The sequence below is a fragment of the Rhinolophus ferrumequinum genome, chromosome 11 (genome assembly GCF_004115265.2).
Source record: "Rhinolophus ferrumequinum isolate MPI-CBG mRhiFer1 chromosome 11, mRhiFer1_v1.p, whole genome shotgun sequence".
Taxonomy (NCBI): Eukaryota; Metazoa; Chordata; class Mammalia; order Chiroptera; family Rhinolophidae; genus Rhinolophus; species Rhinolophus ferrumequinum.
The window spans coordinates 4,010,627-4,148,927 of record NC_046294.1 but is presented as its reverse complement, the minus strand read 5'-3'; the positions used below and the strand labels follow the sequence as shown (position 1 = coordinate 4,148,927).

At 51.0% G+C, this 138,301-nt stretch overlaps 3 protein-coding genes across 3 annotated transcripts; 1 reads left to right on the top strand and 2 right to left on the bottom strand.

The window, feature by feature from the left end:
* Window positions 1-28,244: 28,244 nt before the first annotated feature.
* GAL (galanin and GMAP prepropeptide) lies at window positions 28,245-33,566 on the top strand. Its single transcript, XM_033120897.1, has 6 exons — window positions 28,245-28,439; window positions 28,709-28,789; window positions 29,549-29,603; window positions 31,418-31,504; window positions 31,910-31,993; window positions 33,336-33,566. The coding sequence occupies exons 2-6, from the start codon at window positions 28,709-28,711 to the stop codon at window positions 33,398-33,400; spliced, it is 372 nt and encodes a 123-aa protein (XP_032976788.1). The 5' UTR covers window positions 28,245-28,439; the 3' UTR covers window positions 33,401-33,566.
* Window positions 33,567-38,498: 4,932 nt separating this feature from the next.
* Window positions 38,499-72,638, bottom strand: TESMIN (testis expressed metallothionein like protein). Its single transcript, XM_033121127.1, has 9 exons — window positions 72,109-72,638; window positions 70,004-70,159; window positions 67,331-67,451; window positions 65,432-65,508; window positions 61,033-61,124; window positions 44,670-44,772; window positions 42,287-42,424; window positions 40,357-40,532; window positions 38,499-38,688 (listed from the first exon to the last, which is right to left on the bottom strand). Exons 1-9 carry the CDS (start codon window positions 72,586-72,588, stop codon window positions 38,499-38,501), a joined length of 1,533 nt encoding a protein of 510 aa, XP_032977018.1. The 5' UTR covers window positions 72,589-72,638.
* Window positions 72,639-77,506: 4,868 nt separating this feature from the next.
* Window positions 77,507-132,922, bottom strand: CPT1A (carnitine palmitoyltransferase 1A). Its single transcript, XM_033119948.1, has 19 exons — window positions 132,772-132,922; window positions 110,287-110,439; window positions 107,781-107,920; window positions 105,357-105,528; window positions 103,424-103,525; window positions 102,334-102,471; window positions 101,404-101,481; window positions 99,915-100,022; window positions 98,459-98,546; window positions 96,543-96,738; window positions 94,480-94,668; window positions 93,267-93,372; window positions 89,165-89,281; window positions 87,174-87,338; window positions 81,600-81,734; window positions 79,880-80,032; window positions 79,106-79,219; window positions 78,812-78,904; window positions 77,507-77,757 (listed from the first exon to the last, which is right to left on the bottom strand). The coding sequence occupies exons 2-19, from the start codon at window positions 110,425-110,427 to the stop codon at window positions 77,671-77,673; spliced, it is 2,322 nt and encodes a 773-aa protein (XP_032975839.1). The 5' UTR covers window positions 110,428-110,439; window positions 132,772-132,922; the 3' UTR covers window positions 77,507-77,670.
* Window positions 132,923-138,301: the final 5,379 nt, after the last annotated feature.

The following is a 138,301-nucleotide window of genomic DNA, read 5'->3' as shown; positions in this document are numbered from 1 at the left end:
TGGACAAAAAGGGGATCCTTTTGAGAGAAACACACAGCCAAGTGTCCCAATCCTGAAAGCAGATGGAGAGTGAAAACAGATGCAACCCCCTCGCTGCAGAAAAGGACAGGCACCAGTGATGCTGTTAGCTGCCTATGACTAACCATGCTTAATGCTTGTTATTGTCAATTAGGCTTATTAGCACAAGCAGTGGGAGCACAGCATGACAGCACTTTAATTACCACAAGCAGCTGTTCATTTGTGGAGAGGGGTGCATTTCCAACAGGGTTACGCTTTCCGGAAATTAACCATAACCTCCTGCATTGTTGGAAAGTCAGGAAAGGGTGGGGGGGAGCCGTAAGCAAGCAGATTAAAAAAAAATAAAGGTGATGAAAGTCGCACAGTAATTTTTACTATTATTTTTCTACTATTTTATTTTCTCTGCTAAACTGGATGAGGGCTATTATACGCTTTTTTCCTGAAATCTGTGAGTGGGAGGCAAAATTACTCGCATTAGAGTTCAGACAGGACACGCAGCCCATTAGGGAGGCAAAAGAGCCTGCCAAGCTGGACTTGCTTCAGCTCTCCCCCAGGGCACAGGAGAGGGGCCAGCCCGCCACACCCCGGGGCTCAGAAGAGGGGCCAGCCCTCCATGCCCCCGGGCTCAGAAGAGGGGCCAGCCCGCCACACCCCCGGGCTCAGGAGAGGGGCCAGCCCGTGATACCGGGCTGATAAGCCTCCAGACCCAGCCCAGGGCCCACAGCCCGCTCTCCTGCAAGTCCCTGACCCTGGCTCTTCCCGGGGGTGCTATTCCCTGACCACAGGCTCCCACCCACCCATCCTGTTGACAGGGTCCCTGCTGGAGAGCTGGAGGGGAGCGGCAGGGGCTCACGCATGCTATAGCCCCCAACCCCACCTGGGAGGGGAGAGGAGAGAGAGCCAGGTCCCTCCCACCTCTCAGCTCTGGCCAGCGTGTGCCTGAGATGGGGTTGGTGGTGTGCCCGGTGCACACTACTGGACAGGACAGTGGCCGCGGACGCAGAGCAGGGAGCGGGCAGGGAAATGTCACCTCCACCACAGCTCCCCTGCCCCTCCTGTCTTAGCCTGGTGCTGGGCTGCTGCTGCTGCTACACATTTCATTCCAGGGGCCTTTAGGGCTCGCTGGAGCCTCCTTTCCAGTCTTCCATAAAGGCTCATTCTGCGCAGTTCCAGGGCCCTGGTCTGCAGCCCCTGCTCCTTTGCCTCAGGCCCCCACAGCAGGTCCTTCCACCCAAATTCTGCATTTTCTGCTGCACCTCTCCCCTGGGGCATGGCTCACCCGTAAGTGGGGGGCAGGCCCTCCTTTAACCTTACATCCTGTCGTGGTTTAGTTTGGCTCCTGCTGCACGCCAGGCCCTGGGGACACTGTGGCCCTTGCTCCATCACCTCCATGGAGCTGACACTACACTACAGGGGGCGATGGCCCTTGAACACACAAAAGTCAAATTAAACACAAGGCACACCTTCTCGTCAGCCCAGAACCCCGGACTTTGAGCTATTTGGGGCCTGATTTAGACACAGTGAGGCTGTTTTTCAGACGAACCCACTCAATGGAGCTATGCACACGTGCACACCCCAAAGCCACACCCAGAAGATCCTGCGTCCCCTTCCAGCCAACACTCCTCCTGGAGGTGATCCGACTGGGGACAGATGTGCCTTGGGCGGTCCGAGTTTCCTGGGAGAGCCCCCTCCCCCTTGCAGCCTGCGGTCTGCTTCCCGCTCACTTGTCCCTAAGTTTCACCCACGTGGTTGGCTGTGTGTGGCCCGAGTTCGCTGGTTTTCATTGCCCTTCTTTGCTCTGCAGTGTTTCTTCAACAAAACGACCAGTTTATTTTTCCATTCTGGTGCTGATGGGTATTTGTGTTGCAGAAACAAAAAATGACCTAATTCCTTCAGACTATGTATTTAGCTGGCTGCTGGGTGCTCAGGCCTGACGTGACATTCCCCCTAGGAGGCCCACCCTAACTTGGGAGTCCCAAGTCTCGGCCCTGGGCCCCCACCCACACCCCGGTTGGGCCGGTTTTCGCGCCTGCCCCCTCACCCAGTCCTGCTGCCCCTCTCTGGTCCTGTACCCCTAGGAGTGCTGCTCCGAGGTGCCCAGACTGCCCGGCAAGGGCAGACTGACTCCTCCTCTTTTGTGTTTATCCTGCAGTGTGACATTGTAAGGCCCAGACATGATTTTTATGGAGCAGGTGTCAACGAGCTAGACAGTTGTTTTATGTTCTGCTGCCACTGTTCCTGCCTGGCACCCTGAGTCCAGAACAACGGATGTGCTGGTTCTTTCTGCAGCCTGGCATCCTGGAACATTGGGGGTGTTGGCTCTGAAAACAGAGCTTGGTGCCGAGGGCAGGCTCCGCAGCCCAGGACGGGGAGGGGACCACAGACACCCTGCCCTCCCGACACCTTTCACTGTGGACAGCAGCAGGCAGAGGCAGGGGCCAAGGCAGGGGCACACTCGTAGGTCCCTGTCACAGTCTCTTAAAAGACACTCCTCACCCAGGCCCTGCACGTGGCAGTGTCTGTCGTGTGGGGGAGAGGCTGCCCCTGGCCCAGAGCGGGGAGAGGCCTAGGGGTGGCTAGCCCAGCTGTGCTGCTCCAGACAGCCCCCGGGTCGGTAATGCCAAGGCTGGGTGACCCCTGCTCGTCACATATATCCTGGGCCTAGAGACAGAGAGAAAGGAAGAGGGAAGGAGACCGCGATGCAGGAAAGGGCCAGCCCTGCCTGGTGGGCCTTCCCGCAAGGGGAGGGGGCCACTTGTCCACCAGGCCCACCATTGGGCACTGGAGCCCCACAGCAGCACTCCTGGGGGATGAAAGCCGTGGCTCTGGATAAGCCCAATGGGCAGAGAGGCCCTGGGTCAGGACAGGCTCCAGAGGGGTGGAGCCAAGTGGGGGCACAGGGCGAGGAAAGGCCTTTGAAGGGCCAAGGTCCTGGGGGTGGTGTGAGAGCCTCCCTGCTGGCAATGGGGAGGCAGCAAGACCCGGCTCCACCAGAGTGAGCCCAGCTCCCGGACTGGCCAGGGGAGGGGAGGAGGCAATGGTGGCCCGCCTTCCTGGAAGGCGGCCATGAACCAGCCTGGCTGGGAGTCGGAGGACAGGTCTCGTGGGTCCTCAGCCTGGGTGGGACCTGAGCTGCCACATTTGGGCGTAGGCCTGCTGGGTCCTAGGGGGCAGCTCACAATCCAGAGTAGGCACAGGACAATTCCCCAACCACTGTCACGTCCAAGGACAACGTCCCTGCAGAACCACCTCCCGGTGACCTGGCCGGGCTCCGCTTCCCTGCCAGGCTCCGTAGGCCTCCAGGCGGGGCTGGTTGCTTCCCCACCAACGTCTCCCAGCTCGTCCCTGGAGGGCAGCTGCCAGGCTGAGGGCACCTATTTATTGCTGTTGGGACCTCATATTCCACAGCTGACTCATCCATTCTACTATTTGGCATTGGGGCTGTTTCCAGGTTTGGCTGGTAAACACAGGTGCTGCTGTGGACATTCTGGAACGTATCCCCCGGGACCACCAGGCTAGATTCCTGCTTGGGATCCACAACAGTGGATCTGCAAGACGGGCACAGGGACACGTCCTGCTGACAAGAGGATCCGTTCCTGGGGACAGTTAGTCCAATCATTTCACATTCTACCCAACAGTGAATGAGGCCTCACTGACCTGTCCCCTGTCCTACTGAGGGGTCGTCACGTTTATGTTGTTTCGCAGATTGAATGCCTGTAAGACGGCGTCTGCTGTGGTCTTCACCGGCGGCCCATCGGCGGCTGGTGAGCATTTCTCCCGAGGGTCTTGCCATCTGTGCTTCCTGCTCTGGGACGTGTCTGCCCATGTCTTTTGTCCATTCCATGGGATTGACTTTTTCTCATCATGTGTAGGAAGTCTTTCTATATTCTCAGTGCTAATCCTTTGACGGTCGAATGTGTTGCAAACATCTCCCAACTACTAGTTTGCCTTCTTACTCTCTTTAAGGTGCCTTTTGATGAAGAAGAGTTCTTAGTTTCACAGTAAACAAATTTATCAATGTATGTGTGTCAGTGTGTGCTGTCTTATCCGTGGGGAAGTTCACGTTGCAGGCTCAGTCTGGACAGGCCTGGCTTCCCCACTCGGGTTTGCTCTCCCTCCAAACTTTGGAAGTTCTCTCCTTATTCTCAGTGTTCTGAAATTCCAGTCTGTGTCGGGTGTAGGTTTGTTAAGGTGGGTTCCCTCTGGCTCACGGCCTTTTTGATTCCAGAACCCATGTGTTGTGTTCTTCTGTTCTGTGGAATTCTACTGTTACGAAATAGTCCTGGGGAATGGAAAAGGGTGAGACCACTTTGGAAAACAGCCTGGCCGCTCCTCAAAAGGTTAACCATGGAGTTACCACGTGACCCAGTAATTCCACTCCTAGGTATAGACCCAAGAGGCATCAAAACCTAAGTCCTCACAAAAACTGTACAGGAACATTCGTAGGAGCATTACTCGCCATAGACAGAAAGTAGAAGCAACCCAAATGTCCAAATGAATGGATAAGCCAGTCGTGATCTGTTCATACAATGGAATATTAACGGACCACAAACAGGAATAAAGAAAACAACAACAAAAAAATCAAGCAACCTGATTTAAGAAATGAGCAGAGGACTTGAGTAGACGTTTCTCCAAAGAAGACATACAGATGACCAATAAACACACAAAAAGATGCTCAAAGTCACTAGTCATCAGGGCAATGAAACCCCAAACCACAGTAAGATACCATATCACACCCGTTAGGACGGCTACCATCAAAAAAAAAAAAAAAAGTGAGAAAGAACAGAAAAGAAAGTAACACATGGTGGTGAGTAGGTGGAGACGTGGAACCCTGTGCACTGCTGGTGGGGATGAAAAATGGGCAGCTGCTATGGGAAACAGTATGGCAGGTCCTCAAAAAATTAAACACAGAATCACCATATAGACCCAGCAATCCCACTTCCGGGTATAGACTCAAAAGACCTGAAAACAGGGTCTTGAGAGATCTTTGCACTCCCATGCTCATAGCAGCATTTTCACAATAACTAAAACGTGGAAATAAACCGAGTGTCTATTGATGGATGAACAGATGCATAAAATGTGGTCCATCCATACAATGGAATGTTATTCCTTAAAATGGAAGGAAATTCTGACACTTGCTACCACATGGATGGACCTCAAGGGCATTACGCTGAGTGAAATAAGCCAGACAGATACTGTGTGGCTCCACCCGTAAGGACCTGTAGGATCGTCAAGTTCAAAGACGATGGGTGCCAGGGGCTGGGGGAGGGGAGGTGGGGAGTTGTTGTTTAAGGGGGGCAGAGTTTTATTTAATTTATTTTTTTACGTCTATTCATATCCTTTGCCCTTTTTTCTGAAGTATAGTTGACATACGATATGATGTTAAGGAATGAGGACATAACTAAGGCAAGTTTCAATGTGCAAGGTAGGTGATTCGGTATTTTTACATAGTACGAGGTGATCACAACAAGTCTGTCACCATACCAAGTTATTAAAATGTGATTGACTATATTCTGTGACTTATTTATTTTATAACTGGATGTTTGTACCTCTTAATCCCCTGCACCTGTTTCACCCGTCCCCGCACCCCCTACCCTCTGGCAGCAATCATTCTGTACTCTGTATCCATGGGTGGAACCAAATGCTGCCCCCAGCCTGGACGAACTTGGTGGAATTGCCCCTTACAGCTGAGCGTGCATTTAGGTCCGGGTCTGCAAACTATGGCCCACGGGCCGAACCTGCCCATAGCCTGTTTCCATAAAGTTTTATTGGCACATAGCCACCCTCACTTACTCACGGGTGGTCTGTGGCTGCTCTCATGCTGCAGCGTATGGCCCACAACGCCGAAAATAGTCACCATCTGGCCCTTTACCGGAAACACATGCTGACTTTGATGTAGCCCAAAAGGTCACTGCTCCTAGGACGGCTCCCCCTTAGGCCTTATCAGGGAACGGAAGACATTGTCCGGAACTAGACCCAGGCGAGGCCTGGGGAGGGCGGCCACCCCAGTCTGCTGTGGGCTGGCCCCCAGGGGGCCGAAGCCTCTCAGTGCCCTGAGCCCCTCTGTGCGTAAAATCACATCGGAGGTTCAGAGATGAACTCTCTTGCCATTACCGTGGGCTGGCCCTCGCAGGGAAAGATCGATCCTCCGCAGTGTTCTCAGCTCAAGTTCTTAATTCTGGCAAATATTCTTGAAATGTGTTTTTAATAGCTTCAAATGAAACTCAAATCTTGTTAGGTGATGCCAGAGCAAATTCAAATATAAATCTCCATTTGCCGTGAACATTTTCAAATATTGGAGTTATCAACAGAGAGGCCAGTAAAGGGATAAAAATGCAAATGAAATGGGACAGACTGCCCACGGGCGGTGGCAGCAGGTCCCTTCTCAGCACGGGTCACGGTCACTGTCTGGCGCCCAGCTCCGCCTTGGGCCCGCAGGGCAGGCTGCTCTCCAGCACCAAGAGCTTCTGGATGGAAGCAGAAGCGTTCAGGGTCACAGCCACAGATGGAGCTCAGCTCTGGGCACATTGAAAAAAAAAACCCCACAAAACACCGAAATATAACTGCAGAAACAGCTACTCTGAAGAGTTCATCTTTCTCTTGTGTTCAGGAAGAGAGTCCTCGACCACGACATTCAATGGCCCAAATTACTGATAATTTCAGCATAAATTAGGCCATTCTGTGCTGCCACTGGGTTCTTTGCCTTGTTGATGAAAAGTGAGCACTGAGTCTTATTATCACCTCTAGCCGTGAGAGGCAGGGGGTGGTGTGTGGCATCTTTGGTGGGGAGGGGCTGCTACTCAGCACACCCTGTCCCCTCCCCCACCCCTCCAGTCAGGCCCCCAGGTGTCTCCAGGAGGGTTTCATGGGGACCGCAGTTCAGCGGGAGAAAGGCTCTGAGTCGACCCTGACAGATTTATAGAGCCCATATCATGGTGGGGTGGGGGTGACCAACGCACAGGTCAGGCATCCCCCAAAGCAGGAGGGGCTTCTGGAGACAGAAGCACAACGCGGGTGGGGGAACGGGAGCTGTGGCTGGTGCTACGGACAGAGTGAGTGTCCCCCAGTGCCTGTGGTAAAGCCCGTGTGACAGTATTTGGAGTTGGGGACTTTGAGAGGGGAGTAGGGCTAGATGAGGTCATGAGGGTGGGCCCCTGTCATGGGGTTGGTGCCCTTATACGAAGAGACACCAGGAGGCTGGCTCTTGCTCACTCCCTGTTGGCACAGACAGGTCACGGGAGCACACGGCCACCTCCCCGCTAAGAGCAGAGGCCTGGGAATGAAACTACCCTGTGGCACGTGGGACTTCCGGCCTCCAAGACGGAGGAAAATAAATGCCTGTTCTTGAAGCCCCTACCCGAAGACACTGGCGAAATGAAGGGCCTGAGCATCGGGCCAAATGCCAGCTGCCGGAAGGGCATCATGGCAGAGAAGGAACAGAATGAGCAGAGGCCCAGAAGGAAGGAGCCCTGCGTGGGGTTTCAGGAGACCTGAAGGCCAGGCCCGGGGCTCCGCTCTCCTTGTTTCTTCAGGCAGTGGGGAGTCCCGGGCAGCCGTTTTTTAGAGGAAAAATACAGAGATTGACTATGCTTTGAACAAGGATCCCAGCTCAGTATGGACTCGTCCTTGTCACCCGCCTTTTATGTCTTTCTTCACCTGCCACCCCAGGATCAGGGCACATCCTAGAACCCTGCGGGCTGTGGGGCAAGCTGCTCAGCTGACGTGGGGCACACTCTGCCTGGGGCCGTCCTGTGCACGGCAGGGCGTTTGCACCCCAGGCCTCCACCCATGAGATGCCAGCAGCACCGTTCCCCTCCCTCCCCCGTTGTGACAACCAAAAAAACGTCTCCAGATGTGGCCATGTGCCCCGGGAACAGAATCTCCCAACTGAGAAGAGGAGGGGCTGGGCCTGTGTATGTCCTTTGAAGCACAGGGTCCTAGGTACTGGGCGTGCAGCTTCGAGCCCCTGTGGCGGGTGCCTGGGAGCGATGCCATGTGGCCTGGCTGCCCTGCGATTCCTAATCTGTCTGTAACCACCCCCAGACAACTGGGGTTCAGGGTGAGCAGCTGGGTGGGAGCTGGGGTCTGGGTTGGTGATGGGAGGTTGCGTCAGCCTCTCCCCTCACTAGCGGGTGACCGTCCCCACCCAGCAGCCAAGCCCACCGCAGGGCCCGGGGGAAAGCCCCAGAGGAGTCCAGCTTTGAGTGGGAGGCAACGGGCCACTCCTGCCAAGAAACCCAGCGGTTCCTGGTGCCGTGCAGTGTGTCTGTAGCTAGACAGGTTCCTTCTTGCTCTAAATGACCCCTGGTGGCCTGCAAGGCTTTGAGATGTGGGGCGATTTTCTCTGCTGAGGGGGCTTAACCAGTGGGAGCAAAAGGCAGGCAGACGTCTCTCCACTCTCATGATGTTTTTAGGGGATTGGCTTTTTTAAAAAATAAAAGTTCATTTGCTGCATATTATTCAATTAGGAAACCTACCAGGCATGGTGATGCTTTTATAAAAGGGCAAAAATAACCTAATAAGTCAGATTTGATTTGGCAAACTGAGTCCATACGTTCTCCAGAGTGGTGTGGCTCAAACCAGGAGAGAAGGATGGAAAGGGAGTCGTGAGCGAGAGGGAGACAGGACTCGGCGGGGTGGGCGGGTGTCCCAGAGACGGGCCCACTCCGGGGGCAGGGCAGCCATGCAAGATGGCAGAGTGCCACCAACTGGGAAAAGGAAAAAAGCCGCTTGGACCCCAAGTCCCTGCACAGGTGAAGCAGGGGTACCCCGCCCTGGGCAGGACGCTGCCCAGGAGACCGAGCTCAGGGGACAGAAGCTGCAGGCCAGGAGACCGGTTCCTTAGCATGAGGCCTGGCAGGGCCTGAGGACACAAAGGGTCTGTCACACCCAGAAGCAGCAGAGGGAATTCCAGGCAGGATGAGGTGGCCATGCCCCAGGGTCAGGTCTCACCCAGAGACGCACATCCGGACACACACACACACACACACACACTGCTCTCGCACACATGCACCCTCACGCACACACACACACACCAGCATACTCTCAGAGACACAGCTGCACACACCCGACAACAGCACACCCACACACACGTGTGTGCTCACACCCCCACGCACAAGCATCCACACCCATTTATTCCAGGATGTGTATTTGTGCAGTCACACACTCACACGGGGGCCGAGGCCCACCGTGCACAGCCGGCTCCAAAAACGACCTGCGAGCTGATGACACGCCTCGGGCTGGCCTCTGTTGCAGTTGCATGGGGACACTTTTGTAGTTTCAAACACTACATGTCCTGGTGAGAAGGTGGGGGCAGGGATTGAGCCAATGTCCGGCCACCCCGTCCAGGGCTCTGTGGGAAGTCCATGTCCCAGGCCACCCGCTGTGCCCGGCCTTAGCTTCCCTGCCAGTGATGCAGTGTACAGCAGCCTCCCAGGGCCCCTTGAGTCTAGAACAGTCTAGAAGTTGGAGAGGATGTACCTCCCACACTGGGAGCTACAGTGCCGTGCCTGTGAAACGTCTGACGTCGGTTCTGGGAACATCTTGTTTGGATGAGTGCCGCTGTTCCCAGATGGAGCCTATGTCTCTGGAGACTCTCACTGGCCCAGCGGCACCTCGTCCGCCAGGCTGCCTGGGGTTAAAGCAATGACTCAGGGCAGGTGGGAGGAGGGCCTTGTCCTCCAGGCCAGAGAGGGAGGAGCTGGGGTCCTGTGGAAGATGGACCCCTGAGGGTGGGAGTGGGGAGGGGGACCGAGGGGCCAGCACTCCCCATGTTTAAGGGAGCCTCTCTGGACCCCGCTCACCTGGCTTTAAATCCTGGCTCTGCCCTTTCTGGCTGGGTGACCTCAAGCATGTTATTTAACTCCTCTGAGCCTCTGTTTCCTCATTATCGAAGGAGGGCAATGATTTTGCTCTGAGTTACTTAGGAGCCTCTGGCTATAACAGATGTCGACTTGAGATAACTTAAGCTAAAAAGGAGAAAATATTCAAGGTGTATTTCTGGGACCTCAAGGACAAGAGAGCAGTTGGGCGTCAGGTAGCCCCTGGAACCTATGGCAGAGGAGTCACCCGCACTTGCTCTGTCCCTTGTCTCTTACTTTCTGCTCTTTGGCTCCATTTCTCCTCTGTCCTCCCAGCATCCTGAAGGGACAGGAGGTGACATTACTAGCAGGCAGCTTTCATTCTTTGGACTTGGCCCCTCAAGAGAACTCCTTGTTAGTCTCTATCCCAAATTCTGAGGGACCCAATCTGAATCAAGTGACCAAGGTACCCAGACTGGTCCCATAATTTCTGATTGGGAGTAGGGGAACCTCATGGCACAAAAAGGCTGCCAAGCACTGGCGCACAGGAGATCCGGGTTCCATGCAATGGTGTCTGCTACACTCAGTCTGTTCCCAGATCTGGTGCTGCAGACCGTGGTTGATGGACCATTGCCCGATCAGAAAGGGGAGGAGAGGAGAGAAAGGATCATGTGCTCGGCCTGATTTGGGGAGCTCCCCCATGCTGATGTCTGCCTGCCCCCACTTCAACATGGTCCCTCAACCCCGAGGGAGAGTGATCCTGGGGCAATGACACCTCCCTTACCCTGTGACTAACCATCCCGAGAAAATAAAGACCCACACTCCCTGCTGTGGACTTGTCTGAGCAGGGACACTTCCGTATTCAGTTGGATTACCAGCGAGAAGCAAAGCCAGGAGCACCGGCTGGACTTTCAAATTCAAACCGCAATGTCCATTTGCGAACCCTTTCATCACAGTGCCCTAGAAATGAGACTCACACCAGTTGGGATAATGCCATCCAAAGGGTCAAGCCGCCTCAGGATTCTCTGACAGGCACGGATTTATATACTAATCAGAAAGCATTTGGGGCGTGAAGGGGCCCCCACTGCCCTGCAAAGGCTGCCGGTGACTATTGCATTATTCATCCAGCGTCACGCTCCACGGCCTGTTGCTTTTCACCCGCTTTACCGGGAACATAATAGAGTTTGAAAGCTAGGTTTTGAAATGTGTAAAAACATTCTTCCAAATTAGTTTTTTATTGGGGGGGTGGAATTTGTAAAGAATTACATTACTTTGAGCGTAATTATTCCCTCTGGCCTATTTGTCCACTTTTTAAAAATTGTGGTAAAACATACACATCATAAAACACCATTTTATACATCTTTCAGTGCACAGTGCAGGGGCACCAAGTACACACACAAGGTGGTGTGACTGTCGCCCCGTCCATCTCCAGAGCTTCTCCATCGTCCCAAACAGAAACTCTGTCCCCGTGAAACACGAATTCCCCATCCCTCTCCCGCAGCCCCTGGCCCCCTCTATTCTAGTCCCTGTCTCTGTGAATCTGACGACTCTAGGGACCTCATCTAAGTGGAGTCATACAGTATTTGTCCCTCTGTGTCTGACTTACTGAACTCAGCAAGATGTCCCGGTTCATCCATGTGGTGCCCGTATCAGCATTCCCTTCCTTTTTAAGGCTGAATGATACTCTGTTGTGTGGATGCACATTTTCTTTTCTTTTCTTTTCTTTTAAGGCAAACAGTTCATCCCTCTGATTTTTTGTTTTTTGTGTTTTTGTGGGTTTTTTTTACTGGGGAATATTGGGGAACAGTGTGTTTTTCCAGGGCCCGTCAGCTCTAAGTCATTGCCCTGCAAGCTAGTTGTGGAGGGTGCAGCTCAGTTCCAAGTCTAGTCCCCGGTTTCTTTGTTTTTCTTCCCCCCTTCTTCCGCCTCCCCCCACCCCTACTCTGGTACAAGCCATTGTTTCTCAGTCTAGTTGTGTAGGACGCAGCTCCCTGGCCCATGCTGGTGTTATGAGCCTTGCGCTCCCCCCCGGCTGAGGCCGTCGGTCGCCAGTCATCAGTCGGCCGCTCACAGCAGCTCATAGCAGCTCTCAGCTGCCGGCCACTCACGCTGGCCACTGCCCACTCCTGGCAGCACATGGTGGCCCACGGCAGCACTCAGCAGTCCACGGCAGCTCACGCCAACCTCTGGCTGCTCACGGCAGCCCAGCTCCAGGGAGAGCCGTAGTTCACAATCTTAGCTGTAGAGGGCGCAGCTCACTGGCCCATGTGGGAATTGAACCGGTGACCTCGGCGTTAGGAGCACAGCGCTCCAACCACCTGAGCCACCGGGCCGGCCCCAGTCGCCGTTTTCAATCTTAGTTGCAGGGGCCGTAGCCTACCATCCCATGGAGGGAATTGAACCGGCAAACTTATTGCTGAGAGCTCATGCTCTAACCAACTGAGCCATCCGGCCGCCCCTCCGGAAGCTCAGTAGCAGCTCCTTGTCTTCAATCTAGTTGTGGAAGATGTAGTTCACTGGTCCATGTGGGTATCGAACTGGCACACCTGCTGTTCAGAGCTCAAGCTCCAACCAACTGAGCCATCCAGCCGCCCTTACCACATTTTCTGTATCTATCCATTGTCCGTCCACAGACACTTGGGTTGTTGCCACCTCTGGGCTGCTGGGAACACAAGTGAGCAGGTCCAGTCACTTGGGCAATGAAAAGCTCTCAACTGACATCAGGCGGTCCCTGCCCCCTGCAAGGGCTGGCTCCCCAGGGCTGTGTCTCGGGGGAGGGGGTGCCCCAGGAAAAGGCAGGCTTCTTCAAGGAATTTTGCATCAGGAGGTAAAGAATGAAATGGATTTAGGAATTTAACTGCATATTTCAAAAGTCTTAAAAATATCCATACTATTCGATCAAGAATTCCTTTGTTAGGAATATATACAGATTGAATCAGGACACCCCCAGGGAGGTGGCTCAGGGTTTTATCACAAGCGGGGGTGAGGTATTAGGGACATTAGTTAATGGACGAAATTTTAAAAACATTTGCTCTGCACAACCAAGTTGGGATATGAGTTAAATTTGCTCCCCCGTTGTATCTGTAATTATACATGTTTACGATTTAGATCTTCTATCATTCACCTGTGTGAATGACTGAAAAGAAATGCATCAGCTGAAAAACGAGAAGCCTGAGAGAGAGGGGAGAGGACAATATCCATATAATCAGGGAAGAACGTCGCACAAACACAGAGAAGCGGGGAACTTCTGCCCTGCGGTTGTGTCCTTCCCTTTCCCCACTCTGGGGTCCCCCCCCCAGCGGCGACCACAGCTCAGCCATCTGCTCTGACCCTCCTACTTCAGCAGTCGTCAGGTGCGGCATCAGGTCAAGGCAGCGTCCTTAGGGGCACAGGTTCACGGAGCTCCCCTCCCTCCAGCACCCCTCTCTGCACCCGGAAGGCTGGGCCCACTGTGGTCCTGGACCCAGCTGCCCGCGCCCTGAAGGGCACCCACGACCCCGCTGGGGAAGGGCCCGCCCCCTCTCTCCCCATCTGGATGCACTTTGCCAGCTGAAAGAAAGATTTCTACAACAAACTACACATCGGCAACACGTGTTCGCTCGCAATGCGGTGAGACTTTTCCCATATTTGAAGGCCAGCACACTTCCTCGGGGACTAGCCACCCAGAGAAGCTCCCCCCACACAAGCCAGCCACCTCACCGAGCAGCTCCCCTCTTCTCCCATTCCCCTACACCTCCTGCCCCCGCCCCAGGGCTGCAGCGCCTGGCCCTTCCCCGCATCTGCCTTCCACCTGCCTCCTGGGGTGGGGGTGGGGGCTCCTGACTCAGCAGAGCCATGGGAGGGGGGGCCAGGGGGAACTCGGATTCAGAAAGGAGACCTCAGATGAAAGTCCCTGTGATAAACCCTCTCGTTCTCAAACGAGATCAAACCAAATGGAACCAAAGGAGCCAAATCACTGTAGTTCAGACACACAGCAAAGAAGGCAGCCGCTAATGGGCCTCTGGCACTGTGTGCCCGAACCGGAAACGTGGGCACCCTCCGACTTCTAAGAGGGGCATGGCTTTCATCTGCAGCAAGGCTCACTGACTGCCTTGGAAGTGAGCTGGGAAAGGAGGGGCTGGTCTCCTCAGGGCCCCCTCCTGCCCCACGTGCCCCCTCCTGCCCCCTCCTGCCTCCCTCCTGCCCCCTCCTGCCCCCTCCTGCCTCCCTCCTGCCCCCTCCTGCCCCTCCTGGCCCCTCCTGCCCCCTCCTGCCCCTCCTGCCCCCTCCTGCCCCCTCCTGCCTCCCTCCTGCCCCTCCTGGCCCCTCCTGCCCCCTCCTGGCCCCTCCTGCTCCTCCTGGCCCCTCCTGCCCCTCCTGGCCCCTCCTGCCCCTCCTGGCCCCTCCTGCCCCTCCTGGCCCCTCCTGGCCCCTCCTGCCCCTCCTGCCCCCTCCTGGCCCCTCCTGCCCCCTCCTGGCCCCTCCTGCCCCTCCTGCCCCCTCCTGCCCCTCCTGGCCCCTCCTGCCCCCTCCTGCCCCCTCCTGGCCCCTCCTGCCCCCTCCTGCCCCTCCTGGCCCCTCCTGCCCCCTCCTGCCCCTCCTGGCCCCTCCTGCCCCCTCCTGGCCCCTCCTGGCCCCTCCTGCCCCTCCTGGCCCCTCCTGCCCCTCCTGGCCCCTCCTGCCCCTCCTGGCCCCTCCTGCCCCCTCCTGCCCCTCCTGGCCCCTCCTGGCCCCTCCTGCCCCTCCTGGCCCCTCCTGCCCCCTCCTGCCCCTCCTGCCCCTCCTGCCCCTCCTGCCCCTCCTGCCCCCCTCCTGCCCCCTCCTGGCCCCTCCTGCCCCCTCCTGCCCCCTCCTGCCCTCCTGGCCCTCCTGGCCCCTCCTGCCCCTCCTGGCCCCTGCTGCCCCCTCCTGCCCTCCTGGCCCCTCCTGCCCCTCCTGCCCCTCCTGGCCCCTCCTGCCCCCTCCTGCCCCCTCCTGGCCCCTCCTCCCCCTCCTGCCCCCTCCTGGCCCCTCCTGCCCCCCTCCTGCCCCTCCTGCCCCCTCCTGCCCCTCCTGCCCCCTCCTGCCCCCTCCTGCCCCCTCCTGCCCCCTCCTGCCCCTCCTGCCCCCTCCTGCCCCTCCTGGCCCCTCCTGCCCCCTCCTGGCCCCTCCTGGCCCCTCCTGGCCCCTCCTGCCCCTCCTGCCCCCTCCTGCCCCCTCCTGCCCCTCCTGCCCCCTCCTGCCCCTCCTGGCCCCTCCTGCCCCCTCCTGCCCCTCCCTGGCCCCCTCCTGCCCCCTCCTGCCCCCTCCTGGCCCCTCCTGCCCCTCCTGCCCCCTCCTGCCCCCTCCTGCCCCCTCCTGCCCCTCCTGGCCCCTCCTGGCCCCTCCTGCCCCTCCTGGCCCCTCCTGCCCCCTCCTGCCCCTCCTGGCCCCTCCTGCCCCCTCCTGCCCCCTCCTGGCCCCTCCTGCCCCCTCCTGGCCCCTCCTGCCCCCTCCTGCCCCTCCTGGCCCCTCCTGCCCCCTCCTGCCCCTCCTGGCCCCTCCTGCCCCTCCTGCCCCTCCTGCCCCCTCCTGCCCCCTCCTGGCCCCTCCTGGCCCCTCCTGCCCCTCCTGCCCCCTCCTGCCCCCTCCTGGCCCCTCCTGCCCCCTCCTGCCCCCTCCTGCCCCTCCTGGCCCCTCCTGCCCCTCCTGCCCCCTCCTGCCCCCTCCTGGCCCCTCCTGCCCCCTCCTGCCCCCTCCTGGCCCCTCCTGCCTCCCTCCTGCCCCCTCCTGCCTCCCTCCTGCCCCCTCCTGCCCCCTCCTGCCCCCTCCTGCCCCTCCTGCCCCCTCCTGGCCCCTCCTGCCCCGCCCCCACCCCTTCTTGCAGGTAGTTTCACTGCCTGCTCATCATCATTCATTCTGCTTTTAAAGACTTTCCTTTCTCGATATTTTATCCTTGGTGAAAAGATGACTTTATTACTGTATACTGTTTCTTGGGAAAGGAGACATTTTAAAGATAATCTTGAAATATCTTCTTGGTTAACAGGCTATAATGCAAACAGCCATCTTCACAGCTAAACTATTTTCAAAATGAGAAAATAAATGCTCTTTTCTCCTTTGTCACAGTTATGAGACTTCAAGTATGACTTAAATTTTATCTGGAGGTTACTTCTGTGATTCTTTTAGCTATAAAAAACTAATCACCGTTTTAGATGATGTGTTTTCATTGATCAAAACTGGCCATAGCAGAATGAGCATAAATACCCCAAAGTACATAAATCTCGTCATGTTTGGACGCCAATGAGCCTGAAGACACAAAAGAGAGCCCTATTTCTGTGACCCTTTTGGGGGAACTCCAGAGCGAGCTTGGGGTGGTGAGCTTCCTGGGCCTGTGTGACAGGCCATCTCACAGAGATGCTTCTGGAGCAGAGCTGTGAAAACACCTTCCTGTGTGGTCTCTGTGGTTCCATGTGGGGGATTGCAGGCCCCACAGGTGTGAGAAAGGTGCTCCCATGGGGCCGGGGGAGGGCAGTGCGTGAAATGCCCTAGAAACACTGAGGATGCACTGCTCCCCAGAGCCCAAACACACGACTTGAGGTTGGCCCAGACCTGGATGCCCCCACCCTGACTCAGGCCCTCCCTCCCTCACCCCCTTCCCTTCGGAAAGCTCACTTCTGATTGAATGCTACCTTTCCTTCACCTCACCTTTGAGCTGCACTAACAGGCCCTGTGGGCTGGGGGTGGGAACAGGCTGGTGCCGGCCAGGTCAAGCGTGTGTGTCTGGATCCCCAGCCTTCTCTCTGCTCCAGACAGTAAGTCCCAGGGCTCTCCCTGCACTCAGGCTGCCCACAGGCCTCCGTCTCCCCCCACCCCCACCCCAGGCTCCTGGGCCCTGAGGAGGGAGAGCCTGTGCTCTGGAAAGGGGCTAAGAGACACCAGGTGAGTAAGAACGGGGGAGCCCAGGAGGGCCCAGGGCCCGGGGATGGCGTCTCCAGCACTATTCCCCAGCCCCTCCTCCCCCCAATGAAAGAAGAGGCTGCTGGCCTGAGACCTTTATTATCTGGGCCACACAACCGCTTCACAAGTCAGCCCAGAACATTACAGCCGCCCTTTTGAGCCCAGCCAGGGGTGCACAGACCTTAGCTTCCCTTTCATCTTCGTGGAAAGAGCGAATTAGGGGCTCGGAGCCCCACTCTGACTCACTTTGGCCGCTCCCTCCATGCAGGCCCTCTGGAAGGCCACCCTTGAGCTCGAGTTTAATGAGCCCGTCAGGGCTGCAGCTGCCGGGCTGTCACTCGGCCCTTCAGGCCGGAATCAAACCCCTCTCTGAGGCCCTAGGGGAGGCCCGGCCTCCAGAGACGCCTACAAGTCCCCGTCTGTGTGACTACAGTGTATTCTCCAGCCCACAAGCCACTGCCGCTCCTTTCCGGCCCAGGTGGAAAAGCAGGTGCCTCAGAGCCTGACTGAGGAGGAAGCTCTGTGGTTCTCCCAGCGTGCTCTCTACCCATCTCCACACCCCTTCACAGACGGCCTTCAGGCTGCACTGACCGCTTAGACACCCCTGAGTGGTTGTCTGATATTTTTGTCCTTCTAGAAACAATGTCTTCATGTGATTTGCTTGGAAATGACCCCATTCCTGCCTCCACCCACCCAGATCCAGGTATGGGCACCTGTCCTAGGTCTGGCCAATCAGCACCTTCCATCCCCTTGGGCACAGTGATTGGTTTAGAGGTGGGCATGTGACTGCCTCCACCCACCCAGATCCAGGTATGGGCACCTGTCCTAGGTCTGGCCAATCAGCACCTTCCATCCCCTTGGGCACAGTGATTGGTTTAGAGGTGGGCATGTGACTTAGTCCAATGATATCAGTTCTGAGACCAGCTCTGTGTTGGGTGAACTTGCTGAGCTTGGAGCTCAGGGCATCCCTCCTGCTTCCACATGAGGATGTGGAAGTCAAGTCCCCACAGAAGCAAGCAGAGTCGGGGCATGAGGGAGAGTGTCTGGGTCCTGATGTCATTGTTGGAGCCCCTGGATCCAGCCTGACCTGAACCCCTCCTACCTCAGGACTTTGGTTACCTGAGTGACTACATTCCCAGTGCTGCTCAGGCTGTTTTGAGTGTAGGTTTCTGTCACAGCTGGAAGATGCCTCATTCAACCCTTTCCCCAAACCTTGTCCTTGCTCAAGGCTGAGGTTCCATCCCTCCCCGGCCCCCCCAGCACATGTTGAGACTTCACTACTCTGACCCTTGTTGGGATGAACCTGATCGACTCACAGTCCATTCAAACCTCAAAAGTCTGTGCTCAACACCCTTTGACAAGGTGGTAACATTAAATACCTTGTCACATGACTTGGCGTCCCTTCCCAGCCGTACTGCCAGCACCCTGAGATGGGCCACACCTCACACATGCCGGCATTTCCCGCCATAGCCAATGTGAGTAAAAGAGCTGGGGCAGCTGGTGGGATGGAGAGATAAGTGAGGACCAGACAAGGGACAGCCTCCAATGCCACCATAAACTGGATTCCGCTGTGAACTGGATTCCGAGGTTTCCTGGCAGGAAAGAGTTAAGGTCGGATCTGTTCTGGAAAGCTGAGAAGGGCTGCCACAGAGTGGGGCCCAAGACTGGCTGTGGCTCATTGAAAATCGCCACAAGTATGTCCACTCTTGCCTCCCCTCCCCCCGAAGAGGCGGGGTCTACGTGCCCACCCTCTTGCATCTGGGCGGAGCCTGTGACTGCTCTGACCAATAGAACACAGCAGAGGTGTCCTGGCGCCAGGCCCAGGCCTTTCCTCCGAAGTCGGCAAGGTACTTAGAGGAGGCCCGAGGAGCCACCTGAAGGACCAGGAAGGGCCTGCTGCACGCCAAGCCGCCAGCCAGCACCCATTTCCCAGCGCCATGAGTCGGTGTTCTCGAAAGAGAGCCACCCAGGTGATGCTGCAGGCTCCAGAAATGAACTTTCCCTGCCAGATCCCACCCCCATGGCAAAACCATGAGCAAATAAATGTTGTTTTAAGCCACTAAGTTTGGGTGCAATTTATTACGTGGCAATAAACAGCCCAGAACACTGGACGTGGGAGGCTGAGACGAGAACTCAGGCTGGACTCCCAGGTGGGACCTGAGCTAGGGCCAACGCAGCGGCCAGGACAAGCCTGGGGCAGGTCCGACAGCTGGTCCATGTTTCTTGCTAACGTCACGGCACCACCTTCCCACCCCGATGTCCACAGTCTTCCTGGTGGTGCAGCTGGGTGGGGGCTGTCATGGGGCAGGGCTGCTGTCTGGGCAGCTTGCAGGACAGCTGTGCTCCCTAGAAAAGGATGGCCCTGGTGATGGTAATTGGCGTGTCCTTCCTTTGGGAAGTCATCCTGACTCTTCAAATATAATAACAGGGTTTGAGAATTTAATTTTTTCCCCAGGGTCACGATTTGTTCCGTTGTCAACGCATTTCAGGGGGAAGAAAGCTCTTACCGCAAAGGACCTGTCAACCTGATTTCCTCTTAATGTTCGTGTTCACTTTCCTACCAGATCTATGTCTTTTAAAAAACATGGAGTCCACACGGGCCCTTTCATTATTCCTCAGAGCAGAACTTGACCCCAAAATACTTTCCTGCAGAAAGGAGAGCTCATCTCCGTGACGAAGGCTCAGTTCTGGAGGACAGGGGTTCCCGCTCTCCCCACCTAACCCCATCCACCAGTTGCCCAATAACCCAGGATGCCCCGTTAAATCTGAATTTCAGGTAACAGCAAATAACGTTTCAGTGTAACACATCCCAAATATGGCATGGGACATAGAATTTAGTTGTGGTCCATCTGGAATTCTAATTTAACTGTGGGTCCTATATTTTTATTTCTAAATAGAACCTGAGTCAGCGAGGAGGCCATTTGGGGTGAAATGGAGCCAACAACAAAAGCAGGAGGGACCCACAGAAAGGTGGGTCGGTGTGGCAGGAAATGACCCAGGGGAAGGCCTGACGGAAGACGCAAGGAGGGTCCTACAGGGAGCATGAGTTTGGACAGATCCAGGCCTCCTGGAGCAGATTTTCAAAGAGGGAGAGGAAGGAGCCAGCAAGGACATGGTGGGAATCAGGTGACCAACTGTCCTGGTTTGCCTGGGACTTCCTGTAAAAATACTCAGTTTCAGGCAAACTGAGGTGGTCGGTCACCATAGGCAGAGGGACATTCTAGACCAAGGAAACAAGAGCAAATGCAAAATCGAGGAGGTGAGTTTGCCTCCCAGAAATGGCTTGACTCCATCCATCCTCCGCACTCCATTGGCCCCCACTCTCCAGGCCCAGGACCAGGGTAAGGCTTTGGTCTCAGGTGCAAAACGCACAGGGGAGCCCAAACCTCAGCCACCAAGATAAATATTTCAGTGCAATACTTAAAAATAAAAATAAATGTAAGACAGCCATGGTGAACCAAATATCAAACATTTAAATAAAGTTCCTCAAAAAGTTCAATACAGGGTTATCACATGACCCAGCAGCTGAACTCCTAGGTCTGTACCCAGAAGAACCGAAGACAGGTGTACACAACCGTTTGTGGCGGCATCATTCACAATCGGTGGGGACAACCCATGTCCATCACAAGATGAATGGATACACCAAATGTGGTCTGTCCATACAACGCAATGTTCTTTGCCATAAAGAGGCTCTGATACACGCTAGAGCAGGATGAACTTTGACCTCATTCGGCTACCGTGTTTCCCCGAAAATAAGACCTATCTGAACCGTCAGCTCTAATGCATCTTTTGGAGCAAAAGTTATTATAAGACCCGGTCTTATTTTAATAGGTCGTATCTAACATAATATAATACTAGGTCTTATACTAACTTTTGCTCCAAAAGACGCATTAGAGCTGATGGTTCAGCTAGGTCTTATTTTCAGGGAAACACGGTATGTGAAAAGAAGGCAGACACAGGCCACATGTTGCGTGGTTTCATTTCTATGAAATGTCCAGAATCAACAAATGGAACATATCCTCCCTCACAGCCCTCAGAAGCCTCCAGAACTGAGACAACAACCTTCTGTTGTTTAAGCTGCCTGGTTTGTGGTACTTTTTTTACAGTGGCCCCAGCCAACTAACACAGTCGCCCTTGTCAGTCTGGCAAATATCTTGGAGGCTTGCTAGCATCCAGCCAGGGTTTGGGGCAAAGGGCGCTTGGACTCTGTAAGGGGCCGTAAATGGGCACAGCCCTTCCAGAAGAAAACTAGGTGTCTGTATGGATAGTTGAAATGCACACACCCAGTGTCCCGTGTCCCCACGGCTAACACACCATCTCGCCTGATTCTGGAAGGTGTCTGCACGAGGCGGTTCGTTCCCTCCCAGGACGCTGAGACTGGGGCATGTCTCTGTCCTAGGGACGGTCAGCTGGGTTGTATGTGCCACGTAGTGGAGGGCACACCGCGGTCGGTCCTCGACTGGAAAGACATCTGAGATGCGCAAATGAAAGCGGCAAGTTGAAGAAAAATAAACACAGTAAGTCCGTGTTGCTTTTTATTTTTAATTGCACAGCTAACCACAGATAAGACATAGAAACACCTGGAAGCACACACGTGCCCATCTGCAGAGGTTTCTTCTAGAAGCATAGGTGGCAGAACTTGCATTTCTTATTTTAAAAACATTTTAAGAAGTGATATGATTGGGGCTGGCCCCGTGGCTCAGGCGGTTGGAGCTCCGTGCTCCTAACTCCGAAGGCTGCCGGTTCGATTCCCACATGGGCCAGTGGGCTCTCAACCACAAGGTTGCCAGTTCAACTCCTCGACTCCCACAAGGGATGGTGGGCTTTGTGCCCTGCAACTAAGATTGAACACGGCACCTTGAGCTGAGCTGCCGCTGAGCTGCTGCTGAGGTTCCGGATGGCTCAGTTTGTTGGAGCGTGTCCTCTCAACCACAAGGTTGCTGGTTTGACTCACACAAGGGATGGTGGGCTGTGCCCCCTACAACTAACAATAGCAACAGGACCTGGAACTGAGCTGCGCCCTCCACAACTAAGATTGAAAGGACAACTTGACTTGGAAAAAATCCTGTTCCCCACTGTTCCCCAATAGGTCCTATTCCCCTTCCCCAATAAAAAAGAAAAGAAAAAACATCTAAAAAAAAAAAGGGGATATGATTAAGGGTGATTTTTTTTCTCTGTTTTACACTTTTCTGTCTTTTGCAAATATTGTATCTTTGACAACAAGCATTTACAGTGAAGTAACTCAACACCGAGACTACAATGGTTGTCTTCACGAGAGAGGGGTCTAGCAAGGCACTGTCCTTCTAGCATCACTTGGGGAGCCTGGAATCCAGTTCATTCTAGCCAATCAGTCAGTACCATTCAGAGTCCTGTGCTGGCTGAACCACCCACCCCCTAATCTCTACAGGGTGAGGGAATGAAGGTCCAAGAAGGTTGGTGACAGATTAAAGGCCACATGGCTCATGAATGCTAAGGCAGGATTTGAACCGGCCGCCAGCCCCTTTCCGGGCCTCTGTGTGGGTTTCCTTGGTTCTCCCTGGAGTGGGGGCAGCTGATTTTCCCCAGCAGGGACTTCCCATCAAGGAGGCCTCATCACTGTCATCAGTACGAATAAGTGGATGAAGCTGGTGAGGGAGGGAGCGCTTCCTGACAGCCCGGTTCTCCCCCTGGTGGCATTGTGTTTCTGCCAACATTCAGCCAGCTCAACACTCACTGTGCACTTTTTGTATGTGGATTATTCTTTAACTAAAGGCTTTTTAAACGCTTATCGTCTAAAGTCCGTTGAAGTATTCTGGGACCCTGAGGAGCAGCTGGGTGCACCGAGAGCCTGCTTTTCCACACAGCTCAGGCCCCCAGATGGAAACATCCTTGCCTCTGACACTGCCCCCTCCCTTGTGGTTCCCCAGCCACCAGCCTTCTTCCTGGGCACCCACAACCCATTAGCCAGATGGGCTCCCACATGGCCCTGGGGGGCTGCTCGTGGGCCTGATTCGGGGCCAGGAAGCAAGTGCAGCTGCTCAGGGCCTGCAGCTGAGTCACCAGCTTCCAGCCCCCCAACCACAGGGAATCAGCTCTGCCCTCCTCCAGACTGAGCCACCCGGAAAAATCCCAACTCAGTGAGTCACCCCAGGGCACAGGTGGATTCCGGGACTCCCTGAGGGGAGATGAGCCTCTGACCAGCAGCGATGTCCCCAGGGAAGCTCAACTGGATGGACTGTCACGGGTAGTTGGCACTGAGTAGAGGTGGGAGGGGCCAAAGGTGGGTGGGGTCAGGGATGGGAGGAGCGAGGGGCTGGGAGAGGTCAGGGGGTGGGCCGGTCTGGGGAGACTTCCTGGCCCAGAGCCCAAGGCAGGGGGTGGGGAGCTGGGGCAAGAAGATACCGGTGGTGGCTTTAGGGAAGGTGGGTTTAGGGAAGAGGAAGGCTCCACACGGTGAGGCAAGGCTGGCTAAGCCAGAGCCCAGGCCGTGTAAAACGACCGAAGCAGGACCATCCAGAACAAGGCCCGCCCACTCCACTCAGCCCAGAGCATCATGGGAGACGAGTTTGCACGGGAGCTGCGTCTGGGGTGATGGAGTTCGGGATGCGGTTGGTGCGGGGCTGTGGGCTTAACGAGAGGCCCCACGGCACCCAGGACACTGGCGGGGGGGTCAGCTGATCAAAGCTGCCGTCTCTGCCTTCTCCCAGGGACCCCAGGCCTGGTTCAACCCCATCTCCCCAGGGAGATGGCGGCTTTCCGAGCTGAACCAGCAACTCCGTAGGGCACATTCAGTCACCCGTCTGATGGCAGGGGCGTGGGCAGTGTGGGTGGCTGATGTTCCTGGAAGCCATTCCCCCACGAGGAGGGCCGCAGCCCAATTGTACATGAACGTGAGATAAATCGACCCCACTGTAGACACCGCCACAACCCATCACACTAAATGCACCCTCGATCCAGTTCTCCCGGGCAAACCCAGAAATGCCAGCAGCCCCTCCGAACACCGCTTGTCGTGAGGGCAACCATGGCACGGCAGTGCTGTGGAAAGCCAGGTCTGGACTGATGTGCTTATGGCTTATTTCAAATTTTACAAAACTGTGCAGCCATGAAAACAACTGCTCTTGTCGTCTGCAAGAGGCTCTCCTAACGGGGAAGGCAGGAGAAGGCGGAAGGTGGCCAAGATGTCCGGGCTCTCAGAGGAAGGGTGAGTGTCCCGAGGCAGAACCTGCCAGTTGCAGACACCAGCATCCCATCTTCCTTCCGGTGGGCCCAGAACTCTGATTTTTAGTGGGACACCAGGCCCGTCCATAAAAAAGACCTGTTTGCAGCCTCCACTACAGCTGGACGTGACTCTGGCGAGCAAGATGTTCAAAGAAGTGGGAGGAGGGTTCTCCCCAAAGGCTGCCTAAAGGGGGGAGGGAATCCTGTCACCAAATGGCCCAAACCTCTAAATCCTGCTCCCTGCCTCCTGCCCCCTCTCCTCAGCCTGCACCCCTAGTAAAGGCACCCGATTATTTCCGGGCAACCAAGTCTTCACAGACCATGAATCCTTTAACAAGGTCATATTGAAGAACTGAATACATGTGCTCAAAAACCCACTCCAAGAATTACAGCAGCTTTCACTGTAGCCAGACCCTCACCAAGCTACTACCTTATCAAGCTATTTTTGAGGAGCAATTCAGGATATTTTGATGCCGACTGTGTTACTGGAGTGGGGTTTGGTAGGGGTGGGGTCAGCCCCTAGAAGCCATGGAAGGGGAGGTTCAGGGCACAAACATTGGCAGGGTCACAGAAAAGCCATTTCCCATTTCTTCAACAGTGATGAGATCACTGTGGAATCATCTTCTCTTCCAAGCCTCCTGTTTTTATGAGTCCATCTCGCCAATGTGGCCTCCTTACCAGCACTGGAGGTGGGGGTGCATCCCTTCATGCGTTTGTATTCATTAATTCATTTATCAAACATTTGTATTGATTGAGTCATTTACAAAACATTTATCGCCTGTTTTGTGTGAGACACAGTTTCCAATAGGAGTCATTCCAGCTGCATAGAATAGAAAATCTTCAAATAACATTGGCTTATTTAAGAGAGAAGGTCATTTCTCTCTGTTGCAAGACAAACCTGGAGGTGGGCAGCCCATGAACCCAGACTCCTTGCTGTCATCCAAAGCCATCACCCTGTGGTCCAAAATGGCTGCTCAGCTCCAGCCCTCACATCCACATTCCAGGCAGCAAAAGGAGTAAGGGAAAGGGACCTAAAAGGGGGCCTACCTATGTGACACCCCTCCACCTGGAATGTGCTGGGCCCCACCTGGCCAATCCTGCTCACATGTAAGGTCAGGCTCCCTGAATCCAATCCACAGACCTCCTTTTCATGATAATGAGGCGGTTATTTGTATATTTGTATAATTGTTTTTGTGGCTTTGGGTCTCCACTAGACTAATTTCCATGAGGGCAGGGTCACCTGCTGCCACTCTCCCAGCTGCAGCGCCCTTCCCCCCCCCCCCCCCCCCCCCCCCCCCCCCCCCCCCCCCCCCCCCCCCCCCCCCCCCGCAGTAGGGGAAACAGTGTCTCTCTGTCTCTCTCGGGCTCACAGCTGAGCTCTAGTGCGGATCGGCCTGGCCCAGGCTTATCTGCCTCCTTACTGATTTTGCTCACCAGACCCAGGTTTTGGTGGAAGCGAACAGGGCTTCTAAGGGAAGGTGGGCCGGCTCACGATGCAGGGGTGAAATTATGCTTTCTGCCTGATTTCCATTACTCTAATGGTGCCCCATTTTGTTTGCCACACACTGGGCCGTCTTCAGGATGACAAGTTGATGACTCCCATCGGGCTGAGCACACAGAGCCCATTAGAACGCGCGGCCGTGGGTTCCAGCACAGCTTGTGCCAGGAAGCAGGCGCCGTCCTCCCAGGTGTGCTGCCCTCCTTTGTCTGAACGCATCTGCCAAGCCTGGGGAATCACAGCACGCCTCTGCTCCTGCCTCGCTCGGCCTGTAGCCCTCCCTCTCGTGTCCTCCTGACTCTTCTGGCCAGGATCACCAGTCACAGCCCAGACGCAGGGAGAGGCAGGCACAGTGGGTGTCCCCCAGGGGGCCTCATAGTGAAAGACTGTATGAACTGGGAGAAAGTATTTTTGTTTTGAGCACAGGTATGTAATTATTCAGCGAAGGCTGCTCATGATTTTTCCATGAGACACGTGGGAAAAGTGGCCAGAGGGCAGGTTTTTTGTTTTTTGCATGTTGTTCTCTGTCAATCCTGGTGCCAACGCCCCCTCGGGTTGGTAGCACCGGTGGGCTCCCTGGCTGCACCCAGGCCCTGCAAGCAGGAGGGTTCTGCTTCCAGATGGTCTGGGACTATTCAGATAAAAATTTCACGGCCCCACCTATGTGCTTCACTTGACCAGGGTGGGACATGTGTCCTGCTTGTCTGTGGAGGCCACCTTGTCCCCACTGTGAGTCCTGAATGTTGGCTCTGTGGCCAGGGGGTTCTGGACCCAGGTTTTCAGTTCTGACTTCCTGCTCCTTCAGACTGAGAGGCTCCTTGACAAAGTTAAGAGCAGAAGGGTCCTGAAGCTCTCATTGATGGCAAGAAGCACCTAACCTGGGAGACAGGAGAAAGCTGAAATTAGCCCGCAGGTACCTTACACAGGATGCATTGGTTCTCAGAAGAAAAGCAAGTATTCCTGAGTAATAGCAAGACTTCCCTGTTAAACCAGCAGTTGTCAAAGGCAGTGGCTTTTCTTCGGTAGTGTGTGTGTTGCGGAGGTGGGCAACACCCGTGGCTGGCCCTGCCCACTCCCCAGTGCTGCCCTCTAAATACAAGGACTCAGGGCAGGAGAGGGCATCACCATCACTTCTCTGGTGAGTCGCAGAAAGCTCCCCTCTGCTCCCCCGATCTCAGCTGTCCCTCTGCCCACCACTGCCCTTGGCCACCGGGGAGGCAGCCCCCCAACGCCCCCTCCGCTCCCTGTCAGGAATGTGCCCCTGCGTTTACCGTGGGCTTCGGAAACCAGTGTGTGAGTCCTGGCCAGCTCCCCTGCCCCTTACTCTCCTCGGAGCCCAGGCTGCCACAAACACGAGTGACTGGAAGTCAGACGACTGTGCTCTTGAGAACACTACCCTCCCCCGTCTGCCCCTGAGACCTCTCGCCAAGCCAGGTCTCGCCGCCAGCACCCCTCTAGCACCCCAACCCTCCTAACCAGCCAGCTGACCATCACCCCAGTGTCCTCATCCCTGCAGAGAATGGCTCCCCCGCGGGGCCTGGAGCTGTCTGCACAAAAGGTTCCTAAGACTAAAATGCAGGATAGACATAGGGTAGCGTGACCATTATTAGTGTCCTTTGTCCTGTATCCTGTGCACTGCGGGTGCCTGATGACGTCAGCCAACCTAATACTCAGCTTGGCTGGTGGGGAGAGGGCTGCAGCCCGGGGCTGGCTGGCACCTTCAGGGAGGGGCAGCCTCTGTGTGCCACTGCTGAGGACTTCGGTGACCAGGGAGAAGGGCTCAGGCAAGGTTTTACCTGATGGCCTCATCCCTCTTTAGAAGCCCAGAGGTGCCCTGCCTCTATATCCCCTGCTGTCTGTGAGCAGCGAGGAGCCCTCTGGGCCTGGCCGGAGCTTACCAAGTATTCTTGGAGCCGAGGAGGGTCTGTTCCTGCCTGATTTCTCTTCCTGCTGCCCTACCCACCCGCCCACACCTTGACCACCCCTGGGAGCCTGGGTTGGTCTCTGCTCTGGGCCACCCAGACCCCCAGGTCCCCGAGACCTCAACCACTACCTGGCCCTGCTCAAAACTGCCATGTCCTGAACCTGGGAGTCAAGAGAGGGACATCGGCAGGGACCCCTTCTAGGCCAGCAACGCCCACGGATATAGGGAACATCCACACGGGCGGGGGGCGAGGGGGCGGCGGTGCCCCCTCCTACAGCCCAACAGCCCTAGCTGACTTGCCCCCTTTTAGCAAAACAGGACAGGGATCTGGGTACCTGAGGGCCAGTGGGCACCCAGAGGTGGACAAGCTGGGCGCCAGTTTGGAGGCAGGGAGCCCTGGGACTGCCCTGCTGGGCCAGCCAGGACTGAGGGGTGGTCCCTGGCCGTCTCTCCTGGGGTTCCTGGCCATGAAGCTCAGTGGCTTTCTAGGCAGGGGAGCACCTGTTGGGGAGTAGGGCGGGGGCTCACTTCCTCCAGGGCCCAGGGTCTGGGTAATAAGGGTGGGGCTCTCAGCACAGCCGCGACCTGGGTCGTGAGGTTTTTAGGGCGCTCCTGAGGTGGTTTTGGGGTTCTCTGCATGGGCTGATAGAGGCTTTGCACTCAGGCTGATGGGTCTCTTCCGCGGGGTTTGAAGTGCTCTCCCGCGCGGATCGGGGGTCTCTCTGCCGTCCCAGCCCCCCTCACACAGCCCCCCAATACAAGGCCACTGCGCAGCCCTCGGAGCGCCGCTAAGGAGCCGGGTTGAGGTCACTCCCGCCCCCATCAGGGCTCAGAGGGGGAGGCGGGAACCGAGCCAGTGACGTGACCGCGCGGCTCCGGCCGCGCCGCATAAATACGCAGGCCACGGCGCTCCAGGCGCGGACACGTCGAGGGATCCCGGTCGCTGTGCGCTTCCCGCCTCCTTGTCCCCGAGGCCGCGCCATGCGGTGAGCTCTCCCGGCCCGACCCAACCCGACGCGACCCGACCGGACGCCCGGACCCTGCGACACCCCGGGATCCGCCGACACCCCGCCGGGTCTCTGACGCCCCGGACCCACCGCCGCTCAAGGTACGGTGTGCCCTCGGCCGCCGCAGCTGGCGGCGTCCCCTTTCCCCGCGTTCCCTCTGCAGAGCGCCCTCAAGCCGAGGGACGCTCCCGGGGCCGCGGCGCCTCTGCCGCTTGTCCCTTGTCTCTTGCCCGGGCACCGGCTGCCGGGGGCGTCGCAAACCACTCGGTGCTCGTCACCCTCGGTCGCCGGCACCCCTGCCACCAGGGCAGGGCCGGGGTCGGACCTCCGCCCCAGGTGCGCGGCGCCCCCACCGCCCCTTCCCTTGCAGATGCCCAGAGGTGGCGCCCTCCTGCTCGCCTCCCTGCTCCTCGCCGGGACCCTTTCAGCCATCCCGGGGCTCGGGTCACCGGTAAGTGCAGGGCGCGGACAAACGCCCCCCGAGCCGTGTCCCCTCTCAGCGAAGGGGGGCGATCGCATCAGAACTGGGCTGGGCGGAGGGTGGGCGCTTCGTGCCAGGAACGGGAACAAACGGCGGGGCGGCGGGGCGGGGAGGCCCGGGTCCTGCGAGCCGGGCTGAGGGCGGGGGTATCCACGGAGACGCTCCCTCCGTCGGATTCTCTGGGCATCGCGCCCCCGCGGCGCCTAGACAGCCCCGCTGCAAACCTGTCGGTCTGACGCCGCTGTACCTTACGTTAGCGCCTCGGGTAAGGCAGAAGCAAATCTCGGTTCCTAGAGCGTCGGTTACATGGTCTGGCAGCCGCTGTGACCAACACGTGTCCTCAGCCTCACTTAAAAGCAGGTGATGGAGATGAGTCTGTGGTCTGTGGCTCCACAAAGAATTATTTCGTAAAGCAAGTAGTCCTGTTGTCATGTCAAATACGGCGTGTTTGGGGGCAAACCTGGAATTTCTGGAAGCTTGCACAAGTACATGCATCATCCTAATTCCTGTGTTATGCGTGCAAAGCCTGGGTAAATGTCATTTAACGTTCACTCTTGCTTTAACAGTTTGCGTCCCTTAAGTCTATTATGTGAAAGAGTAAGGAGAGTGTGTTTGTAATTTAAGTTCTATGGTTATTTGAAGTTCGTAACTTCACAGGGACCATGGGCAGCTCTACAAACAAGCTGCCCGCATCAGGCACGGTCTGACCCCGCTTTTCTCCCACTTAAGGTGAAGGAAAAGAGGGGCTGGACTCTGAACAGCGCTGGCTACCTTCTTGGTCCACGTAAGTGACTTAGCACCACCTTCTGAAATGTGTGCCGAAGATTCCAGTGACAGTCAGATAGAGGGAAATGGGGGGGTGTTTCCTGAGACTTTGAGGGTGGGTTTCCATGTAGGTTAATGATATTTGCCGTGTCCCTACATGGCACCTGCTCCCACTGCCTGACAGGCAGCCCCCACCTGTGGCAGTCCTCCTCCTGCCCCTTCACTCCCCTCACCCACAGCCATGGACTGATTCCTGGGGCCCCTGACCCCTCCTGCCCCACCCCCACCCCCAGCCTTGAGGCACCTGGCTCTGTCTTGAACCCTGACCGTCCTGCAGCCAGGCAGACCCTCAGCACCCTCTCTCCTGCCTTCCTGCCAGGCTTCCCCTGTTTGCTCCATTCCTCAGGGCTGCTCCCCCCCCCCCCCCCCCCCCCCCGTGTAAACTACAGTGGGAGTTTAAATAGACTTCCTCCTACTACAGATGATTGTTTATCCATCACCTGGCGGGGCCTGAGAGCTGTGTGCTTTGAGAAACTCAGGCAACAGACATGACAAAAGCTAGATGGGGTCACAGGCGGATCCGCTGGGTGTCTTTGGTCTCAGGTCCCACGCCGCCGTCTTTTCACTGGTTCAAAGGGTGCATGTTTTCCTGAACCCTTTGCAGCTCTGAGTTCTGTCACTCAGAAAGCACCTCGTCCGTGCTGTGTGCTGCTGGCCCAACAAACACGAGGAATCCTGCAACAAAAATATCTATTCCTGGTACTTTGGAATATTGAGAGTATGCCAAGATTTCGAATCCTGAGTTAGAAAACAAGTTCGTTTTCACTGTCAAGTTTCTATCTCTGTCAAGTTGGACCACCAGTAGCTGGACATGCAGACTGCCCGGTTGTCCAAATTCTTAGCGCTTCACAGCGTGCCCTTGACTTTACTGCCCACGTAGAAAATGGCGACATAAGGAGCAGGTCTGCTGACGACACCCAGTCGTGTATCAGAGGATCAGCTCACCACCATTCTCCCAAATTGAGTACCAAAAACCCTGTCTCTGGAAAAATGAATTCATTTTCTTTTGTCTAGCCTTGTAGAAGACACAACCCACCAGGGCAACAGCCGGGAAACCTGAGCCGTCCACGGCCCCCTCTTCTTCTTTATCTCCTAAATAGCCCCCAATCCAGCTCCTTCTCATCATTCCAGGACATTTGGTTTATAGCCCTCATTCTTTCTTTCCAGTAGTTTCTTTAGGCATCTCTCTGCTTGCAATCGAGATTCACACCACCCAACACACACACACACACACACACACACACACACACACACACTCAGCCTCCCTGCTTCCCTCCCTCCCTCCCCCTCTGTGTGTCTCTCGCTCACTTCCTGGCTCTAATCCATCTTCCACACAGCTGCCAGAGTGGTCTTTGAAAAATAAACATCTTCTTATATCAGAACTTGAAATTCTTCGGTGGCCCCCCCTTGGTTTCAGGGACACAGGACCAAAGCCCCTGTTGACCCCAACCCCTCTGGAACCCTCCTCGGTGCTTCCTGGCTGCACCAGCCTGTGTTGCCCCAGGGCCTGTCTGGCTCTGCCGGAATTTTATGCGTCTGCCCACTTTCTCTCCCTGTGGAGAAGGCAGGCTCCTTCTTGGGCCCTGGCACACCTTCTTCCCTCATGTCCATGGAGCATGACCTTCCCTCCTCTGGGGTTTCCACGCTGCGGCTCCAGCTTTGCAGTCTGGTTCTGTGAGCGTTTGAGTTATAAGCAGCTGCATGTCCTTTGGGTGTGGGAAGGGTATCACCTTAGTAACGCCATTCAGGGGCTGTCCTCTCTGATCTGCACAGATGCCATTGACAACCACAGGTCATTCCATGACAAGCATGGCCTCGCTGGCAAGCGGGAGCTCCCACCTGAAGACGAAGGGAGGCCAGGTGAGAGGACTTTAATCCCGGGGCTTCGAGTTGCTTCACTGTCTGTCACCTCCCAGGGCACGTGGGACAGTGGGGCTGTCGGGCTCCGGGCTCCAACAGATGTGGCCCCGACCCACAGCCACACCTGTCAACTGCCAGAAACAGAAGCAGCAAAACCCGAGAGGAAGAGGCAGCCACAGGGACAGCAGAGAGCCCTTCTAGACGGGGCCTCCAAGAGAAGTGGCCTTGAACCCACTCCCTCCAATGCATGAGCAAGGCCCTGGGCGGGGGGTGGGGGGCGTCTTGGTGATGGCTTCATGCTCGGGGGTTCACTGACTTCCTGATGCCCAGGTCCCCATGGATGGTGCTGTCCTAGGACCCCGAGCACCTATGGTGAGTCGTAAACGTGGATCCTTTGGTTTCTAGGAAGCTTCGACAGGCCACTGCCGGGGGACGAGAAGGATGTTGAGCGCATGATAATCGAGTTTCTGACTTTCTTGCATCTCAGAGGTATGTGACATAGACCGATTTACATTTCCACCTCTTAGAACCCTGGGCACATAAGAAGCCGGTTAAGGAAGGATTCCATAGGCTTCTACGGGGAAGCGACTGAGCAACCCCACATACCTACTGTTACCACTGTTGGCTGGGATCCCAAAGCTGGGAACTGGGACGAGCTACAAAGGGGCTGGGATGGCCGCGGGTCCAGCACTGTCCCTGGAGAGGGTCCTCGGACCAACAGCGCTGCCGGGCAGAGAGAGGGCCTCGGGGTTCAGGTCACGCCATGCATTTACTGACGTGGTGCCGACCACAATGCCAGTTTGGCCACAGTGCCCAAGCCAGGTTCCCCGTGGGCCATCTTAAACCCTATCTGTCTCGTAAGCACGATAAACTAATAGGAGCCCATAGTTCAGATTTCGGGATTTCTTTTCGCATCTGGGGCAGGCTGAGTTTAATTCTGATGGCTCTCGCTCCTGGATCTAGTATCGTCTACATCTAGTACGTGACCAGGCCTCCCTGTGGCCCCATGTCAACTTTAGCACTTCCGTCTCTGCTTTATGCTTGTCATTCGTTCAAGTCTGGCCTCAGTCAGATAATCTCACAGGTCAAAACCGCCCCTGTGGAAGGCGAGGCTCTGAGAGTTAACCATGAGGGGTGATGGGGTGGGGGACACAGCAGGGAAAGGGGGGATGCACGCTGTGATGCTCCAAGAGCCATTTGGTTGTCCAGCTTCACACTTCACGGTTTTGTTATGAGTTTGGAAAAGTCAAGGCTGATCCTGGTTCTGCCCTGACCCATTTGCTCTCCGTCCCCACTGCGTTGGTTGAAGGACTTCGGGTGGGTGTGGGGAGGGGGAAGACGTGGGGGGAGGAGACGTAAAGCCCATTGCTTTTCCTTAGAACCATCCACGGGCAGGGAGACCCTGGGAGGAGGAGGACGTGGAAATCTCAAACCCCTCACCAGGTTCCCTCTGTCTGAGCCTAGTGGCGCCTGCGGGGTCCTCCCAGCCGTAGAAAATCTGCTGTTGACTCTCCAGCAAGGAGCAGATGGACTCTTCCAGGGTTTATTTTTTTTGTTTTGTTTTTTACCGTGTTTTATGTTTTGAATTTTGTAGCATGGAACTTCTTTCATTAGGACATACCAATTTTTATCACTCAAACAGGAGTTATACTTCCTTAAAGCATGAATTTGAAAGTCTAACAGTTTCACATACATATTAAGTATGAGAATTAAATCATGAAAGGTAAGAAACAGGAAACGTTGGACCTGATTTGGGATTGGAGCCACAGTTGTGATTCTCCTCCGGGCAGACGGCCAGGGCTGGCCACCTAAGAGCCCCTTCCGTTTGCAGAGGCCGGGGCCCTGGAGCACGTGCTCCCCTCAGCCGTTTCCTCAGAAGACACAGAGCAGTCCTGAGGAAGCCCCGGGGAAATTCGTCACGTCACGTCACGCGGAGACTTTAAGATGACAACTTACGTGGAGTAAACTATTCCTGTCCTCACTGCTTTCATGCTGTGCTCTTATCATTTAAGAATTTCTCCCTTTGGTAATTATTTTATTTTGAGTGGCAAAATAAAAAATAGCAACTACTTTTGTTGTCTTTTTCTTCCTTGCGTCTGTCTTGTCACCACTGCCACCAGCGTGTTTTCAAAGATAAAGCTTGATTCTAATCATGTGTGTTGGATACAAGTTTTAGACCCAAATTGTACTAGTGAGAGCGTCTCTGAGATACCTTCCCTTGTCACTGCCTGTCCAGGGAATATGAAGTTATCTTCACATGAATCCGAGTCTAACATGATTGTGAAGGTAAGTCCGTTACTGAGACAAAAGGACAAAACAGACAATGGAGCTGATATTCCAGGGAGACTGTCTAAAGCAACTCCAGTCATGGACGAGGAGTGGTTTGGTGTCATTAGTGTGACAAGTGATAAGGAGAAAAGGATTGGCGGCGGGGTGGGGGCTGGGAGTGAGGTGGAGATGGACAGGGTGCAGTATCAGAACTCGTGTGGCTGAGGTAGAAAGGTGAGTGTCCTGAAAATCTTCGCTGTTTTGTAGATGAGGCAACGTGCGTCCTGCCAATGCTGTGTGGGGACCAGCACGTGGGACCAGCACTGCTAAACCAGCAGCCACAGGGTGTCTCCTGAGCCGGAGTACAGAGGGCCCAAAAGGTCCTAAAAGAACACAGGCAGAGATGGAAAGCCTCTTATTAAGTTCTGTGACGGACGGGGCTTTGGGGCGTTTACCAGAGCAGGTCTGAGGGGGTGGGCACGTAGTTCCATGGCTGCTGCCCTTCAGTGGCCCCCGCTGGCTGTCCCTGAGTGTCGTCTGGGGGCCGGGTGGCGTTCAGAGTCTGGGGCTGTGCCTTTAATGGCCCCCCCACCCCGTGACTGCAATACACAGCCAAGTGTGAGGAGGGTCACCGTCTAAGGACCTGCTCCAGGACAAAGTGGACACTAGTGGGGACCCGAGCCCTTACCTCTGTCTCCCCGCCTACAACACTCAGGAAGCTTTCCCTCCTCCCACCAGCCATTCCCCGACGTGGAGCCACGTCTCCTCTACTTTCCTGTGGTGCCGAGACCCCGCTCAGCTCTTCCTCCGTCTGCACACACCTCGTCCAGACCCAGGGTGCCCGGTCCAGCTGAGGGTGAAGCAACACCCGCCACCTGGCTCTCTAGACAGAGGGCCCATCCTTCACTCCCTGCCCGCACCACCCTCAGCTTTCCTCTTCCACATTTAATTTTCTTTCGTTCTCTCGGAGTATCTGATTCAGTATCGGATGGGCCCGAATCTGCACTGCTAACAAGTGCCCAGTGATGCCACCGCTGCTGACCGGGGACACACCCTGTGCCCTCCATCCACCCCGCAGCCCACGGCCTTCCTGCTGGGTCTCCTCTAGCCTCATCTCCTTCCGTCCAGCGACCATGCACCCCCGTCCCAGCCCCAGCCCTCCCTGCCAGTGCCCTGGTGCGCGGACGTTCAGACCGCCAACTGTTGAGGGAATAAGACAAGCCAGACTGGGAGGAAATATTTGCAAAAGACATTTGGGGGCAGCTGGTTAGCTCAGGTGGTTACAGTGTGGGGCTGATAACACCAACATTGCCGGTTCAATCCCCACATGGGCCACTGTGAGCTGCAGCCTCCTTAAAAAAAGGAAAAACAAAGAAAAGACACATGTGATAAAGGACTGTTTCCCAAAGTACACAAAGAATTCTTAAAATAATAAGAAAATGCACAACCCAGTTAGAAATGGGCAAGAGACCTGGGCAGACACCTCACTAAAGAAGAGGCACCAGATGCCAAGTGAAACAAAGCTCCACATCGTATGTCATCAGGGAACTTCAAATTAAGACAATGAGATGCGGCCACAGACCTGTCAGGATGGTCGAAGTCCAAAACACAGACACTGCCCAGGGCTCCCTCCTGCCCCTGTAGACACAGCTTCCCGGGCACAGCGAGCAGCTCCTTCTCCTCCAGTGTCTTTTCACCTGGACTCCGTTCTCTTAGATTCTCTAAGTTCTCCATCATTTTTATCTTGGATGAAAGTTACACCTTCAGTTCCCTCAGCCAGTATTTTAACTTATTTCATACAGTAATGTGTCTGTCGTTGCTTTAAGCTGCATCCAGTGGAGTTTCGGGCATGGAACAGGGATTCGTAAAGGGATGAAGGGCCTCAGAGCCAAGAGGAGGGTTACAAGTAGGTTTCTGCTGATAGTCTGCCATCACAGAAGGTTCTCTCTTAAGGATGGCTCGTTTGCTCCCATGTTTCTGTATTGTGTACCAGCTTGTGGTTAACTGATGGGAAAGAAAATTTGCAGCATGTGAATTTCAGTAAATAGCCATCAACTGTGATTGGATGACCATCCGCTGTGGCTAGTTGGCCGTCAGCTGTAACCAGTGAGCCATTAGCCACTAACATAACTTCTGTGGCTATGCTAGCAGCAAATGGGGGCTAGCAAGAAGATGGTGGCTGAGCTAGCAAGCAAGGATTGCAGTTAGCACGGCGGATTGCAGCTAGCAAGTGGGGTTGGTTGGCAGAGAGAAGTGGACGGCAGGTTGCGGATCGTGTGGCCCCTGCTTCCTGTGTCTCCAACCCAGCCGCCAGTGAGAATATAGACTCCCCTATCTATGGCTCCGTGGGTGTTCCTTTTTGGCCTCACCATGTCCTGTGTTCTTATGTGGGGAGTGGGAGCTGAGACCCCACGTGACACCCCGCATGACAGTGACATAAGAAATATATGTTGGGGGCCAGCCCGGTGGCTCAGGTGGTTGAAGCTCTCTGCTCTTAATACTGAAGGCTGCCGGTTGGATTCCCACGTGGGCCAATGGGCTCTCAACCACGAGGTTGCTTGTTCAACTCCTCGAGTCCCGCAACTAACAACGGCAACTGGACCTGGAGCTGAGCTGCACCCTCCACAACTAAGATTGAAAAGACAACTTGACTTGGAAAAGTCCTGGAAGTACACACTGCTTCCCCAATAAAGTCCTGTTCCCCTTCCCCAATAAAATCTTTAAAAAAAAAAAATCACAAAGGTGGCCCAAGTCATTTAGTAGAGCAGAAAGATATAGGTGGTTAAATTTGCACAACACAGCCAGAAATAAGGACTTACTACTTCTATATTTTTATGGGTCTTAAGATAGCACCGGCGCCTACCAGAACCAAAAAGGTGCGGTTTTATATCTGTTCAGTCGTCCACGTAACGGCTGCCTCTCGGCCACATCACGTGGCTTCATAGACAGCTGCACCTGACTTTTAATTCATATTGGATTTCCTAAAAGCTGTTCCGACTTGCTAAATTCTCCCCACTGAGAAACCCTGCAGGGATCATGTGCTCCCAGAGGTCTCCGCCTAACTCTCAGGGTTTAGCTCAGAATACCTGGTGTGGGGACGGAGTCCCAGGGAGCAGTTTCCAGGCTCTCGGCCTCACGTGGAAAGGTCCTGGCTCGGGTAGTAGATGGCCATCCGCTGTGACTAGTTGGCCATCAGCTGTTACCGGTTAGCCTTTAGCCACTGATATAACTGCTGTGGCTACTCTGGTGGGTTGGTTGGTTGGTTGGCAGAGAAGCACGGATTGTAGTTAGCAAGGGGTTGGTTGGCAGAGAAGTAGATGGCGGATTGCGGATCGTGTGGCTACTGCTCCCTGTGTCTCCAAACCAGCCGCCAGCGAGACTATAGTGATATGACTCCCCTATCCATGGCTCCGTGGGCGTTCCTTTTTGGTCTCACCATATCCTGCATTCTGGTGTGGGGAGCAGGACCAGAGTCCTGCGTGACAGCTACACCTGGCTGCAGGGCCTTTCCAGGCAGCTCGCTGCCTCAGAATAGAGCTGGAGGACCCTGTAGGAGCCCCTCCCCCACACCTGCCCTGTGAGGCTCCTGGCACTTAAATGTACCTGGTGGGAATTCAGATGTGCTCTGAGTGTAGAATACACACTAGATTTTAATGATTTGGTACATACAAAGAATGTGAACTACCACAATCATTTTTATTTTGATTACATGTTGGAACGATAGTGTTTGGGATATACTGGGTTAAATACATTGGGTAAAAATGAATTTCACCTGTTTCTTTCACTTTTTTAAATGTAGCTACTAGAAAATTTTAACTTTCCTGTGTGGTTGGCAGGCACTGCGATTGGTAGCGCTGCCGCCTGCCCGGAAGGAGTCACAAAGCCCACACGCCCAGGTCCCTTCAGTCACTAAGTTAATTACAACAGAAGACATTTGAAAATTTTATTCCCGTTTGCTTTTACAATAGAACCAAAAAAAAAGTCAACTTAATAACTAATCTTACCTGCTGGTTTCTGCAAACTAGTTATTTTAACCATATTTTACCAACAATAATAACGTTATAATAATTACAGAGAAGTTAATTGGGTAGTAGACCATATTCAAACAGAAAGAAATAAGAAGCTAGATAATTTTTAGTCCCACAGCTCAAGACGCTACTGATGAAATCACGGCTGTGGACCCCGGCTGTCTGCGTTTCTCGGAGACCGTAACAGAGACTGACAATTCGTGCGACTCTATGGAAATGCCTGCACTCAGAAATTCTTCAGGGTATTTAGTTCTTTAGAGACTTCAAGTTGTATCTTAGCAGTTCATCTGGAGAATTTCTTGCTAAATAATTTTAAGGGAAAATCACTATGGTTTTTTATGCACAGAAGCCTCCAGAGGAAAATTCCCGAAGGAGGACCAAGTCAATAGGACTGGAAATCCCTGTATACCCAGGACTCGCGTCTACCCTGCAGGACACAACGTCAGTGCAGACAGTTGTCCCAGCGTCCCACGAGCCCAGGCTCCCCACGCTGGTCCAACAGCACCGGTTATGTCGTGCTCCCTGGGGGACTGAGTCCCCTTGTCCCCTGACGCAGGGGGACAGTGGAGCTGTCCTTAACAGTGTAGCTGTTGATGCTGACCTGGCCTCTCCTGCTTAAAACCACCTTCCTCTGCGTAGATTTCCTCCAGAACTTTGGGATGAAATCCACACGGATTCACACCTTACCACACTGCACTCTACTCAATTTTCAACCCTTTGGATTTGAACTCAGTGTGGAGAATCTGCGACAAGCACCTCCCGAATTCCTCTAGGATCACCCGCTGGGCCAGGCTCTCCGAGTGATTCTCCTTTTCTGCCTCTTCTCCTCGAGCCAGCAGGCAGGCGCATGTGGCCTCCACCACCTCCCAGGAGATGCAGGACGGTCGCCTGTCAGAAACAGACCCGAGAAACGCCGTGGTCAATAGCCCCGGTGCTTTTACACACATGTTACAGCCAAGAGGACACGCCTGTCATGGTATTTTAAAGACTGTCACTGTAACATCTAATGTTGTCTTCATAATACTGGGAACTACTGACTGTGATAATATCAGGATTACTTTTAGAAGAAAAAATACAGAGGAAGGAAAATGTCAGCTTCTTGACCTCCCGCTCATGGCAGAGTTTCACTTTTCTCACAATTAGACCCACAAGCAAACCCAGAGGCCTGGGCTACAGTGTCAGCCGTGGGCTGCGCAGGCACAGCAGCAGCAGGACCCTGGACAGACAGGACAAGCCCTGTAGAGAAGCAGCTGTGGCCCGAGCTCTGTGCACAGTGTCTGGGTGTCCTCCCCGCGGGACATGGGGGCCAGAGGACGCCTGTAGGGCCAGGCTCTGAGGACCTTCCTGCCTGTCACTCCTGAGGGTGCACGTCAGCATGGCCTCGGCCACAGAATGCCGTGGAGCCCTGACTGAGGCTCTGAGAGGCGGCCATACTGTGTCCTCCAGGACCTGCCATGTGCCCCGCTGAGCTCAAGAGGCAGCTGTGGCTTAGCTGCCCAAGCCGTGCTCAAACGAAACAATTTTAGGAAAACTTTATCAAGTATTAAAAAGTGTTGGAGGGGCAGCCAGTTAGCTCAGTTTGTCAGAGCGTGGTGCTCACAATACCAAGGCTGCCGGTTCGATCCCCTCATGGGCCACTGAGAGCTGCGCCCTCCTTAAAATAAAAAAAAAGTGTTGAATTATGAAAATAGAGAGATAGATGTTGGGACTGATTAAAGTCTCTCTATAAAGAAAACAGGCAAGGGCTTTTGTTGAAGGTGGAAGAACAGTGCTGCCCCCGGGTCAAGAGTCATCGTCACGTTTGGAGACCAGACCCCAGTGCATGGAGCCTCCAGCACCTTCCATCGGACACACACCATCCCGATGGCAGCAATAACAGTTTCATATGTCATTTCACGGAAGATTCGGCCGTGTTTGGGTACACTTTTACTGATAAAGCTCTCTGCAGGTCCCAGTGACGTGCGCTTCTGATGTCTAACCACATAAGCAGGAATTTGGCTTTTCAATGATATTAATTAACTAATGCATCTGGTACTTTATCATGACATGGCCCATCCATCACACCAAATGCAAAGACATGTTTTTAAAATGGATGAGTCTAGTCCAATATTTAGTAAAATTATTATTCAACGTTTGAGACCTGCTAGGATTACCTTATGGCCTCAAAATCATTAAATGGGAAAATATCCAACTAAAGTGGAACCTATAGTCCCTTTAGGAAGGAAAACAGTGTGCACTGAGAACATCCCAGGGCTGTCACCTCACGTAGTAAAGAGTGGCTCAGGCACTTGCTGTCTGGACATCATGCCCTTGCAGCCTGAGGTCAGTGGCTTGTTGGTGACCCCGACAGGGCCCCTCTGCTCCGTGAGGACAAAAGGGCGGAGTTAGAGGACAACAGGACAAAGCAGCGGGGCCTCTCGGGAGGTAGGCGCCCTCCTTCCCCACCCTTTCCTCCGGCCCCCCCAGACAACCGCTTTCTTCCCAGTGTGTGAATTCATCCTCCTCTCAAATCTCCCTCGATTTCCGCTATTAGGAGGGTTAGTTCAGAGTACTTACTTTTCTTTTCTGAATTTTGGTAGTCCTGCAAATTTAGTGGGTGACAAGTGATGGCTGCCTTCAGAACCTCCAATTTCCATATAGTTTGGCATGGTCATGAGTGTTTTTCGTTCTGGGCTTTCTTCATAATTTTTGCAACCAATGCATTTGCAAATAGAAGAACACATAATTTTGGCCTGGTAATAGAAAATGCTTCAATAAAATTAGGTTGCCCTGCAACTCATCAAAAAACAACACGTTCTCTTTGGACCTTAAATAACTCTGCTCATATCTGTGCGGTGTGAGCACGCTTAACCTGCAATTTTCAGACCAAAAAAAGTCGATGTGAAGAGGAGCAAGTAACTGATATGAAGAGAGCGGGTTGCATGTCTGCACGTGGCCATCGTGGCCACACAGTGGGGCGGCTGACCAGGGAGGTGGGGGGCCGCGTGTGGGGTGTCTGGTGGGGATGCTCCCTCCTCCCAGGAAGCCAGTGAAGGCTTCATCTGACTGGTTCTGAATGAAGCCTGTGCCAGCTGGGGTAACTCCATGTGCTGGCTGTGCTATTGCTGAAGGCGGGTGGGGGGAGAATCGGAACCGCCCCCCCCAGAGCAGGCCTGTGTTGGGTGTTGGAGGGGAGGTTCCTGCTTCCTTGCGGGGTGTGTGTGGGGGTTGTTTCCCGCCACATGGCAGTGTGACACCCAGGGGGCTGTCCTGGCTGTGCCCAGCAAGCCTGGGTTCAACCCCTCGCTCACCCCGGCCCTGGGGCACTGCACGCTGGCCCTGCCAACCACTGGGGTTTTCAGCCCTTGGGGAGTGCCCTCTGTCCACTCCCACTCACACATGCATCTCAAAGGGTATCTGGGTGTTTTGAGCAGGACGCTTTTCGCTTTTCAGGATTTCTAATTGCTTAATGCCAGGGACTATAGGACACGTGCACATCACGTGGGCCAGCGCCGGCAGAGGCACGCGGGCTGACTCACTGTCACGACAGCCTGTAAGGGTGCAGGGAAGAGCAGACAGTGCATCTGAAAACAGTTCCTGGGGGGACGCCAGGGTTTGAACTGTGTATCTCTGCAATAGTTTTGACTGTCTTTTCAAACTCCTGGCAGGGCGACGTGAGGTCTGCTTACTCGGAGCTTTTAATGTGTGTCTCCAGAACCATGAAGAATTGTCTTAAGACTGACCTTCTACGACCATCTTTTAAAAATAAAGTTCACGGTACCCCCAAAAGCCCTCGAGCAAAGCAAAGGAGAGCCCTGTAAGGAAGGGTTCTGTGCTGCTCCACTGAAGGGCCACGGGTTCCCTCCCTCCCTCTCTCCTCTTTTCCTTCAACACAAAGAGACAGAAAAGGGAGGCGAGAGAGGGATGAAACTGAAGGAGAAAGCAAGTCTGTCTACAGCCACAGAATCTGAGAGAAGGAAAGCTTTTGTCCAAGAATCTGTCTGCACCTCGGTTTGTTGGCATCTCTCTGGCAACACAGGCGACTGTCCGCTCTGGTGTCTGAGCGGCTGCGAGCCAGGGAGGAGCTGCTCGCCCCGCGACAGATGTCCTGGAGACATGAACCCCACTGACCCCGGAGAGCGTCTTCACTCTGCTCAGGGAGGAAGAGGCCCGGCTGCCTCCGGAAGCCACCACACTGCTGGCCTGAGTGTGGCTCACAGGACCAGAGCGGAGAGCCACAGTGGTGGGCGGGGCGGCCTCCCCTGGACACGGGTGGGCTCGGGAAAGGCACGCGCTCCCAAGGGGACCCTGGGCTAACAGGCTTGATTCGTAAAGCATAATTTATATTTAAGAAATGAATACAGATGTATGAGATGGCCTGGAAGAAGAAAACAAAATTCTAGTTCTCTTTTTAAGTTACAGGAAGCTTTTGTCTTAACGCCACAGTTACTTGGGCCATAATGTTTGCCTGTTTTCTCCAATAACACTAGGAAATTTGGCTACTAACCTCATAGCACTCACAGTAGTTCTTAAGGCAGCCTGACCGCTTGCAGTTACAGCCTCTGTTATGCCGTGGTTTAACGTCCCCCTGTTTCCCTTTCCCGATTTTTGGCTGGAATGCTTCCGGGTTTCTATCAAGACATGCCTAAGACAGAAAATGCCACACACTCCATCAAGACATTCTTTGTTATTAAGAAATACTGTTCAGCGAAAGGTGTCTCATTTACCTGTCATTTGAACCTACTTGTTCCTTTAACAGAAGCCACAATAAGCGGTGTGTCTCGTCACACAACTAAGAAAATACATGTCCTTGTTTCATTCTAATCTAATTCGTTTACACACTTAAAGGTACACTGCAGCCAGTTTCTTCAGGCTTTGCTGTATTTCCTGAGCTTCAAAGTCATACCGATTTATTGTAGAAAATTAATGGTCAGTAAAGATGACAAGAAAATCGTGTGTCCATGTGAACGTATTTTTCCTTCCAGCATTTCTTGGACGCGTTTTCCTAGGATGGTTGGGATCCTATGCTCTGCCTACAGCTCACATTTATGAAATATTCGCCATGTTCCAGACATCTTCATATGTGACTTCTGTGCATTCTCTCATTGAATCATCAGGGCAACCTTATGAAGAGAATGCTACACCCTGAGGCACCGAGAGAGTAATAACAGATGGACTCGGGTCCCAAGGCGCACGCTGAGCCAGGGTGTCAACCGCTGGGCCACGCACGGCTCAGGCAGCACGCACAGCTATTTATCTGGCTTGTCTAACTTTTTTATGTACGTAGTTTTTTTAATGACAAAGTGATTCAGTGCTCCTTATAAAGATTCAAGCAACACAGAAGCCACCGTGGCAGGTCCTTCCCTCTCTCCTCCCCAGGTTGGCAGCTGGGAGCTGTGCCATCCCACACCAGAGCCACTGGAAATGGCCGCTGCAGAAGGGCCCGGAGCAAGGCTGCTCTGTTTGTGCATTTTCACTTCTTACCACAGCACAAGGCCCCTCCGTGCACACGTCTGTGGAGTGCGGTGTCATGAGCGTGTGTGCGCCTGTGGAACCCCAGTCGGGGCCAGTCAGAGGACAGCCCAGCCCCCTAGGGGCTCCCCTCTCGACACAGCGCAGTGGGAACCACTGTTCTGACTTGGATCACGTCCGTTGGCCTGTTCTGGGCCTCCATGCATGTGGAGTCCAGCGTGCAACACATCTGTGAGGCTCCCCACGCATCTGCACAGAGCTGTGGTCCTTTCTTGTTCACTCATGTCTAGTATTCCATTCCATGACACCCCTCAACAGATTTATCCATTCCACCCTGGACGGACACGTGGGTTGTTTCCAGTGTGGTGGCTATTGAATAAAGCCGCCGTGGACATTCCTATACAAGCTTCTGGTAGACATGCACACTCACCTCCATTGGTTCTACTTCTAGAAATAAAACTGCTGGGTCGCAGTACACACAAAGGTTTAGTTCTAGTAGCTACTGCCAAACAATTTCCCAAAGTGGTTGTATTCATTTACATTCCTACCAGCAATGCAGAGAATTCCACACTTTTTAAATAAAATTTTTCCACTGTTCTCTGTAGATAGTATCTTTTACCCCTAAAGAAAATGCTGCTATCCTGAAGGTTAGATGCATCAGGATTTTCTTCTGCCCTATGGATCTGGCTGTACCAAAGTTGACAAAGATATTTTCAACTGAATTATCTGTAACTCAACAGGGGAATTAAATTATTTTAGAAGAAAGAAACCAGCCAACCACGGCAGTCTCAAGCCTACAGGAATTACGGGCACCGACTAGTGTCCCGGAGCAGGCTGAGGCGCAGGCCTAACGCCCTTTCTTCTCTGAATATCATTTGTGTCTACAGGAAGGGACGGAAGCTGTGAGCTCCTGCAGTGAGTCTTCTGCAAGTGGCCGGCAGGGCTGCTGCTCCCGGAGGAAGCCCAGAGTCGCCCCTTCCTGCGGGAGCCCAGGGAATAAACACTAGACATATGTAACGGCTGACAGCTCCCACCCAGTTCTCTCTGCACAGCGGACCATCCACACCTCTCTTCAGGCTACGCTCTTTGAACTCGGGCCTCTCTGCTACAAATTTCTCAACCCCAAATCAAGACCAAGTGGACATTTGCATGTTCTTAAATTGGGACCTTCCGAGACCCGCTGGACTTGTGCAGCCGTCCCACACAGGTGGAGGGCAGAGGTCTCCCGGGCTCCGACTCCCCTCAGGGCCCCTGTCACGGGCCAGTGCCCCACCTTCAGGATCAGTCATATTCAGTGTATATTCTTCAACACTTTGGGTTTTCCCTTTTGTGAAATTAGGTATCTCTGGAGACAGTTTTAAGAACATCTTGAGCCCTTTTAAACGCTTTTTAAGTACATGTACTTAATGGAAAGTTACCTTAATGGCCTTAAACCGTTCGATTTCATGACGTAAATTGTTGCAACAATTATTACAATTGCAGTTGTTGCAGAAGTCCCCACTGGCAAAGCAGTCACAGTACCTGTGAAGAGAAGGACAGTGTGTCAGAGGTGCAGATGGTGTAGCGGGCAAAGAAAACGAGAGGGACAGACACAGACAGACAGACAGACACACACACACACACACACACACACACACACACACACACACACGGAAGGAGCCGGCCAGCGTTCTGCAGACTACAGAACTTTTATTTAGACAACTCTCTGTTTTTAACAGAAACTAGATCAACTGGGATGATGTCCCCCAGTGACCACCACAGAGGACAGAGAAGCTAGGAAAACCATCGGTTTCATCATATAGGACTTGGCAAAGCAAAACAATTTCCTGTCCCCGATGTCACGTGTGGCCTGCCCCTGAATGCGCACCACTGTTCCCAGCAGCACTGTAAGTCGGTAGGTGGAAACACCAAACAATAAAGAGCTCTTTTCCCATCAGCTATCCCAACCCACCCAACACGACTGCAGGTGAGTCCACTTCTTGGCCAGACCCTGACTAGGAGTGAGAACTAATGGGACCCAGAGGTGGAACCTGGTCAAGGCTTTATCTTACTTTCATTCCACGTCAGTGTGTGTTGGAAAGAGAAATGAATGGTGGAGGAAACACATGTGTGAAAGGGCTGCTATCACTCTCGGTTGTAACACAAGGGTTGTTCATGAACTTGGGTCCTACAGCACAGCACTGTTAGCAGGGCCACTCTGAGAACGCGTCCACGGTGCCCTGGGCTCTGGAAGTCATCACGACATTACCTGTGGCTGAAGGGCAGTGCCAAGGACCTTCTCTGATGTTTTCCTTGAAGCTGCGTCAGTGTTTACAGCTAGTAACCGCATCGCGGGCTCCCGCAGGACGCCTGCTCTCACTGTGCTGCACAGACGTGTTGGGGTCTATGTTTTACGTTTCCTCAACTCAGGTAGAAACCCAGGGTCAAGGCAAAGACCACTAATCACCTGCCTGTAACCTGCGCCCAAGAGAGGCTTTGGGAAGCTCGGCAGCCTCTCCACAGCTTCCGTGTGTGATGAGAGAAGACCTACATTGTTCTCTTCTGAGCTCATGATTCATTGAAAAGAACTTCAAACTCACGTTTTTAATATCAGCTCTGCCACCAGCTCCCCATGTTATCGGATATAGTTTATTGATCAGTCAGCGTTTCAAGCTGTAAAATGGAAGTCATGGCACCTAACCTACCAGTCTCAAAGGGTTGCCCAGGGAAGCCCTGAAGGTCATGTGGGTGGATGGGCTTCCTACAGCGCAGGCGGACCCCCTACGGGGCAGGCAGGCGGGCTGCATTAATGCAGAGACAGCCTCTGTGTCTGGCAATGTGGTAGACTAGATGTCTGCAGAAACCTTCCTGTTATGGAATCCTAAACATGATTCTTTTAATATTTATTATTTTAAGTTTTTTAAAATAATATTTCTAAATGCATGCCACGCCAAGAGGAGAGTAAAGGAGAGCAGAGGTGACAAAGACAAGAAATTGTGACCCCAGAGGGGTGGCTTCTGTAGCTGCCAAGTGTTGTCCTGGGGTATCTGCCAGTCCCTAGTGGCCCAGAACTTGCGTTCAAAGGGGCTGCTCAAGCAGGAAGAAGACAAAGTCTGGGCTACAAAAGGTGGAGTTGGATCAGAGACACCCCCTCTTAAAGTCTGGAACCTTGAAAGGGGACCTCCCCATAAATCTACTCCACACAGGAGAGAGTGGAGCTACATCCCTCTGTGGCCCACAGCCTGGAGTACAGGGGCAAAATCCGGGAGTTTCTCCTAAGCCTGCCTAACCAGAAGCATGGACAGAGGAAAAGGAGACAATGACAAGTTTGGAAACCAGGAAGGAGAGGGAGAGAGTTAATTGACAAGCCGGCCCAAGAACGCTGAACCCTGGCCAACAGGAGAGAGCGGAGAGACAGCTCTGAAGACAGAAATTGGGGGCACCAGGCTGCTCTGAAGTGGCAAGCGGGCAGGTGAGATAAGGACAGAATTGGCTGAGATTCTCTCGGAGGCCGTGGGCCCCAGGCTCCTTCCCGCTTCTGGCAGCAGGTCACTGCCTCTCCTTTACGTGGCAAGCCTGAAACCACTCTCCCGGGTAAAACACCTGCAGACTGGGGAACTGTAATGAACTAAAGACCCCAGGTTTCACTACTTAGCTCCCAGAGTTCCAGCAGAGACTGGAAAAGCCTCCCTGAGAGCGTTGACTAGCCCAAGAGAAAACAGACAGAAAAAGAGTCTGACAGTGAGGTTTCGCAATAAAAGTCTCTGTCATATCACCACCCTGAGCAAGCCTCACCCAGGCACCAAGGGCCCCCAGCCAGCTTAGCCTCCTCCCCAAGTGTGAGCAGAGTGACAGCCATAGGTCAGCAGACATTTTAGGAACTCTTCCCACATGAAAGAGGCCTAGAAACAGACTATGCAGAGGGACAACGGGGTTCGGGGTGGGTGAGGGGAGGTCATCCACAGCTTAGACAGATGAAGAAAAATGATTGCACCCAAGAAACAAGAAAATGATGCCTAAAAAACACTCAGAATATAAAAAGATGTTCAGGGAAATAAAAAAGTAATCAGAGATGAAAAACTTAACGGAAGGTATGCAAACTAGGACTCCAGCAAAAGAAGTAAACACAATAAGAGAAAGAAAACCAGAACAGCAGACCCAAAGGTCCAACACTGATGTCGTTCGAGTTCCCAAAAGACAGAATTCAAGAATAAAGGAGAGAAAATAATTCAAGAAAATGTCCCAGAACTGAAGGGCATGGGTTTTCAAAGTAACAGGGTCTGCTGAGTGTCGGTACAACAGATAAATGAGCCCACAACCAAGACATCCCAGTATCAGATTCCAGAACACTGGGAACAAAGAGAAGATTCTACAAGGTTCTAGAAAAAATAAAACAAGTTTTATACAAAGGATCAGGAAAAACAATAGTGTCCAAATTTCAATAGTAACACTGGAAATGAAGAAAATGCAGTAAAGCATTCAAAACTCTGAAGGAAAATTCAACTATTTGAAGTTGAATTGAAGTTGGGAACCCAACGACCCCACCCAGAAGGACGGGATGATGGTTGAGACAGACTGAGACGTCTGCGGAAGTGTAAAGCCTGACAACGCTACCTCCCGTGCGTTCTCTCGGGAAGCTGCTGGAGGCTGTCCACACCAGAGCGAAGCAGTGAGTCAAACGAGGAAGATAAGGGCCAGGAGCCCAACATGAGAAGGTAGCAAAGGGAGCCCTTGGCTTGGCGGTCGGGGCAGGTCCGGCGTGAGGCCTGCACAGCAAGCTCCCCAGCAGGGCCAGGCCCGGGGAACGGCTTTCTCAAGACAAAGTGACCCAGCACCTGGCATGTCGGAGCATGTTGAGAAGACAGGTACACAACCAGAGAAGGGGTTAAGGTTACATTCGTGGCATAGCCATACAAAACTAATTATTAAGTATTAACTCCAGGAAAAAGGTAAAGAAATGTAAGAAAGAGAATCAATCAACAGTGAGTAGTGTTTTCATAGTGATAAATTTTAAGTACTTAATACTGATCTAACCAAATATATCTGAATCTGACTTCTTGTTAGAAATAATGGAAAACAGTAGAATTATGTCTTCGAAGCACTGAGAAAAAAATAGACAATCTAGAATTTTAGTCAAACCACGTCTGTTCATCAAGATCCAGGCCAGACGCATTTCTTTTCTGGCTCTCCATACTTTGCTGGGTGATTTTATTAACTATTGTCCCTCTGCTTTTCTTTCTTTTTTTTACTTTATGTTGAAGATTTTAAAACTGTTTCATCCCCCTGCTCTGTCTGCAACACTCCAGACCCTAAAATCCTCCTTTTTCTCTTCCCCAAACTTCATGACCGTCCCAATTTGCTGCTTATTCTTCCTCCTCTCCCGTTCAGTCCTTAACCTCCTGCGTTTGGATCTTCTCCACCCTGGGAAACGGGAGGACCTCTTCCCCGCGCATCAGCTCTGAGCAGCCCGTGACACACTGCGCCCCATAACCACACTGCGCCCCAGAACCACGCTGTGCCCCAGAACCACACTCCCAGCTCCCTACCAGACATTTCCACCCCAGCTTAACGTGTCCAGACCTGAACTCCTGCTCTTCCCCTTCATCCCTCACCCTGCCACACTGTGTCCCCCTCGCCATTCTCGGTGTTGTCACCCACCCAGGGACAGAACCCTGGCGTTATGGTTAACCCCGACAGTTACTTTTCTCTCTTTCCCGACATCCAAGGGGTTACCAAGTCTACTGATTCTGCTCAGAAACGTCTTTTTAAAAACTATTTGTGATCCAACAAAATCATATTTGGTGCAGAAATTTAAAAAATATAAATAAGCAAAAAAAGAAAAATTGCCACCCCTTAGAATCCCACTCCGTAGAGATGATGATTTGGTGAATATATTTCACACTTTTTCTGTAAAACTATACACACTGAAAGAAATATATATTGTGTGATTACATATTATATATAAGCAAAAACAAGGTATTCTATATACTGTCTCAGTGTGCATTTATCACTTATCAATATAACATCTTGCTTTTATTACTTGTCAGTACAAAATTATGAGTGGTTCCCATGTAAATAGATGTACACACAGTTTTGATGGCTGCAGAGTACCCCATTCGAAAGCGGCATCAGAATTTACTTAATAATTCCACTCACGTTGCTTCATACACTGTGGACTTATACAGAGCACTGCACCAGTACGTGGGCCTCCCTTCTATTCCTACAACCTGGACCTCCCTCTCTTGCCACAGGAACTCTGCATCTCTCTCTCCTCTGCCGAGAACACACTTACCGACCCACTTTCAATCCACCTCCACCTGATGGGCGCCTCCTCATCCAAGCACCCCTCCTCAGGGAAGCCTTCCCGGACTGTCATATGGGCCAACGCCTCTGTTCCTCCCCATCCACCCTTGTTACTGGTCCTTTGCCACATTTTCCACATTTTCACTCTGACCTTTATTCACATCTGTCTCCCACATTAGCCTGTGAGTGGCAAGAGGGCAGGGACGATAGCTGTCTTGTTCATTTCTGCCTTCCCTGTTCCTGAAATCACAGGCATTCAAAATACTTGTCAAATGAATGAATACATGAGTGGGGAAATGTGTATGCTTGAAATGTCTCTTAAATCTGTTTTTTTCTTTATTACTACCATCCCTGCCTTTGGTCAGGTCTTCGTCATCCCTTGTCTACACCGTTGTGACAGCTCCTAACTCATTTAGTCACGTCCTCCACTGGGCCATTAGTGCAAATTTCCTAAAACACGTATCAGACAAAAAGAAGCAAGGAAAAAGCAGCAACTGGAAAACACAAAGTAAGGTGGTATTGTGCATTCCTGGTGGGGACGAAAAATGTGCAGCCGCTCTGGAAAACACTATGGTGTTTCCTGAAAAATTAAACATAGAATTACCATGTGATCCAGCAATTCCACTTTTAGGTACGTCCCCAAAGAAGTGAAAGCAGGGACTCAAACAGAGGCGTCTACACCTATGGTCATAGCAGCATCATTCACAATAGCCAAAATGTGGAAACAACCCAAGTGTCCATCAACAGGTGAATGGCTACACAAAATGTGACATACGCATAGGATGGAATATTATTCAGCCTGGAAAGGAATGAAGCATTGACACACACTACAACACGGATAAACCTTGAAAAATTATGCTGAGTGAAAGGAGGCAGACACAAAAGGATAAATATTGTATGATTCCACTTATAGGAGGTCTCTGGAATAGACAAATTCAGAGACAGAAAGTAGAACAGAGGTTACCAAGGGTTGGGAGGGGGGTAATGGAGAGGTATTTAAGGGGGACAAAGTTTCAATTTCATGATGATGAAAAAGGTCTGGAAATGGATAGTGTGATGGTTGCAGAGCATTGTGAATGGAATTAACGCCACTGAATTGTACACTGAAAACTGTTAAAATGGTAAATAATCAGCTTATTTTACCACACACACAGAAAAGGCTAGATCCAGAGAAGCAGGTGTGGAATGCTGCTGCTTGAGTGAAGAAAAAAAAAGGTAAAACTTCAAAGAAATAAAGTGTACAAACAAATACACATATATCGGTAAAGAGACAAAGAATGCAAATGGATTTTAAAAGCCTAGTAAAGACATGGCTTATTAGACATGATATTTTTAGCTCACATATTTTTGTTTTAGGAGACACAGCTAAAACAAATCTACCACACAGAAACTGTGAAAATAAAGGGTGTTATAGAGTATAACTTTCTAACACTAACCGAAGAAACTTCGGTGTGGTGACATTAACATCAGACGAAAACATAATTTAAGTTGAAAAGCAACAGGATACAGAGGTATATGTAACAGCTGATGGAAGACGTCACCAAAAAGATATAACAATCATGAATTTATATGCCTTTCATACTACAGATTCAAATATATAAACCAAGATGAAATTACAAGAAAAAGTAGACAAATTTATAAACATAGAAGTCTTAACTCACGTCTATCAAAAACAGATAAATCACACAAAATTTAATAAGCATTTAGCAGATTTAAACAACAAAATTAACAAACTTGAGCTATTGGGTAGATTACTACAACCAACGCATAGAGAATACATATTTAGTTAATACAGAATATTTTAAAAATCGGTCAAACATTAAGTCATAAAGGAAGTCTACATTAATTTCAAATAATTGATATCATATAGGCCACATTATCTGACCACAGTATAAATTTTTTAATTAACAATAAAAATATAGCGTAAAAAATATATACATATATGAACACATACAAATATATTCAGATGCCTTGAAATGTACATATAAATACCTCATAAGGTGAAGAGAACATTACAATGAAAATTATAAACTATTTCGAGTGAGTGACAATAAAAGTACCTCATATCAACTCCTGTAGGATGCAGTAAAACAGTACATAGGGGTAATTTATAGCTTTAAATGTACTTCTTTTCTAAAAAAATCAGAAAAGATGAAAAATAAATAAGTTAAGCATTTACCATAAAAAGACAGTAAAATAGTAAAGGTATAAGGGGGAAAAAGTAAAAATTTATGTGCTTCTGAAACAGGAAACAGGAATACAAGTGAGAAAATCAATATAATCTGAAAAGACTACAAAATAGACAAACCTCTCATGAGACTGATCAAGAAAGAGAAACGGTACAAATAAACAACAGCAGAAATTCAAATTAGAAAATTAGACAACATAAAAGACTATAGCTACAGATACAGAAATAACTTTTTAAATAATGTAAGAATATACGAAGGCATTTGAAAATGTAAAGAAAACAATTTTCAAGAAAACTGTAAAATATCAAAACGGACTGAGAAGAAATAGAAAACAATAACAACTAAGGAAAGCAAATGAGGAATCTATGCCCTCCCCCCACCCAACCCCCAAAGACACCAGGCCCAGACAGTTTTACAGGCAAAGTTTTGTCAAACTTAGATGAACAATATATCCTACCTTACCCAGACTTTTTCAGAGGCTAGAGCAAAAGAGAGGAGAGGGTGGGTAGGGAAGGCCGCTAATGCATCTTATCAGGTAATACAACACTGACACCAAAACCCACTAAAGAAAAACATAAGAAAGGAAAAGTACAGACCTATCTCACTTGTGAACAAAGATGTGAAAATCCTAAGCAAAATATTCGAACACTAAATCTTGCATTGTGTCCAACAGATAAAATCAGGACATCATGATCATACTGGGTTCAGTCCCTGGCTTACAAGGCTGGATTAACATTAGAAAATTTGTTGTAATTGATCATATTATAAGATTTAAAGAGGAAACAATCTGGACATTTCAGTAAGTGCAGAAAAAGGTATTTGATAAAATTTACCTCTCATTTATAATAGGAATAAAAAAGGGAAGCCTCTTAGGAAACCAGAAGCTGGAGGAGACTTCCGTGACCTGACACGGCACGTGGCAGAGGAGCAAGCTGTTTTGCAGTGTCCACTCGCCCTGCACTCGCCACAGACAGCAGTCTTGTTGCCCCCAGGCTGGACTCCTTCAAGACTACATTTCCCAGCTTGCACTTGGCTACTAGGCTAGGGGTGGGAGTGATTATGGCAATTTCTGGTTATACCTTGAAAGGTAGAGCGTGTGCCTTCACCCTCCTCTTTTCTCTTCCCCAAAGAGACTGGATGTGAGGGTGAGAACTGGGGCCGGCCGCCTTCCCAGCCCACAGGATGGAAGGATTCCTGCGGATGCAGAACAAGTGACAAAGGAGGCTGAGGCACAAGCACTGATGAGCTGCCCCGAGCCCTGGGATGGCCGTAGTTTCGAGTCTCTGTTACAGCGTCTACCCATGTATTCTATAAAATGCCTCTCAAAAACCAATAGCAAGCATCTTACTCAGGGCAGGGCAAGGGAAGTTTGGAAGCATTTCTATTAAAGTCAGGAGCAAGCCAACAACGGGAGGACCAGCACTGTCTGCCATTCATCACTGTGTGCGTACATGCAGGTCCCGACCCTGATGATAAGGCAAGGGAAAGGAAAGCCCCAGATAGAGACAGACGCGCACGTTCTCTGAAGCCGTCCTGCACCCTCCAGCCAAACTCAACGATTCCCCACAAAGAAAGTTCCAAATAGTGTAATTCACAATTTAAAAAAATCACAAAATACGTAAGGTAACAAGTCATAATGAGTGAACAATCAAAAGACGTGAACACCAGAATCAGACAGAGACTTTAGAGTTATAAGCTACAAAATATAAATTAAGTATTTACTGCTTTAAAACATAAAAGAAGGAATCAAAGTATGAGGAGTAATGGGACCATCCAGATTTGACCTTCTCCCCACAGAATTCTGGTTAATAAACAAGCTGGTTAATCAGAGACAAAAGGCCATTTGAAAAACCAATATTGGAGACGGCCCAATCTATGATCAAAATCTTGATTTAGATTTTATCAGAGTTAAAAAAAAAAAAAGGTAGATAATACAACTGCTCCCAACAAATCCCACCCAATATCCCAGCAAAAACGGAAGGGAATGGAGGATGCTTAAAAAACTGAGTTGGGATTTGTTTAGTCAGTATATGAAAGGGCTAATTAAAACTGTCCTGAAAAAATCTATACTCAAAACACAGAACCCATTCCATGTGAAATGCCCACCTACTGAAGAGGGCTCCTGCCACTCGATGTAATTGTGCCAAAGGTTCACAGTTTAAGACTTACGACGATACAGCCTGTATTGCAAAAGGTCCTGTTACAAAAGCATTTCCCAAGCAATGCGCTCATAAACTGAGTATGAAGCAAATCAATGTTTAAAATGCAGAAAAACAATTAAGAAAGGCATATCCAACAGTGATGAGAAGGTAGAAGTGAACTACTTCAAAAATCTTAAAATCATTTTCAATAATCAATACATTTTCAATAAATCACAAAACATTTATCTACCTTTTTATTAAGTTTATATCAACACCATTTTAATTACAGATTATTTTTATCATTTAATAATAATTACCAACATTTTATGGCTAATGGAACAACAACAAAATCTGAAGTGTATTTAAAGTTTCAAGGGTAACCAGGAAAGGAGCTAAGGTAGGAGGCTGGCTCTACCTCTCTTTGGAGGAGGAAGGAGAAGGGGGGATGAGTGCAGAGACGGAACCCCTCGCCTACCACAGCAGGAAGGCAGCAGAGGGGACAGACGTGGAGGAAAGCTCCGGAAAGCCTGAAAACGGAAGTCGGTACAAGGGCGCTGCTGGGGACCAGTCTAGAGACTAAGGAGAGGTGGAGCCCTGTATTAATACCTCTCACTGTGATGGGTATGAATACCTCCTACTGTGATCCGCCAAAGTCATCAATTTTTACCCATGTGTAGGTACTGCTCTGATTTTTTAAAAAGATGGTAGCATGTTTTTCTCTTTATTAATGGCCAATTAGTAGAAATCCCTCTTGACTTTTATCCAGTAGAGACTCCCAGTAAAGTAGGACACAGGCACCCTAAGAAAATTATGTCCTATTGCCTTGAGAACATGACGTAGCTGGGGGCAGTAAAAAGCCAAAGAAAACTGAAAGCTGTCAATGGCGATCGCGCTGCACTGGCTGGTGAAGCCAGCCTGGCGATCCGCTCCTACATTGGCTCCTGTGCCAGTTTTCTTGCAGGAGTACCTGAGGCACATATGGAGAGACAAGGCAGTGTTGTCACCTCGCAGGTGGCTCTGCTTGGGTGACTTCACACCGCCTTTCCAAAAACAGTATTTCCAGAGATAATCAGTTTCTCCGTGATGGGCTGACACCAACCATCCACGAGGCACGGGTCAGGATACTGGGTGTTAATTCGCGGTGGAAATAACGTCCCCTTCCTGTGCCCATTGTGCTCACATCCTCTGTATCCTGGGCCCCACGCTGCTTAGGCTTGGCCTGGAGCCCCTGAGGAGGCTACATCGTCAGGAAGACGGTTGCACACGGAGCATGGAAAGTCACAGCGTAATGAGCGGGCTGCAATCCGCACCCCCACACGCAGTGCTTCCCTGGAGACGGCAGAGCCCACGTGCCCCAGAGACACTGCCTCCTTCTGGGCAGCACTGGACTCACTCCGCCTCCTTTACCTTTGTTCCTAGGCTGACCAAGCCCCCGTGACAATTCTTTCTTTCGTGTATCAGCACCCATTAATCTGGAAAGCTGCTTCAAGGCCAAGAAGCTATCTCTTGGGCCTTCCATTGTGAGGTCATCAATAAGTTAAACCCTTCTTGGCTGCTCATCTGATTTCCAAGTCCTTAGGGGTCACCTCACTTTGTCCCCAGTTATAGCCTACACCTTCCTCAGGCTTCGCGGGTTGTTCCCCGGGCCCCAGACCCAGCCGGCAGCTCAGCAGCCCCCATCCAGAGGGTTCCCCTCCCCTCCTGGCTCTGTCCGCTCTAGACACCACCACCTGTCCTCCACCGCATCAGAAGTGTCCATCGGGGCAGGCCACTCTGCTTGACAAGGTCACATGGTCCAGGCTTTTCCCTCTGCTGTCCTCCTTCCTGCTGTCCCCGAGCTGCACTGTCAGTCCCTGACCAGATGTCTCATGGCGTTTCCAACATTCAGCGAGGCGTACGGCTTGCCTCCCCAGACTAAACCAATGACAGCTCACGTGTCTGCAGACAGTCAACCCTAAATTTCAGCATTACTTTTTTAAAACAACAATTTGTTTTTTCAGTTTTGTGCTGTGAACCAAGTTCCACGGGCTTCTGGATTTGTACCCACGTCCACACCCCCACATCACTGTCCCGTGATGTGGGACACGGGACTCTCAGTGACCTCAGCAGGAGCTCTGCAAGGGAAAATCACGTGGAGATGGTGGTTAGGGTCGTTCGACTCCAGGCCGCGGCCGTCAGCCCCCCTTCCAACACGGAACTTCAAGCTAGCTGAGCATTCGGGACAGTGAGCCGCCCGTAGCAGGAGCCGAGAGCAGTGTGCACACACGAACGACAGAGGCTGCACTTGGCGGGGTGGGAGAGAAAGTTCAAGTACAACCGTGGTGATTCAGTCTAGCTCCTATTTTAGCTGTACTGTCCCCCACCCCACCCCGGGGCCCAAGATTCTGCTGCACTATTTGCCCCCACCCCCGAGCCTCCTGGGAGCTGGCATCCCTGCGGATGAATGAATGTTTCTGAGAAAATTCAATATAGAGTAAACCAATTCATCAAACTTTTAAAAACTAGGAAGTGGAAAGGTTACAGTTAATGCTGAACAAGGAGGCCGTGCTTCGTGTTTGTCTGATGTGCTACAGGACGTAAAGCAAACCCAAGAAAATGACACCACTTGGGGTATAGACAGTGTCCTGTACTAAGTCACTTGGTCAGGGTGACACCAAAACAGCCGCAGCGGGTTTGCGTGACGCGTGGCTTCCGTTGGCCGCGGCCTGAAGCCTGCTAGCCATTCAGGTTTGTCTGGGCTCTGCCCCACTTACTGACTTCTAAACAACCTTATTTCTATTTAATAATGAAGGATTTGTGATTACTTACAATTTCAGACACTGGGATTTGGTACAGTTACATGGCTTTTTAGAGTTTGTGTTCCATGCACTAAGAGTTACTCTATAAAGATTAAAAAGGAAAATGTATTCAGATGGTTACTCTTTAAAAAGAGACTTAGCTAAGCATGTGGTGTTTTTGAACAATTACTGAAGGTCTCAGCAGGTGCTGAGGTACTATTTACAGGTGCCTGATCATGAAATGCCAACTCCAGCCTGCTGCCCAGAGAGCCTACTGGGGGTGCGGGGGGAGCGGGGGAGGCCTGCTGCTCTCCCCTCCCTGAGAAGTCTTCCGGGGGTTTCTTCCCCGGTTCTGCTTAAACCTCTATTGTGTGTGCCCCTCCCCCCCACTCTCCCACCACCAAATAGCTCTTGGTGGTTTTATTTTTTGTATTTTCTAAAATCTGAACACTACCAGAAAGTCTGAGAGCAATAGCTGATCCACGTTCCTACTGCTGCAGCAACTAGAGCTGCCCCATTGCAATATTACCAACAACCTCAAAGTGTGTTGCGAGTGGATCCCGTGGCCCCTGGGGACCTCCCTCCTAACTGCTCTTGTGAGAATTAGCCCAGAAGCCACCTTCAGGGGCATGAAAGGAAGACAAACGTGTCCTGGCTGCTGGGTTACAAGTCAGGAGAGTCCCCACGCATTGCTCAGACAGGCTGCTCACTGAGAGAACTCTGAACATTGGTAACGTAAGAAGTTTGCGAGATTAGGGTGAAAAGGAGAGGCACGTGTGCAGAAACAGCAGCTGTGACAAGGGCTCTTCCCAGGCGTGTGTGGCCACTTCATCGTGCAACGTGCCCTGGTGATGACGTGTGCCCTGGGGCTGCCTTTCCTCAACCACTGGCTGCTTCCGGCCAAGGCACGCGTCGGTCGGGTTCCCACACCAGTGAGTGGTGGCCCACACTCAGTGCTGACCGACCTCTCCTGCTACCACACGGAGCACAGGAATTGCTCTGGCTCTTTCGCTATGTGTTATAATGAATACAAGTGCCCTGGAGAGACTGTGCTGGCCAAAGCCCTTTGCCCTGGACTCTGCCATTGCACACACAACTGTCTTGAGTCAGGATTGAGGTCGATCCTGAATTTCCTCTCTGCTCTGACGTGCCTGACTTATGGGGCCTCCACCGCTATTCTCACTGTCTATGTTTCTGTTGAGTGACATTCCTTCCTCGCCCCTCAGAAAAGCTAATGGTACCTGATTGTTACTAATTGTTAATTGTTACAAGTTGCTAATTGTTACTTCTCCTGGAGAGGTCTCTTATTTTTAACATAATGTATCCAAACTATGTCAGTGAACACTACATGGATTTATTACTCATCTAGTTTCGCTTTTCCCTTTATAGATAGGAGAACGGCAGCTTCTGCCCTCATGGGTGCCCAGAGGTGGCAGGTCTGGCTATGCTGCCCCCTGGCTCTCCACAGTGGATCAGACATGAGCTGTTCGGGGGAGGGGGTGGGGACACCTCCTCGCTGCCCTTTCCCTTGGCCCTCACACCTGCCCCTGAAAAGGAGCACAGGGCAGCCTGGCCCTCCCTGACCACAGGAACGAAAACTCCTCTAAACACGGGCGGCGGCACGAGGAGACATCCTAGCGGCGGCTGTGCTGTAACTGTGGAAGGACAAAGTATAGTTCAGTGAGATCCTATAGTGTCAGGAAGATGCCAACAGCCATCTACTAAGGGACGTCATGTGGCCAGGACTGTGATAAGTGCTTCCAGGAACACCAAAAAATACACACTTTTTAATTTGCGGTGCCTGTCCTAGAGGAATCCACCAAGTCACTGGGGACATGAGATACACACAATTGAAACATTAGAGAACGGAAGATACTATATAATCAATAGTCAAGTTGCTTGATCCTGATCGTAAATGGTATAAAATTCAGAGACAGAATAGTATATAGACAGAAGAAGTTAAAACAGAACAAAATACTCCAAATACTCGTGACGGAGGTAAAACCTGACATCAACTTTTAAGGCTGTGAGGTTTTCCATTACTGGTCAACAGGACGTTTCAGTTGAAATAACAGCACGAACCAAGAGCACATGTGGAACGAGCACAGTGTGGGTGAGCGGACAGTAGCAGACAAGTCGATCGTAATGGAAGCCACCCTGGGAAAGAACTTCCACGGCTCTAAAAATATTTGACTACCCTCTTATGCCGATCCGAAAATTGAAGAGTTAGAGGAGAGCAGGACAGCTCTGCCTCAGAAAAGCATTGTAAAACAACTGTTCCACAATGAGTCATGACTTCATCTTTAAGGAAAAAATGTCCAGAGAAGCAGAATCATGAATATTCTTTATTATAATCTTCATTATGTTACCAAAAATAATAGCACCAATGATGCATCGGAATTCACATTAACACCTGATTATCAGATTATTAAAGCTATAGAGAAGAACAGGACATGGATTGTTATGAAGAGGACTTTTATTAATGTGATAAGCTAGTTAATAAGTTAGCCAGTTCTCCACCCGACTCTGAGGACCGATGACTGGGTGAATTCACCTGCGTGGACCGCGGCTAGGAGGCCCGAGCCGACCTGCTTTTACGCCATCTACTAGGTTAGACACACTTGAGCCCCGTGGTGCTGACAGAGTTCCTCTCTGATGTCTCCAGACCTAGTTTGATCTTGCTCTGTGTAAGTCAGAAAGGAAGCTAATGACGTATCTAAAGAGGTGACGAGGTTCAGCTCGTCAACCGTGGTCGGGACTCACACAGAACGAAACCAGCAGCAACCAGCCTCCTGATGGGTCCCTTACCACAAACAGACCGGTGGGGACTCCAGCCTGCTGTCAGCACCGGCGACGTCCAGAGAAAAATAACCAGGGCTGATTCAGCACACAGGTGTCTATCAAGTCATTATTTGCAGCAAAAACTGCAAACACCAAGCTCATACTGTTCCTGGCACATCACTTGTAACAGAAAAATCTTTTAAGACCTACATAATTACTCCAAAATAAAGAAAAATATGTGACTGATTGAAGACACCCAGGGCAGACGGGAGAAGAAGGGGTGGGGAAGGAGGGGAGGGAGAACAATGGAAACGCCTCTGGCCTCGGTGGCCTCAGAGCGCTATAGCTGTGACAGCACGCGCTGGAAGGGCAGCTTAGGAGCCGTGTTCCCACCAGTGTTCTGGACGTACTAACGCACACAGGTAGGTGCTCCCAGGTTACAAGAAGATAAAGTGATCGTGACATCTTAGTTCATGCCGTGGAACCTGTAATGCTACCAGCAGAACCGGCAAGTTGCTTGCGTAGTTTTGTCTGGTCCAGAAATGTTGAGGGTCATGACGACAGGACCAGTTAGGATCACAGCAAGCACCTCCCCTCTGTGCCATCCCACCAAGACAGCGAAGCAAGGAGAATGCCTCCACACCGACTCACTGTATTCAATTAACTGTAGGTTGGCAGAGGACGTGGGGCAGTAGTACAGCCAGCAGAAGGAACAACTGCTAAAATGGAGGCAGCAAATCACACGAGCAACCACCACTGCAGTGTCAGGGCAGCGGGGACTGTCCCTAATCCCAGTACAACCACAGGACTCTGCCGCATTCACGTAGCGCATCAGACACGGCTGAGGGCAGAGATCTGCAGGCGCCAGAGGCTCGAGAGGCCATACCCACAGTTTGTAAACTGCTAGGTCTGATTTCCGCCAGGCCCTGGGATATACACTGCATCAGAATGAGTGGCAAAATCCTGGGGGGGGGCCGGGGGGGCAGGAGCAGAATGATCTCCAGAACCAACAAAGGGCTCAACGAGCAGAAAGGGCTGCCCCCGTCCACGGTTAGCACACGAATGTTAACTCTACGAAGAGTTTCAACCAGCTTGGTTAGTTTCATTAGTTACAATCACAGGCACCACTGTACAATGAACGGCAAGACAAGGTCCCAGTAAGTAGGTGCAGCCCACGTGCGCCTGGAGACCGTGTGCCCCAGCCGGCCCCTGTCCCTGGGCATATGTGGACCTCACAGGACAGGCGCACTCAGACGACCACCGATGTAAGGTGACTGCCACGCTTTTACGTACACTGATGACAGCAAAAAACAGACAGGACAGCTCGGTTACCCAATGTGGAACCAAGGCAGAGCTGTGAACAGCAGCGAGCCGCCGAGACCCTGACACCAGGCAGCAGACAGAGCGGGAGCCCGCCGGCAACGACCAGCCAGACACGCACAGGGACACTGCTGGTGGCACTGCTAGTGGCACTGCTCAACGCAGGGTCTTTTCGGAGTCATGAGGTGGCAGGGAAAGCTAATTTTATAACTTAGACGAAAATCACAAATGTACCCAAGAGCCTCTTAAACTCTTACTACAATAAGTGACACCGATCGCTCTGATCCTTACCCAGCCAATGTTATTTTGGGTGGTCCTGGAAGAGCCGGTCCCGAAGGGAAAGAAGACCCGTTGACGATGGGTGGTAAGGCTCCATTGTCCAGCTGTATAGAGTCAAGGCAAGCAAACACTGCATCAGTCCATGTTTTACACACTCCAACCAGCTAGCCCCTAGGTACCCAAACAAGCCCTTTCCTTCTAGCGCTTTACAACAATATGTGGGCCTCGTCACCGAGACGATTCCACTAACCCCTGAGCAGACTCCAGCCTAGCTGTGCAGGGTGGGCAGGGCCCTGGCCATGGGGGGCGGGGACAAAGAGGGAAATGGCTGCTGGGCCAGGCCACCGTCCAGCTGGCAAGCGATCCACACAGCTGTCAGTCGGCTGCCCACGGACATTGTCACAGATACCTTTTTCATTTTTATGAACTACAAATTGTGAACTAAATTCAATTATAAATTTCTATAAGCTAAAAATGTCCTTTATTATTATATCCCTGTGTATAATATAAGTGATCTTGACATCTGAAGTCTCATTAGCAATCGCTTTTTCATCTATTCAACAAAATATGTTTTGTAGTCAGTTTTAACAAATTCGAAAGCAATGTCATAATCCCTGGGTTACCTACGTCCTTTGCTTTGGTGGTTCTCATTTATTTTTCTTTATATTACTCGGTAGTACGACTCACAGACGACAGGGGAAAGGAAAGGGTAGCAAAATCACCACTGCCCTAATTTTCTTCTCATCAGAAACTTAAAGAACTTAAAAAGTACTGGATAAATTTAATTTTGCAATTATTTTTATATATCCCAGTTAAACATCCTATCCTCGTTCTGTTCTCCCTTGAAAATTTGAAATTTAATAATAAGGTTTATTTAAGTACAGCCTGGGAAAAATACCACCTTATTCATCTTCCTCATCTTCTGCTTCTTTTTAAATTGTGTGTAACCGCTGCCTGTTGGGGCTCAAGCGCACTGAGAAAGCTCCCTGGACCAACTCCTTCCACACAGACGCCTTGAGTTGCACGGAGGCCTCGCCCCCAGGACCCCCTCTCTCCGGTCTGGCCAAGAGCTGTGGCTTCTCTCCTCTCACTCAGTTTACAGGAGGGAAGTGTCCACAAATTACTGTAACTAATGTTTCTTTTACAGTCACCAGACACTGACTTGTTGGACCATATATCCACATGGCAGTCCAAAGAGCTTTGATTCTTTTGGAGAAAGGAATTCACAGTTCTCAGAGCTGAGGCAATTTTTTGCATAAAGCAGGAACAATTTTCCCCTTTGCTTATTTAGCCCCAAAGTCAAGCAGAGAAAGAGAGCCAGCTGTGTCCTAGGTACTACGTAGTGGTAATGCCAGAGCAGCTTTGTGCTAGAATCCAGGCTTTTCTTCAGCAGTGTGTGGCCACCCAAGGGTGATGGACGTGAAGCCTAAGGCAGGTCTGGTCACGTCACCTGGGCATCTCACTAAGATGCAGGTTCTGCCCAGTGAGTCTGGGGTTGGCTCCAGAGCCTCATTTCTCAGTAGCTCCCAGGAGATGCTCATGTTCCCACTCCATGAGCCACACTGAGCAGCGAGGCTCCGAGGCTCCGAAGAACATACCAGGACAAATAAGTTCGGGAACTTGTTGCAACAATGTTGCTAACCTTTTTTGATATCAGAGGGATTCTTCATTATGAATTTGTACCAACTGGACAAACAGTTAACGAAGTTTACTGTTTGGAAGTGCTGAAAAGGCTGCCTGAAAAAGTTAGACAACCTGAACTTTTCACCAACAATTCGTGGCTCTTGCATCACGACAATGCACCAGCTCACACGGCACTGTCTGTGAGGGAGTTTTTAGCCAGTAAACAAATAACTGCATTGGAACCCCCTCCCTACTCACCTGATCTGGCCCCCAATGATTTTTTTCTTTACCTGAAGATAAAGGAAATATTGAAAGAAAGACATTTTGATGACATTCAGGACATCAAGGGTAATATGAAGACAGCTCTGAGGGCCATTCCAGAAAAAGAGTTCCAAAATTGTTTTTAAGGGTGGACTAGGCACTGGCGTCAGTGCATAGCTTCCCAAGGGGAGTACTTCAAAGCTGACCATAGTGATATTCAGCACTGAGGTATGGAGCACTTTTTCTAGGATGAGTTCACGAACCTATTTGTCTGACCTTGTACAGAACTGAGGGTCTGGCAAGGAAGTGGGGTCCTAGGGATGCAGCATGTGCCCTACTGAAGTAATGGCCCCAAGGTCCATACAGTGGAGAGGAAGTCGGAGGAGACGAGATAAACACAGCCCAGGCCGGATCGGGAGGAGGCTGTGGTCTGAAGGGGCATTTCCAGAGTGAGACCTTAGAGGTGGGAGGACGAGGCCTGCAGGTGCCCCTCTGAGTGGGGCTGACACAACGAAGCAAGCAGGGCGGGTGGAGGGAGGCGGCGCGCAGGGACCAGGAACCCAGACTCCTCGCCAGGTGCCCCAGGGTCACGGCTTAGCCTCATCCGTCTCCTGCACCAGTAAGTACTCTCTCCCCTCCCGGCCAACGCATCATTTGAGAACTACGTACTCAACAGATACTTCACCCTAGTTACGCACACTGCCTCCGAGACCTCCTCAAGTCTCGTGGTTTCAATACCATCTGTATGCTGACGACCTCATTCCTCCAGCCCAGAACTTCCTCACGCTCAGCTCTCAGCCCTGCATGACGTCATCACTTGGCTCTCCGAGAGACGCCTCCAGTTTAATATTTAATAACTGGAAGTCTTGGTCTCCCTCACATAACTTGCAGTATCTCATCTCTTGATGGACACTCCATCCTTCCACGTGTTCAGGCTGAACTTGGGGCCCTCCTTGACTCCTCTTTCCCACACATCCCACACCCAGCCCATCAGCAAACCCTGCTGGCTCAGCCTTCAAAGCATCTGACGAGCAGTTTGTCCCCACTGGCCTGAACCACCCCCATTTCTCTCCGAGATTATTAGACGGCAGGTTCACCCCCTGTAGCCATGCCCCCTCCCCCGCGCCAGCCCCCTTTCGAGCAGACGGAAAGCCATGGTCCTCCCACCACGTCTGACTCCCCTGGCTTCCTTCCTCCCGCTCAGGCCATCCCAGCCCAACTGGCCTCCTCGCTGTCTCCACAGCAGGTGTGACCCCGTGCTGGGCTGTCCCCCCCACCCCCCAATCTTCTTCCCCGTGATAGTCACATGGTTCAGTCCCTCTTCTCTTTCAATTCTTCACTTGTGTCACCTTCCCAGTGGAGCCAACTGTGACCCCCCAGTTTAAACTTATAACCTGCCTTTGTCCCCACCAAACCCCCGCCCCAGAGCCCATCCTCTCCTCTCCTAGGACACAATGTCACTGACTTCTTAGATTTGCTTATTCTGTGTCTTTCACGCGAAAATGTAAGGGGCACAAGGGTGGAGTCGTGTTTTGTTTTGGGGGTTCACTTCATGCTCGCTCGCTAATGTAACAAGTGCCTGTTGAAGGGGGAGCGATGCCCTGTGTGCGCCAGGCTTTGCTGCAGTTCTCAGGCAACCGAGACAAGCGACTCACCAGATCCCCGCTCCTGTGGGGCTGGCATTCCCGGGATGGATGTACACAAACAAGCAAACCCCCAAACGCAAAACAGTGGTCGCGCTGGGCAGACAACGAGACAGGCCCTGTGGCAGTGACCGGCTGTGTACGTGGGGCGCCACGGGCTCTTCTGGGAGGTGACGTTTGATATCAAGACTTAGGGAAAAGAGCACATTTGTCTTATAATTATACTGAAGATATGCACACTGTAATGTAATCATAAAAGCATTTTAAACTTTAAAGAAGCGTTTTCATAGCAGTGAGGAAGGTGAGGGATAGTGTAGGTCAAGTGGGTGTACGTGCTGACGGCAGGACCGCGAGGGCACGTTCAGCAGACGGGGCAGAACGATGGTCCGGGGGCCGCAGGAGGGCACGAGACACGTCCACAGACACAGGTGCAGTCTGGCCAAGGACCACGTCTGACACTCACCCCATTCCTCCCACGGAGCCTGACGTAGTGGGGAAGGGGTGGGATACCTGCTAAATGTTTCACTGTTGATTTTTAAATGGAGGCTAAATTATATTTCCCGAGTAATTCCAACTTTGACAATCGAAATCTCAAGGGACAATAATGCCCATATATACACATATGTGTGTGTATATATATGTGTATATATATGTATGCATATATGTATACATGTATATATATGTATGTGTGTGTGTGTGTGTGTGTGTATATATATATATATATATATATATTTTTTTTTTTTTTTTTTTTTAAGGAGGGAGCATCTCACAGTGGCCCATGCGGGGATTGAACCGGCAACCTTGCTGCTATCAGCACTACACTCTAACCAACTGAACTAACCAGCCACCCGCAAATATATTTTTTTACTAAAACGATGACTTACTTGTTGTGTAATGAGATTTAATTTTGCTGGTACAGGCAGAAACCTTCCTACTAAAGCAGTCATTGGTTTGGGGGCATCTGTAAGAAAGACAATTAAAATTAATTGATACTATATATTGTCCCTCTTCCACTTGCACATGGAAGAAAGTACAAAAATGAAAATGCGTCATGGAATTATCATGTGCAAAGTCATTTAAACTTATCCTGATCTCCTATTTCTATTTTTATTCTATAAAACCTTTTGGGTCAATGTATTTCTTTTTTCATTTTTTTTTTTTTTTACTTATTACATCCTTTTCTTTTGTCATAATGCTACTTAACCTGAGCTTCCAGCGATAGTCTATTTGCTAAAAAATGCAGCCAGTACCCAGGTTCCCAAACTGTGTGCCAAGGTGCCCTGGAGTGCCCAGCTGTGACCACCCAGTTTAAACTTATAACCTGGAGCGCCCAGCTAGCCAGTTTGCATTTTCAAAGAAAGCACAGCGACATCTGTTGGACATCACGTGAACTACCTCCAATTTAAGTGTATTCTTTTTTTCAACTGGATACTAAGTTGTTAGGCTGTAAATACTTATTACGCTATTTAGACCAAACTGCTTAACCACTACAAAGGACAGGTATTTCTTTGGCCTAAGGGTGCAGTGAAAAACATTCCTGAGACACGAAGGGCCTGTGAACCTCCGTGTTCATGAATCCAAATGGAAGGAGAGATGTGTCAGTCCCCTGAGTCACCCAGCTGGGCACACTTCCCGCCCCAGGCTTACCCATCCTTTGAGGTACCAGCATGCATTTATTTTATGGTGATATTTAATATGTTCACAACATACCAAATATCTGGGCAGAGCAGTTATGATTATATGACAAGGTAATAGATTTGGAGAGCATTATATAAACCTCTTTGTCTGCAGATCCTAAGGCATTAGAATTTGCCATGCACCAGGATTAGGGGAAACCCTCCCCCACCTGTGTCGACAGTCAGATGCAGCTCCGACCTACAGGGAACAGAGCCAGAAAATCCACGGCTGCTGTGTAGCCAAAGACCCAACTGGCTTCTGCGTCTGCGTTTTAGGAAAAGGAAATGTCTTGGAGGCATTTTATCTGTCTCTGGATAAGGAAACTGCCAGGATACAACAGGAGTCGCAATCTTCCTTTTTGCCCTGGACTTCAACGGTCCATTGAAATGACATCTGGGTTTACTGTTGATTTCAACTATTGGCAAGGTCAATGAATCATCTGATAATGAAATATTCTAGTTAACCCAGGAGTTAAAGTAGCACAGTGACATATATATGTCCACACAGAGATGCCCAGTTTCCAGGAATCGCTGTCTAACTTTGGTAAATACAATCCTTAAAATGCCATTTAATCTTTTTTAATCATTTTAATCATTCATAAGGCATGTCAGTATAATCAAGCACTTAGATGTCATTTATTGCTATTGTGACAGTTTAAATCGGCATTTAATGTAGTTATTTCAGACCTCATGGTGATTAAAGCAGTGTGACAGTTCTCATTGATTACACAAAAATGTTTACATTAAAATTTAGTTTATACCACACCTGACCAGTCAACCGCCCACCCAATCTGGGAAGGTTGGTGTTTCAGCCCAGGCACCTCCAAGCACACCCACTGTTGGTATGAATTGTCACCTGTTAGCATCACAAAGCTCTCTGCAGCTAGCAGAAGTAGAGGGCAGCTGTCCATGGATACGGGACAGGCAATACAGTGTACATAAATTAGTCTGTAAAGATAGTTTTTTCTATCCTTAGTTCACTAAAATGGGCTGTGAACTTTGCAAATTGCCTGCCTGCCTATTTCACTTTAACTCCATGTACAAAGGCAAAGACGTTCACTTCCCAACTTATATATATATGAAATAATTATTTAATTTACTTTGTACCTGACTGTGGATAATCATTTTGGTCTTGATACTGAGAAACCAAATGGAGTGTTTTCAGTTCTCTTGTGCCAGAATTGTCTATACACAGCATTTGTGTGCCCCCTTTCAACTGACATATCACCTAAAATGGAAAATAATGATCAGGTTGCATTTTAAAAAGATATCCAGTAATATGAACCAAAATAAACTTGAGCCTGAGAACACAGCTTCAATCCAGAATTTCAGTTTTAATGGAAAACGGAACACTGCAGACCTGTTCTGAGAGCTCTCTCCCTGCAGGGACATGTGCGTGTGATGGTCAGCGTGCGGACAAAGCAGCCGCCCACTCTGCCTTTCCCTCCAGGTGTCTGGCCAGCTGAGGTGGAGGGCGAGGCACAGGTGACCGACCCCACGCGAGCGAGTGTCCCTCACCGTCCCTCACTCCACGGCCTACGTGAGTGGAGACCGTGTCCATCCGCCGACCCCACCCTGGTCAGATCCAGTTAACTCTAAGAAAGACTCCATCCCCTGACTGGATGTCTGTAACTGGTCACATACTTAGAATAATCTTTCACTTTATGACGCTTGTTCTTTCCTGCCACATGCACGTTATTATTTAACACGGGGGATTTTTTTTTTTAAATATTTTCACTAATCAGCCATCTTGGACCTTCTCTAACATGTGGGATTTATTTTTATGTCCATTAATTTTATTGCCTACAAGTACAATTTAGAAAGGTTAATCCAAGAACTGGAAAATTCTAAGAATCCATGTCAATCTTCCAGGGCCTGACTAGCACTCTCAGATCACCTAGTTAGATTCCAACCATACATAAACCCTTAGCGAGCCAGGTGAGTCCATCAGTCAAGAGCAGCACAGGTGGAGCCCTCACTGGGTGCAGGCCTGAGGCATGATATAAATGCAATAGAAACCATAGTTTCTAGCCACACACAGCTTCCAATTGCGATGGTAAAACCACAGATACCCACAGAAGCTGTGGTTTCTGCCTTTAGGTTGCCTTGGGGTTTCCTAGACTGGAAAACCCAAATAAGCATAAAGGATCCATGTACAGAGGCAGATGAACTGGCCGGCAGCCAAGGTCTCCGGCTTCTTGGGACCTGTGTGCACGGAAGCCCGCGTGCAGGCGCCGGGATGATTTATCCCAGGGAACACTTTGTTTGCTGTATCCATGTAACCTTGCTTCTTCTCCACCTGCGGGTGGATCACTATCCCTCTGGCAGCCGCCACCAGAGACTCTCCCCAGGCAATAAGTCTCAATAAACCTGTCTCGCACAGCCACTGGTATGTTCTTTGGGCTGCGGCTTCTCAGGCACAGATCTTGGAACAACCTGGATTCAGTCCGAACACGATGTTACCAAAATAACACACATAGAGCCTGTGCTAACGAGGGGCTGCTGAGCACTGCGTCCGACATTCAGCTCACCCTGACATGGGTAAGCCGCCAGCATTCATGTTTGACTGGAATTGCATTTGTATTTGGAGGATGAAGTTGTACCCTCCTCCCACATACACATACACAAATGCAACTGAGAGAAGGGCTCAGAGCGGACTCCCCAGACTTCTGTCGACTGCAGACCCTGGCTCCGCCCTGCCCTTCCTGGGAGAAGCTGACATCACTGCGTAGTCTGATATAACGGAAACAGGTCTCATCCTGCTCGCCTGGACCGCGTGTCCTGGAAAAACTCTGCTCTCAGAACCCGTGGGCCTGAGCAGAACCATAGGCAGAGGCAAGGACTGGCATTCACCACAGCGAAGCCAGAGTTCACGGTGGGCTCATTCAAGCATTTCCCAGTCAAGTGCATGCCTTGCAGCAAAGGTCTCCTTGCTCAGAATAAAAGCTGCTTCAGAAAAAGCAATCTCAGCTCTTTGCTAAAAGAAGTCTTTCAGCCAGAGTCCCAAGCTCCCTGCTTTCCAGTCCTTACTACTAAGACCTGAAGTCTGGTTAGAGCTCGAGCTCTCAACAAAGTTGTCAGTTCAATTCCCACCTGGAATGGTGGGCTGTGCCTCCTGCAACTAAAGATTGAAAATGGCAACTGGACTTGGAGCTGAGCTGCGCCCTCCACAACTAGATTGAAGGACAACGACTTGGAGCTGATGGGCCCTGGAGAAACACACTGTTCCCCAATATTCCCCAATAAAATAAAATAAAATAATTAATCTTTTAAAAAAATGGAGATAAAGACAATGCCCACCCTACAGAGCTGATAAGAGGATTAAAGGAATTACAAACCTGCCACAATATCCCATACGCCACAAGTGTCTGTGCCCACCTCTCCTATCCGAGTGTTACTGGGTATCACCAGGAATTTGGCGCAGCCTCTGGCCTCCAGCCACAGGCCAGACTACAGGGCTCAGCTGCCTGCCCATCGCTGGGCAGACCTGAGTCTGCGCAGACTGACACGACATGTGGCCACCATCCTAAAAGTACAGAGGTCCTCATCTTTGCTTGGTTTGCCCCGATCAGTAGAAATGAGAATCTTGGAGGTGAAAGGACTACGAGAAAGGCTCTGATTAGGCCCCTCTTGATAGATGAGACAACCAAAATGTGATTCACCATTTAAACTGCATGAAAAACAATGACTGAAATACCCATTGTTGCCGCCTTAGGAATGATGAGGGTCAAACAGTAGTAACGCAATGTCGGTCAGTCCCATCTCCTTTGGCATAATTACCATCGGATTAGAGTCCTTGTGAGAGCAGCCCGAGGCCTCCTCCGCTTCCTGGGGTGATGGGAACTTGCACGATGGCTCCTGGGCAAGACGGCTCTGCTGATTTGCTTCCTCCAGATTGTTACTTGCGATCGTGCCACCTCCTTCCTTTACTTCAACCTTAAAAAGCAATTGTTATTTGAGAAGTCACATTGCGGACACTGGGTTTGGCGGGTGCATAATACAGAAATTCCCTGTAGACGCTACATTTCTAAAGCAAAGAGCACCCTGACCTCAGAGCCTCTCTTCCTCACGATTACTCTCCCCACGGGGCAACAAGCCACCTGACAAGCCTCACTAGGGACTGAGGACCTCAAGGACCAAACCACCTACCCATGAGGTGTGCAGACGTGCTCTCCATGTGGAGCTCGTGTTGTGGGGTAAGTAACTGAGCAGGTTCCCGGACAGGTCGTCTGGGGCTGTTCGACAGCCCTGCTCCTATGGACCTGGCAGCCTCGTGGGCCTTCCTCACACCTGCTGACACGCTGACCCTGTGTCACCGTTCTTAGAGGACACTCATTATGTCGTATGAAATGTTCTGGTCCATTGTTTGCTTCTTCCTCAAGAAGCCTGGAATCCCAGCTGATGTTTTAGTAACACTTAGAATGTAACTTAGAGGGTGTTGGTAGTAATATTCGTAACTAAATAGTAGCGCTTTCCTGACTGAATAGTAGGATAATAATTATTAGGAAGCAGTGAGGGTAAGGAAGAGCCGAGCAGCTCTGTTTTGAAGAGTCCTCTACACCAACTGTCAACTCAACGGCACACCAGCAAAATGACCAAAAAATTGGGAGCTATACCAGTGACATTACTAAAAATCAATGGGATTAAAGGGGAAAAAAAAGTCTCAGTTAAAAAAGTTACCATCACAACTGAGGGCCTGAAAATTGGGGTGCTTTTTAAATTTGGTAAGACTGGAAGGAGGATTGAAAAACCAGTCATCCACACTATGCATCGTCCCTTGCCCTCCTTAACCTCCACCTGCCTAGCTGCCTGGTACAGAGCACAGGTGGGTCCTTCGAAAAAGATGGTGATTTTAAGGGAGCCATGCTAGGACCTGACACGTTGGACCTGGCAGCAAATGGACAGCTGACATTTGAAACCACTTGAACAGGTTCTGAGAAAGACCTCTGCACTGGGGAAGGTTGGGGGGAAGCCGCACTCTGAGGTCCCTCTCCATCAAACCGAGAGGATGGCGGAGGCCCCAGCCTTTCCTTCACACTAAAGAGCAGACATTGCGCTAACCAGGAAGCGGAAATCCAAGATCCCACCGCTGTGGCTCATATACACCAAGTCAGGTCCCGGCCACCTCCACACCACCTCAAAAGGTTCCACAAACGCATCACTTATGACTTATTAGAATGATTTTATGGCTGAGTCATCTAGTTTTCCAAACTAGATCCTTTGGAGAGCCAGCATATATTTCCTTGGGATCCTTTACTTCCATTAAAAATGGATTTGTTTTGTTTAAGCAAGAACAAAGCAGAAAATGACCAGTGATTTTTCATAGCAACGGAAAGAGTACTTCGCTGAGAATGAGCAAGAATGTACTGACTTCTATTACACATCCTTGAAGAACCATCACTGGATAGCAGAGGGGAGCTCTAATGTGTTGATTTCAAGGCTCACCACACACCAGTGTTGGCTGTGGGTTACAAGCCTTATAAATCGAAAGGGGGAGGGGGGAAATTAAATGCAAAAACATGAGAACTCAATCACACTGCATTTGTTTTCACAGACACTAGTTACTCCAACATAAAGAGAGATCCTTTCCTAAAGCCGTGATAGCAGCGGTGTGGTGCCAGGTTAACACACTTGCTTGTTGTATGTGGTCTGCAGGGTTTAGGCCCGGTTTGAACCAGGGACCCAGGACATAATTCACCTCCAGGTAGAATGGCATCTCGAATTACAAAGGGATACACCCTGTTTGGGATATGTGACATCCAACCCGGGATGCTACTGGTACAGGAGAAACGCTTGTAGAGGGTGATCTGGTATAGACAGCAGTCTCACGTCCCTAGTGGGAGGGGGTGAAGGAGTACTGGGCCTGTTTCCCACACGGATCTTACTGGAATCACCCGGACACCGGGGTGGGCGGCTCCTTCCCGTGCCCAGGCGCCCAGGGGCACGACGGCAGGACTCCTGTGAGGGGTCAGCAGGGAGGACAGGAAGTGGACGTTGTAAGCTTGTGGTGGCGGCGGGGCAGCGGGAAGAACGGTGTCCTCCAAGGGGTTGAGCTCGGGGAGACTCGGATACTCCCCGAGCATTTCCTCCTCTTCGTTTTCATCCACCAGGAGCTCGACTTTGTCTTTATTATTGCAGTTCACGTTCAGCGGGGGGTTGAACGCATGCAGGAGGGGCTCTTTGGGGTCTGCGGGGCTCAGGTACGCGTCTTGTAACACGTGGAACTCGTCTTCCTCGGTCTTCACAGCCACCGGGGCTTTCAGGGGCATGTTTTCGGAAACAAACTGACTCTCCGCGCCGAACAGGTCTTGCACGATCTCATCCTCCGGACTGGACATTCCGTCAAGCAGGGTGGCTCCTTCCATGACCACTGACCCGACTTCGCACGGGGTATCACCTCGCACCCTGCTCCACGCCGGATCGCCGAGCCGCGCACCTGCAAAGACTCAGCCAGATGAAGCGGACGCCGCCCCCACCGCCGCCCACGGGCTGAGGGGAAGGCCTCCCTCTGTTTCCGAAGGGCCGACCACAGGGTCCCGCCGCCCCCTCCCACGGGCCGACCACAGGGTCCCGCCGCCCCCGCCACGGGCCGGACAGACGGTCTCGCCGCCCCCTCCCACGGGCCGACCACAGGGTCCCGCCGCCCCCGAGGTGCTGACCAGGGGTTCCCACTGCCCCCTCGAGGCTAAGGGCCCACCGCCCCCCGTCCATCCTGCAGACCAGAGACCGGTCCCGGGGCCGTGGGGAGACCCGACGGCGGCTGGGGTCTCAGGCGGGGTGCTGCGTCAGCCCTGGTCAGAGGGACCTACCGGGGGCTTCGCGAGCACCAAGCGCAGGTGCGGCAGTTAGCGGTTGGGCGAGTGGGCGGGGCCGGGAGCAGGGGCGGGGTGGTGAGGCGGGGCGCGGGGCAGTGGGCGGGGCCTGGAGCGAGGAGCGCGCGGCGGGGGGCGGGGCGCGGGCGGGGGGCGGGGCGCGGGCGGGGGGCGGGGCGCGGGCGGGGGCGGGGCGCGGGCGGGGGCGGGGCGCGGGAGGGGGGCGGGCGGGGGCGGGGCGCGGGCGGGGCGGGGCGCGGGCGGGGCGGGGCGCGCGCTGGGCGGAAGGACGCGCGGGGGTGGGTGGAACTTGAGTGGGACGGTGTCCGGGAATGTGAGGGGGGCGCAGGCGAGGGCGTGTGGGAAGCACTCGGAGGAGGCGGGTCCGGTGACGGGGGCGCGCGCGGAGAGCAGGCCGGGGCCTGGGGCTGGCTGTCGCGTGGAGGTGGGCAGAGAAGAACACTCCCGGGCGCAGCAGCTCCAGGCTCAGGGGAGGAAACTGAGGCCCCAGAGCAGTCTGATGCCGCGCTGGTGGGACTCCCTAGCTTGACTTATTTTAGTCTTTAAAACACCTTCTCTGCTCCCGAGCTGCACAGGACGCAGCCAGCCAGGGAGCTCCGAGGCTGGACGGAGGGCCGGAGACTCGCTCAGGCATATTCCCCACCAAGTATACACTTCGTATCCCCGGTGCGGGAGCTTGGGATGTGTCGCTGGAAACTGCGTGTCCCTAGTCGAATATAAACAACCCGACGTTAACGACTGAGGTTAAAGGGGAGGGGAGGGGGCCAAGACCCGAAAGTGCCAAGTACAACTGACAGTAACGTCAAGAATGCTTTGGGTGGGGAGTGAGCTAAATCCACCCCTCACTGAAGCAAAGGTAAACACTGTTTATCAAGAAAAGAGGTGAAAGCTTCTTTAGGGCGTTGGCCCTGATCTGCCAATCCAACCGAGCGAGTTGAGGAGAGATTCCTGCTAACTGTAACTCTCAAGTATTGTTTCATGTGCTCGGGTAAAATTAAAATGTAAGACATCAGCTTCCTAATTTTAAAAATTTCATCCTTTCCAAGCAGTAGTAACCAAGACACAGCAACACTGTGTAGTACTATTTAGCCGTACATGTTTGCATTCAAGAAACTCCCAGAAGAAAATAAAAAGTGAATAAGAACAAAAGAAATCCCAAGAAAATGTGCCGTTGAGAATTTCCAAATTTAAGGCACAGCCTTAAGTGTGCTAGGACCTTCTTATCTGAACAATTATTCTGAGACATTCAAGTTGAGTTTAAAAGAACATAAACTATCACCACTGGAATTTTCCTGTCATGTGAGTGGCCTAAAATATATTCCTGGTAACTAAACTAGTTCGTTACAAACATACTTGACTTGAAGTCGACTTCTTGGAGAATTCACTTTCTGTCCCCGTGAGCCATGGGGCAGGACTCCAGAGAAAGCTCTGTTGGCGTCTTCACATGAAAACTAAGCTTTTTTCTTGAATTATACAAACATAAACCCTCCTACTGAAATATTTACATATCACAGATAAAACTGATGGTCCCTTGAGCACCACACCACTCCCAATCGTGCTGCCTTTCACAGAGGGGGTCCCTTTGAAGTCTTTTCAGCCCTTTCCCCAGGATTTGCTTGTGTGTGTAGATGCCTTTACTCTAATTTTATGGCTGGATTAATCACGTCATATTGCAATCTGCCGAGTTCAGGGGCAGAGCTGAGTGCTACTTGTCAAACTGTAGGGTCCTAAAAGGTACGTAGCTAATAAATCCAAAAGACTACGTAAAGAGCAGTGACTAGCCCACACGAGCACGTCAACCCCATTCACACCGCAGACATCTTTACTGGGCAACTCCCACACATCAGACATCACATGCAGTGTACATAGCCACCTGGACACCGAGCTGCGTCACCAAGCCGGGCAAAACCAAAAGCCAGGAACCTCTGTAACACTTGCTGCTCCTAGATGCTTTTCTAGCGCTGCTGGATTGGCCAAAGCCAGCTGTCTTGTCATTCAGGTCTCAGCTCAAACCTGTTTCTAAATTAGCCTCCTTTCCCTGCCAGCTCCTCTACTCTCCTGCCCCACCCCACCCTCCACGCCCCTCTCTTCTGCCTGGGACAGTCGAAGAAGTCCTTTGACTGGTTCGCTTGGCTCTCTACCTCCTCCCACTGGAATTTGATCTCCATCCAGTCAAAACCTGGTGGGGTCCCCACAGGATTGCCTAGAACAGAACTTAGTGCACAGTAGGTGCTTAACAAGAACTTGAGAAAACTAAATTCATGCATCCATCAGATATTTACTGAGCATCTACTATGTGTCAGGCACTGTTCTAGGCACAGGGCAAGGGAATGAATGAATGGAAGTAGAGTGAAAATCCACAGCGCTACTTCACACCTTCCCTTCTCAGTCAGGTACACAAATCCAGGGACTTCCGCTCTGCCCAACCCCAGGCCTTTCTGCATATTTTGGTTTCTCACCTTCGTCCCAAAGGCCTGAGCTTGGTATCTGACTTATAATCTCCTTCTTAACAGAACAAGAGAGAGAACCAAATACTGTGGCAGACTGGGATTAATGTTTTTATTAATGGCAACATTCAAACTGCATTTCTAAGATTTACATCCGAAAGAGCATATTGTATTTACATGCAACGGACAGTCCAAGACAACAAACTCAAACCACAGCTCCATTAACACCCTGGTTTGTTCCGAATTAAATTAAATACGTAATACTCTTACCTCTTCCTTTCAACATGTACAGTAAAAATCCACTCTTCCTTCTTTTAAGGAATATAAAAATTGCATTGACAACTGCACTGATTAGCAACAATTACATGTGAAACATTGAAAACCTGAGAGATAAGCCCAAATATGTTTGAGTGCTAACACGTGTACACTTGAACGCTAGGTAATACAGACCGGTCAGTGGTCAATCATGCATGATTTAGGTGGCTGTGACAGTGATTGATGGGGCTTGGATTGGCAGCCACGCAGGCCTGAGGCAGAGTGGGCCACTCCTCCCACACTTTCTGGGCTCTTCCGTACCACAAATGAACAGGAGATATTCTGACTATGGCTGTTATTATTATTGTTTTTGTCTGTTTTCATTTCTTGCATTTAAGGGGAAAAAAAATATTTGGCCCATTCAGGTGGGATTTTTACATCACAACATAAATACAGTATGCATGCGCTCATCATGGCAAGCACCTTCTTTCTTCTCCTCCAATAGCCCAGCCCCGTCTTGTAACCAGAGTGCAGAACTGTCACAGAAGCAAGCCCAACTAGGACAAAGTGGTCAACATAATAAATACACAACTTTAAATGAACAGCTCAGCTTGTCATTACAGCCCAGAGACAGTGGGTATTTCATTTCATGATCCTTTATTTCTACATTAAATACTGAAGACGATTCAGTGCATAACTGCTTTTTGGTCACTCACCATCTTTCGATAAGGCACTCGCATCTGAAGGGTTCAAGTCAGCTGCCATCACCTGTGACACTTTAGCGGGTCACTGAGATGACCGTGTGCACTGTTCCCATCTACCCCCATCGCTTCTGCAAACAGTGGGTCTTCTCTACCAGGTGGGATTAGAAGCTGCACTCTCCTGACCATTTTGAGGACCCCTTCCCATTTCTCAAGGTTTGTTCTTTTCTCAGGGGCAAATGTCATGTTCTCCTTGTTGTCAGTTTGGGTACACAGTACACCTGAGGCACATATTATATTTTATTCTCCAGGGAATGCTCCAGACACATAATATTTGACCATCATTTCCTCCTTGTTCCCCACTTCTGACCCCCCCAGTCTGATGGGGGGAGCCAGCATAGCTACCCTCACAGAACTGGTCTTTCTAGGGGTGGGGGAAACCACAGGAAAATGCCTATTTAGGGCTATTCACTCAGGACACTGAGAAGGGAGCAAGAGACCCACTACTCCACCTAAAGGCTTCGCCAAAAAATAAATCTTTCATATGGTCTCCCTCACATTTTAGGGCCTTCCGTTTTTAAGGCACTGGGTTTTGAAGACTCGCAAGGTCAGTAAAACTAAAGACGTGGCAGACATGGACAGGCAAACACACACGAGCAGACCAGATGAGAATGGTCACGCACGGTGACAGAAACGGATTCCCAAAGCACGGCGTTCTGTTAGTGCGTTACATGTGTGGCAGCTGTTAACTGTTCACATCTCCACTGAATGCTTCCCTCTCTGAACAACACATGTTTATACTACGCTGCTAATGTTAAATGCCCGTAAGTACCAGGTATTCGGTCACGGCCGAGGAAGTATGACAATTCCGTTTCCAACACAGGTGAAGTCACAACCCCACTAATATCTTAATGAGCTCAACAATATTTTTATCCCTTAATAAACCCAAGTTGATGCGAAGACTTTCGGGGGGCACTTTATCAAATGTTCCTGAAGTTCAGACCCGCCTGGAAGGAGGATGGTTATACTGTGGTGGACAGTCTGCTGTTCTAGGGAAAAAAAAAAAAAAATACCACACCCTCGATGGCAGGAAAACGTCTGAGATTTTTAGAGCAATTTTTCATCCTGAACTATAATCAGGACTAACAGCTATTTTTCATTTGGTTTTTGTCAGAAGAGCTCATGTTCCCTCACGGCAGCTCTCGCGGGGATCACTTTTTGGAATTGGAGCTGACGCTGAACAGAGTGATGATGTCAGTCATTGCCTGTTTCAGGTGCTTCCCGAAGCGATGAGAATCCTTTCGTGGGAAACAAAAAGCAGACGCACATCACAACGTGGCAATTCCCACATTTTGGGCCTTTCCACTTATAACCCAACTCAAACAACGAACACCCCTGTTTGCCCAAGTCCCTAAGCTTCAACCTCATAGCTTAATCATTGAGAGAAACGTTGAGGGCTGACAGACCTAACAGGTCACGCGTCTGTGGGGGTGAGTTTTTGATCTGAAGCGCTCCCGACTGTCAATGTGATACATAAAATGCATTACATGGCACAGTAAATGAATTCCAATCTCCTTTGTTAACAGTGAACTTGGGCCGACCTGGCGGCTCAGATGGTTGGAGTGCCGTGCTCCTAACCTAACAGAGGTCGCCGGTTCGATTCCCACATGGGCCAGTGAGCTGCGCCCTCTACAGCTAAGATTGTGAACAACGGCTCGCCCTGGAGCTGGGCTGCCATGAGCTGCCGTGAGTGGCCAATCGGACCGGCGGCGACCCACTGCCTCAGTCGGGTGGAGCGCAAGGCTCATAATACCAGCATGGGAGCTGTGTCCCACACAACTAGACTGAGAGACAGCGGCTTTGACCAGAGTGGGGGGAGGCAGGAGAAGGGGGGGAAGAAAAAGCAGTGAACTTGGCACTGCCTGTTAGGCAGTGCACCATGTGGGAAGGAGAGAAACATGAGGATCAGGAGCGCCACACTAAGGAGGGCACATGTTCCCTCACAGAGAACACCGCAGACTCCTGCTTCATCACGCACATGTATTTCTTAGCGTGTACACACTGACCCTAGTCCACCCTCCAATGTTACAGAGTCTGAAAGCTACACAAGCACTTCAACACTGAGACCTAAAACCACTGCCATGCACGAACATAAACATTTTCAACCAAATAAGATAATTTCTTTAAAACTAGGTTAGGAGAATTTTAAAATTCATTAAGGTGAAAATGTCCAAACCAAGTCAAAGTACATAACGGAACTGAAATTTTCTGTCAACCTAAGGGTATGCTCCCCTTAAAACAAGAAATGGTTAAAAATACCCTATCTTTAGAAAAGGGGACTTTGGTACGTACTGTCTCAGGGCTGGAGAACTTGGAAGATATGTGGAAACTGATGAGGTTCTCTCCCACCAGAATGTACGACACACCGTAACCATCGTCGGCAACCTACAGAACAAAGTAAGTTGAAATTTAACCTCGGGAAATGAGCCGATGTGAAGGGGGTGCTTCCTAACATGCAAATACAAGACTGCTGTTAACATCTGCATAACGATCGGCAGGCATTCCTTTACAGCACTCAGAGCTGAGACGAGCACTTCCTGTCCCTGGGACTGGCAGCTCTGTGTACACGGATGCCGGGTCACTTACCGGTCCAAAGCCCCCTCCACTGGACACGTACTCCGGATTTCTCTGCAAATCAAACAACTCCACCTGCTGCTGCGGGGTCTGGCTGGTTGATAATCTCCAAGGCTCAGATAAGACCTGTAGTAAAACAAGGAAATGTCCCAGTGACACTTTGCCCGATCCCATCCTCTTCTGTCCCCGAGGAGCCCAGGTGGGAGACAGGGAAAGGCCTGTAGAGAGGAATGGGGCCAGTGAGGACACCAGATTGGGGGGGAGGGGAAGGGCAACCCCAGCTAACAGTGTCACCAGCAGAAAAGGTGGCAGTTACATTAAGTGATTTGGGGTGGAGGAGGGAGAGGGGGGGCTGGAGCAGAATGGGACCAGCTCTGGTCAGACAACTGCTAATTTTCAGGAATTTTTCAAGCTGCTTGTTAAACACAGCCAGCCATTACTAAAAATTAAAATTTATAAACTTAAAACTCTATTAACAACAAAGATGACAAATACTCAAGAGCTTGTCACTTCTTAGTTGTTTTAGTGCATTTTACTATTATCTATGCCCTGGAGATTATTTACAGGTAGTTAGGTCAGGACAGGAAATCAGACCCAAAACATTCCGGGCATTGAAGAAATGCAGCCTCCAAAACGGCAGCTCCCATTTTCCACCACAGTGATGCTTAAGCCCCAGGACCGAATTGATGAGCCAGTTCCGATTTGGAAAATCTGTCCGACTGATTCGCTACGTTTTGGTTTGGCCAGTTAAGCCTGAGTGAGCTGCCATAGGGAGCCACAACTTACTTCCTTCAGGAAAGGGGACTCGACAGCCAGATACTTGGACACCACGTAAAGGCAGAAGAGATGGCGGTCGATCCCAGAGCCGGTCATCGCGAGACGGTACAGGTGCTGGTGCTTGTCGGATGCGATCCTGAATAATTTGAGCCTCTGTTCAACCTGAACAACAAAGGATGGTAAGTTTCAGGTCTGCTGTGCGGATCTAAGCCCCAAGGCGAAAGTAACAGACCTTTCTCTGCAGTGGTCCCCCAGGGGACCTGAAAAAGCAGGCGACTGGGGGGTGTCCAGGAGAGACTGCCCAGGTACCCTGAGCAGAGAAGCCCCACCCATTGACTGCCCCTTCCCTCAGGTTGTTGGAGAAGCACTTGGTGGGGCGGAGGGTGGTCCTGTGGGCTGCCCACCTGGCATCATTTCACCCTTTACACAAATGAGATTGTTAATGTAAAAATAAATAAAATAAACGGAGATGCTTTAAAATGGAGTCAGAGCTGCTATCCCAGTGGAACCGCCTTGCATGTCTTATTCCTCAAACCTCTGGAATGTTAAAATTTAGGGCAAAATAACCTTTGGACTTGGCCTAAAGCAACATTGTGCCCCAAAGAACGGCTTGCACAGAAAACAAGAAAGCAGGTATTATGACTACCCTACCACACTGAAAATTAAAAGCATTGTGTAGAATTAGCATCTCTCTGTTAGCTTATCTGCACCGATAGAATCGACGTAACTGTCAGCGGGAACACCATTCGGGCTTCTGCCTGAATCAGCGCTTCCCGAATAGCTATTGTCTTTCTGCTCTCAAATAAATGCCTGTCGCCTCTCACTTGGGCCTTTACTTTTAGGGGAACACTAAGTAGGCAGGAAAGCTCGATTTACGGCAGGTCGCAAATATTCCTCCAAAGTGATCTAACAACTCTGCTGAAACAGCGCTTCTGGGCCTTTAGGTCTGACCCGAAAAGGCTGCTGCGGGTTCTTCCGGGCTCTGTTAGGTCAAGAATGAGTCAAGGTCTGTCCAGGCTGGGACCCACCTACACCAGACCTGGTCTTCAAGGCTGTTTCTGAAGGCAGCTAATGACAGCTCAGAGCACTCTGTCATGACACCTATCGCTTGCTTTCTTTTCCCAGAATGGAAGCGCTTCCAGGACAAAGGGTTCCCCCCACCACAGCAGAGCAGGGCAGACAGCCGGTCCGTGTCTCCTGGGCATCAGCATGATTGCCTGTGCGCTGGGTCAGGCACACCTTGGCTGGATTCATCTGATCTATTCCTTTATCTACGAAGATGAACAGCTAACACTTCACAGGCTACCGCCAGGATGCTCAAAAGCCGTGTTTGGGAAGCCCTAGCACCAGCCTGCTCGGGGTTGCAGTTACCATGACCCAAAAGCACCCGTGGGACGGTCACCCCTCATCACCTAGACACACCTAGACACCGACTACTTGTGCTGTCCTACAGGACCCACCTCGGATGCCTTCATTCCCGTTGTGTACTGTGCTAATTTAAAGACTCTTAGGAAGTATCACCTGATTTATACCAGTTACAGAACGACAGAGGACTGACACAAACTAACCTATTTGTGCAAGTCCCGACCGTTACATTTTAACACTTTGTTCCCTTGAAAGGGTGGAGGAAAGGAGAAGCAGGTATGCACAGGATTTAATCAGAGAGGCCTCAGGAGCCCTTCCATGGACTCGGTGAAAGCGCTGCTGCGCAAGCCCGGCGGCACCTTACCGTCTGGGTGGGGTCCGACATGGCGAGCACGAAGTTGCAGGACTCCGTGGTACACGAGCGCACTGTCTCCGTCCGCCCCTCTCGGTACAGCCGGGTCATGGAGGCCTCGTACGTGAGGCAAAACTTGCCCATGTCCTGGGAAAAGAAAAATATTTTCCTACAAGGCATGCCAATGAAGTCAAACACAGAAGACGGGATCGGTTAAGGTCAGCAAGGAAAAGCAGGCTTCATCCTTAGCTTTAGTTTTTAGTTATCGTCCGTTTTTATAGGGGGTCAAGCAGCAGGCAGATGGAGACTTCGTTAGCTTCGGAAAGGACCAGGGGGTCAGTTTCTGGGTAACCCAGGTTTCCACTTCCAGATGCAACGGATGCCACGGCACAATTTCCCGAGTTTCACACACCTACCCGAGTGGGGACATGGTTATGGAAGGAACACACGACAACGAGGTCTGCATGCAACCGTTTGAAATTATTTAAGACATAGTGTTGGCAGGAGATAGTCCATCATATCTGGATGATGGTGAGAATATCCAGGAGAGAGACTAGGGTTTCAAGAGAAGGGAGGGGTCAGGTGGAAGAGAAGGGAGGGGTCTAGCAGGTGGCCAGAGGGCGGGTGGCCGGAGCCTGAAGCACAAAAAGCGCCCCCAGCAGACGGGACAGATGATGATGCAGGCGGGAACAGCTGTGGGGAGCAGACAGGAGGAGGTCTTCCCGGACACGGGGAACGCTCTCATCTTCTGGGTAAAACAAAGCCGCCTGCTAAGAGTAAGGATGGAGGGGCGGCCGGAGGGCTCAGTCAGAGTGCGAGCTCTCAACACCAAGGTTGCCTGTTCAAGTCCCGCATGGGATGGTGGGCTGCACCCCCTGCAATTAAGATTGAAAATGGCAACTGGACTTGGAGCTGAGCTGCACCCTCCACAACTGGACTGAAGGACAACGACTTGGAGCTAATGGGTCCTAGAGAAACACACTGTTCCCCAATATTCCTCAATTTGAAAAAAAAAAGAGTAAGGATGGAGAGGAGGTGCTGGGCACCGGGGAGGGGTGAATTGGGCATCGAGGGGCATAGAGAGGGGGTGCCTCGGCACTCCAAAGTCAGCACTTGTCCATCAAGTGAGACAAGCCAGGGGCCTGGGGTTTTCCTCTGGCCACGCCGCCGGCTTCTCAGGTGCAGGATTGAGCAGGCAGAGGGCTAGACTGAACTGGGGGCGCTTCTGCTGTGCTGGGGCCACGGGGCCACGGTAAGGGACAATGGCAATAGGTTGGGGAATCTACGCCCAGAGAGGAGAAAAGGGAGGGCAAGACGGGCGGAGGCGCTGATCAGGTCCACACTAGAAAGGGGACAAGAATGGCAGAAGAGCCGGTGGCCTGAAGCTGAGACCCTGGAGGTGCTGTGATGACAGCATAGCAAGGACTCTAGATGGCAGCAGCAGGTGAGGACAGAGACAGGGTCCGAGGAATACGTGGCAGCCAGCCACACGCACCGTAGGAGGAAATCATTTGCAGTCTGTCCTGGGTGGTTGCTCATGGCCACCAGCTATCTCAAGGACGAGCAGGTTCCCAGCATGGACGGAAAAGTGGCAGTTTGTGGACCCAAGTTTTTCCTGAGCAGACAACATCCCTGGGCATACAGGCCCTGGGGACCCCAGGGCGACAGAAGGTGCCCTGTGACAGGCCAGCCTTGTTAAGTCAACCCAGGAGAGACACCCCCAACACCCAGCACAAAGATCACCAGCTCAGAATGCTCATCCTGATACACCCGTCACTACATTTCACTTGGATGGGGTCCCAGAGGGTCCTAACTCCATATCCTCTTCCTAAGCAGGGGTCCCAGGCATTTACCAAGCCTTTCAGAGAGCTTCCTACTGGCCCCCTTTATTACAGGTGTTTTCAAGGGGGCTCGTTATGAAGCAGTAGGGAGGGGCGAAGGAAGGAGAAGAAGAGAAAAAAGTTTAAATTGGTCCTTTAGTCATTTAATAAAGGTTAACTGAGGAGCTATGAGGTGATGACTTACAGGAAGTCAGCTTCCCAAAGTCACACTGTGTAAGCGGCCAGCACAACCATGCAGCATGCGCACACAGTGGCCAACACGCGCATCTGGAAATCTCCTGGCAAATGCACTGGGTATTAGTGTGTTCAGGCCTCTTACGGAGCCAAGCCAGTTCTGCCTGCAGCCCCACTTAACCTGCCACGACCAGGTGCCATCGGGAGCACAGCCGCTCGCCACCGAAACACCTCCAGGGTCTAGCGACCAGGGTCAAAAGACAACGTCTATAACGACATTAACACACACGGTATGAGAACACAGACCTAGTACACGCTGCAAATGCTGCCCTGTGGCTAACTGTGCAGGGAGGTGGCACCTGGGGACCATGTTCACCACTCGTTTCCAAATGAAAAATACACATGACCCAAAAGCAGGAAACAAATGACTACAGACTCAAATTTATATAACCACTGTCCAGTGTCTTCATCAATCAGTCATTACGTTTATGTTTACTGATGCCTCTTTCTCTGTGGCTGGTCTGTTCCTGGCATTGGGAACACGGTGGCAAACGTGTCCCCGCCCTCAAGGAACAAACATTCTAACAGGAGAGATGGACATGATGTCATGTAGTGACAGGTGCACTGAACAGAAATGACGTGGGGTGAGACTGATGGGGTGGAGGCTATTTCAAACAGGAGATGGAGCAGCACCCTAACCAATCACACCTCAGTCCAGGAGACAGCAACTTCCGGAGGAGAGCAAGTGCAAAGGTCCTGAGGTGGGAATGAGCCTGGCATATGCAAGAGCAGCAAAAAGGGCAGTGTGGCAGAAACAGAGTGAATGAGGTCCAAAGTGGTGTTAGAGAAGACCGTAAGGTTAGATAGGGACCAGACCAATGGTTACTAACTTTGGGGACTTACGAACTTAGAAGGAAAAAATACAACTATTTTAATTTCCTCTAACCTCAAACTGAAACATAGCATTTAGAAGCACAGGCAATAAACCACACTGATTATGAGCAGAGCCTGTGACTTTGAATAGAAAATCATAGCTATTTTCACATGAAATTGCGGTTGTTTGCACATATCCCAAAATACCATCCAGGCTTATCGCTACTTCAAAATGACAGCAGCCTTCAGACCTGCTACTCAAAATTTAGTGCATAAAGAATTATATTTACTGCATCACAGATTTATGTTCAATCTCTTGACATCTGCATTTTAACGAACTAGTTAACCTGTGTATTTCCTTTTATGCTTTACAAATGTTATTCGGGGAAGGAGTTCCCCAAGGCTTTCTCAAACTGCCCAAGGGTTCCAGGCTCAGAGAAGGTTCCGAGGCCTGGAGCAGACCCCAGGACCAGGTAGACATGGGTCTGAAAGTGAGCTCCACAGAGAGCTATGTCCCTAACAGGGCTGGTGCCCAACGAAGCACATTAAAAACTTCTGAATGGCTGAATGTGATTTACGTTTTTAGTAGACCACTGCATAAATCGACCATTTTTAATAGACTGAGTGCTACGTGAAGACTCGCAGCCTCCCCGCCCTTCCCGAGTGCCTCTGTGTAACCCTGCACCGGGCCTCCTCCTGACCACGCGTCCTCACCGTTAAAGCTTTCCCGCTGCTCCAATCTCCTGCACTCTTCACTGCACTCAAGGAAAGACATTCGAGAACAGTGGGGCTGCTGGAGGCAGCCTCACCCTTCTTGTTCTAATGGGGCTGCTTCTACACGCTCACCTTTGAAGCCATACGCTAGCTACTGACACCTGGTGGTATTTATGACGGTAAGGAAATAGCCCCTGCGACTAAGAGTTGCCGAACGGATGTGCTATCCTGAATGCCTTTTACAGTATCTGTCAAAATGGTTGTCTGCTTTCTTCTCTCACCCAGTAATACGACCGACTCTGTGCGTATTATGGGATTTGCTAATACCACACCCCCTTCTGCTCTGGTATAAGCTGCTGCTGGTGATTACACTTTCCCTGTACCAGTAAACTCTTTGCTAATGCTGTTTTTAGGTCCTCTGCATTTATAATCGTGAGCAAAGCTGGTCTGTGGCTTTCTCTTCCTGTGTCTCCATCAGATGAAGCTGTATCGCAGCGGCTGAAGACATGGGTTCTAGAACGAGCCTGCCAGGACCCCAGCTCAGCCGCCACGAGCTGTCGGACTCAGGCAGGGTACCTGACCCGCCTCGTATGATAAGTGTCCTGCTCGGGCTGCCTGCCAGGCACAGCACAGCAGTGGGTAGTCTCCATGCACCTCATTACCGTGACCCCAGTGACGCTGGGTCCCCAGCTGGGTCTGGGGCAGCTCCCTTCCTTCCTGAACTCTCCTGCGCTCTCCAAAGCCGCAAAGCAGCCTTGAGCAGGTTCGCCGTGGCGGGCGCCTCTCCGACGTCTCTCTTCCACCCACAGGTGGCGCCCTTCTTGGGCCTTCTCCCTGGCCTTGGTCAGCTCTACTAACTTGTGCTGACCCGGAAGATGGTCACTCCATGAAGATTGTCAAATGTATTCCTCATGAACCTGGTGTCCATTATGAAAATCTTCTCTGTATCTGAAGGGTCACCTCCTTCTACAGTCCTAGCAATACTGCAAAGTTTGCTTATCAATTTTAAAAATCAAGCTTATTAACCCTCGATCCAATTCCTCAATCCCATTCTATCTTGTAGTCACTTGACTGTCAGACAAAGAGCCAAACGACAAGTCCAGGCCAGGGGCGGCCTCCACAGCTGCCGCCCGGATCCAGGCCTGCCACATACATGTCACCCTGGCAAGTCACCACACTCTTCTGTGCCTCAGTTTTCACACCTGAGACATGGGCTAATGACGGTGTGTCCCACTCAGGGGCTGTGAGAGTCCTGTGTATACAGCGCTCAGAACAGGACCTGGCACAAAGCAAAACTCGGACACGGTGTCCCAGTGTTGGCACAGGGACATGACATACGGTACATGTGCGCAGCGCTGGGGTTTTAAAATACAAGTTTTCAACTACCAAGGGGGTGTATCTTGAGCCAATGCCACATGACTTCTGCAGACCCTGGAAACCAAGGGCTACCCTCCCTGGGGTGGGACGTCCCCTCCAACAGGCAGGAAGTTCCATTTACGACCTCCCACGGGCCCAGGCTGCTTCCTCCAATGAGTCTGTCACGTGCAAGCCAAAATGTAACATGGCACTGAGAGAAAGGGGGAGAGAAACATCCGTCCCAGAGCACCTCCAGGGGGCTGGTAGTGTCCACTTATATGGAAGGGGGTGTCAAAGATCAGAGACAGCAGTCAACTGCCCTAAGCATTTCCGCTTTACCAAATTCCAGCAGTCTAAGCTTATTTTAAGGTTTAAGTCTTCCCTTTGTAGAGCAAGGCGATCTCACTTTGCTCCTCCCCAGACTCGCCCGTCCTGTGTCACACAGGGGGCTACGACTGCCCGCGAGTGACCACGAGGCAAGACCCAGCGGGGCTGTGCTTCTGTGCCACCGGCCACCCGCTCCCACGGCGGGTCTCCGCCTTCCCTACCCCGTGGGCAAATAGCCCTGAGCCTGTGGTTAGGAACCCCCAAAGCACTCCTGACAAAAACCCAGGCTCGTGGCTCTTACCTGGTAATGAGCCAGCTGGAGGGCAAGCTGCACAAAAGCATCTGGGCTCGTCCGGCATTTCTTGATCAGCCCTTTACCAAAAGTGTCGAATGCAAAAGAATGGAAGTCCACGTCATTGGCCAGAAGGTTTGCGCTGTTCAGGGAAGTCTCTATTATCTCTTGACACTGGAGAAAAGGAGGAAGAGATTTTGCCTCGTGGGAGGAAGTCACGACACACACAGCAAAGGAAACCACAAGCTCATTTTCAGTGCAGCTAATGGAGTTGCTGCTTGGAAATGCATGCGTCACGTTTTCTTCTTCGTTCTTTCCAGAAAGGTTCTCTGAGAGCTGCCCCTCGAGGAACAGTGGGGTGCCCTAAGCAGGCAGAACACAGGTAGGACACTGGGGCTTCCTGGTTCTCGGTGGGACTCCGAAGGGCATTTCCAATGGCTACTGGTTTTCTTTTAGAAAATCCACTGTTGTTATACACTAATGATCAAGGAACCAGCTTTAAAAAATAAATAGACGGTGCCCCAACCTACAATGGAAAAGAGCTCCCAAGCCATGGAGAGACATGGAGGCAACGTAAACGCATGTGACTCAGTGAGAGGAGCCAGTCTGAAAAGGCCACATACATGTGACTAACTCAGGGACATGCTGGAAAAGGCGAAACTGGGGAGACAGTGAAAAGCTCAGTGGTTGCTAAGGGTTGGGGGAGGGGGTGAACAGGTGGGGCGCAGAGAATTTCTGGGGCCGTGAGATACACGGTGTAGGACACTGTCATAGTGGACACGTGTCCTCAGACAATTGTCCACACAGAATGTCCAACACCAAGATGCGCCCTCGTGTAAACTGTGGTCTCCGGGTGACAATGACGTGTCAGTGCGGGCCATCAACTGCAACACATGTCCCAGCTGGGGAGGGGCGGGGTACCTGGGAAATCTCAGCACCTTCCCCTCAATTTTGCTGTGAAACCAAAACTGCTCCAAAAACTTAAAATTTTTTTTTTTTTAATAAATGGTAAGTGACGTTGTCATCTACAAGGAACCTAAGCTCACGTGCTCTGACAGAGGTTACACCTCTCAGAGGAACACACACCAGCCCTGGGGACACAGGACGAAAAGACACAACTAGGTTAAGACTAAAACACTGGACACATTATTTTCTACATCAAAAATGACTTCTTGAGGGGCAGCCAGATGGCTCAGTTGGATAGATCACGAGCTCTGAACAGCAGGGTTGCCAGTTCGATTCCCACATGGGCCAGTGAGCTGTGCCCTCCACAACTAGATTGAAGACAACCAGCTGCTGCTGAGCTGCTGGAGGGGCAGCCGGATGGCTCCATTGGTTAGAGCTCGAGCTCTCAACAACAAGGTTGCGGGTTCAATTCCCGCATGGGATGGTGACTGCGCCCCTGAAACTAAGATTGAAAATGGCGACTGGACTTGGAGCTGAGCTGCGCCCTCCACAACTAGATTGAAGGACAACGACTTGGAGCTGACGGGCCCTGGAGAAACACACTGTCCTCCAATATTCCCCAATAAATGTATTAAAAAAAAAGAAGACTTCTTGGACCCCAGGAATTCCTGCTTGGATTACATGAGCTAGGATTTGGTACTTCCAACCCTAAAATTTCTTACTGTAACAGTGTGTACTAAGCGGGCAACATCTGAAAAATCTCTAAGAGAAACAAAAATGACTTAGTGATTTAGAGTATTTCAATTCTAAAGGAAGTGATTTTTTGTTTTCCTTTTTACTTTTTCATTGTGATCTGTAGCCTACGTTTCAGCTGGAAATCTTGCTGACAACCTTAGCTACAAGCTTTAAGAAGAAATATTTGCCGGGGTTTCCAAGGTAACAGGAACTGTAATCAGCTCCATGGCCTCAGCAAAAATTCCTTAGGTGGACAAATTCCAGTCTTCATGGTCGTCAAGTGAGCTGTGGACGGTGAGGAAGTACATCTGGAAAATTCCCACCCAAGGTAATTAACAACTGTGGTAATTCGGACTTACTTCCTCTGGGATGTCCCACTGGAGCCGAGTGGGGTACGGAATGTTCGGGTTGGTGTCACCTTTACAGTGTCCATCCTCCAAATAACCCAGCTGAAAGCTGTCAGTGGCCATGACATACTGTCGAGGAAAAAGAATATACATGTCAAGTCAGAGAAGACATTACAGTTAATAGTGTTATGTAAAACGTATTTGATCTCCCAAAGTAGACACCTCCTTGTTCTTTACAGGGATGTGATCAAGACTTCACAACAGCCCGAGGATCTGTGCTTACAGCCTCAGGTCCTCTGCACAGAGAAGATAGTTCTTATCTCCGCTTTCAAGCTGAGAAAAGAGACCTGAAAAAGCGTAACACTTGGCCAGCTGATAGGAGCAAAGCCAGGTTCGAGCAGAGGCACTGATGCCACCTGCAGCCTCCTCCCGGGTCCCGGTCGCAGGCCAGTGTTCCCTGGGAGCCACCTGTGGAATATTCACGTCTAGCCTAAGGCCGGGTCCATTAATCCCATTATATAAATGAGGAAACTGGGCTTCTGAGACAGGAGCAGCAATTTGTCCGAGCTGACACTCCTCAGCGGCCAGGACCTGAGCACAGGTACGGACGCTGTCGTGCCACCATTTACTCAACGGTCTTTACCGAGCGCTTATGATGGGACACATCTCTTCTGAGCCCCAGGGGCAGAACGGTGACCAAACAGACAAGAATTGCTACCCTTTCTCAAAAAGTTAAATACGACCACACGACCCAGAAATTCCAATCCTGGGTTTACATTCAAGAGAAATGAAATGAAAACATATGTTCACATAAAACTTGTGCACAAATGTTCACGGAAGCACTGTTTACAGTAATCGAAAAGTGGAAACAACCCAAACGTCTATCGAGGGACAAATGGGTAAAGTACAGTCCGTCCAAACAGAGAAACACTAACTCCTCAGCCGTGAAAAGGAAGGAAGCTCTGACACACCGTGACAGGGATGAACCTTGTAACCGCGCTCAGTGAAGGAGCCAAACACAAAAGACCACATATCGGATGATTCTGTTTCTATGAAATGGCCAAAATAGGTGGTCGCCAGGGGCTGGGACAAGGGGAAATGGGGGAGTTTCTTTTGAGGGGTGATGAAAATATCCTGCAATGAGATAGTACCAATGGCTGCACAACCACCTTGTGAATATACAAAACTCACTGAACTGTATACTTGAAGAGGGTGAATTTTATGGTACGTGAATTTGCTCTCAATAAAAAAGTAATAAAACTTAAAAAAAAAGAAATCCTTGTGGTCTGGGAGCTTACATTCCAGTGGGGGAGGCAATGTAACTAACCAATGTCAGATGGTGACACTGTCAAATGGTGAGAGCAATGGGGGCTCCGGGATGCAGGCATGTGGAGGGCCGCGTGCACTCGGGGTCCACGCAGACCTGAGTGTGTGAAGGAGCCAGCCTGCTTGCATCTGACCGGCTCGGCATCAGAGCCCCCGCAAGAGTCCAGCACATTTAAGCATCAGAACTACATCAAGAGCAAACAGGATTCAAGGTGACTCGGTTTGTCTTTAACTGGCATGGCATCGCTGCACCGGCCCTTTTAACTGGGCACAGGCCTCCGTGACAAGTGACGAGGTCAGTTCCCATCCAAGTGGGGAGCATCCAGTCCCTGGAGTCACAGGCCACTTGGCTGGCTGAGCAGTAACACTTAAAACCAGCACTTCTAATTGGTCACCCTGGTCTAAGACTAAATCTCAGTACCCTCCTCTTATGCAGAGCAGCTAAGCAGCAGCCTGACTGTCAGCACCCACTGACGTCTCCAGTTGGTACCTTAGCCCTGCATGCATACTGCCTGTGAAGAAGATTCTTCCTCTTTTTCCAAAGACTCGCTCTTATGCACCTATCAGAATGGGGTGTTAACAGGCTTGGACCATTATGCTCCGCTAAGAGATCTAAAGTGGCTTGTTGTCCTGTCTAGAGGAGCTGAAGGTGCTTTGATCGTTGCTGTAATTGCAGCTGAAAAGACCCTACACCTCTGTCAGTATCAGCAAAGACGGCCGGTGGCAAAGAGTCCTTTTGATACCTGGTTGCTTTTATCATGCATCTGTCTTGGGACCACACTGCTGTCTTAAAAGATTGGAGCACTTTGCTTTTTCCCATTTATCCTTTTTCCCACCTAGGAAACCTCCGTTGGCTAAAGGAACGGCATGTTAGGTTTTGTCAAGACCCGAACCAGAGGTTTAAGACAGTCAGAAGTGGAGGAAAAGACGACAGGAGCCCCTAACCAAATGTTGAGAGAGGGCTGGGGGAGGGGGTCACTGCCTAGACGAAGTGGGGTCAAGGTGAGACCGAAAGGGGCCAATGGCTGGGAAAAGAATGTTCTGGACAGAGGTGAGAGCACATGCAAAGGCCCTGCAAGAGAAAAAAGCATGACATGCTCCAGAATCTGTTTAGCCCTAGGGGAAAAAAAATTGGACAGCGACAATCTTCTAAAAAGAAATGTTGAGACGCAAAGCCTCCATAAAAATTTTAAGAAAAAAGAATGAGGGGAACGCATTAAGATGTCTACACAAGTTTACGGCACGATTTAATTTCAGGTGCCCAACCCAGGTGCCCTTGCCCCCTGGGAAGGGCAGAGAGGTCATGGACAGGTATCTCCCACCTGTGCAGCGACTTCAGGGTCAATTTATTCCACTCCATTTATCAGAGCAGCAGCAACTAAAAAGACGGTAAGAATTTGCAACGATATGGATGGACCTCGAGAACATTATGCTAAGTGAAACAAGTCAGACGAAGAAAGACAAATACCGTAAGATCTCACTTATACGTGGAATCTAAAGAACAGAACAAATGGGCAAACTAAACAGAAATCATCTCAGAGATACAGAGGAAAAACTGATGGTTGTTAGACGGCAGGGGGTGGGGATGGGAGAGAAGGTAAAAAGATCAGAAAGCACAAATTATAGTCACACTATTGCCACAGGGTATGAAAGACAGTTTGGGGACTACAATCAATAGTGTTGTCAAGATGATGTAGAGTGTCAGATGGGCACATGTTTTATTAGGGAGACCACCTCAGGGGTGATGTAGATAACTGACCACTGTGCTGTACACCTGAAGCTGAAGCTGAGTAACATTGAAGGTCAACTATAATTATATATATACATACATAGTTACGGGATATGGAGTACACAGCATAGAGAATAGAGCCAATGGAATTGTAATAGATATATACGACGCCAGAGGGGTAGTAGACTGGGGGAGGAGCGTTATCACTGTGTGAGGGGTGTAAACATCTAACTAGTACATTGCTTTGTACACCTGAAACGAATAAAAAAAGAGAGAGAAATAAACAACAAAACAGACTGCAAGAATACAGTCTTTGTATGCAGTGTGACTCTAAGAGGGCCTGCTGATTTAACAAAATGTTACTTCAAGTCTCATCAAACCAGAAGTACGGAATCTCTGTGTCAAGTCCAGAGACCGACGACCCTGGAATCGAGCAACTTCTTTAAACAAGGGCACGATGGGTGAGTTAAGAAAACAAGACTTCCATTCAATGTTTCATACCAAACATGGAAGAGTTCAGAGAGACAGGAAGTTTTAAAAGTTTAAAGGTGCCAGGGCCAGTACACACGGTAGTTTAAAAAGCTGGGGGGAGGGAGAGGATGACAGGGGCCTGGTGGCTTTTCAGCAACGTGGTAATTTTAAGAATGAGATGACCTGGGAAAGGACGTGCTGCATTGTTATAAACCAAGATGTCAATATGCTTGCTTCTCCTTGGTCTAAACATGGCAGGTTAAGAAAATACAGCAAAGAAGGGAGGGTTTCTTCCAGAATAAACTGAGCTCTGGTTCTGCCCTGAAGTCACTGCATCACAGCAGCTGCCACTTCCTTCTGGGATTCTATCAGGAGGTGGCATCACATGCGTTTCTATTCAAGAAGCTAAGTTTCAGGAAACGAAGACACGAACGCCTTTTGCTTAGTCATTTACGTTTGTGGGCAGTGCCAGCACGTGCTGAAAATTCTCATTATGCAACCAGACAAATATTACGAAACTGCAGTGACTGTGGGGCCTGGGGTTCTACCAGCCCTTTCTTCCTGCAAGTCAAACCTGCAGACACTCACCTCCCAAAGGTGGCCAACGATGGGTGCATCCGCCCAGGAGTGCTCAGCATTCAGACCCATTTTCCCGTTTTTGAAGACGATAAATGTGAATGACTTGTCAAACCACCTGTGGGAAACGAAAATGTTTATGTCACGTAAATGTTTCAAAAGACAAAAAGAAAACTTTGTTGTGGAGGGGCTCGTTGACTTTGCACCCACCCCTCGAACAGCTCTACGGAGTAATGATAAAAGCCCACACAGAACCCCAAGTCCTTCATTTCTTCCCTGTTCCAGAGACAAAGGTAAGCTTTCATGTACAGACACAAAGGTAAGCTTTCATGTACTGGCGACTAGAAGAAGAACAGGACATCTTTTTACAACGTAAAAGGATGCACAAGACAACTGCGGAGAAACGGGAAGCTAGGCGGCCCACACATGCCCCCACCGCAGCAATTCCTGCCCCCAATCTGACAGGAAGGCAGGACCTCACTTTAGAGCTAAGGAAAAGGTGGCTCCAGGACGTGGGACAGCCTAATAACACCAGGGGACCAGTGAGCAAGGCCAGAGTGACAGTCAGATCAGGCCCCGCCCACCATTTTCTCCTTCAGTCACACCTCATTACATCTCCAAACAGAGGTGGTCATGCACAGAGGGGAAGAATCTCGAATTTGCTGCTTCTTCAGGTGTGTGTGTGTGTGTGTGTGTGTGTGTGTGTGTGAGAGAGAAAAAGAGAGAGAGAGAGAGAGAGAAAGAGAGAGAGAGAGAGAGAGAGTTTTTTGGTGACAAGAAGAGAATTAAGAGAATTTTTATGCTAGCCTGATTCCTTAATCTTTTCACTGAGATCACTGAGTTCAAGTTTGTTCTCCAAAATGTGTCAAAAATCCACAGAAAATAATTGCAGTATTTATATTTTTAAGTAAATACAGTTAAGGTGCTACATTTTATGAATATACGTGATTACTTTAAAGTATAAAAATATCCTATTGTTCTTCATTCTTGAAAAACACAAAAATATAGAAATATCTGCTTTCCTAAAAGTCCTTTCTGGAACACTGAGCTCGTGGGGTAAAGTCGAATGCCGCAGTCAGCAGCATGGAAATATCATTCGACTACAGACGCCCAGGGCAGCGAAAATGTTAAGAGTAGAGGTAACGTGTGGCTGGGGTCAGCCTTATGTAACATTTCTTCCAAGTTCACAGGCAGACTACTGTCTTTCAGAGAGCGAGTACAGTACCTGTCAAAACACCGGCCATGCAGTAGAGACTTGGCATAGCTATCCATTGATGTATCCGGGTCCTCCTTTTTATATCCCTGTTCCGTTTCATCTAATGTCACGAAGAATGCTGCCTTTTCCACGGCATCGAGAGACTGCTTATTTTTCCCACGTCCAAAATAGGCCTGGCGACACTTGGCCCAGGGCACTCTGCAGTAAGGATTCGATACAGTTAAACCTGCAGCCCTGGGGTGACAGCTCCTTGCACGTGATGTTTGAAATGACAGTGTTTTTCAGTTTTGTAGGAAAACCACACGCTTGTGATTTTCTCTATCCGACTGGCTGCCAGCTGGACTGCTTGGTCTGCGGACAGGAGACTCACTATTATCTCGTTATCTGTTCTAGACCGGAACACAGGGCCTGCTGTGTGACTGTTCAATAAATGCTGACTGGCCCCTGAGCTCAGCTGTCTGGGGGCCACAGACTCACAGAGAGAACTTTCTCCCCGCGCCCCCTCATGGGGATAGTCCTAAATAAGTTCCGGCAGCGGAAGTCACAGCAAGTCTGCGTGAGCACTCCCCTCGTGCCAGACTCCACTCCCAGCCTGGTCCATGGACTGGCTCACTGACCTACACTGCCACTCCCATCTTTCAGATGGCAAGACTGAGGTACAGAGATGAGGTCACAGCTACTTTGTAGCAGGGAGGGATTCAAGCCCAGGCCAGCCTGCCCCAAGTCCACGCAACTAATGACACAAGACACCCCGTGATGTGGGGTGCCCCAGGAGCCAAATTCAAGGGATTCTTTTCCGTCCCACCTTACATGAGGTAGCGGAGCTGACGTGGCAGCCACTTCTCCAGGGTCACCCCAGCCATGGCTTCCTCTAATCGCTCCTGGGCCACCTCACCGCGACCCTCCCCAGGTCCTGTGCCCCTGTCCACCCTTCCAGACCAGGGTCATCTGGTGTCTGTCTCCCGCCCTCTCCTCTTCCCAACACTCAGCTGAGATGGTCCACGGGTGCCAGGCGCCCCCTCCCAACCCTTGGTCCTGCTGACGCTCAGTCAGCACTGGGGACATGGGGCTCATTCTGCAGGACACTCCCCACTGCTGTGCACGGACTCATGCCCCCGTGGTGGCCGAATTCTCCTGGTTTCTTGGACAAGCCTCCCCCCCTTCCACTCACACCACCCGCTTCCCGTCCTCACTGCTTGGAGACCCCCTCTGCTTCCAGGACCAGAATCATCTCGTAAGTCTGCTTGGGTCACTCCAGCCTAAACTGGTCCCTTTACTGGCACCCAGTCACAGGACCAAGGCCAAATGTAGTCGCGCACATGGGACCCATTCTGCCTCAAGACCCAAGGTCCCCAGCAAGCTGTGCTGCCCCGGCAGGTGGCCCGCCCCCAGACACCTCTGTCACCCTGCATGCCCTCACCACGGGCATTTTCCTCTTCTCTGCCAAAGGGCCACTCCCCATCTGACTCCCAGTGCTGCTGTAACAGGTACCACATTGCTGTACCTCAGGGCTTCTCAACCAGGGACCCTCAGCCCCCAGGCCACACTGGGCAAATCTGAAGACAGCTGCACATGTCACAAGTCGGGGACCACATCCCGTGGTCCCCCAACCCCAAACAATTATCTAGCCCCAAACATATCGAGCCGAGGTCGAAACAGCCTGCCCTCAGCCTCCGCACAAGCCCAGTTCTCAGGTCAACAGAGGCCTCTCAGTGACCAGCAGACGAGGCAGGAAATGAACCCTGAGTCCTTGGTTTAAACTCATTGTTTCCTAAATTAAATGTAAGGCAGCCCCATGAGAAGCCTAACTCCTTCCTTCTGTGTCACGTGCTCTGGTACCTGCGCACACAGATGTCTGCCTGTCACACACAGAGATGTCCAAGGGGACCCAAGGGCGGGGGTGGGACCTGCTCCCTCGGAACAGGGCCAGGCTGACAAGGGCTCTCGTCCCACTCGTGTCCCCACGGGCCTCGGACACACGCCTGCCCCCCAGACAAGCCGCTGGGGAAGACGAGAGCCGTGTGCTACCCCCACAGCCCCAGACACCACCGGTGTCACGGGGAACTGCATACCTTTCTCCCGCAGTGAGGGCCGCCAGCTTCTCCTCCCCGGCCTGAGGCTCTGAGGGGTCGTCCAAGATCCTCTGCATCTGCTGCTCAATCTCTCGGGGCTTCAGCAGCCGGCCGTCGTGGTACAGCCAGACCTTGAAGTAGCGCCCTCTATGGAACACGACGATGTGCTTGCTGTCCCTTATGTGCTGGATGGTGTCTGGGGTGGGGGCGGGGGGCGAGACACAAAATCCACAAGCACAGGTCAGAGGGAGGAGAGAACGTCACCCCCGGCTTTTCAAGGGCACCAGCTGCGACCCCGGCGTCCCTCTACTCAGCTCCTAAGTCCGTTTCTCGAGAGTCCGTAGAGGGTTACGTGTAGCACCAGAGCTGAGAGCTCTGCAATCAGGCCTGGCCTCCAGACCCTGCTCGGCGCCCACTGGACATATCGTCTCAGGCCAATGACTTGACCCTTGCTAAGCCCCCAGCTTCTCATCTGTGATATGGAGCTAGTTCTCTCGTACGGATACGCGAGAATGAAAAGACAATACTGACCAGGAAGCTTTTCCTTCCTGGTCTCAGAGGAGAAGCTTTCGGCTTTTCCCCATGAGTCTGTTAGCTGTGGGCTTGTCACATGTGCACTTTACTATGTTGAGGTATATTCTCACCACTTTCATTCAACGTAGTACTGTAGTCCTAGCCAGAGCAATTGGGCAAGAAAAAGATAAAGGCATCCAGGGCCAGCCCAGTGGCTCAGGCAGTTAGAGCTCTGTGCTCCTAACTCCGAAGGCTGCCGGTTGGATTCCCACATGGGCCAGTGGGCTCTCAACCACAAGGTTGCCAGATCGACTCCCACAAGGGATGGTGGGCTGCGCCCCCTGCAACTAGAAAACGGCAACTGGACCTGGAGCTGAGCTGCACCCTCTACAACTAAGACTGAAAGGACAACAACTTGACTTGGAAAAAAGTCCTGGAAGTACACACTGTTCCCCAATAAAGTCCTATTTCCCTTAAAGAAAAACGAAAACAAAAAAGATAAAAGCATCCAAATTGGAAACAAAAACTGTCACTGTTTACAGACGACATGGTATATCTATCATATATACAAAACCCTAACGACTCCACCAAAAAACTGTTAGAAATAATAAACGAATTCAGTAAAGCTGCAGGATACAAAATCAATATACAAAATCACATGCATTTCTATACATTAATAACAAACTATCACAAAGAGAGATTAAGAAAGCAATCCATTTACAATTGCATCAGAAAGAATAAAATCCCTAGGAATCAGTTTAACCAATGAGGTAAAAGATCTATGCACTGAAAACTGTGACACTGATGAAATTGAAGACGACACAAATAAATGGAAAGATAGTCCATGCTCATGGTTTGGAAGAATTAATATTATTAAAAGGTCCATACTATCCAAAGCAATATATAAGTTCAGTGCAATCCCCATCAAATTCCAACGACATTTTTCACACAAGTAGAACAATCCTAAACTTTGTATGGAACCACAAAGACTCCAAACAGCCAAAGCCATCTTGAAAAAGAAAAAAGCTGGAGGCATCACAATTCCTGATTTATAGTATGTTACAGTACTACAAGAATCAAAATAGTATGGTATTGGATCAGTGGAAGAGAAGATAGAGCCCACAAATAAATCCACACGTATCTGGCCAATTAATTTATGACAAAAGAATCAAAAATACACAATGTAGCCTTGAACCCAAGAGAAACGGAAGTCGGGAAGGCCCAACAAAGACAAAGGGAAGTCAACAACAGAAGGAACATTCTCAGGCCTGAAACCTTGAAAACCTCAGGAGGTCACAGCAAATCGGTGACAGCCTTTGACATTTCCCCCACCACCTCCTGACGCTGACATTAAGGACGAAAAGTGCCGCTTCCCAGAGGGACCCTGAGGACGTGCCACTCACCGGTTTCCTCTCCTGGGATCCGAGATGTGTTGAACATTCGCTCCCACTGAGCAGAGCAGAGCGGGACTGTGGATCCCAAAAGAAGAATCTGTGATAGAAAAATGTGTCAGACTAACAAAAATTCCACCGGGGGAGAAAAGGAGCATATTCAGACCACAGATTCAAATGCTGGATTTGTGTTCTGTGCCCACAGCGTGATCTGACTTAATTTTTCCCAGTCTCCATAAAGAACAGCCGTTCCCTGGACGCCAGGTTTCACTGCAGACTTGCGGAACCACGGCAGGGCACGGCTTCCTACGTTGTTACTTCCTAGATGACACACTCTCATCGGTCAGGTATAAACTGACACTTAAACCGAAGGGGTATTTACCAAAAAAATGTCTTGTTTCTCTTGAGCTGTTCACCAGCTAAATTATTTTCCTTCAAAAGTTAACTAAGAGTTTCTTCCAGGGGCAAATTACAGAACTGAAGTGCATCAGACGGATGTCCACGTAGGACACGCAGGAGAATTAAATCTCAGAATAATTATGCAGAGTGCAAGAAGCTAGACCACAAGAGTGCACACTGTATGAGTCCATCTATATAAAGCTTTGGAAAATGAAAAATGGTCTAAAGTGACAGAAGGCAGATCAGAGGTTACCTGGTGTGTGGGTGACTGACGGGGAAGGGGCACAGAAAGGGATGGGGACAGGGTAGGGGGATATCACAAAGGTGCACAAGGAAACTTTTGGGGGTGATGGATATGCTCACTATCTTGGTGGTGGTGATGGCTTCGTGGGTGGGTGTGTGTATGTATACTGTATACCGTAGTTTGCTGTGTATAATGAGCTCCCGTGTATAATGCACACCCACGTTTTTGGCCCAAACTTTCAGGGGGGAAACAATCTTTCATTTTAATTTTTTAATTCAAATTTTTATTTGTTTACATTTAGGTGTTGTTTTTTGTATTATAAAGGAATTGTACCACTCATTTTTTAACGTTACGGTACCAGAAATTTTATATAACAAATACTTATAAAACACAAGAACAGATACAAGGTACTACAAGAAATTTTATGTACCGGTAACAAATTTACGATATTTACGCATTCTAGAAGGCCAAGAACTCCTCATTGTTGCAAGTTCTTCATAAGTTCAAAACCGATTATCGTATTCCAGGGAATTATTTTGCTTACGGATATCGTTCTTGATTTCTAGAGCTACACTTTTAACTCATAAGCATAAATAAAAGAATTAGAAACATTCTTTTAGATATGGAATTAGTACTACCCATGTAGAATGTGCATCCTTATTTTTCCCTCACAAATTTGGACAAAAAAGTGTGCATTATACACAGCAAAATACGGCAATGTCAGAACCGACAAATTATATATACGTCAAGTATGTACAATATATCAATAATACCTCAATAAAGCTGTTTTAAAAGAATTTTTTTTAAAAAGCAGTTTGTGCTCACTGGTTTGATTTCCTCCCGGTCCAGTTTGCGTCTATACAGCAGGATGGCGTGGATTGCGTTGCCTGCTCTTGCTGCCTGTATGTGAGTCGGCAGGACATAGAGCAAGTCCTGAAACGGGAATACACGTGTCAGCAGGGAGAATGTTCAGAGGAAAGACAGGCTGATTTACATACATGACAAAGCACTTCGACACTGTTAAAATAGTTCCATACATGTGGTCACTCGTTATACCTGCTCTGCTAGAAAATAAATTGTACTTTCATTTCCTATACTTTGTCCATATTATTTTGTTCACGTTTTATAAGAACACAAGCCCCCAAGGAATTCTTGGGATATTAAAGGGAACAGTATCTTTTAAAATGAAATCTTCAATAAACAGAATTCAAATTTTTAAGATAGTATTCTGTCCCAAATATATTTCTATAATGCAAAAATAAATAAACAAATAAATAAATAAGCAATCAGATAGGAAGTTTTCTGAATGAGAAGTAACCAAAAGTTAAAATAACTTTTTACGTAGAGCAGTGCCTGCAGTGTTCTAAATTCTGAGACACAATTCGTTCTAAATGTCATTTTCCATGACTGGAAGAAAAGACCAAGGGACACAGGTCTACACTATAATCTGAGAGTATGTCTTCGATTATGTAGGAAAGCGCTTTTGTAGGGAAAAGACAGGAATGAAAAGGTACCCGGTGGACAGCTCCCTCTCGAAAACCGTTCTATGTACCACACTAACCATTTTTCTGTAAGTTTGAGATTGTTTCTGATGGGGAAAAAAATTAAAAGAAAAAGAAGAGAAAATTTTAAAAAGGAGAAAAACAGAACAGAAAACCAGACAATAAAAAAAGAGAAATAGGGGGAAAAAATAAAAGGAAGCAAGGAACAAAAATAAAGAGAAACTGAAAGAATTCGATGCATCAGTTATTGAACGGTGACCCGGAATCCAACATGAGGGGCTCCTAACACGACTGACGGTTGCTCTCCTAGCCCCTCAGTGTCTCCCAAGACAAAGAAAGACCAAAGACAGGAAACGACACGCAACATGTGACCCCCGGAGTCTCAGGGCGCAGGACAAAGCTCAGCGTGCGGGCGGTGGGCAGACTCTCGGCCACCTGGCTGTCCCTGAGCCCTTCACCTCACGGTGGCACTGTCACGCAGAGCTCAGTTAAGAAAGCCGGCAGAGGCACACAACTCTGTGAGGACTCCCTGCTCGTCACGAGGGCATGTTCGCGACCCAGATTTCTCTGCAGTACCTTGGTGCCCTTGAGCTACTTGGCAAATACGGAAGGACACCCATGTTGCTCTCCGGTGTCGGAGGCAGGTGCTGGGCACCCTGGTGGAGCATGGAGCCTTGGACAGGGGAAGCAGAACCGGGAGCAGCACGGGCCAAGCCCCTGAGCTTCCGCAGGCAACGGGCAGGGCCACGAAGATGCCGCCCCGCTGCTCGGTGCCCACCGGACAGGACACGCAGCCCTGAGAACTGGCTCACCATGGCGTAGTAGTTGCTATTCACCATCAGCGGCCCGCGTCCTCGCAGGTAGATGTATTCCTCCCACCAATCGCTCACCTGTTGGTGCAAACAGACAAGATCAAGAAGTGACGCAGGCGCCCAGGGCACCGCGTGGGGTGAATTTTGTGCAAAAAAGTGGAAATGGAAAGTGGTTTTTGTTTTCAAGTCATGACATAGCTAGAGTGTAGATCCCTTTCACTTTAGAAATGGTTAAAAAAAAAAAAGACCAACTGGAAAATAAGTGACAATTGTTTGTTGACATTTCTTAATAATCATTATTATCCAAAACTATGCCACAGACAGCTTCTCCTGGCCCTGTTTGCTGGGTCTCCCTGAAGTGGCCACCTCTCAATCCCGTCTGGTTCCCTTCAGAGCCGTGGTGCTAACACGGGGCCCACACGTGTCGTTGTCACTCCCCAGCACGACGTCCTGCTATCCCCCAAAGAGCCAGCCACCTCTTCCTGACCACACCCACAAACTTCTGGGTGAGCTTTTTTTCCCCCCACTTTGTGTTAAAGTGCACGTACACAGAATGGTGCGTGTGTCAGAGTCTACGTGTGCGTGTGAACATGTTTAACGACTCAACACACCTGTGTAACCGGCACCTGATCAGAGACAGAACATGGCCCCACTGCCACCCCTGCCGGCCCCTGGCGCTCCCTGCAGGCACTGCCCACCCAACCAGACGCCCACCGCTAGCCCCGCCCCTGGTTTTCTCTGGGTCCCGTTTTAACACCTTCTCTTCCAAGTCAGCTATTCCTCAAAACCCAGAGTCCCACCCCCACCCGTTTCATCGGCCAGATGTCCCCTTGCCCGCCATGCACGGGGAAGGCCAGCTGGTTCATGGAACTCCTTCATATTTTCATACACAAAATTCCATCAGGAAAAAGAGTGCACGCGTATACTTACATAATTTGTAGCCCACCAAGACTTTAACTTCAAATACCACTGTAACTTTGGCCCAAGGGTGACAGCAAAATCTTCCGCCAGAGCCGTCATCCGCTTAAAGTCAGCTTCCTTCATAAGAGGTCTCACCGATTCCAGGTACTGGGGTTAAGGAGAAAAATAGGAGTCGAGTTAAAACTCCGTTTCCTGACCAAAAAATGTAAACCTCTTTCACAGATTGGAACCTCTGCCCCGAAACTGGTTCTGCTAGTCCTCACGCCAGTTGGCTAACTAACTGCCACACTAAATGACGTTTTAGATCAGAGGCAATAATTAAACATTTTTGTCCTTTACTGGCCCACAAGCTCCCCACACCCTGACAAAATCACCCAAGTGACTTCTAAATGGACAAGGTCCCAGTTTGGTTAACCAGGAAATGTCACCAGGAAAAGTCAGTGGTGACTTTTCTCCATTATCTGGCTCGTAGCGAGAGCTCCTTTCTCAGCTAAGCTAGATGTCCTGGTGCAACGGGAGTGGGAGGGGGCTGGAGCTCAAAGTGTGGGGCAATTCTGCCCCAGTGCTCAGGACTGCAGAACAGGAAGGAAGAGCCAGAATCATGCCCGGGGGCGGGGATGGTCCTGCCACCAGGTCAAGGCCAGATCTCCAGGTCCAGGGTTTTCACAACATTGTGAAGGTACATAATGCCACAGAATGGTTTAAAATAGTTAAAATGGTCATGTTTATGTTATATATGTTTACCACAATTTAAAACAATTAGTAATGTAGTATAGCAAAACCACTGAATTGGACCCTTTGAACTGTATGGTATATGAACTGTATCTCAATAATGCTGTTAAAAAGTTTTGCCAAGTGGTTTCTCTATCAAATATGATGCCTTTAAAAAAAAAAAAAAAACACAAGCAAACACCTAAGATGTGCTGATACATTAGCGGGGAAAAACCATTTCCTATAACAGCCCTACAAGGTGCACTGCTGGCAGCCCACACATGACAGTACCGGACAATCACCATCAAGCTGTAAACTTTAATCCTACAGGTGCCTGGCACCTGGGTATGTCCCACGGGTGTGACCGTGACCTTGATGCCGCACCTACCCTGTTCACGGTGTCTTTCACGGCTGGGACCGGCAGACGCGGCAGAGATGTCTGGAAGCTGTACAACATGGGTTTTCGGCCTGAAAAGACCTTGACCATACCCTTAAAACAAAAAGGTACACTTCAAAAGATGAGACTGTGAAAATCTGAAACCAGTTCTCAAGTGTCTACAACTTGCCAACTATGTACAGATGTCCTGGGGTGGTTTATTTTCCCTCTAGTCCATTTTCTGCCCCTACCCTTGCAGGCCTTGGCAAACAGGTCACCCCACAGAAAAAGCAGGTTGAATGAAAGCCTAGGTCTCACAGCTGCTTCGAGATCTCCTACCTAGTCCAGGAGGTGTCGGTCTCCAGCCAGGACCCTCCTCGGGCACCCTGCCTGGTATCACTGTCTGACTACACCTCTGCACGTGGGTAAGCTCACCCACCTACTTCTGCGAGGCCCTTGGTTTCAGGGTTGGCTCAAGGCTCTGGCAGGAATGGTGGGTGAGTAGGGGCTAAGCTGAGGTGCCTGGACCTCAGGCCAACCCCAGGAGAAGCAGTGTGGCCCCTTCGGTCCCTGTCAAGCCTAGTGGACAGCACACACTTGCCTGCCATCGGCCCTCACTTTAGGCTAGAATGACCTCAACTTGTTATAATAACTGGTCATCTCACACTGACTAAACCTCAAAGGAATTTCTAGGGCTCGTGTGTGTGTGTGTGTGTGTGTGTGTGTGTGTGTGTGTGTGAGATTCTTGACGCTGAAAAGGGCTGGGACTCAACTGGACATCAGCCATGAAATGTCATCCTAGGGAACATCATTTAACTTGTTTTGCAAAATATGGGAAACGATCTCTGAATCTATTCTGGGTGTTAAATTCTGCTTCTCTGGAAATCAGAAAACATAATCCAAGCAATTAGCAGAAGTGGGTTTCGGAAAGAGTGAAGGGCAGGGTATGTGGTGGGTTCGTGCCTGGGGGGGGCACCACCGTGGCTCTCAAGACTTCTCTCCCAAACTGGCCCCCAGCAGGTGGCAATCAGCTCGCAGATGGAGCCAGCGTGTGCCGAGGTTGGGACAAAAATCCACACACAGGGTAAAGGAGTGACACTCGGGCTGAGGGCTACGGGAGCTGGTGGGACGTGCTGGCAGCCAAGGGTGAGTCGGGGAGACCCGGTCAGACCCGTCAGCCAAGGAAACCAGGCAATACCTGACCTCAAGTTAGAAAAGCTACAAAGACGTGGAGGGACGGTACTTTTATTGGATGGGTAACCTGGATGACAAACCTAGCAGACATTAATGTAAAATGTTCAGAACTCACCAACATCATTAAGAAAAATGCTCTTGGACCCAAACATTGTGAGTCGTGGTGAATCCATCCTCTCCAGCAATTAGAGGTTGACCCCTAGTCACCAGCGAAGGGTCAAAGGTCCCATGAGGACTGCTTTCAAAAGTGAAAGCCACCCACACGAGACACTAGGCCAAGTGAGATGAGCCAGACACAGAGGACTAATATCTCCCGATCTCACCGATCTGTGGAATCTAAGAGTCCAACTCATAGACACAGCACACAGAATGGTGACAGCCGGGGGCTGGGGAAATAAAGGCGTGTTGGCTCACGGGTATAAAATTTCAGTTACACGGAATAAATAAGTTCCGGGGTCTACTGTACAACATGGGGCCTGGGACTGACAATACCAGAGGCTCAAATGTTTGCTAAGAGGTAGATCTGAGGTTAAGTCTTACCACAGAAGGGAACAGATGGGGGGAGAGGGGGCACATGGGGTGGTAAGTGTGTGGCACTGAGAGGGATGACGGCTCCCCGGGTGTGTACGCGTCTCCAGACACAGCAAGCCGTGTACGGTCACTGGCCACAGCTCTTCCATGCCAAGCACACCTCCATAACGGGGTTAAACACCTGTACACCAGCCCGGCTCTGACAGTGTCGTTCAATTACCATCCAGACTTTGGTGGCGCGGCTCAATTTGCCGTGCTTGGCAAACATCCAGCCGTGGTAGGACAGCAGCAACTTCAGGGAGTAGCGCATCGTGACGATAAGGGCCACCCACAGGCCCGTGCCGAAGAGGACGCCGCTGACCACGTTCTTTGTCTGGCTGGACATGTAGCCACTACCGGGACGAGAGGAGACAAGCCGCAAATACGTTAGCAAGAAAGAGAGGCTGGGGGGGCGACAGCTCCATGGGACACCGCCATGCGCTGCGAGCCACAGCGGCTGCCGCGCACACTAAGGACACCGCGGAGCCCGGACCAGGAATCAGGAGTCGGGCCTGATCAGAGAGAGGACATGCATATTAATCCAACCGTCAAGACTCAGGCGTTTTTCTCCTCACCTTGAAATGAATCAGCCCCATCTGCTTTGGCGGTCCTCAAAATGAACCCAGGCTAACTTGCGCAATGGGGGGCAGGGGGTACACAACGTCCTCCAGGGTCTAGGGACGATGACAGAGGTGACATGAGGCTGTGGACTGCCCCCATGACAACTACGCCCCCGATGGACCTGCATCACCTCAGCTGGCGGCTCGCAGCAGTTCTATGTCTTTTCCATCCTGCTCTCTATGGTGTTCTTCCTCGAACATAGATTTGGAGTTTGCCGTTACTCAGAAGAAACTCAGATCATTTGGCAAAGCGATTCCCTCAACTACGTGTATCAACAGGGCTAGTTTTTGATCTAGGCAGGAATGTTTATCATATATAAACCAAAAAACTGATCGGACAGAATGATCATTTAAATAATAAAGACAGAATACGTTTTCGGTTGCTAAGGAAAGTGATTATTTCATAGCAAAGAGGAGCCTTTAGAAATGAGAAGAAATGCAGCTATTCACACGTCTTTGTGGTTTTGCTTGTAGTTTAAGTTGTTTTGTGGAAACCGCAAAATATTTACAAAATAAAAACTAAGTGTGTTTCAAATTACTAGAGCAAACCAATAAACAACTTGAAAGTATCTCCAATATTTGGAAACCACCAATTTAACATTTTCGAATACTTAAGTTATACAGAAACACGTATCTTCAAAGTAAAATGCTTTTGCTTCAAAACTTGTATCTTTCTAGAACCTGTTCCAATCTTGAGTTCAAGTTTAACCGTAGTCTCTACTCAAAACCTTCTTTTCTGAGAGTCTAATCTACACGTAAATGTGGATGTAAAGATTTAAGAACTTATCTTACAGATGCTTTACAGTTCAGTTGTCTCTAAGTGCTACCTCACCAAAGGAAAAAGACATACCGACTTACTCAGTTCACAAATATCAGACATTATTTTTTATGTATATACATATAGTACTTCGAGACAAAACATGAGCAAAAAAGCTTCTTATGAAGAACATGTCCTTCCGAGGCTACAGGAGATGGACTAACACCTGGTCACCTGCACCTGTGAACACAGCCTCTCAGAGATGTGAGAGATCCCTCCAGGAAGAGAGTTCCAGAACGGTCCTTGAGCCTGGGTGACACTGGCCTGTAAGCTGGTCTTTCTCCATTTGGGACAGGGATGGCCCAGTTACCCCAATTGGTTTAGAGGGACAAAGACACAAATCTTATGAAGATCCAGATTAAAAGGGCTTTAAATAGCCAACACTTCTGAATATAATCCAGTGTAAAAAGACAGCCCACATTCGAAAGTAAATAATCATCCGTAAACCCACAACTGTCTGAAAAGCAGGTAGGAATAGCACAGTGCGTGGGTCGAACTGTCTGCAGGGGGTGGACCTGTGTCCCTTGGGAACTAAAGGATGAGAGGAGAGAGGCTTAGGACCCGAGTGTCGAGAGTGCCAGGTCCCTGCCTCAGCTGCCCCGGCCCCCAGGCGGACCAAGGCATCTGCACGCTTCTGCTGAAATGAGAGGGAGTTTTTACGCAGTTTTGGACTCGGCTGGATTCTCAGGGACTCCCGTGAGTCCGGGGGCTTCTGAAGGAACCATATTTAATTCCAAACAACCAGCAATGTGTTAATTTATTTAAAAGGCCCAGAGCCCATCTGTTTCGCTTAGGTCAGACCCCAACATGGCAGACGTGGCCTGGGGACAGTGTGGACACACCCGGGTTGCATCTCATCCCTTAGGGACCCTACCTTCCGCTCACAACTCCTGGCCCGAGAAACAAAGCCCGATTATGGGACGAGGATGTGGAGACTGTTATTTCTCTAGTGAGAGACCTGGAACGTTCAAGGGGGTGGCACCCTTCACAGCAGCCCAGGACATGGGAAGAAAGCCGACCTTGAGAACTGCAGCGAAAGCTTCACACTGAATCCAGAACGGTAATAGGCATGTTATACTTGAAAAGACACAAAAATAGCAGCAGCAGCAACCACCACCAAAACCCCGACCACTTCCTAGACGGTGTGAGATCTGAAAGGATTACTTACGTCGTGTCGAGGGTCCGGTTGATTTTTGCAATTATTCCCAGCGAGGGGTCGATTTTGGCGTACATTGTTGACATCACGCCCACCACCACGATGAGCCAACTGGAGGGACTCGCCGGGTACACGCCAGTGATGATGCCATTCTGAAAACAGACACGTAGTGAGAACGTCCCGCCCACAAAATTGCATGGCCTCTGGCAATGGGGGCCAGGGAGACACCCGGCAGCGGGGGGTGGGTGTTTGTAGCACTCCGCGGCTAAGCAATCGTGCTGTCACTACTGGAAATCTCCACCTGCAGCTGCTCCAACTTCTGTCCAGCTCCTTCCCTTCCTCTATTTCTGATCCAAAAGCCTCCCTCCCTACCCCTGACTCCAGGACATTAGAACCACCCCAGGGCCTAGTGTAACATACAGATTCCTGAGCTCCACCAAGACTCACTCACGACACCCAAGGGTTATGGACGTTACTGAGCCAACCATGAAGTCCTCTCCCAAATCTGCTCTACCTGGGATGCCTGAGGCCCCCCCCGACTCCAAAACCACCCCTCCCGAATCAAGATACTGCTTAACCCCAAAGTATTTACAGGAGACCTCACTCCATGTTGAAAATTTGCTGTAAGATTCTTTAGCCAAAACCCCCCCATACCCCTAAAAAACAAAACCAGAAAGTAGCAGAAGGGAGAAGGAGGATATATGAATCAAAATTGACAAAATGTTGACCACGGGAGAAACTGGGAGAAGAGCTCTTTACTCTTTACTTCTGCGTACGTTTCAAAGCTTCCAATTAAAAAAAAAATGATTTTGAAAGTCATCAGAGTAAGAGATGCATTTGACCAAGACAGTGGATTAAAAACTCTCAAAGCTTTATCTGAATGCTTCAGAAGATACTTGCATCCCTGCGTGTTATTTCTACTGGATTCCTCCACTATCGAAAGGGAACAGATTTTAGCAAAACAAGTCAGACAGAAAAAGTAGAGAACCTATGATTTCACTGATATGTGGTATATAAAACTGAAAACAACAAAAGAACAAGACAAACAAATGAAGGAACAAAAACTCAGAGACATAGATGATAGTTTAGGGGTTACCACCGGGTAAGGGGAAGGGGGCTCTAGAAGAGGGTAAAAGGGCTCTAACATACGGTGATGGAAAGAGAACTGACTCGGTGGTGAACACACAATGTGAGATATAGATAATCAGAATTACAGAATAGTACACCTGAAATCTATGTAACTTTACTAACAATTGTCACCCCAATAAACTTTAATTAAAAAAAAAAGAAAGCTGTGATTAAGAGTACTTATGAAACAAAAAGTCCTAAAAATAAAAGAGGGAATACATTTTAAACAAAGGGGGGGTCTTGTGGTATTCTCTGAAGTAAAAAAAAGGTTATTTTAAAATAAATTATACAAATATATAAAATTAAGTTAAAATGGAGGAAGGAAGATTCCAGATTAAGTGCCTGCTGCTCCCCCCCTGCAGCTGCTCTGACAGCTCTGCTGGCCCCTCTTCCTCTGAGCGATGAGATGGTCCTCTAAAACCCCTTGATTGGGCATGGCCATGCATGTTTTGTATCGTACGTTTTCATACCTACTGGCCTTGCTTTCTCAGGTCTTTGAAATCAGAGAACAACATTTGCACTGTGGTAAAATGATGGCTGCTCCCTCTGCACCCCAGTTTTACCTTCCTCCATTTGAAAGTAATGAGGGAAGGTCTCAGCAAGGCCAGGAGGGCAAACCTCGCTTCGCCTATAGGTGACACCCCCTCCACTTCAGGTGGATCAGGCTAGCCAGTGCCAGACAACCGATGGGATGTGACCCAGCCATGTCCCTGGACGCCAGGACCTACTGGCTGAGCCCAGGGACACCTCTCCAGCCAGGGCCAGTTCCCAGGGACCCATCCACCTCCACGGTCACAGCTCTCACCTACTCTAGCTCCTGGGCCTTTCTCAGCAGCCTCCCTGTACCCTACCCTCCAAAAAGAAACTTGGAGAATTAAAACACCACCTACTCAAAAACAAGACAGGTGCTTGAAACAGTGAAAAAATATCCCCTCTTTCAGGAAAACAGAACTGAGAACCTGTGAAGTTAACTGTACTTGAGTTTACGTGCATTATTTGTCAACATTTGAATATTTTATCAGTGAGACAGATACCTGTTAAATAAACTCACTGCAGTTTCACACAGCTGGAAAACAATCCTTTTTCTAGAAGGTGTGTAGGATTCTGGACTCGGAGCAGGAGACTTGGATTTTAGTCTTAACTTTTCTTCTACCGAGCCCAGACTTCCTCACCTGCTTGACAAGGTAATGACTCGCCCTACTTTCCTTTCGGAATTTCTTTAGGAACTCAGCGAGCCACATAGGAAAGTGTTTCCTAAGACTTAAGTACCATGGAAAGAGAAAGGATGTGCTGATTACCACTCTGAAATACTTATGCTTGAAAAGCACCCAGCAAACAGTTCTCGGTGTCAAAGTGACTACTGTACAGATTTAAACGAGTTTCTGAGAACCTTGAATCTGATAAACTTCTTTTTCCAGGAATGAAGTCCAGACAGGTAGATCTGCTTGAGGGCCTCGTGGCTCAGCCGCAGGTCGATCCCGTCCGGGGTAACTGTGAACTGGAAAGCCACGGCTTGGTGAGCTTCTGCCATCTTTACGGCCTCCTGGACAGAGAAGAGGACCATGTAACACCGTGCAACATTTTACAGAGTAGTTGCCCTTGTTAGAAGTGTGATTCGTTCCGAATTTAAGTTTTTCCACCCCAGTTGACAGATTCAAACATTTGTCCTTAACAGATCCAATTCTGCGATCCCCCATCACCCTGTCCAGCACTATACTATACGGACAATCAGAGGCCCTGGGTCATCAGCGGGAGTCCAGGAGTGAAAGCCCTCACCTCCGGCCTGGCCTCCAGGCCCCAGGCCCGTGGAAAGCCTTGCCCTCTGACCCCTGGCCCTGGCCATCCCCCCAGGCCATGCCCAGCTGACACAGGAAGCTGGGGGCTGTTTAGCAACTTGCCAAGGCAAATCCCATTCCTGCCAGCAGTCACATGGAGGCCACACATGAATCCACAGGGTCCTGAATCCTTCAGATAGAAACAGACTGACACCAAATGCAAATGTGTGGTTGGTGTCTTGAAAAACCATTTTAGGCACCATCGGAGACTCTAAAAACCAGGCACAGAGTCCTCAGGATGGAGCTGGGCCTTCCTCCTCTGAGGCAGGGACTGGAATCAAACTCAACACAAGGGGTGGGGCATCCCTGGAGCACCTACCCTCCCCAAGCCCAGCGCCCTGGGCTAGCTCCGCCCCACACCCCCCCCCCCCAGCAATGGAAAGTACATTTCATTCCAGCGTCCTCAGGACCCACAGTTTGTCCTTTGTTTCCTGTTATCCTTGCTCCTGTCTTCTTGCCTGGCTGCCTCCTGACACAGCCACCTCTTCCCTCAGGGCTTCCCCTCACTCCCAACGGCCCCTCTGCCATCTTCTGAAGGCACCTTCTCTTCCTAACCCATTTGTACAGAGCGCCACATGGATAAAAAGGTGGCTAAGAGAGGGAAAAAAACTCACAAGAGCCATAATAAAAATCTGAACTTGCACATGTGTGTTTTCTCATCACACGCAATTTTTCCTGTTTTCCCCCATGTACGCCCACTCAGTGTAGACGTAGGACCTATCACAAGAAACAGACACCCAGTTACAGAAGTCAGACTAGCCTAGTCTTCAGTCAGAACAAACGAATCCATTTGCAGGCCCTCGAAAGGCAACCAACTTTCATTCATTTGTTCATGCAAATGAACAAAAAAGTATTTGCTGACAGCCTCCTATGTGCCAGCCATGATGGGATAGAGATGTTGGCAGAAAAGGTCCCCCTGCCTTCCCTCAGCTCAGACAAGGAGGCAGAAAGAAGAGGGGACCTACCAGGGGACACTGATGCCCAGGAGGGCAGGCCTTTCTGGCCGAAAGTCAGACCTGTGCAAGGACTCGAGGCAGACGGCAAGGGCAGAGTGGCTGGGGCTAAGGAAAAGACGGATGGAGTCAAGAGCAGGGCGGCTACAGCTGACTTCAGAAAGGATGGCCCAGAGGCGGCCACGAGGCGCTGGGTTTTGCACTAAGGGCTATGGAAAGGCATCTCGGGCCTTAAGGCAGGGTGTCTGTTCCTGTTCTGTTCTAAAGACCACCCTGGCTGCCACATAGAGCTTGGGTGAGACGAGGAAGCAAGACCAGGAAGAATCTGAGGCCGTGTCCCGAGAGAGTGGTCCTAAGTGGGGACAGTGGGGTCGGGGAGGACGGCCACTCCAGACAGGTGTAAGAGGCACTCTGGGGCTTCCGGTTTATACCACCCGCTCAGCAGAGCCATTCCCGGACATAAGAGGGAGTCTCCGTGTGGGAGGACGGGCTTGGAGCAGAGAATTCTCACGTGGACCCCCCACATGTGATGTCACCAGGCAGAGGAGAGGTTGGGAAGGGCACACTTGGGAAACAGCAACACACAGAACCTGAGAGCTCCGCTCGGATGATTCTTGAAAAAAAGCGGTATAACCTTAGCTTAGTGCAATCTGTAACCATTCCAGAATGTTCACATACTATTTAGCAGGCATGGAGCAAGCTGCCATGGGCTGGGCAAGTTTGAAGGAATGGATCCCATTCTTGAAAGCAGCAATCTCTCTAAGCAAATGTGTTACAGATGCCGTGTTTCCCGGAAAATAAGACCTAGCCAGACAATCGGCTCTAATGCGTCTTTTGGAACAAAAATTAATATAAGACCCAGTATTATATTATATATTATATTATATTATATTATGTTATGTTATGTTATATAAGACCTGGTCTTATATTAATTTTTGCTCCAAAAGACACATTAGAGCTGACTGTCCGGCTAGGTCTTATTTTGGGGGAAACACGGTACTTTCAGAATGTTGACGAGGGCACCCAAACCAATAGCTTGGATCTATTTCTCCAAAAGTAGGGAAGTGGCTCTAAGATTCTCCCAGGCTAACTCAGCCCCCCACCTCCATCAAGGCCTTCAGTGGGGCGGGAGAGGCAAGATTCTGCACAGCATGCACTTCGGCAAATAAAATTATGTGTCTGGCTACCCTTGCAATGATGTATGAGATCTCTCAAGGGCTTTACATAGATCACGAAAGGGTCACTCATGGCGTAGATTAAATATGGTGTTTGTTGCCAATTCTGTCCAAAGACACGTAGGGACGTTTGCTCAGGAATCGAACCTCCGCTGGGGAGAGGCAGGCAGACTGAGAACATTTGCAGTCTCCTTCCAATGGCCTTGTCCGAACTCTCTGAAATGAACTAAGGATTTTCTTGCTTTGATTGGTTCAGACTAAAAACCACACGTAAGTGTCCTGACTACCCCAAAATGGACAATCTGTTTCTCTCGTTTTGCAGGATGGCTGCCCTGAGCCGTAAGCGGGAATTGGTGAACCGCCCACCAACAGGGGCTTGGAAAGCTCCCTTCGCGAATCGAATGAGTGGAAATTCCACCCTCCGTCCTGGTACCCACAGCCTCGTGGGTCCTTAAAAACATTTATAATTGGAATACCGCCTCCAGCAGCCACCAGGGAAATGCAAATCAAAACCACAGCAGAATGCCACTGTCACCCCAGACCAGGATGGCTATAACCAAAAAGACGGCTGACAGGTGCTGGCGAGGAAGGAGGTGACGAGCCTGGGAACCCTCATGCCTGCTTTGGACAACAGCCCGGCGGGTTCCCAGAAGGTTAAACACAGAGTTACCATGTGACCCAGCAATTCCACCCCTAGGCATATGCCCAGGAGAAAAGTAAACACACCCACACAAAAACATATAAAAACGCATACACGGATGTCCACGCCGTCATTACTCATGATAACCAAAAAGTGGTAAAACCCAAATGTCCTTTCACTGATGAATGGGCAAACAAAATGCAGTCCATCCACATAACAGACAGTTATTTGGCCATAAAACAGAACAAAGCACTGAAAACATTATGCTTAAGTGAAAGAAGCCAGATACAAAAACCCACGTAGTGTATGCAAAATGCCTAGAACAGGCAAATCCAACAGAGATAGAAAGTATAGTAGTGGTCGCCTAGGGCTGGAAGGGATGGGGGTTGGGGGAGCAGGTGATGGCTAAGAACAGGAGGGTTTCTTTTTGGGGTGATGAAAATGACCCAAAACTGAACGTGGAGATGTGTGCACGTACTTGCTTTCGATGGGTGGATTGTATGGAGGTGAATTACACTGCGACAAAGTTGTTATTTAAAACACCACCACCACTGCCTCATGAAATTGCAGTGGCGTTTGTTTAACATGTATGCACGTAAATCCTCCTCAAACATATAATTCAGGTAGGCAGGCAGGTGGATGTGCCACTCGTCCTTTGTCCCCTCATGTGTCCACCCTAATGCTCCATTCACACTAAGGGAAACTTCCGACAACCGCTACCTTGTGGTATTGAGGAATGACTGTTAAACAGTTTCAGGTGTTTTCAATATTGTAGTCACGTGCACACTGTAGCTAACTTTTCGCATTACATACTGAAATATTTACCAATGCACTTTTATCTTGTATCGTATCTGGGATTTGCTTCAAAATCGTTGGGGGTGGGGGGCATGGACGGACCCAGGTTACGAACTGGCTGCATGTAAGAACTGGTGACACTGGTGGCCATATGGGGGTCTGTTATGCTAGTCTCTCGTCTTGTGTTTGTGATCTTCTCTAGTAATTTCTTAAAATATGTTTGATGAAATAAAACACCTGTCCACAGCATCCACAACACAGAAATACCTGTTTGACCCACCCAACTACACCTGCTTTCACAACAGAGGAAGCATGAGGCTGCCTGGCGGATCACTGTGTCCCCTGCCCCCCAGCACCCTTGCAGAGACTGCCACCTCTGCATCGGCCGCAGGTGTGGGGAAAGAGTCCCAGAGAGCAGTTTCCAGGTTCTCGGCCTCACGTGGAAAGGTGCTGGCTCGGGTAGTAGATGGCCATCCACTGTGACTAGTTGGCCATCAGCTGTAACCAGTTAGCCACTAGCCACTGATGTAACTGCCGTGGCTACTCTGGTAGGTTGGTTGGTTGGCAGAGAAGTGGATGGCAGATTGCGGATCACGTGGCTCCGGTGTCTGCAACCCAGCCGCCAGCGAGACTATAGTGGTATGAACCCCCTATCTATGGCTCCGTGGGTGTTCCTTTCTGGCCTCACCATATCCTGCGTTCTTGTGCGGGGAGCGGGACCAGGGGCCCTGCATGACACATGGCTCAGCGAGCAGGGTATGGTACCAGCTAAAACTCTCCGAAGGATGGTGGAACAGTTTGTGCGTGTGAACACTGTCTCGGGAAGCCCGTGAGGACTGGTGGTCCTCTCGAGCCTCCGGATGGCACGCTGCCCTATTGGCCATGGCGGGCATCACCTTCCTTTTGGTGGTCCGCTGCTGCCATGGGCTCCTAGAGTTGTGGGCATCTTACACCGAGCCCTCCACCCAATTGGATGTCTGGCGCGGTGAGCAGGATTCCAGCCAGGTAGGAATGGTGTCTGACTCTGGGCAGCAGGACAGGTGGCCCCCACACAGTGTGTCGTGCGCGGTGGCTGCTGTTCTCAGGAGTTGGACTGCTGAGAAGGGGTGGGAGGAGATGGATGGCTCTCCGGCCAGCGTGGAGAGGGCCCTGCAGGTTCTGGCTAAGCAGTTGCCAGAGAAGGTGAAGGGTACAGCCAGCTGCATGGGCTGGATGTTCTTTACCACGTTGAGTCGTAACACCGAAGACGCGCTTAATGAAACAGCCCAGGTGCGGGACCAGCAGCCCCAGTGGGAGGCACTGGACGCTCGGGACCACCAGTTGGAGGAGGTTCTCACTGCGTTGCAGCTTAACTCAGAGGAAGCTCTTGCTGAAACAGCCCAGGTGCAGGACCAGGTGTCCTGATGGGAGGTGCTGGAAGCTCGGGTCTGCTGTTAGAGGATGAGCCCCACAGTGGAGACGCTGAGGCAGAGGTGGAGAAAGCGAGTGGAGACAGTGGAGCTGCCAACCCCCAAGCCCGGCCCACCGTGTGGCAAAAGGTAAAGCAAGAGCAACCTTTGGGCTCCGGGGGGGTTGGGTAACCCAGCAGTGACTGAGTTCACAACCTACACCCCTTACAATCCCACTGAGTTGCAGGAGCTGGGGAGGCGGTACAGACAGCGCCCTGGGGAGCCAGTCTCGGATTGGCTACTACGTTTATGGGATGAGGGAACAGTATGCACAGCATGGGGAGAGGCTGGCGAGCTGCCAGCCACTGTAAGTAAATGGCAGTCATATACTGAACTTACTCAAATCATCCGTGAAATGGGTATGAGACACGCTATGTTCAACCCTAATATGCGAAGGCCGGATGATGAGCATTTTACAACCAGCACGAGAGATCTGGTTTTGGACACTGCCCCTGCAAGTGCTTCTGGATCCTTGGTTGCCATTCTTACGCCCTATGTGGGGCGGCGGATCCATGAAGTTACAACTGCCATGGCCACCCTGGGGGATGTTGAAAGCCAGCAGCAAAGGAAGTTAAGACAAGAGGTCTGAGAAGTTAAGACCTGGAAGCCCAAATCAAATGTTAGGGGGGACAAGGTCACGGGACTCAGAGATTAACACACGCACAGAAGTGGCAGCATGATCTCGTGGCAGCAGGGGTTGATCAGGAAAAAACAGACCGACAACCCAATGCACTCTTGTTGGAACTTTGGAAACAGCTGCATCCGAACAGTAATTCTAGCGAAGCCTAAAGGCGAAGTCTGGGAAAGCGTGATCCGTGTCCCTCCAGGACTTCATGTGGCCGCTTGAGGCCCACTCCTTTCAGCTTGATTAGGGGGCGCCCAAGGTACCCGATCAGAAGGGACGAGCAGGGACTGGAGGGCCCATGTGGAACTGTCCATACACTGGTCCCCTTCTAATGTGCAGAGGGCTTTGGCCCTAGTGGACACTGGCGCGGACTGTAGTCTCATTTACGGGAACCCAGAACTGTTCCCTGGACCAGCAATCTGCATTGATGGCTATGGGGGAAAGACTGTGACTGTGAAAGCTGTTTCCTCACCACTGGGTATAGGAAGGCTTCCCCCTCGTACCTACAAGGTTTATGTCTACCCCGTTCCGGAGTATGTTCTAGGGGTGGACGTGCTACATGGCCTCAGCTTACAGACGACGGTAGGAGAGTTCCGTCTCCGGATCCGGGTGGTGAAAGCGGTGACACACGGGTATGCTCGCCACCGTCCTCAAGGGCCACAGCCCCGGCGCGTGGTTACAGTGCGACAGTACCGCCTCCCAGGAGGGCAGGAGGAGATTGGTCGAACAATATTGGAATTGGAGAAGGCACATATTGTGAGGCCAACGCACAGTCCCTTTAACTCCCCAGTATGGCCTGTCAAGAAGCCAGATGGGACCTGGCGAATGACTGTGGACTACAGAGAGTTAAATAAGGTGACACTACCCTTGCACGTTGCAGTGCCTTCAATACACGATTTGATGGATCGTCTGACTGTCCGCCTGGGGACATATCACTATGTTGTGGACTTGGCCAATGCTTTTTCCTCCATTGACATTGCACCGAGTGTCAAGAGCAGTTTGCTTTTACTTGGGATGGGTGGCAGTGGACTTTTCAAGTCCTTCTGCAAGCATACTTGCACAGCCCCACCATCTGCCATGGGCTTGTGGCCCAGGATTTGGCACAGTGGGATCTCCCATCCTCTGTGGCCTTGTTTCATTATGTTGATGATATTTTCCTAACATCTGATTCTCTTTCAGATTTAGAGCAAGCAGCTCCCTCTCTTCTCCGCCACCTGAAGTCACGTGGCTGGGCAGTGAACCCGGAAAAGATCCAAGGCCCTGGGTTATCTGTCAAGTGTTTGGGTGTTGTGTGGTCGGGTAAGACAAAGGTCATACCTGAGACGATTACTGATAAGATACAATCATTTCCCCGCCAACCAAGGTCTCCCAACTGCAGACGTATATGGGTCTGCTGGGGTATTGGCGGGCGTTTGTACTCCTTTCAACACAAATGGCAAGGCCCTTGTATAACATGATAAAAGAGGGGGCCTCATGGGATTGGACAGAGGCTGTAGAGCAAGCCTTTGTTGCCACAAAACGGACAGTGCAGCAGGCACAGGCTCTGCAAGTAGTGGACCCTGGCCGCTTGTTTGAACTTGATGTTCACGTAATCCAACAGGGGTACGGATGGGGCCTCTGGCAACGGCAGGAGCGTCTCCGGTCACCAGTGGGATTTTGGTCCCAACTGTGGAAAGGAGCAGAAGTCCGCTACTCTCTAATAGAGAAACAGCTGGCCGCTGTGTATGCAGCCCTAGTGGCCACAGAAGCCATCACAGGAATGGCACGGGTGTTGGTTCGCACAACCTATCCCGTCCAGGGGTGGGTCCGTACATGGACCCAGGGACCCAAACCGGGGGTGGCACAGATCACCACCCTCTCCAAATGGGGTGTCTACTTGGAGCAACATGGCACCTTTAGTTCAAGCCCTTTGAGCACAGAGCTACAACAGGTCCTGGGGCCTTGGAGTTTGTAGCCCAGGCTGAGCCAAGCGCTCTGCCTAGAGGGGAGGACTTGGAGCCCCCCCCATGTCACGCAGGAGACCGGGCTCGCTGCGCCATGTGTCACGCGGGGTGGCACGCAGGGTCTCATCTCCCGCTCCCCACATAAGAACGCAGGAGTGACAAATGCCTGGTGAGGCCAAAAAGGAACACCCACAGAGCCATAGATAGGGGAGTCATACCACCATATTCTCGCTGGCGGCTGCGTTGGAGACACAGAAAGCAGGAGCCACACTATCCACAACCTGCCGTCCACTTCTCTCTGCCAGCCAGCCTCACTTGTTAGCTGCAATCCGCCGTACTAACTGCAATCCGCTCTTGCTAACTTAGCCACCATCTTCTTGCTAGCCCCCATTTGCTGCTAGCGTAGCCACGGCAGTTATATTAGTGGCCAATGGCTCACTGGTTACAGCTGACGGCCAACTAGCCACAGCTGATGGCCATCCAATCACAGTTGATGGCCATTTACTACCTGAGCCAGCACCTTACAACGTGAGGCCGAGAGCCTGAAAACGGCACTCCTGGCTCTGTCCCCACACCCCAGTACCTGAGGATGCCTGGTATACCGATGGTCCTAGCCGGGGAGCTGCAGCCGTTTGGATGGCTATTGGTGTGCAGCCCAAAACAGACACCATTTGGTTTGATACTGGGACGGGCCAGAGTAGCCAGTGGGCTGAGCTACAGGCTGTGTGGATGATAATCAGCCACGAGCCTGGGCCCCTAGTTATTTGTACTAACAGCTGGGCGGTGTTCCGGGGCCTAACGTTGTGGCTCCCTACATGGAAACACCAAAACTGGTTGGTAGGACACCGTCCACTGTGGGGTCAAGCCATGTGGCAGGGCTCTGGGACCTAGGGCAGAGAAAGGAGGTGACCCTAATGCATGTTACAGGTCACTCCCCCTTAGTGTCCCCAGGTAATGATGAAGCAGATGCCCTAGCACGGGTCCGATGGTTAGAAGGGGCTCCTGCCACTGATGTGGCCCATTGGCTGCATAGGAAATTGCAGCACGCCGGAAGCCAAGCCATGTGGCAGGTTAGCAGACGCTGGGGTCTGCCTTTGAAATGGCAGGAGATAGCAGATGCCTGCTATGACTGTGCCGTCTGTGCCCAGGACAGCCCCCAAAGGCGGAGGCTCCCCTGGGAGACACAGCAGATTACGCGAGGGAGGGTGCCCCTCACTCGCTGGCAAGTGGATTACATTGGACCCCTGCCTAAGGCCCGCAATGCGATGTATGCATTCACAGCAGTAGACACTGCTGTGGGGTTGATGTTTGCTTGGCCGTGTCCGGCTGAGGATCAGTGGCATACAGTGGTGGCTCTTACACAGCGCAGCCCTCTATGGGCGCCCCCAAGTCATTGAAAGTGACAGGGGTACTCATTTTACGGGGCAAGAAGTTCAGCGCTGGGCTGCCAGGATGGATGTACAATGGTTGTTTCATACCCCGTACAATCCACAATCAGTTGGCATGATTGAACGCTACAACGGCCTTTTGAAGCAAGGCCTCCGGGTGTCAAAACACCCTCCCACGATGCGTGACTGGGCCTCGTGGCTGGGATGTCTTGAGAATCCTGAATGAGAGACCACGGAAGGGAGGGTCCACACCAGTAGACCCTCTAGGTAGTAGTAGCTCTACTTCATCGAACGGCCGCTCCCATTCAATTACAAGTTACCACAAGTGAGACTCTGTTAAAGCCAGGCTATGGCAGAAACGGAAACATGTGGCTGCCAGCACCCACATGCTTGAAAGCAGGGGAACGGCAGCAATGGACTTGGCCCTGATGGGTCAAAAGCCCCCACTGTCGGTGGTTGGGCTTGATAGCCCCATGGGAGGCTGGTTTGACTCACGATTTGCAAGTGATGCCAGGGGTGGTGGCCGAGTGGCCACCACAAGTGACTGTAGTACGCAGAGGTCCCAATGCCAGGAAGATTTTGCGGGGAACCTATGTGCTCTCACTATGGCCTATTATGGGGTCCCCTGTTCTGTTACATGTTGAAACTATGCAAGGGACCCCAAGCACTGCCATAAAGGTCTGGCACCACAAACCGGGAAAGGTGCCAGTGGCAGCGACCCTCCTTTTCCAGGACAAAAAGCTGGCGTGTATCCTCCCAGATGGAAGGGATTTTGCCATTGTTGGTTCCTAAGACTGCTGTTTCTTTTCATCTGTAGGTGCCTATAGGCTAACAAGGCACAGGGCCCCTCGTGGAAGATGCTTGTCCGGTAAATTGTGAGGCGAGACCCTGTAGGGGTGGATTGTGGGGACAGAGCCCCAGAGAGCAGTTTCCAGGCTCTCGGCCTCGCATGGAAAGGTGCTGGCTCGGGTAGCAGATGGCCATCAGCTGTGACTAGTTGGCCATCAGCTGTTACCAGTTAGCCATTAGCCACTGATATAACTGCCGAGGCTGTGCTGGTAGGTGGGCTGGTTGGCAGAGCAGCGGACTGTGGATTGCTGATTATGTGGCTCCTGCTTCCTGTATCCAACCCAGCCGCCAGCGAGAATACAGTGGTACGACTCCCCTATCTATGGCTCCGTGGGTGTTCCTTTTTGGTCTCACCATATCCTGCGTTCTCGTGCGGGAAGCGGGACCAGAGACCCCGCATGACAGCAGGGCACATACCTTTCTATCTTTCACCCAGTGGGTGTGGGTACAGCCTCACCACACTGCCCTGCCTCTCCTATCTCCAAGTCACCTGAAATAGCCGCCAGAGTAACTGATGACACAACTGCCATCATTTCTCAACAACTGCAATCCCTCGAAAGGCCATCCCCACACAGATCACGGGGCCAGAGGGTATCTAACGTCCCTAAAACTAGGGACCTTTTCCTTCAAATGGAAACACACAGGAAAGGTCAGGCCGTTCACTCTGCTCCCTCCTGCCGTGGACTGTAAGGATGGAGGGCTCCCAGGTCACTTTGAAAATCTGGTGAGAACGAGCAGGACATTACCTGCTTCGGGTGATGCATCCCAGCCAACAGAAAGCCACACTGTACCTCCAGATGTGACACCGGCTGTGGTAAATCACATCAGCGGCTCCCTGCGCTGGTGCAAGTGCCTGGAGCTGAATCAACACTGGGCCACCTAGGACTGCCCTCCCACAGCTGGTCAGTCCACCTGCCATGTGAACAAACCACAGCCAGGTGAGACACAGGGTGGGAGAAATGCTGGGATCCAGCTCCAGGTGGGAGGAAGCAAGCCATTAACACAAGTCATGGACAATTGGGATTACGAGGACCTCACCACAGCCCCCGTGAACCTCCCTGTGTCACACAGCAAGACTGTCTTCTGTCTTACATGTTTTATATCACCAGATTCTGTAAACACAGAGGAATGCAGTAACACCGACGTACCCCTCCTAGAATGAATGAATATTAATATTTTGCCATATTGACTTGGGACTGCCCTATCTCCAATTCTCCTTTCTCAGCCAGCCTTCCTGGAGTCCCAGGACATACCCGCCCAGGCCAGGCATAGCTGTCAGCGCAGCTGGGAACCCCAACACGCTGAGAGGAAGGGCCCTGGGGCCAGCTGGCAGGCTGGCCTGTGTCTGGATCAGAGCCACCTACACTACACAGCCTCTCCTCTGTATCCTTCCCACCTTCCAGGACGGCAGCAAAGGGCACAGCAGGGCCCTGGGGTCAGGTGAGCAGGCCTCCCAGGGCTGGCAAGGGGCTCTGCCATGTCCCACATATGGTGTATAACTAAACTGTTAGTCTCCGGGAGGCGTCAGCCCAGCTTCCCCCTCCTGCTGGCGGAGGTCCCCAGACTGGCTAAAATGTGTCCGCTCCTGCTGTCTCCACTCACCCCCTCATTCCTGGGTCTTCGGACCTGGGATCACTGTTCCTCTTCCTGTTCCTCTGCACCCACAGGCCCTGCCTGGGGCTTTACCTTCTACCTGTGCACACAAGGATTGATGTTGCAGGCGTGTCTCCACTGATGCCAAACAGGTCAACTGAGAATGAGTCTCGCTCTTTCCCACACTCGCCCCACCATTTCTCTTATTGCAACACCGCCAAGCCCTGCACAAACATTCCTCATTCCCCTGTGGGATGCAAGCACCACACCTGCTGGTTCTGACAGGTATTCATCACCCCCATCGCCACCTGGGCCCCTGTCTACCTGCATGGAGAGAGGTGGCTTACCTGGGGACAAAGCAACACAGCATGACGGTTGGGATCTATCTACAGGGCAGGGCGTGCACCTGGGCACCGAGTTCTGGGGGGGAGGGGAAGGACTTCCAGAGAGAACACATGCACTGACTGGCAAGAAAGGCGACAGAGGGCTGGCCTGGTGGCTCAGGTGGTTGGAGCGCCAGGCTCCTAACGCTGAGGTCTCCAGTTCGATTCCCACGTGGGCCAGTGAGCTGCGCCCTCTACAGGTAAGACTGTGAACAACAGCTCTCCCTGGAGCGGGGCTGCCGTGAGCAGCCGGAGGTCGGCACGAACTGCTGTGGGCTGCCAGGAGTTGCTGCGCTGCCGTGGACTGCTGGGTGCTGCCATGGGCCACCATGTGCTGCCATGAGCAGCCGGTGGCCAGTGTGCGCAGCCAGCAGCCGGCGAGAGCTGCCGTGAGCTGCTGTGAGCGGCCGACCCACGACCGGCGACTGACGGCCTCAGCTGGTGGGGAGCGCAAGGCGCCTAACACCAGCATGGGCCAGGGAGCTGTGTCCTACACAACTGGACTGAGAAACAACGGCTTGAATCGGAGTGGGGGTGGAGAGGAGGCGGAAGAAGGGGGAAAAAAAAGAAAAGCGGATAGAGAAAAGCCAGGTCACAAAGAAGAAATGAGAAGAGAACACACAGACAGAAGGAAAGAGAGCTTAACCCCTCCCCTCTGTCGTCACTGGCCCTCCATTCAGTGTGAGCAACTCCTGGAGGGAACGGAGTGATGGCAGAAGCACCTTCTGAGGACGCACGCTGGCTGGGTGACTGAGAAGGCCTTGGGGACTGCTCTTGAGGTCGGGCCACCTCTGGCCATGTGTCCCTGTGGTACAACATGGGCTGGGCACGCAGTACAGAGATCACTTCCGGCTCATCAGGTGGAACGCCCCCCTGGAGCCCCACCTGGCACAAACCTTGCTTGGAACACACCTGAGGCACAGAAACTCCCCGGCAACCATGCCACTTTAGAAATCACGAGGGCCACTGAGGGAGACACTCTCTAACTAAGGTCCACACAGAGCACTTAAGCACCTTATGGTAATCCGATCTCAGAAAAACATTGAAATCCAGAATAAGACGCCCTGGTGAACACAAGGACCTACTCATCACAATTTTTAAAAATTCACTTCTCTGCTCTGAGTTTTAAAATCCACATCTCTGGTCTATTCCATGGCTGTTCCCTACAACTTCTCAAGGTCGTCCTCCAGGTCACCTCGGCCAGGCCACTGGCCGTGACCCGTGGCCTGCGAACTCCGACTCACAGATGAAATGTCTTATGTTCTTTTTCCATTTCTGTCTTCTCCTTGCTTCACACCTACCGTGTTTCCCTGAAAATAAGACCTAGCCGGACCATCAGCTCTAACGTGTCTTTTGGAGCAAAAATTAATATAAGACCCGGTCTTATTCTAATATAAGACCTAGTCTATATCATATAACATAACATAACATAATACCAGGTATAACATAACACCCGGTCTTATATAAGACCAGGTATACTATAATACAAGACCGGGTCTTATATTAATTTTTTTCTCCAAAAGACGCATTAGAGCTGGTGGTCTGCTTAGGTCTTATTTTCGGGGAAACACGGTAGCATGCTCCTCTCTTCCAGGGCCTGCTCGAGCCAGCCTTTGAAGTGTGATGGAAAAAGGAGTTCTATGGAAAGTAACCTCATAGGGTGCTCTGATTGTAAGTTCCCCTGAGCAGGTCATAAATTTCCCTGGGCAGGTGGATAGTCATGCCCCAGGTATACAACTTCCTTAGTGAAAGTTTCACCTTTGCCTTAAGCTGCCCTGCCCGTCCCTTTGTTTCTGTGCATCCAGGTTAACACACCTTTGAAGTAAGTAACCACCCTCAAGAGAGCACGTAATCTTGTTAACATCTGACAGGTGGTGGCTCCAGGTGGGCACTCCACCTGTCCAGACAGAAGTGCTCTCTGACCTGTGGGACAGTGAACAGGTCCACGGCCCCAATCTTGTAATCCAGTCCCCACCTTGCTTTCTCCCACCTCCATGTAACCTTCCTTCTGTCCCCTCCTGAATGTCAAATGCACAAAAGAAGCTGCAAACCTTATTCTTAGGAGCATTTGAGATCTTGCTTCCCGGCACAGGTCATCAGTTTAAATCAACTAAACGCTTATAAAAATTCTCTACAGGTTTGGACATTACTTCCGTCGACAGAATCCACATTCCCAAAGCACAAGAATTCCACCCATTACATTTCGCAACGTCACCTGCCCTTGCCAGCAAATGACTCTCACTCGCAAATTATTCGTTTAATCTCCCAATATCAATTTTAAGCTGCTCCAAGACACGCATCCTTGCTTGATGGTCTGAATCAAACCATGAGGCTCACAGACATTTCTCCAACACTGAAGGTCAAATGAACAACCTGCAGGGGGAGAAGAGGAGAGACTGCAAATTCTCACTCAACTTTCGTAAGCGCACCTTAATTTTAATAACTTTGCCCAAAGCCTCCCCGCAAGATCCTTGGCCAATCAGCTGGTCTGTACGGTTCCTCGAATCTGTTACTCACTTTGTCCTCATTTTCCACAATCAGTTCCTTTTAACCTAAAACCTTTCACCTCAGAGGTCAGCAGCCTGCAAATCCTAACAGTGGCCATGTGATCGAGAGCCGATCCAGAAGACAGGTCCATTTCCCCAAGGAGAAGACCAGGTCCTCCGGCAGAAAGGCCGCGCCGCCCTCCTCGAGTGTCACTCCCTCCACCCCAGGTCCTGAACCAGGTAGTGACTTAAGGAAAGGAGGTTTAAGGTCATCATAATGCAAAGCGCGGTGCTACGTTTCAAAACATGCCCAGGGAACTGAGATGTGGCAATCACCTCTGTAAGGTGAAACAAACAATAAAAGTTGCCACGTGACAGCTGGCTTCCAAGAAAAGTCTTTATAGAAACTGAAATAAGTAACTAAATTATGTGCCCTTAGAAGTCTTTCAACGTCGCCTCCAAAATCAACAGATACATAAGCGGAGGGTGAGTATTACGTTGGTGCAAAAATAATCGCGGTTTTTGCCATGATTTTTAACCTGTTAAACCGCAACTACTTTTGCACCAACCTAATAGAGACAGAGGTAAGTAGATACACACGTAGGTCGTAGGTAAGTCGTACAGATTAACTTTTGTGCTATTAACAATAAACACACGAAATATTCTTTCTACCTGAAACTAATTAAAAAAAAAATTCTACCAAACTCTTTGGCATATGCCAGACAGTGTGATCTGCATTTGACCTGCATTAGCCCATTTAATTCCCACTACAACCCTAGGAAATGGGTACGATTGCTTGCTATCCCATTTACTACAGAGAAGACCAAAGGCTTGGCTGTCAAGAAAGCTGCCCAAGGTCACAGCCAGCAAACAGCCAAGCCGGGAATCAGACTCAGGTCCAAGTCCAAAACTCTGTGTCTTACCTACCAAGTGAAGCGGTGAGCACTTCACATAAAACATTCCACTCAAGAGTCCTCAAGTTACAACAGACATAAAGTTAGGTCACTCTGTAGTGACCAAAACGATGTGATTGCATCGAGCAAGAAAACTACAGTAACTACAAACACAACAGTGCCAACGCTAAACCTTAGTCCCGTGCTCCCGCCTTCCCGCCGGAATTGCACAAGTCACAAGCACACAGCAGCAGGTCCTGCGCTCTATTAAAATCCAGCCGACACGCTGGCCTCAGCGGGCCGAGAATTGTGCTGGAGATCCTCTGAGAAAAGGTTACCCACAGGAAGCGACAGCTTAGCGCAGCCCGGTATCCCTCATCAGGGAGAAGGAGTGAGGCTGGATGACACTCGTGCCACCAACCACCCCTGGAAAACAGCCCTGAGAGAAGACACTGCAGGGAGAGAATGTGCAGTTTCATCTTTAGGGGAGGGCACAGAAGTATCCCCTACAACATCTTCTCCGAGGGTCTGGTGACCAGTGCCTGGGAAGGTCCCGTTGGTCTAGTTCTGCCCTCCAGGACAAGCTCCGAGGTGGGGACACCCCATCCCTGCCAGGTATGACTACCAAGGTGCCACCCAGGCGGCCTCAGCACTGCTACCCAAAGCACTTCAAGGAACGTGTCAGGAAGGTCCCCGAAAGGCATCACCAGCCCAGGGGTTTCCCTGACACCTGCATGTGTCGCAGGGTTCATGACTCTCCCTCAGGTCCCCCTGTGCTCTTTACTACTTAGTATTCCTGCTGCTGATCAGGATGAGAAGGTAGCTGTCGGCAGAAACTAGCAGTAACAGAAAGAAACAAAGAAATAGCTCCTCTCCTTTTGCTGTGGGCACACACGGACTCTGTGCATTCCTCCAGCCACGTCGTCCTTCACGTGTGTACAAATCCCAATTGTTATTTCCCTAACCTGACGGGAGGCCCCTTAGAACAAGGCTGTGAGATTCACAACTCACTTTATGTTTCTGGGAGGGCTTCGTGTACAAGCGGCAGGAACTTTCATTTATGAAAGGGTGTGTCTTGAATTCATGACCCAGCACTCAAAAGTCACACTATTTACACTGGCCACATGGCTAATTTCTTGCAGTGAATTATCTTATAATAAACCATTGACATTTACAGGTGCTAAGTCAAGGCAGGTTATACAAGGAATTCTGAATCATTATCCTTTGTGCCACAGCTCTCAAAAAACAGCATAGCTTCTGCCTCCCCAGGTAGCATAAAAATAAAGCAAATTCAAATGTAAGCCTTATATTGTACCACACCAACAAGTATGGGGGAATCAGACAAATGCAATCTCTGCAAGAATTGGGGAAAGGTCACTGGAGATCACATTTTGATAAAGAAAACACAGACTGTCTTGGCAGTCCCAATTACTGGTTCTATCTACTCCGGTTTTCTCTGGAAGGCATGCAGAAGGACCCACCTTGCCCACATGGGCACAACCACGTGAGCAGGGACTGATGGGAGGGGCATGCACCCACCCTAAGAGACCCCTGACCCTCTCCTGGTACCAGGATGCTGTTCCCACAAATGTTCCTAAAACCACCGGTGGAGGGGGGGCCGTATTTCCCATGCATTTTCTTCACCTTTGCAGCCAGAAGCGCAACTGAACTTGTCAAACCGCACGTTCCAATTTGGGGACTGCAGAATGCTGCCGTGTCCGTCAAACCCCCCTGCGGCCATGGCTCTGCTTGCCAGAATCTGTATTCATTTCATACGCTCAGAAGTATCCTCACATCGGGCCTCTTGCTGCATCCTCATAAAATCCCTGTGCGACACAATGACAGGGGTCGGTGGCACCGCTTCACAGAAGAGGAAATGGAAACCCAGAACTGCACATGGCTGATTCAGCACCACATCGTGGGCACGGGGGGGTGGGGTGGGGGGGATACTAACACCCAGCTGGCCCTCTGCCTGCAGTGGTCTGGGAAGCAGCCGGAAAAAGGAGGGGGCACAGGCTTCAGAGCACACAGATCCAGCTTCAAACTCCAGCTCTGCCACTTATTCATCTGTATGTGTGTCCGCTGGAGTCAATGTTATCACCTTTCACAGGATCTGTTTCCTGGCATATAAAGTACAAATGTCCCTCGACTTACAATGGGGTTACATCCCGATAAACCCATCATAAAGTGAAAATATCATAAGTCAAAAATGTATTTAATACACCTACCCCGGAATACCAGAGCTTAGCCCAGCCTACTTTCAATGGGCCCAGGACACAATACCCAAAAACCACTGGCACACAGCGCACTGTCAAGTGTCAGCTACTGTCCCTGGTGATCGCTTGGGAAATGTCGCCACCACTGTCCAGCATCATTAGAGAGTATCGCATGCGTGTCACTTACCTGGGAAAGGATCAAAATTCAAATTGCGCTTGTACTGAATGCGTATTGCTTTTGCGTCACGGTAAAGTAAAAAAGTCATTAGGTCAAACCATCCTAAGTTGGGGAGCGTCTGTATGCCTAATAACCACACCTCGTATCAACTGAAGGAGAGCAAGTGACAAGCCCAACCTCACTACAGAAACATTCTTTGTTCCTTCCCAACTGTGGCACGGGTGCTGCAAACATGTCCTCCAAGAATGTGGATTTCCTTCCTCTTCCTCCCCCCCCACACCAGGGTCGGATGCCAGGGTCTGATACCTTGGCCAGTTGTCTTGGACGTTTAACTTTCAGCAGTGTTGCTGATTTCTTTTTGGCGTACGTTATTTGTACCTCTCACATTGTACAACAAGGTATACTTGTAAAAGTAGAAACCCAAACTGTCCACATTGAATCTTTTTAAAGGGCAGTACAGAAGCTGACACTTGGGAAAATCAGTGATAAATGCATAATTTTATAAATGAAAAATTATTTCATAAAAAGCAAAGTCTGAGTTAGAACATATGGCAATTTCTTTAAAGCAAGGTTATTTTGTGTTTGCTTTTCATCCAAATCTACATTACTTTTTTTAATGAGGGGCAAAGGATTCTAAAGGGGGGGAATTAACCCCTAATTTGACCCCTCAGAACGCCAATGTCCCTGTCCTCACAGAGCTTACTCCAAGGAGTCATAACACAACATAACACCAAGTGCACAATGCTGTGGGTATGCTGGGGATCAATAGCCATGAAACCCCATAGGAAGCCAGGACTGGTGGAGAGAGGAGGGGTCACTGACACCCGAATGGGAAGGAATGCGCTGGCTGGTCTGCAGTCCACACGACCTTGACCAGTCACAGGGCAGAGCAAGGTGCATGGAGAGGAGGGGCCCAACAGCTTCCTCTGCTCCCTGCTTCCCTCCAAGGAACTTCCCATGCACAAAAGGACACCCCTCCACCCCCAACCTACCCCCCCACCGCCCCACAGCCCACTTCCCCCACCCCACGACATTAGGAGGCCGCAGCAATCCAGGGAAGAAAGCGTGCTCAAATATTCTGCTCTGGCTCATGGAAACCCGGAGGCCATTCAGGAAGCAGAAGGAACAGGTGGGGCCGAGGAGACAGCCGGGAAGAAGCCGGGAGGACCCTCAGGTTCCAGGGATGAGTGGGTGAACCGCCTCATGGAGAGTATGGCAAGCTTTTTTCCTTTGTCCAATGAGCTGATACTCCTTCGGAAGGAGGGCAGTAGCCACCCTATTTCCCAACCTTCCAGGTGGCAATCAACCCTACCCTACCACCCCCCACGGGCCGGCCTCACTCAGCAACACAACTTTCAATTATTAACTTCCAAGAACAGTCTAGGACATAAAAACAACCCACACCAATGAAAAGTAAAGGTGTACTTTCTGCAGAACTCAGACTCCCAGTCACCTTACCCACAAAGGTCAAGTTGGCCTCAGTCCAGGGCCTGCTGGGAACCCAACGTCCACCTACTTGCTTAGGGCAGAAGATGAAGTTCACAAAAGGCAACAAAATATTAAAAACCAGTAAGCAGGAAACATTCCTTACTTGTGTTAAGGAGCAGTTGTGTTTTTCTAAAGCATGCCCTAGAATCATCAGAGAAACTCTTAACAGCGGTGGCTTCTGGAAAAGGAACCCGAGTGAGGCAGCCAACTCTGCGCTGTACTCTCCCATTTGCACCGAGTGCTTGTCTTTCTTATTTTTGAAACAGAAAAGTCCTCGCAGGACCTGAGCCTGGCTCAAGCCACTCAAAGTAGAGGCCTCGTTCAAGTAGGAGACAGATTATCTCTGAAACACACTTTAAACATACTAGCTTTAACGACAATTTTATTCTTAAAAGCACTAATTCTTCCAGAATCCAATTCCTGGCTTCCACCGACAAAAGAACTCTGGCCTGCCAATAGTAACCATGCAGAGTGACTAAACATTTTTTCCAACAAAGGAAAAAAAACGCTCCCTGCTATCAACGTGCATACCCAGCCCTGGGCCTGAGCCCGCGCGCGTTTCCGCCTCCCACCTTCCCACCGCCTTTCGAGTTCAGGCTGCCTTTAATTGCTCGCTTGGAACGCGTCCTGCAAGGCTCCACCAGCAACTACGCGCGGCGAGCCCCGCCTCCTCCTTCCCCCACCCAGCCGCAGGAGTCACGTGACGGCTGAGAAAAGTAGGGGAAAGGTTACGCGAGCCCCGCCCCCGGCCTGGCGCGCCCCAAGCGCTCAGATCCTGTTCCACCCGCCGTGCCCGGAGAGACCTTCCGGAGCTCGCTGGCGTGCGTCGCCCGCGCTACCACCCCGGCGGGCGAAACGCAGCGCCTCTTGGTCGGAAGGCCCAGTCCTGCGTGGTCAAGCTTGGGGACAGTTAAGAACTTAGTGCGACGGATGACACCCCACACCATAAACGCAGCACCGCGCCTCCGCGAGCCTGGAGCGCGTCCGGAAGGGGCTCGCTGCGATGCCCAGGAAAAAATTAACGGTGTTTCTATGAATGGGCACGCGGGGCCAGGGTTACGTAAGCGCAGGCCCTCGCCCCAGGACTCCCGGGAGGCCCAGGCTTGACAGCTCGGTGACCAATGGGCCGGACCGGGGCCAAGGGCGGCAGCGACGCCAGGTTTCTTCCCTTCACCTCCGGATTAGGCCGCTTGTTTTCAGTACAAACACGAAAGGTTATTTGGGCCTGTGCATGATGCCAATTTCTGCCACTCTGATACAAAGTAGGTGCACTCCTAAAGATGGCCCTGTTTTCTGTCTGATTCCAACAGCTGTTCAGATGGAGATCAGTGTGCAAGGGCAGGTCTAGCCACTTCACTTCACATTGGAAGGAAACCGGTCGTTTGCAAGCGAGAAGAGCCCCGGGTCGCACAGAGGCAGAACCACCCCAAACTCTCCATCTAAATGCGGCATTCAATTCTAATCAGACACGGCGGTCCCAGACACTCCCACACCTCCACAACCACGCATTATCCGCATCAGTGTCCTCATATTTACGCCACTCCCTGCGAGTCACCTTAAATAATTTGGAAAGTGATGGGGGTGATGCATGCTGGCATAAATAAAAGACCAGTGAGTTCGGCCATTTTTTATTCATTTGGTTTGTGGTTTAGAAGGAAACAAACATGCTTGAATATCTGGATAGACCAGAAACCGGACTCCCATGCAAGAAAATGGTGTAACAAAATACAAATTTCAAAAGGTTAAACTGATTTTCATTTTATTCAGTAACTTACCAATGTCCTGCTAAAAAATGCCCTTGGATATTTTAATAATACACGGAGCATAGAGGGACCAAAAACCTGTCCAGGGTTGGGAATACTCAAGTCTATTCTGTATTCAACCTGGTTAATTACTTGGAATTTTTAACTCTCGGTGTTTTAAAAAAACAAAACAAAACAAAACAAAAAAACATCAGCCCTCATTTTTGTTCCCTTTGGCTTTAATGAAAGCCAACCACCGATGTACGTTATAAAAACGCTGATCCACACGAACAAAACGAAAGAAACTGGCTGTGGGCTCACGGAGGGAGTTGGGGTTAGGGGCTGCGGGCGTCAGGCTGGCAGGCCAGGTTCATTCGGGCCTGGTCACGTGAGGCCCTCACTCCCGCCGCGGCAGCTCCGGGGTCCCGCGCGACCTTGGGCGGGTTCTTCGCGCGGCACGGGAAATGGTGGGGGCACTCGCAAGCGGGGACCCGGGCCCAGCGCCCTTATCCCGTCCACCACGGGCGCTCAGACAGCTCCCGGGGTACCCGCGCCAAGGGCGTGTACCGACGGCTGCACTGCGGGGGAGTGGGGCGGGGAGGGGGGCGGCACCCCTCGGAGTTCCGAGGTCCGAGCGTCCCCTGGCTTCTTAACGGACTGTCCTACCTCCAGACCTAATCCACTCCGAGGAATGTGCTTGGAGGATGGGGAAGAAAGCCTGCGGCCCAAGTGGCCCCAGGCCGGAGGCGTCCTGCCAAGTCCGCAGAACGAAGCATCCCTTTATCTCCTGCACTTGTACCCGGCTGCTGGTCAACCGACCCTCGGGCGGACCCCCAGACCCAATACACTCCTGGGTGATGGGGCTGAAATGGGGCAGGGAAGGGAGCCGGTGGCCAAAGTGGCCCCGGCTGGAGAAGTCTTGCCAACTCCGGAGGGTTAAGCATCCCTCCCACGGCCGCAAAGGACCCGCCCGAGTGCAGACCGACCCCGGGGAGGACCCCCAGACCCAATTCACTGCGGGGACTGGGGAGTCTCTGCCCCGCTCGGGTTTCGGGTTCTCTACTGAGCCTGCCGTCCGAGGGGGATGCTGGGGGTTCCCCTACGCGCCCTTGCTCCAGCGGCCCACCCTCCGCCTGGTCCCTGCCCCGGCAGTCCCCGCGCACTCCCCGCCCTGGAGTCTGCCGCAGCCCGTAGGGCGGCGCCCGCCAGCCCTGCCCGAGGCGCGCGGCCTCGGCCAGGCCTTACCGAGTCCGAGGACTGAGACGCGGCGCAGGAGGAGGCGGCGGCAGCTGCAGCGACGGCGGCGAGGGCGGCGGAGTGAGCGAGCAGCGATCCGGCACCAGGGGCGGGAGGGCCGCCCGCGAGGCCGAGTGCACCCGACGCCGGCCGCCGGGGATTGGTTGAGGCGGGCGTGGGCGACCACTTGGGATGCCCGACGGGCCGGGGGCGGGACCTGGACGGGGCGGGGCACATGGAGGGGCGGGGCATTGGCGGGGAGTCCTGGGGAGAGCTTCAGGTGAGGAAACTGACGCTCCCACGCGTGCTCACCACCGCGGTCTCCGCCAGCGTGCGGCCTAGGGTGAGATTCCTCGCCCTGCGAGCCTCAGTTTCCTCATCTGAAAAATGGGCCTTAGCACGGTGCCCAGCTCGTGCCCGCCCTTTAGAAGCGTTATCCTTTGTAATCCTTACCCTAACCCCTATAAATAGCTGATCCCAGCCCCGGCGGGAGAAAGGATCACTAAGTTGCCCACGATCACACAGCTAAGAAAATGGATCCGACAGTGGCCCACGTCTGACTCCAAGGCCCACGCTCCAAATCGTGCCTTGTCCCCGTAGGGACAGCTGATGCGACCCGGAGGCAGTGCGGCTTGCGGGGCCACTATGCTAATGGAGATTCTGGAAACCTTTCTGAGCCTCCTCCTCATCTAACTGGGATAGAAATACCTCCCTTGCGGGACTTTGGTAAGATTTGGCAAACTCAATTTGTAGGTGCCTAGAAAGAAAAGGCTGGAGGCGAGGACAGAGTGACCGAGAAACCCTTGTGCCGGTGACTGAGCTCCGGAGAGGGACAGGAGTGGAAACTGCTCAGCGGCCGATCCCAGGGGTCTAGCCGAGGGTAGCTGCCGCATTGGGCTCCGGGAAGAGGGTGCGGGGCTGGGGCTCCGCGCGTCCTGCCGGGTGAGCCGCCCCTCCCCTATCTTGTCCCGCAATGTTGCCCAGGCCGGAGCTGGCAGCCCTGCATACAGCAGTTGCTCCGTAAATGCACCAGTTTTATGAACAAAGACTCGGCTCTCCTAAAAGTCAATCACTCCTTTTGGTTATGGAAAATCCACGCTTGCCTCTATCTTTCTGTCTTAATTATTTGGTCGTTACCGCAAAAGGATTTGGAAGAGAAAACTAAAGTTCTCTCTAGTTCTCGCCCCCACCGCTGCCACTATTCCAGTTAACTGTTCGTGCGTACTGTCCAGCCTGTTGTCAACGAAGTCACAGGATATGTGCAGTTTGTAAAACTCTTTGTTGTCAATTGGTTTCTATCGTGGACAGAGTTCCCTGGGGAGGCTCAGAGATGACCGCGTCTTTCAGAGTATTTAATCCCCCAAGGACACTTAGCCCCCTCCCACCCGCCCACCCCGCTTTTCACCATTGCAGGTATAAGTAAAGCTGCACTGGCCTTCCATGTTCGTCAGTGAGCGCCCGTTTCTCTCTGTAAAACCCTAGAAGTGAAGCAACAGGTCAAAGGGCAGGCACGTGAGACATTTTGGTGCCTCTTACCGAGCTGCCCTCTGGAAAAGCTTACTAACTTCCACTCCCACCCGCGCATGGCAGCGCGGCCTTGTCTTCAGGAGCTCACCAGCGCTGGCAGTCATTATCCTTTTTTTTAGTCTTTGCCAATCCTAAAGGTGACCGCAGATATCTCTCATTTTAATTTGCATTTCTTTACAGGTAGAAGTTGGCCCCGACCCCCACAGGTTTCACCGCCCAAGAAGGCAGGTGGTCTGGGCCAGGGCACAGTTATCTCACCAGGCCCCTCCAGGGTTACCTGCTCTCCTCGCCCTGCACGTGGACCTTCCTGGAAGCTGCACTGTCACCCTCACCTCAAATGCCCTTTCCTCCTCTCACTGGAGGAAGGACCTCACAGGCCGCCTGCAGGTCCCCATCCCAAGGTCACTTTTCTCCCTCACTCGGTGCTCTGTCGTGCGTCCCGCCGGGATTGGCCCGGTGCCCAGTCTGTCCCCAAGACTCTCTGGCCTTGACCGTACACCCTTCTTTGCGCTCAGCCTCGGTGCCACCTGCAGGCTGGGCGGGCCAGGGGCAGGGACCGCGGTGGGTCAGAGCCCCGATGCGCCGCGCTCACCTGTGCCGCGGTCACGGCCGCGGCGGTAAGGAGCCCACGCTCGCCGTCAGCTCCATCCGTTCCATGGAGGCGTCATTCCCCTCTCGTGCTCTGCTCCCTGGGACTGCAGCTCCCAGGGCGGCAGGGCGGTGGGGCGGTGGCTGTTAACAATACAGAGCAGAGGGACTAGGCCCCTGGAGAGCTCCAGACACGGTCTGATCCTGAGTCCCTCGGGGCCAAAAATATCCCAAAACTAGAGAAAACTGCCTCAAGCTTTTTGGTTTTGTTTTGTTTTCCTTCAAATTCTTCCCCAGTTTGAAATGAACATACTTTAAAGGAAAGCTTGTTTTATTTTCTTTTAACGCATGTACTATATCATCACTAAGAGACATCTCCCTTTTTTGCTCTAAAAATATTTTTGTGTTAAAATTCAAACATATAAAAAAAATTAATGGGACTAGTATAATAAAGTCCTATATAACCAACATTCAGGATCAAAAGTTTTCAAGCTAGGGCGTTTGTTTGTGCCCTTGTCCCCCTATTGATTTCTTTAAAGCAAACCTAGAAATCCCACCATTTTGTCCTCAAGTTCTTTAGTAGGAATCTCTGAAAGGTAAGGGTTCTTTTTAAAAACATAACCGCAATACCATTGTGCAACCGAAAGTGGAGGAACAATTGTAACACGAAACTTTTAAAGCCCTCTTGGCCTGCCAAGAGCACAGCTGAGTCCTTCTCTCTCTTGCCAGCCTCTCTCTTGCTGGCAGCTCCCAGCAGGTTCTGATCCAAAAGTGTGTGAGATTTTTTAGAGCTCAGCTCTCGTTTCCCATAGGAAACACTTTATAATCTCAGAGTTCGGCGCGTCCTTCACTTCTCCAGAGTTTTGAGTCCCTCTGAACTTGAACCTTGAGCCCCTACAGGCAGTGAGTAAATAGTGGTCCTTCCACGGCAGGCTGTCGATAATATTTGCTCAGCAAGCGTGGAGTTTGGTGAGGACAGAATGAGGTCACACAGATGCAACAAACTGAATCCAAGGTGCCAGTGAAAGGAACAAACAGCAGCAGTGAAAATGTATTTCTAATGAAACAGGCTTGTCCTATGACGCAGTAATCCTACTCCTGGGTACACACACCAGAGAGAAATGAGAGCTTATGTCCATGCAGAGACTTGTTGAGAAATGATTGGAGGAGATTCACTTAAACTAACAAAAATCCAGAAATAACCCAAATATCCATCAACAGTAGAACGGATAAATAAATGGTGGTTTCTCCACACAGTATAATGGTAAGCAGCAAGGAAAAAGAATAAACTACTGATGCACGCAACATGGGTGAATGTTGCAGATCTTATGTTAAGCAAAGGACAGACAAACAAATGCACAGAAAGTATATGTGTTGTATGTTCCAGAAGGTAAGTGATGTCTGTTGATGGCAGTGATGGATAACGACTGAGCACCGTGTAAAGAAGCTACGGGGAACTTGGTGGGGTAGGTGGCAATGCCCGGTTCCATATGCTTAAAATTATGCACATCGTGCCCTTTGCTACCTGTACGTTAGGCCTCAATGTTTTTTTTTATTAAAAATTAAAAGTGATTGACAAGTGAGTGGGACATTGACTGTTGGTGGCAAGGGTGACGCCATCCAGGCAGTCATGAAAAGAGAGGAGGTGATGAAACTGAGACCCTGGGGTCACTGGGGGAGACAGCAGAGTCGGGAGGTGGGGAACAGTAGAGCCCAGCTGCCAGCCCCTCGCTGGTTCAGGGGAGAGGCAGGGAGAGCGTCTGAAGCCTGGGTGATGGCAAAGCTGTGGGCAGGAGTGGGGAAGGAGGCCTGAGCACCCCATCCCTTCTCTGTCCTCCTCTCTCCTCCTTGCCCTGCCGCCTCCTCCCCTCCAGGCCAAGAACGCCACTCTGTTTCCTCTGCATCTCGAAGTACCCAGCACCCTGATGGGCCCGTTTTAGGCCCAAGGAAGGTGGGCAGAGGTTTGCCTTCTGGGAGGCATCCCAGTACAGAAGCAAGAGCGGTGCCCGGAGTGAACACACCTGGCCACCAGCCAGAGTCTGCCTCTGGCTGGCCACATGGGCCGCTCACTACCCCATCTGGGCCTCAGTTTCCTCACCTAAAAAAATGAGGACGTTGTGCGGGGATGAATGAGTAACCTTTTCACCATCATTTTTTACGAAATTTATTTGGAGAAGCACTAATTCTAGTGCTTAGTGATGTGAACTCTAGAGCCAGACAGCCTGGGTTCAAATCCTGACTCTGCTACTTACCAGCTGAGAAATTGTAACCTCTCGGTGCCTCTGTTTCCTTCCCTGTAAAATGGGGAGAGTAAATAATAGAAGCTGCCTTAGAGGGTCTTAAGGAAGATTACAAGTTGATGGGAAAGGCTCAGAACATTCCCCAGTACACAATAGGCGCCATATAAGCATTAGCTATGATTATTATTTTTTCTCTATGGAGCCCATGTTTTAAAAGCTTTTGTCTGTAAACAGTAAACATCAATGAAAGAATAACCTATTTCCTCGTTTATTAATCAACTGCCAGCTGGAGCTCACCACCAGCGTGAGGTGCATCCATTCCTCAGATGCTCCGCCCTCAGGGTAGAAGCTGCTAAGACCCGAGGGGATGCCAGCAGAGAGCAAACAGGTTGGATAATTTGCTCCGTACGGGGGGTTCGTTTCAGATACAGGTGGGGTCCCTTTAAGGCTTTTTGAAAAGGTCAGAGTAGTTCAAAGGTCGCCATTGTGACCTCAGATCTCAGTCATCTCTGAGGCCCCCACTAGCCCAGCCCACTTGGAGGGTGTGATCTGAGCTTCTCAGTGTGACCAAAGCAGCATTTTGGGCACAGAGCAGGTGACACCTTAGTGGGTACTCCTTGAAGTTGGCATCTTGACTGGCCCATAGCTGGGACGGGCCCAGCCTGGACATGGGGCCTTATGGATGGGGGAGGGGTGATATTCTTGTAGCTCATTTTAGCAAATGCTGAATATGCAAATGACAGCGCTGACAGAAGCTTCTGTGTCAAGACAAATTCGTCCCCTTTGGAGGTAGAAGGAGCCAGGCAGGTAATACTGAGTCAATAGTTTTTAAACTCGAGGGGTGGCGGTGGGGGAGGGTACAGGTCACTGACCCTTTGAAAACCTGATGACAGCTACAAACGCTTTTCCCAGAAAAATGCACACACACACACAAACAGTGGTAAATAATTTCTCTCGGGCCTTTCAAAGCCCATTGATAGACTCCTGACCCACACAGGTTCAGAAAAATTATCTGAAACTTGGAAATAAGGCAAAACAATGACTAAATGTCCTTTCATGGGCTCCTCATCTAACAGGCCCACCTAAGGGTTAGCTCATTCTCTAGGGAAATATACCTTTGGGCCCTAGAATCTATGAAGTTACATGTTAACTGGTAGATTTTTGTCTGACAGAAATGTTCTGTC

Bases quoted from the DNA above. Each gene is read 5' to 3' on its own strand.
- GAL (XM_033120897.1), top strand. From the start codon at position 28,709: ATGCCCAGAGGTGGCGCCCTCCTGCTCGCCTCCCTGCTCCTCGCCGGG. The intron at 28,790-29,548 runs GTAAGTGCAGGG...CTCCCACTTAAG, and splicing joins TCCCGGGGCTCGGGTCACCG to GTGAAGGAAAAGAGGGGCTG. The intron at 31,505-31,909 runs GTGAGAGGACTT...TTTGGTTTCTAG, and splicing joins TGAAGACGAAGGGAGGCCAG to GAAGCTTCGACAGGCCACTG.
- CPT1A (XM_033119948.1), bottom strand. From the start codon at position 110,427: ATGGCAGAAGCTCACCAAGCCGTGGCTTTCCAGTTCACAGTTACCCCG. The intron at 102,472-103,423 runs GTAGGTGCGGCA...CCTTAACCCCAG, and splicing joins TGAAAGACACCGTGAACAGG to TACCTGGAATCGGTGAGACC. The intron at 79,220-79,879 runs GTAAGTTGTGGC...GTTTTACTACAG, and splicing joins AGTCCCCTTTCCTGAAGGAA to GTCTTATCTGAGCCTTGGAG.
- TESMIN (XM_033121127.1), bottom strand. From the start codon at position 72,588: ATGGAAGGAGCCACCCTGCTTGACGGAATGTCCAGTCCGGAGGATGAG. The intron at 65,509-67,330 runs GTACAAAGTAAA...TCTTTCTTACAG, and splicing joins AAATGATTATCCACAGTCAG to ATGCCCCCAAACCAATGACT. The intron at 44,773-61,032 runs GTAAGGATCAGA...TTCTCTTCACAG, and splicing joins CCCAAAATAACATTGGCTGG to GTACTGTGACTGCTTTGCCA.